Source organism: Oryza sativa, chromosome 8 (genome assembly GCF_034140825.1).
Source record: "Oryza sativa Japonica Group chromosome 8, ASM3414082v1".
NCBI lineage: Eukaryota > Viridiplantae > Streptophyta > Magnoliopsida > Poales > Poaceae > Oryza > Oryza sativa.
Genome location: NC_089042.1, coordinates 23,162,585 through 23,302,978, shown reverse-complemented (window position 1 = coordinate 23,302,978; position 140,394 = coordinate 23,162,585). Strand labels below are relative to the sequence as shown.

The window sequence follows — 140,394 nt, the reverse complement described above, 5'->3', positions numbered from 1 at the left end:
TACACATGGAAGCCAATTTGAGGGAATGACAGTTAGACAATTAGTGTTTTTTGCGAAGCCTACCTTTGAGGAGTTAATGTCTCGCATCAAGCATGAATTGGATTGGAATGATGAGTCGGTTGGTATGCAAGGGAGATACGATGTGGGCGGCGGTGTCATGTCACATAAATTTATGTTAGACTTGAATGGAGAGATCGAATGGCAAACATATATAGATATAGTATTGGGGTCACATTTCAAATCTCTTGAGGTGTTTGCATGGAAGAAAGATGGTAGGATAGGGAAGAAAGAACTTATAGAATCACCCATTAGCTGTCACGAACTGTCGGAGAGGTGTAGTAGGAAGGAAGAATTGATTGAGGAAGACGTGGAGGGGGGCGAGGGAGTAAATGATATGGCGGATGTGGAGGTCAGGGAAGAGAATGACCCGGTAAGGGAGGAAGTACATGCAGAGGAGAATGTGCCGTTAAGGGAAGAAGTACATGCAGAGGACAATGTGCCGTTAAGGGAGGAAGTTAATGTGGAGGAGAATGTGCCGGTAAGAGAGGAAGGAGATGTTGAGGATGGTCGGGAGGTAGGAGATGATGTGGAGTTGCCTGAGGAAGAAGCGAATGCTAAGAATGTAAGTATGGGCCTAAGGGAGTTGGCTAGGCTGAAATTCTATACCCGAGAGGAGTGTGAGGAGGCTATGATACGCAGTGGATTGAACCCAGGCTGGTTGGAGTATGATACAGAGGATGAATTGGATGAGTCCGCTTCCGACTCCGATGATGATCGTCCAGTGCGTAAGATGTCAGAGCATGAAAGGACTGTGTTTGCGAAACTGGTGGGTAGAAACCCGGAAATAACACAATTCGAGGATCTTACCAGATCTGGGCTAGCAATTGCTGATGGGGATCCACAATATGACGGTGCCTTCGAACCAATGTGTGATGAACCAAGGAAGGGGTTGGAGTTTCGATCGATGGATGATCTGAAAATATGGCTACAGAGTTATTCTATCCGTGTCCACCGGCCGTACCATGTGAAGGAATCTAACGCGTCAGTAAAGTACTTGGCGTGGCTCCACAGGACCTACCGTCTTGTCCTACGTCCGGCTTGGACACTAGCCGACATAGCGGATGACCCCGAGGATGTTGAGGAGCAGAACGAGTACGATACTCGTACCCGTCTAGGTACCACGGTCGAGACGGGACCTGTTCGCGACAGAGTGGTTAGTTTCTAGCATTAATGTTGTATATTATTTCATTTCAATGCCATATATGTTGTGACTTACTTCATTTCAATCCTACAGGCTCGAGAGCTCTTGCAGACCGTCAACGACGCGGGAGTGGCGCTAGGCACGGCTCCTGGCTCCGAAGGAGAGGGCGGCACCCTCCGCAACGCCCTACAGGTAATCGTTGGAAAGAGATGAAACTACGGTGTTTTCTTCCAAAAGCGATAACTTAACATGGATTATTTTTTATGCAGAGACTACGGCAGCGATGTCGGAAGTTGGCAGCAAGGCTCGGCTGCAGGTCGACTGATGTGGTCGAACATGCTCATGCCCACCAAGAGGGGGATGAAGAAGGGGAGGTGGGTGACGAGGAGGGCGAGCAAGACAAAGAGGCGGAGGAAGGAGATGAGGAGGAAGAAGGGGATGAGGACAGAGAAGAGGAGGCGGATGAGCTCGGTCCCTCGCAGCTAGAGGACGCACCAGAGTCGTCACAGCCGGATATCTCGCAGCCCGGCCCGTCTCGACCACGACGCCGGCGGGCTCCTTCGCAGGACTGGAGGTACACCCCCGACGTGCCTCGTCCTCGCACTAGAGGTAGGAGGAGGTGAGTGCATGGTTCAATGGATGGATGGATAGATGGATGGACTTGATGCATGGTTCGATGGATGTATGGACTGGATGTATGGACTCGACTGGATGTATAGACGAGGATCGATGGGATGTTTTTATTTCTTATATATATGGACTTCATATATGGATGTATTGATGGATTCTATGGATGTATGGAATGATGTTGGGATTGATGGATGGATGTATGTTTTGTATGGTTCTCTGGATATATTACTGCCTGTAAATTTCTGTGATTTGATGTTTGCCTCTGTTGTGTGCAAAGTTTTGCTAAAGTTTAGCAGGGCTGGGACGTCAGCGCCATGCTAAATGGCGCTGACATGTCCAAACTCAGCGCCAGTGCACCTGGCGCTGAGGTCCCAGCCCAGCCATCCAGAAGGCTTGCTGGGCTGGGCCACGGCCGAAACGGCCAAGTCCCACCTCAGCGCCAGGTGGGCTGGCGCTGAGTTTCCAACAGTCAGCGCCATTATGGCTGGCGCTGAGGTCCCAGCCCGCAAGCCATCCATCAGGCTTGCTGGTCTGGGCCTTGGGGGTTGCGGCCAAGTCCCACCTCAGCGCCAGGTGGGCTGGCGCTGAGTGTCCCACTGTCAGCGCCATTATGGCTGGCGCTGAGGTCCCAGCCCGCAAGCCATCCAACAGGCTTGCTGGTCTGGGCCTTGGGGGTTGCGGCCAAGTCCCACCTCAGCGCCAGGTGGACTGGCGCTGAGTATCCCACGGTTAGCGCCATTATGGCTGGCGCTGAGGTCCCAGCCCGCAAGCCATCCAGCAGGCTTGCTGGTCTGGGCCTTGGGGGTTGCGGCCAAGTCCCACCTCAGCGCCAGGTGGGCTGGCGCTGAGTGTCCCATGGTCAGCGCCATTATGGCTGGCGCTGAGGTCCCAGCCCGCAAGCCATCCAGAAGGCTTGCTGGTCTGGGCCTTGGGGGTTGCGGCCAAGTCCCACCTCAGCGCCAGTCCGGTTGGCGCTGAGGTAGCTGCCACGTCAGCTGGGGATCGGCCCGGCCGACACGGTGGCACAATGTCAGCGCCAGTCCCGTTGGCGCTGACACGGCCAACGTCAGCACCAATGTGTTTGGCGCTGAGGCGACGGCCTATTTTTGGTTGAAGTTTTTGGCAGGGGTTAGTTTCGAAATAAGTTTTCCAAAAGGGTCAATTTGTCAAAAAAAAACGGTTGCGCGCACACACACATGCGTACTCCATACCATACGACCAAAGGAATAACTCGCGTTCCTGTATCATAAAGCTGTCGATACGGCAAACACGGCGTACTACGTACTACTCGATTGCATGCATATGCGTCGGCGTCGGCGTCGTCGTCCCGTTGCACTGTGAGTTAACAGTGGTCGCGCATTCGGCATCTTCACTTCTTCAGCATGAACAGGAACAGCGTCGTGCAGAGGGGACACGACGCAGGTTTCCAGATGTCGCCACGTTAAATACCCCGTTGCACGTACGTACGTGTCAGCGACTGAAGTGCGTGCAACACATGCATCATGCATGCACGCTGTAGCCTAGCAGCTAGCGAGTAGCGACTGAACGTCTGAAGCCGCGTCGCGCTGGAAAGCTGGACAAAACGGATGTGTATGTGGATATCGCTTGAGTTTACGGGGAAACGGAGCCGGATTAGCCGCGCGCGGGGTGCGCCCCGCCCATCTCTCGATCCATATCGCGTTTCGCGAGTGATTTCTGCCGCTGTTGCCGTGTGGCCTCTCACGGGCAAATCCACCGTTTTTCTCGTCCGGCTGCCTACGCGCACCGATCGAGCTGCAGGCAGGTGCAGACAGGCTGAAGGCTGGCACATGCGTATTCAGCTCACCCAGTTATTATTCCCTTCCCCTACACTGTGCTAGTACCAGTGTGTTGCTAGCTCCACGCATGTTTCCCGAGGCTACCAGCAGCCACGCACATGTCCAAACCCAGCCGAAACTAGCGATAAAAGCCACGCACGCATGGTTTTGAACCTCTGACACCATCATCGTCGCCGCTGCTCCTGGCTACGTCGTTGACGACGACGATGGAGTGGGAGGAGGAGAGCGAGGCGGCGCGTCAGAAGGCGGCGGCGGCGTCGGCGTCGGTGGTGCCCGCGCCGTTCCTGACCAAGACGTACCAGCTCGTCGACGACCCCGCGACCGACCACGTCGTGTCGTGGGAGGACGACGACGGCGGCGAGTCCGCCTCCAGCTTCGTCGTGTGGCGGCCACCGGAGTTCGCCAGGGACATCCTCCCCAACTACTTCAAGCACAGCAACTTCTCCTCCTTCGTCCGCCAGCTCAACACATATGTACGCCATTACGTTCGTGATCATGGCGTCTCGCCATTGATGGAAGCTTGAAGGGTGTATGGAATGACGACCGTGATGGTGTGTCGCGTGCAGGGGTTTAGGAAGGTCGTGCCGGAGAGGTGGGAGTTCGCCAACGAGTTCTTCAGGAAGGGCGAGAAGCAGCTGCTGTGCGAGATCCACCGGCGTAAGTCCGCGGCGGCAACGTGGCCACCGTTCCCGCCGCCGCCGCCGCCTTTCTTTGCCCCGCGCCATTTCGCGGCCGGTGCCTTCTTCCGCCACGGGGATGGCATGCTCCATGGCCGCTTGGGCGCGTTGGTGACGACGACGGAGCGGCGCCATTGGTTTGAGAGCGCGGCGTTGCCGGTGGCGCCGTCGTCGCGGCTGCTCTCGCAGCTGGGGCCGGTGATCGCACCGGCGCGCCGCGCGGCGGCGACGCCGGAGGAGGAGGCGCTGATGCAGGAGAACCACCGGCTGCTACGCGGCAACGCGGCGCTGGTGCAGGAGCTGGCGCACATGCGCAAGCTCTACAGCGACATCATCTACTTCGTGCAGAACCACGTGCGTCCCGTGGCGCCCAGCCCGGCCGCGGCGGCCGCGCTGCACGGCCTCGGCGTTCTACGGCCGCCGCCGGCGGGCGGGAAGGCGCCCGCGTCCGAGGTGCGCGGCGCCTCCGGCCGGAGCGCCACGTCCAGTAGCTCGCTCACGGTGGCCGAAGACCAGCCCACGCTGCTGGCTCTGCGGCTGCCGCGGACGACGGAGAAGATCATCAACGAGGTGTCCGGCGGCAACGGCGGCGGCAGCACCAAGCTGTTCGGCGTGCACCTGAGCAGCGCCGACGAGCAGACGTCATCAGGCGCGAGCCGCAAGAGATCACCGCCGCAAGAGCAGCCTCCTACGTCGCCGGCGCCGAAGCGGACGCTGGTGGTGGAGCACAGCGAGCTGAGATTGAGCATCGTGTCGCCACCGTAGCCATGTGTGCAGTGTGCTTAGTTAGTACTTCACGTAGTAGTATCTAGCTTGCCTAGTTTAGCTGGTTCAATTCGTCTGTGTCAATTTGTTTTCCAGATTAATGGCCATTCTCGTTTTGCTCTGCTAATGTGATATGATGAACTGTTGAGCTTTAAGAGGAGCAGCAACGATCTACTCCAAATAGCTCATTTATCACACCAGTACTGTAGTTGATTTTGCGCGGGAGACAGAATTAAATAAAGCAGTTAGTTTCTCTGATATCAATGAAGTCTTAAACGATTGGAGGGAAAATTCAGCTTTTCTATTCCATTGCGTGAGGGCATGCAAGTGCATAGATGCCTTCATCAATTCATGATGCAGCAAGCTGACAACACGGTACACAGGCCGGAGGAACGAGACTGTGATTGAACAGTAATATTCCCTAGAAGGCGAAACAGTAACAGCGGCATACACACTAGGCTTTGGATCAGAACAGTAGAGTCAACTCGTTCAGGCCTCTTTTGTACTCCAACTCTTCCCTATCCAACACCAAAGGCCATCGACGTATTCCTCGCAAAAAAAGGAAAAAGGCCATTGACATATGCCCGAGAAATAGGCCTTAACTCTTGGGCCAAAATGCCGGCCGATGACTATGGGTAGGCATGGGCTGGAAAGTTTAAGAAATGGAAAAAGTACAAAGAAGGTCCCTCATCTTGTCAAAAATCACCCCCTAACCACAAAACCAAATATATAACATCTCTCAACTTACAAAACCGGGTCACTTTGGCTCCTTAGGCTATTTTGACCCGGTTTCGTCCAACGTGGGAGCTCACTCCACGTGGGACCCATGTGAGCTCCATATGTCAGTGAAACCTCCCTTCTTATTTCCCTTCCCTCCTCTCCCGTCTCTTCTGCCATCTCTTTCTCATGTCCGAAATGGCGCCCTGACGACAACACGGGAGGCGGCTAACCCACAAACCCCGACGGGCGGCGGGTGACGTGCTCCACTCCTCTAGCTCCCTCTTCCTCGATGTCCCCAGCCTCCTCCCCTCTCTCCCGATGATCTTGAGGAGGAGCGGCGGCAGCAACTTCCCTGCCCCCACGGACCCTGACGACGGGGCAAGCGATGGCTGACGAGATCCACATGCACCCCTCCTCCACCTCCCTCTTCCTCGGCGCCCCCGCCCCCTCTCTCTCTCGTCGATCTTGAGGAGGAGCACGTGGTGACAGCCCTAGGACTTCTCCGCATTCGTTCGCACCTACACTGCCTACCTTGACGACCGGCTCGAGTACCGGATACAGGTCAAGCACGGCGGCGTCGGCGGCCGCTCCTTGAGGAAAAGGAGAAGCAAGGAAGGAAAATTCTATCACTTTGCCGGCCTAATCGAGATGTGAATGCAGTAGCCAACAGTAGGCAACAACTGCACGACTTGAGATCCGCCGCCGCCGCCGCCGCCGCTATGGCCACCACCGCCACCTCCTCCTCCTCCCACCATTGCGCTCGCCTCCGCTCCCGTGCTGCGCTGCTCCTCATCATCGACAACCTCTCCCGCATCCACGACATCGGGGAGGTGCTGCTCATCGTCAGCCACGATGGCTACTTCCCGGAGATGGACGAGTTCGTCCGTGCCGGGACAGGCGCGCCACGGCGGTGTCAGGGCAGTCGGGCAGCCAGCCCTCCCCATGCTCCCCCTTCGCCTCCCCCATGCTCCCACCGCCACTGCCCAACCTTTATCCCGCGTGACCGTCGCCGCTGCTGAAGCACCACCTATCGCCGGCCGCTACACCTCCTTTCCTGCCTCGCCCCGCCGATCTCCTTCCCACCTACCGGCCAGCCTGCCAAGACGAGGAGAAGAGTGACAGAGAGAGAGAGAGAGAAGGAAGTGAGAATAAAGGGGAAAGAGAGAGGTGATCACGTGGACACCTTGACATGTGGGGCCTAGATGGGTCTCACGCTGACTGAGCTGCCACGTCGGACGAAACCGTGGTCAAAACGGGCTAAGGACCCAGAGTGTTCCGGTTTTGTAAGTTGAGGGATGATATATATCTGGTTTTACGGTTGGCGGACGATTTTGTAATCCGATGACAAGATGAGGGACCTCATATGTACTTTTTCTTTAAGAAATTCGGGTTGGCTAAACAAGGCCTTGATGAGGCCCATGAGTAGAGTGTTCACCAAACCTTGGCCCAACAATGCTAGAGACGATTCGTGCGGGTGGGCGGTCATAGCCGGCATGGTGGTCTACTGGTGTGCGTACGAGCTGCGACAAATTGAAGTGGCCGGCCTTCCGGGAAAAACGACTCTACACCTCCTCACCAGTCAATTCTGGCCATTTTCAGCGGCCGCGCGCCTCCAAACCGCTCCAGTCAGTCACAGACGCTGTGCTCGTCTCCTCCCATGCATGGCAAGTGGCGTCACCCTGCCTTGCTGCCCTCGAAGGCTAAGACAGCCTATTCCAAAATATAATAGTTTTTCATTATGTTTAAACTAGGCACGCCCTATTTGAGCCTATTATCTCACACGTTAATATCTATAATGGTATAATGGTAGTAACATTATGATATATATAGTATGTGAACCCAAGTAGCAGGTGTGAATATAAAAGTTAGGTAACTTTAGCCTTTTGGCTATTAATTTATCTTCTAGATTCTACCGTTATTGAGAATCTCTATAAATAAGTGTAGCTGCCAGGAAACCTGCTAATGAAACAGGACCATATTTTCTCTACAGACAGACTCGCATGTAAATTTTCGTGGGCTAGCTTGTCCTTACATTAGAGAATATGTTGCCGACTTGCCGTCTATTCTTGACCTGAAAACAGTACTGCTGTCCTCTATGCTGAAATGGAATAATGCTCACGGAATCTCCCAAAATGAGCGGTTTGGATGCTTGGTTGTTATCAGGCCGGGTACAAATAGACCAAACCCCAGATTGGGAATCGAAATGGTTGGATTTTATCACTGACTCACTGTTGCTGCGTATAATCAGAGTACGTAGCTAGGTTGCAATATGACTATATATACACCATACTTACGAATGGTTGCTGTAGGATTTGATAACACGTACGTATGTACATGCATGGTTCTGTTAAATGTATCCCTCTTTTCCTTCCAGGAAGAAGCAATTGACTGATATCCATCACCATTTTTCTATCACGACACGCTGAGTACACGTCGTACGTACGTAAACTATCCTTGGCATGCAAAAACAGTCAGCTTGCGACAATTCAACAAATGAATTCATGGTCAAACTATAACTGACTGCAATTAATTTATATTAATTTATATGAGGATACATATTTGACATTTGATATAAAATATTCTAAAAAAATCTTGCGAATTCTGAACCGTTATATCGTTTTGAGGTTGTGTTGTACCCTTCCCCCTCCCCAACCCACCCAAAACTCTAACCCCTCCACTCCTTACCCCAGGCACTACCACTTCTCCACCACCGGTCTCCGCTACTGCACCCTCGCTTGGTCTCACCAGTGCCAGCCAAACCTCCCCCTCCCCCTTTCCCCTCCCTGCCTCTCATCCTCAAGCTGACGGCGATGTGACAACCCTACCTCACCATATTCCCTCATGAGAGAGCCACCAGAGATGCCATGCCACTATGTCGTCTCTCATGGTCATCTTTTTAAACCCGAAGAAATTCCCTTTCTTCCACCACAGCTTTAAAAAGAATCACGCTAAGTCGCTGACGGTTAAAAAGAAAAGAATTAGATCTAGAGAGGTTGCCATGGTAAAGTTGGATTGAAAAAAGGCACGTGCATTCAGACCGTCGTACGTGGACCGATCGAACTAGACAGTTTTAGCAAAACCTCAAAAAAAAAAAGATGTGATGGTGGGACCCCCGGTCTATATGTCGAAAAGCCTCCACAGCTAAGCCGGAGCACCTCTACTAGTTGTGCTAAGATGAAAACATACACTACATATATGTAGTGAATGAACTACGGTTCCACTGTCCGGCTTACCAGTTGGGCTGGTGCATTGAGAGGTCAGATCACACATCGGTTTGGTTTTTCGCATTATGCTCTTTCCCTTCCGCCAACCTTCCTCCACTGTGGATTTTTATGATCGGCAATATAATTTATAGGGTGTATGAGATCAGGGAGAGATAGTGACAGATGTTTATACTAGTTTAGACCATCGATGAGAAGTAATACCTAGTCCAGTTGTTTGTGGATTGTATCTATGTTGGGTGTGAATGGATGAGTGCATAACCCCTTAGGGTTCATGCTGACGCCCCTTATATAAAATTAATGGATATGATGGCATGTATGATATGATATCCCTTATAATCCGGGTGCATACCATTTATTTACAGGATACGAGATAAGCTATATTGCTGATTATTCCTTTCCACATATTACAAATGGCCTCATGGTCCTAGGCAACTCGGCCTACCCGACGCGATGGCCCGAAGGCTTCCTGTAGGATACCGAGGTACTGTGTCCCCCACACCTACCATGACCTCACCCCCAATGGACGTAACTACACAGCTAGCGGTAGCTGGTTTGTCTAAACCAGCTACCACTCCGTCTATAAGAGACACCATCCACCTATACTTCAAATACAATTTTCTCTTAAACTACTCATCCGATCTACGATCCGATTGCACCGTTGTGTTCGTAACAATTAAATCTTTACAACAAGATCTCACATGATTATATTTTGATGAAAAATCATAAATTACTTTTATGATATGTCTAAATTACTTTTAGATTTCACTAAGTACTTCTTAGATATATAAAAGTAAATTCAGTAAAACCTAAAAGTAATTTACATATGTCAGGGTTATGGATACCACATACCTAATAGTAGTTGACTAAATCTCGGCAGGACCCACAACATACCATGTCTTATACGGAAACTGACATCGAGAGAGTTCCGGATAAGAAAAGACAACCAGAGTTCTACATGGAAACGACAAGGACTACTCGGATTGTATCCATATTGGTTTCCATAGTTCTACTTGGACAAGGGGACACCTATGGGTATAAATATAAGGCCCCCTAGGAGGAGAGGAGACACTCAACAGGGACAATCGACACCCACCACAATCTACGAAACAACAGAAGCCAACATACGCCAAGACAAGACGACGGATATCGACTTCAGGGATAAGCACGGCTAGTCCCCTACGGTGCCTCCGGATACTGTCAGGAGAGACGAAAGCGTTATCTCTGATCTCGTCTGGCACGGATTCGAGGAGGAAGACTACCCTGTTGTCGACTACGAGTCAGACCTTCAGACCGCCATGTCGACAATAGTTAGATAGCCTACCCCAAATATTGTACTGGTGTGATTATGATGAATAAGAGCAATACCGGCTTCGGCCAACAGGATGTAGGGCTATTACCTGACAATTCGATTAGGGGTCCAAACCTGTATAAAAATCCCTGTCTCCGTCTTTTTTACCTCAGTCTCGCGTATATCCTAATACCAACGATCTCCATACTATGCAAATACCGGAATCGCGACATCAAACGTTGACAACATATATTATAGAAGTAACTTAGAACAAAACGAAGGTAACTTTGGCATGTCATTTGAAGTACATCCGTTGTAGAGATAAAAACATGACTCTATCTAGAAATTAAATTAATCAGCACAAATTATATATATATATATATATATATATATATATGATAATTTGTTCAATGAAAAAAGGCATTAATTAAAGTTACTTTCTTTTTGTTATAAGTTACTTCTATAATATATGTAAATTACTTTTAGGCTTTACTGAATTTACTTATATATGTCTAAGAAGTAACTTAGTGAAATCTAAAAGTAATTTAGACATATTATAAAAGTAATTTATGATTTTTCATCAAAATATAATCATGTGAGATCTTGTTGTAAAGATTTAATTATTACGAACACAACGGTGTAATCGGATGAGTAATTTAAAAGAAAATTTTATTTGAAGCATAGATGATAGAAATATTTCTCCTACTTACTCAATGGATTAAGTACTAGCACGTGGGTATCTCTGGTTAAGACTAATTGGAGAGACCTCTCCTATTAGATTTACCGACCCCCAATACTAACTGGGTCAGGGTTGCCACCATCATCACTAGATATAAATAAGCTTGCCCGAACGGGGGAGAAAGTCAATGTGCACAAATCTCAGAGCAGATCGTACGGTCTAAAATCTGCATGATTGGGGTTTCGATTTTCTGGCAATCCCGTTAATTCATTATTAGTCTTGTTCTAACCTTTCGTGTGAGCCTTCATGACGCTGGCGAGCCGACGACGAAGACTGTTGGGTCGATCGTTTTCGCTGGAGTATACGGCGCTGGCGAGAGCAATGAGCAAATTGTCGATCTGCAATTAATGTCATCTCGATCAACGTACTGTGGTTAAGTCAGCAAGTGTAGTCTCGACAAGGAACCAAGCGCGGAGTACGTACGTACGCAATTAATTAAGGATCTGATTTGATCGATTTTCTCTGGATAATCTCAGTCATTGATCGAATTAACAGAGTTTCCAACTTAATTTGTCAAATTGTCCCCGCTTGAATTAAGAAGGGAAAAGATTAGACACCAATTACGATCGATCAGTACAAGCACGTACGCCATGTACACAACTTATCGATCGATCGATTGACACGAAGCACACATATCTTCTGCTTCGATCGATTCCGTGCCGCCAGGAGAGAGACGAAACCAAATTGAGTTTACATGTACGTACATTACGTGGCCGTACGTAGCAGGTTTGAAGCGTTCTCCCGACGTAACAGTGTACACAAGCGTATTCTAGCTAGCTAGCTAGCTCGCCGCTAGTACATCCTGAATGCATATATATTCCCATCAGCAGCGTGCACAGAACACAAGCTAATTCCCAAACATGCATTCGAGTACTCGAGCTCGCCTCCTCCTCGCTGCCGCCGTACTCCTGCTCTCGGCTGCTCCGGCGGCCAGAGCTCAGGAAACCGGTAATAACCTCACTTTGCTAGCTCCCTCCATGTATATACACATGAGCCGTGGCCGCACATATATACGAATATATATTTTTGCCTCTTAAGAGGATGTCATCCACGACTTATCATGTTGTTTTTTGGAATAAGATCAACTTATCATGTTATTATTGTAGACGATGAAAGGAAGTTTGGTTACGTCCCCGGCACGGAAAACGGGCCGGGGAACTGGAGTAGGCTCGATCCGAGATGGGCCAAGTGCAACACGGGCAACATGCAGTCGCCCATCGACCTCTCCCACGAACGCCTGATGCGCAACCTCGGCTACCTCGACTACTCCTACCTCCCAGCCGAGGCCTCCATGGTCAACCGCGGCCATGACATCGAGGTAACAATGTATTTTCAGCTTAACTAGTTGGCTGGTCCGCGCAATTACGCGGCTAACACTCAACCAAATTCATATATTATTCAGCATGTTTTTACTTAAAATTTATTAAATAGCTATCCCCGTATCATCCCCGTATTTCTAATTATGTAGTTTTTAAAAGTCACACCAGCTGCTACCCCTTATTTCTGTCATATCCTTCTTTATTTGCTTGCTCGGTCTACCACTATTTCTATTTTTTCTCCTTGAAACCTTTAAAAATAGAATCTTATAGGTTTTTAAGTTTATTATCTCGTTGGGTTTCATTTTTATAATTTATGGAAGTCCCGTCAAACGCTGCCATTATACTTCTCTATGGCCCGTCCACTGTATTTTCTCTTTATTATCATTGGGATTTTACAAATCGAACATAATTATCGTTTGAGTTTATTTTTCACTTTCTATAAGTCCCTCCAAACCGTGAGCGGCTTTGCCATTGTACTCCTTTATGGCTCGCCCGTTGTCTCCTTTCTTTCTTGCCATTGAGATTTTAAAATCAAGCATAATTATCATTGGTTTTTTTTAATTTTTAGAAGTTCCAAATCTTTAAAATTGGACCTTGTAGCTTTTAGAATTTATTGTCTTGTTGAGTTTTATTTTTTATAATTATTAGAAGTCACGTTAAACGATGCCACTATACTCCTCTACAACCCATCCGCCGCCTACTCTTTATTGTCATTGGGATTTTAAAAATCGAGCATAACTATCGTTGGAATTCATTTTTTATTTTCTAGAAGTCCTGCCAACCGTCGGCGGCTCTGCAACTATACTCCTATACACCCTCCCCGCTGCTTCTCTTTTTTATTGTCATTGAGATTTTAAAAATTGAATATGATTATCAATGGTTTTTTTTTTACTTTCTAAAAGTTCCAGCAACCACCTTACCCGTTTGCTTCACGGCCTACCTATCGTCCCTCCTTTTAATCATCATTAGGTTTCTATTTGGTGTTTTACTAACAATCAACCACCACCACTCTTCTCTTTTATAGGCTTGTTACTTAATTTATCTCGTCGTATGTTTTATATGGTCTTCTTTTTCAATAATCTTTATTTTTATCACCAATTTTAGTTATTTATAAATTGTATAGTGTTTTTTTAATATTTTTATTTTTTATTTTTGAATTTCAGTTGTTTCAAAATTGTATTACTACTTGAACTCTCTTTTAATTTTTCTAATTTTGGATATTATTTTTTTGAGTTTTAATTAATCTAGTATTGGGTTCTTATATGGATTCTTCTTTCAATATTGTTTATTTTTAATTCCGAATATCAGTTAATTTTAAATTGTATTCCTACTTGAACTCTTCTTTTCTTTTGCTAATTTCGGATTTTATTTTTATTTTTATTCTGAATATTAACTAATCTCGTATTGGGTTCTTCTATGTACTCTTCTTTCAATATTCCTTATTTTTAATTCCGAATTTCAGTTATTTTTAAATTATATTCCTACTTGGACTCTCTTTTTATTTTCTAATTTTAGATTTTATTTTATTTTTATTTTAAATTTTGATTAATCTCGTATTGGGTTCTTATATGGATACTTCTTTCAATGTTGCTTATTTTTAATTCCGAATTTCAGCTATTTTTGAATTGTATTTCTACTTGGACTCTTCTTTTCTTTTTCTCCGATTAATGTGAGAATTTCTAGCCCCCACAGCGAACGTGGTACTTTCTTTTAAAGCTGTTTTAATAATACATAATAGATAGATTTAGATTCCTTAGTTTTCTTTTTTTTTGGATTACACGACGAATACACACGCACACACACTTCTACACACACATCCATGAATATATCCCCTAACATATGCTTGAAGAGATACGGAAACCAGCGAGATATTTTTGGTCTCACTAAAATTCTGTTGAAAACTCACCTATATATGTAATATTCGTGGATACCGGAATTTAAACCTGATAGCCACCACACACTACTAGTACTAGTGCTGCCTCCCTATATTCCTTAATTAATTTTCATATACCAAGCTAGTGTATAGGATTGCTTAGGAGTAGTTGTGTGTCGAAGCGATATGATGATCCATGCTGCATGCGCAGGTGAAGTTTATGGGAAACGCCGGGAGAGTGGTGATCAACGGCAAGGCGTACAAGCTCAAGCAGCTGCACTGGCACACGCCCTCCGAGCACACCGTCAACGGCCGCAGGTATACGTTTTCCGCCTCTCCGTTCACGGCGGCGCTTGCTTGATCGCATCGCCGGCGGCGCCGCAGTTCGATGCTCATCGACAAGTACCCGTGCGTGCAGGTATGACATGGAGCTGCACCTTGTACACGACGACGGCAACAGCAACACGGCGGTGATCGGCAATCTCTACCAAATCGGCAACCCCGACCCCTTCCTGCTCATGGTTTGTTTGATTAGCACTCGCAATTGCTACGGCAACTTTGCCGGTTTAACTGCGACTCTGTCAATCTTGTTATAAATATTTGATGTTTAAACTTTTAAAATTTTATAACCATTAGTTTCACAAACAAAATTGCATACATAGATTTTTTTTTAAAATTATACTATTTTAATAGTATCATAAATATATTTCATAAATTTATTTTAATATAAAATTAATGGTCGAAATCTTACAATTTTAACTGATTGTTATAATTGGTATATATTCACAACTGAGGGAGGAAGTAGCACATAATAATTAGTAATGATTATACATATTTATTGGTCATTGACGAAAACCAATGGGTGTTATCTTGTTCTTGTAGCTGGAGCCATTCATTAGAAGGATAGCAGATACAAAAGATAAGTCAGAGCCGATCGGTGTGGTGGATCCACAGCTAGCCAAGAGCCCAGACGCCGTGTACTATCGTTACATGGGCTCCCTCACGACACCGCCTTGCACGGAGGGAGTGATCTGGACGGTTTTCAAGAGGGTAGGCTTGACATTTCATAAATTCATTTCACGTTAATAATTTTATAGGTTTTTCTTTTGGTAAGCTTTCGGTACCTTGGTAAAAAAGAAAAGGTGTCCATCTACTTCTCTCATTGTCATGTTCGATTTCAGATGTTAAACGGATCTTAAAAATCCAATCTTCCTCTTTTCATTTTTCTTTACAGGCCCAGACTGTGGCACAGTATCAGCTTGATCTTCTCAGGGAAGCCGTGGCTGACGTGAGTTTTGATTTCCCCTAAATTTTCACCCACAAAAGTGTATATCTGGTTGAAATTCTATTTTATGGTCATTGGGGGTTATAAAATAGAGGGATAAAGTAAAAAATAGATAAGAGGAAATGCATGTAATTAATTTATTTTAATAATGAAAACGAGTTACATCTTCGGTATCTATCGTTAGGCACAAAGTCATTGATCAGATAATACATGCACTTGACGGCTTAAAATTTGATGGCTTAAAATCCACTCCCGATTGAAAGAATATTTTTAGACTTGTACTTAAAATACACATAAATTTCTTGTAGTTTGCAAAATAGGAAACTTTATAGAACAAAACCGTACCCCTCATGAAGAATAAATATTTTCGTTGCAATAATTTGAGGTGATGATTCTTTACTCTTTACTCCACAGGGTTATGAGAACAACGCAAGGCCCCTTCAGAAGGTGAACAACAGAAACATCAGCATTTTCATTCCAGACCCTAAGAAGGACTAATCAATTACCAACACATCGCCAGACATGAGATCAGATTAGAATAAATTAAGCTACAACTGTTAGTTCTATAAACTAAGTTGCAACAATGCTAGTTATGAAATAAAATTATACCCGGAGTAGGGATTTACTATACAACAGTGAACTGATCTTTTTTGAAAGAACAGTTAAATTCTGACTTTTCGATCCATGCAAAGATTATTGGCCTGCCAGACCCTCTTCCGTATTGAGCATATGAACCCTGAGGACGATGCAGCAATGGCAGGGGCAACAAACTAAACTCATGTGGGGTTGAGGATTGAGGGTTGGGAACAGGGCTTGGGGGAAATGGAAGAGGGGTGGGTTCTTGGATTTAGAGGTAGCTAGGCTTGGAGAGACGGTTGATTGATGGTGTTTGGAGCGCAAGACAGAAGCGAAGCTGTGGGGGTGGAAAGTAGGTGATGGGCGGGGTACTAGGGTAAGCAGCAGGGTTTACCAAACCGGCCGTTTGGGTAGGGTTACTATCATCCCACGAAATGATGGTTACCGCAAGATCTAACGTGGTTTCAAAAACTGAAAAGTTTACCATGCATAATAATCATCATGATAACTACGTAATAACTACACGGTTTTGTAAATTAACCCTGGTAGGCAGTGGGGTAATGGAAATTAATTTGAGGGTGGTTTGGAGGTGGTGACCGGATCTAGTAGTGCTAGCCGCCGGAGACACTTGGTAATAATGCTGGGGTTTCTCGGCGAAGTTGAAGAAGAAGACAAGATCATCTTGACACAGGGACATCCTCTTCACTTTGGCTTTCATTTTCAGTCGCTATGCCATGAATATGGGAGCAAGGAGGCTGCCGATGTATCTCTCTCTGTTCGTCTGAGCTACGATACGTAAGCCACGAAAAAAAAAACAAATTAACAAAAATAATTTATCGGTGGAAAAACTTTTATACCTGTGTTATTTATATGGTTTAAGATGTAATGCTGAAACATAGGATATGAGAAACAACATCAAAATTAAGTTCTAAAATTTAAATTTGATTGTAATATGATTGATAAGCTAACAGACAATTGATGAGAAGCTATTCACATAGGAAGAGAAAAAAATGTATTTGTTTGGTTTATGTTAAAAAAAAGGGTATGATTGTTATAGAGCCAGTCAAAGACCATTGACTTAGCCGCATCAGCAGAAACGAACATATTGATATATTGATAAATCCAAAAGAAACAGTAATATATGAGCAATTACGGAAAAAAAAGGCATATTAACAAATAACAACCTCAGTGGCAGTTATACAATTGGCCCATCTAAAATAGCAAGATAGCAAGGGATGCAAGGGGAACAACACTGGTCTGAAAGTGGACTTATTTCTATCCATCCTCACGGTCCACACGTACGGCCCACGGGCCACGCGCATCTCAGCCGGCACGCGCACTAGGCTTACGAGTTACGGCTCCCGAGCGGTGAGACGCGGAATTTTTTTTATTTTTAATTTTTTTATTAAAAGTTTTACAAAAATAATTTTCTATTTCAAAAATTGATAAAATTAGTCGCCCGCCGCCCTCTGGGAGAGCGATTTTTAAAAATCACCCTCCCAGAGGGCAGCGAATGTGACGTGGCAGACGACCGTTCGCTCTCGGGCAACGGCCATCAATGAAATTTGCAAGCGACCCCCTTGCCGCCCTCCGTTAGGGCGATTTTACACTGTGCGGGGGGCCGCCTGCAAATGGGCGGCGAGAGGGGGCATGGAAATTTGTAGGTGGCCCCCTTGCCGCCCTGGGGGAGGGCGATTTTTGCCTCCCCCAATATAACCCTGTCTCCCCTCTCTGAAATTTCATTATAGTCTCTAAAAATCCAAAAAAAAACGAAAGAGTGAGAGGGGAGGGCAGCAGAAGGGGAGCGGCGAAGCCCTGCTGGTTCGCTCACTTCATCATAGGTTTGCTCCCATACCTCTTTTGCATTTGTACTAATATGTTATGTTTGAGTACTATATGTTGCGTTTTAGTTTTAGTTCCATATATTTTAGCAGATTTGTAGCACACAGCACATATGTGTAGATCCAGAGCACAGAATATAATAGTATGAATTGAGACATAGACAGTAGTGTTAATTGTAAGATGTAGTTTAGTTTGATCTGGAGAACGTAACCTACTTTTAGAATTTTGGAGAACAATATTGTAGAGAATGTAACTTAGTGCGTAGTACAGAAATGCGAGGTTAACGTAGTTATTGTTTTCATCAGGCACAATGTCAAATAAGGTCACATTTCAGATAGTTCACGGTGAAGGAAATATTAGATTTGGTCCAGATGGTGTTGATCTGTCAGATTTTGTAATGACATCTAAGGGCATCGATAGGCCTGCGGAGAGAACATTTCAGTCAATTCATAGTTGGTTGTTGAGAGGATTTAGAATAGACCAAGAAGTCTACACAATGTCAGTATCTGTTGTAATGAGTCGTGCAACAGAAGGTTACTTTTGGGAACTAATGCCGATGGACAGCACTGCTGCTTAGAGACGGTATGTGGAAATGGCTTTTGAACGGTCATGGCCCCTCGTTATATTTGTGTCGGTACAAGAGAAAGATACAAATGTTTCAATGCAAACCGAAGATGTGGAGGGTCCTAGCAATGCAGGGGATGTTGTTGGACCATCGATGCAAAATGAGGAAAATCAACCAAGGGAGGATCAGGCCATGGGCATGGCGGATGAGGGGGAGAGAGTCGGTATAATTGTTGATGAAATGGAGAGGGAAGATTTGGATAATGAGCAAGCGGAGGACGACGCATCATCCGATGAGGAAGGTGATGTAATGGCCACTGATTGGGCAAATGAGGACGTCTCTGGACTTGTTATATCAGAGGGTGATCATGTACCCTAGGAGTATAAGGAGAACGAGGTAATTGAGGGTGCTAGGTATGCTCATAAGGATGAGATGAAGGAGGCGGTGAAGCATTGGGCAGTTTCCTTGCAGAGAGAGTTTAGGGTGGTCAAGTCAACAAATTATGTGTATGAAGTGAGGTGCATGAAGGAAGATTGTATGTGGCGTGTCCATGCATATAAGGGTAAATGGAATGATTATTGGAAAGTTAGCATTGTGACCGAGCACCAGTGCTACTTACAAGGGGTGGAGAAGTATCACCGAAACATCACTTCAGCTTTTGTGGCAAGTGAGATGTACAGCAGTGTTGTTGGTAACATTGGCTTTGAACCAAAATCAATTATTAGCCACATCGAGAACAAATTCAAGTACACCATAAGCTATGCAAAGGCTTGGAGAGCCAAACAAAAGAATATTGAGATGAAGTATGGCACATTTGAAGCTTCTTATGATAATTTGCCTCGTCTGTTAGCCACCATTGCCCAGAGGAATAATAATACTTACTATGATCTACATACATTTACATCGGCTGATGATCGAACAAAGAGTGTGCTGCAAAGAGCCTTTTTCTCATTGGGTGCTTGCATCAATGCTTTTGTGCATTGTCGACCTGTTCTATGCATAGATGGAACATTTTTGACAGGTAAATACCGAGGTCAGATATTGACAGCAATTGGGTGTGATGGGAACAACTAGGTTCTACTTATGGCTTTTGCATTTGTAGAGAATGAGAACACTGAAAGCTGGTACTGGTTCCTAGAGAGAGTGCACATTGCAGTGGTGCGTATGAGGCCCAACGTCTGCCTTATACATGATCGTCATGCGGGTATGTTGCGGGCTATTGACTACTTGCAGAACGGTTGGGATGAGAAGGGACTTCCAGCTAAGTGGCCTGATGTTTGGAGTCGGTGGTGCATGCATCACATGGGTACAAATTTCTACAAGCAATTCAAGAACAAGCATCTTATGGAGCTCTTTAAGAGGCTCTGTGCACAGAACCAAGAGAAGAAATTTAATGAGTTGTGGGACAAGTTGGATGAGTTGACAACGAAGCAAATAGACGAGCAATCTCGCAGACCACAAGTTGAAGGTGACGAGCCTCCCATACCTCTTGGTGCATTACATGATGACCCACCAACAATGAGAAGGAGGTCGGGGTCGTCCATCAGAAATTTCACTCAGTGGATTGAGAATGAGCCTAAGGAGAAGTGGTCTCTATTGTTCGACACTGATGGATCTCGGTATGGCATAATGACAACCAATTTGGCAGAGGTGTACAACCGGGTAATGCGAGGAGTTCGGGTACTTCCATTGGTTGCTATTGTTGAATTCATCCTTCACGGCACGCAAGCCTACTTTAGGGATCGATACAAGAAAATTGGTCCGTCCATGGCCGATAACAACATAGTGTTTGGCAACGTAGTGACAAAGTACATGGAAGATAAAATCAAAAAGGCACGGAGACATAGAGTTGTTGCTCAAGGCACACAAGTGCATCGGTATGAAATAATGTGTGTTGATAGGAGCAGACGTGGTATCTATCGCAAGCAAGCCATGCAGGAATGTGTCTTGAAGGCGGATGGTGGATGTACCTGCAGTTGTATTAAGCCAAAGCTTCATCACCTTCCTTGCTCACACGTTCTTGCTGCTGCCGGTGATTGTGGCATATTTCCCAATGTGTACGTCTCAAATTATTTCAGGAAAGAAGCAATCTTTCATATATGGAGTGAGGAGATATATGGGTTCGGGATCTCAGGATCTTACACAACGCTGAGTGCCAAAGTTTTTTATATTCCAGATCCATCTAAGTTAAGGATGAAAAAGGGTTGATGCCAAACTAGACGCATCAGAAATGATATGGATGAGTCAGAAGCAGGTGGGAGGACTTTACGCTGCAGTAAGTGTGATCTGCGCGGCTATACTTACAAGAAATGCCCGAAGAATGCAGAAGTTCCAAGCTGCGTGGATGCTGGTCCATCTGGATAGGCAAGTGATGGAAGGCGACCACCTGGTGAAGGAACAACAAGCAGGCGCGCAAGGCCAAGGCGTCGTCATGCAGCAGGCGATTCCATGGTGTAACATTGCTATCGATTTAGGTAATAAAATGCTATTGTGATGTGATGAGTGTTCGGACTAAGTACTTCTATCGTGTAATTTCAATGAATGTTGTTGTAATGAGTACCTCCGACTATTGTTGTACTAGTAGTATTGTGAACTCTTCGGTGTTGTATCATAATGTTATCGTGATGAGTGTTCGGACTAAGTACTCATATCGTGTAACTGCAGTCATTGTTGTAATCAGAAATATTCCGTATTGTGACACTTTTGTTTGTTTTTACTCTTGTTTAATATGTGTTAGTAATTCACTTATGAACATTTCTTAGTTATGTTGAACTAATTATTTTTATGTTTCTGATCAATCTATTGGATGCAGGTATGGCGTACGACACACCGGCGCTGTTCAACCGTGGGATTGACAGAAACCACCGCTCGTTCCTGTCAGCAGTCGAGGGTGCACAGCTCGGCACCTTCCGTCCACGCACGTCGCGCGAGTGGTTGCGTGTCGACCCCCGTCACGTTCCTTGGTACGCGTATGTTCACATTTCAACTCAACTTTGCTTTGTCTTGTACTTATGTTTAAAGTTTGCTCTATGCAGGTTGCGTGCGGCAGGCCTTCTACCACTTTGTAGGCTTGTTGAGGCGGCGGCGGACGTCCGTGACCAGCGAAGCGGTGGGACGCAGACCGGTCACTCCTTGCCGCTCTGGTAGACCGCTGGAGACCTGAGACGCACACGTTCCACCTTCCCTGTGGGGAGATGGCTCCGACACTGCAGGACGTGTCGTACCTGCTCGGGCTACCACTGGCAGGAGCCCCAGTTGGTCCCGTGGACGGTGTTTTTGGCTGGAAGGAGGATATCACTGCGCGCTTCGAGCACGTGATGCGCCTTCCACACCTAGGACCGCCCAAGACCCTTCCCCCGTACTCTACCGTTAGGCCTAGCAAGGCTTGGTTGCTTCAGTTCACTGTAAGTAAATAACTTGTTATTATCATACATGCTTATTTTGCAATCAACAGATTGTTTTGTACTAACATTTCATTCTTAATTGTAGGCTGATGATTACTCGGTCCGACGCTCCCTTGAGGCATACGTGTTGTGGTTGTTCGGGTGGGTGATGTTCACTAGCACCCACGGGCATGTTGTGGACTGCCGGTAGTCCACTACGCACGGTCCATCGCAGATGCTTAGCCACAGGATGTGCCGTAGTGGAGCTGGGGTTCTGCCGTGCTAGCAACCACATACCGTGCCCTCTGTGAGGCGTGCACGAAGACCGACGCGGGAGTGATCTTTGTTGGTTGCCCTATGTTGCTTCAGCTTTGGGCAGCCGAGAGGTTTGCCATAGGTCGACCAGTGGTGGGCAGCGCACCCTACAGGGTTGGTCGTAGCGCGCAGTGGCTAGAGGACGGTCCCACGATGGGGACTTATAGGTGTCGACGTGGGGTTAGTGCAACTTTGCTACGTCATAAGTTTATCGGTCGTCTTCTTTTTTTATCATCACATAACATGTCTAATTCCGATCATGTTTATTGCAGTGTCATTACGCTCACGTCCAGGTGAGACGAGGTTACCCGGACTTTGTGTTTGAGTTTGACCGTCTCCAGCCGAGCGACGTCATCTAGGAGCCGTACACAGAAGAGGCCATCGCTGCGAGAGCACCGCTAGGACTTTCGTCCTTGTGCACACGCGACCAAGCTTACTGGCTCACCATCCTGCTGATGGTGTTCGACATTTTCGTCGAGCCTCACTGCCCGCAGCGTGTGATGAGACAGTTCGGACTGAGGCAGGTGTTTCCGTGCAACGTGGAGCCGACCGTCCTCCCTGCCGACCACTCGTGAGTTCGGATTGTTCATTTCAAAATTTTTATGCTAATTACTTCGTCGAGCCATATAATTTACCTCTCTTCACAGGTTGACTCGACGGGGACAGCTAGCAGGTGCACTTTGGGCTCCACGTGTACAGCAGTACGTTGACGACTGGGTGTTAGCTACAGAGGAGGTGATCAACGAGCTCTTCCCACACACAGAGGAGAACTACCGTGACTACCTCCGCTGGTACCTTCCTCGCACTCGTGCGCGTGTGACCTTCACTCCAGACGTCCCAGAGCCACACGTTGCCGCTGTCACGGACGCGTATCCCACGCACCGTGACCGAGACTACTTCGTGGGGGTACGTCGAATTTGTATTAGTTCTTACAATTATTTCGTTTATCTTGCATAATATAGGACAATTACTGAATTTTTTATTTCCATCTTGCATAGGCCAATGCCGCACGGGATATCAGTGCCGATATCACCGCAATCCAAGTGAGGTTGAACAGAGGTTTGCACTTGACTAACGTTGAGCAGAGGGTGACCTTCGACTGGATGCAGGAGAATATGCGTGCGGTCATGCGCATCTTCTCCTGTCGCAACGCCGTGTACGTCGTACCTCCAGCTGGTCCGGTACAACCACGGCCTCGCGCGCCTACCGTCGGAGCAGGACCTCGACCTACGGCACCGGTTTCGCACAGTACTGCTCAGCCCAGAGGTTTTTTAAGTTTTGTTTCTGTTTTTGTACGAAAACATCACCCCGTCGTAACTTGATGTTTCATCCTCGCAGGACCTCGTTTGCCTTCGAGCGCCCCTAGCGTCGGAGCAGTGCGACCTACAGCACCGGTTTCGCACGGTACTGCTCAACCCAAAGGTTAGTTCATTTTTGTTTCAGCTTTTGCACGAATACATCACCACTTCTTAACTGCACGTTTCATCATCGCAGGACCTCGTCTGCCTTCGAGCGCGTTCGCAGGCACGGCCGGCGCTTCCGCGAGCTCCGCAGGGGCATTCGCCAGCACTTTCGGCGCGTTCGCCACCTCTTCGGGCACGTTCGCCAGCTTTTCCTCTCATGGAACGTCGATCCCTCGCTCAAACGGTACTTTAATTTTTATTAATACTATTAAATACCTGTATGAAACTGATGGTCCTTGTCCAGCAGGATTTCCAGCCGAGATCTTCGGTACTGGTGCCTCTTCGTCTCACGCCGATAGGTCTGGTCCTACTAGCTAGTTCTACGACGATGACTTGCACGGTGCGCACGACCACGACATACTAGGCTCCTCTCAGCTTGGAGGAGCTCCAGAGGCGCACACTCAGGAGCAGCCAGAGGTCACACCTGTACAGGCAGGACGGGTTGGTCGTGCCATACCACCGGATCGACTCACGTACTCCAAGGGGCACGTTAGGGCGCAGGGTAGGAGGGACAGGGGTAAGAGGCCTCGTCAGTAGTGTTCTACCTCTTCAGTGCTTATGTGACCATTTCTTTTGGCTTACAAACTTGTAAAGCAGTACTACTTTTGCTTTTACTACTGCAGTACTACTTGTGTTTCTCTCGCCTATATAGTTCTTTTCATTCATATGGTGCTAGAACAACTTATGCTCACGACAACACACTTTCGGCGCTTCACGGTAGTGTCAGATCCACTAGCGCGCACAGTCCACCACAGCACACATGAAAAGCGCCAACTCGAGTAGTCACTATCAACTTTCGGCGCTGCCTGCTGACATAAAGTGAATCACGCCCGCGCGTGCTCGTCTTGTCACATCTAATGAATAATGTATCTCATTGAGTGCACATATATTGCACTAAAAACGACGCTATATAATTGACAAGCTGAAGGCAACCTCTTCATATCTTCTTTCCAACTAGCACACAACTAACGAGAATGGAAGCGCCATTCCTTGAGCGTCTCAACTGGCAAAGCGATCCTTTCACTGGCTGGTTTCCACCATGGTGTGACCGTCCTTTGTGCGATTGTGGGGATGGATGCATACTCAAGTCTTCCCCCATGATACAAACTCGGGGCAGGAGATTCTTCCAATGCGTGAACTTTGATCAGGTATGATTCATCTATTCGAAGTTCAAATGGATAAAAAACTAACTTCTTCGTACACAATTGTAACATCTTACGCAGACATATCGTCCAATGTGCAACTTCATCGAGTGGGTAGACATGGAGAACCCACAAAACGATAGAACACGTGCATACCCACATAGTGAAACAAGATCGGACTACCTAAGGCGGAAGGATGAGCATGAACGTCGAATTGTTGCTGAGGCTTTAGAATGGCAGGTAAATCCCCTAGGACTCCCCACGTGGCGTGAGCGTCCTGACTGTCGTTGTGGTGACCGTTGTCAGGTCATAAGGTCCGTAAGGCACCGAACTCGAGGACAAAGGTGTTTCGTGTGTCCAAACATTATCGATGATGATTTCGTGGTAATTACAACTATTCTTTTCATCACTCCTCAGTACTATCATTAACTTAACTATCCCCACAATGGATGTACATAGGAGGATGTAAGGAAATGTCAATTCGTACAATGGATTGACACAGTCAGAGTTACTTCCAGTGGCGGGCCGATAACGCAACCTGAACCGACCATACAGTTCATTCATGCTTGGATGGAGTATGAACGTCGGGTGGAAATTGCAAGCTTAGACTGGAGGAACAATCCATTAGGGTTACCTAAATGGTCCGAGCGTCCAAAGTGTGGGTGCAAAGATCGCTGCCAGGTGGCTACCTCCTTTGTAGAACAAACATTTGGAAGGAGATATTTTATCTGCCCCAATGTAGACAACGATTTCATTGTATGTCTAACCGTTTCCAAAATCCGCTATGATTTGCACAAAATTTCTACCCAAACTGAATAACATTACTATTTTTTCAGGGCAATCCAACGATGTGTGGATTTACTCGATGGATTGACAATGTCACTCCATCATATCATGGCCAAAAGATAACAGAGTCAGAAATACAAGTAGAGTATCAACGATTGAAGGACCACGAGAATGCAATGCATATTGACCGACCTAGAAGGGGCCGATAGGTTACCGCAGGCTAGATTCGTTGGGATCGACAAATTTGTACCGTATATCGATGGCACTTCTTATCTATCTTATCATTACAATGTTTAATTATGGTGGTGAATTTTTATATGCGTGAGACTAAAAAAATAATAACATTGTATTTTACCAATCTTGGAGATTTTAATCTTGTATAGTTTTCAATATAAAAGATTTGATAACAATTTTCTATTTCTAAAAATATCTATTTCTCAAATAAAGCACAATGTAAAATCGCCCTCCCCTAGGGCGGCAAGGGGGCCGCCTGCAAAATTCCAGGCGCCCCACCGCCCATTTGCAGGCGGCCCCCCGCACAGTGTAAAATCGCCCTCCCCCAGGGCGGCAAGGGGGCCGCCTGCAAATTTCCATGCCCCCCTCGCCGCCCATTTGCAGGCGGCCCCCCGCACAGTGTAAAATCGCCCTAGCGGAGGGCGGCAAGGGGGCCGCCTGTAAATTTCATTGAACGGTCGTCTGCCACGTCACATTCGCCGCCCTCTGGGAGGGCGATTTTTAAAAATAGAGGGCGGCGAGCGACTACTTCTATCAATTTTTGAAATAGAAAATTATTTTTGTAAAACTTTTAATAAAAAAATTAAAAATAAAAAAAATTCTGAGACGCGCAGGCCGCAAGAAAGCAGCTGCCTCCAGACGGCCGGGCTGCTGCGCTACCGTGCAGCAAGTCTGCAGCCAGGAAGTGGCATTGACAAAAAGTTTGAAATGCCACAGCGCGCTCCAACCACGCCGCCGCCGGCGCTCCAGCCGGCGGCGCCCAGCTCCTCCGTCGCCCGCAGCAGCTCTCGGCTGCGTCCTGGCCACCAGTCGACCCGTCTCCCAGCAGCTACAGGCGGCGAGTCTCCATGGGTAAGTTCTGGGAGCTGTCGCCGCCGCCTCCACCGCCTAGATCTAGATCGCCAAGACCGTCCGGCAGCGTCTCCCACATCTCCGAGACTCCGGAGCCCCTGGCTTGCCCCCGCTCTTTCGCTGAGGTAGTCCGAGCTAGACCCGGCGCCACCTCCCCTCAGCCGCTCGCTCAACCACTGGCGCGCCCGACATTGAAGTCGACCATTACTGTGCCTTCGCCGCGACGCGATGCCTACCGCCGCGCCTACGAGCTGGAGAGGACGGGAAGCCCTGACCCTATGCGTACGACGCCAAGCAAAGCATTCAAGCCGGCTGAGCCTGGCTGGACAACGGTACGCCCCCGACACTGGTGGAGAACGAACGAGCATTCACGCCACCGGCTGGATTCAAGGCGACAAGATGGAACTGACCGCACAGCTGGACGGCGAGTCTCCCTCTCTCTGGAAGAATTCAAGGCAAGAACTAGAGGTCGCTGCTTCGTCTGTCTCGTTCGAGACCACCGTGCGTCGGTATGCCGCGACCCGCCGCGCTGTTTTGCGTGTAATCACACTGGGCACAGAGCAAGACACTACAAATCCCCACGTTCCTCAACTCGTCATCCCCCCAGAACCCGACGGGCCCTTCCAAGAAGAGCCAGATCCCCCTCACCACCTAGTCGCCCCCCTGTCGCCGACAGAAGACGCCGATGTTCCCCGCTTGCCGGCCGTCGCTGTGACGCCCCCCCTATCCCCAAACTCCGCACGCCACCACCCCGCAAAGAAACAGAGTCCCTGCCACCACCGCCACTGCCGCCGCCCTTCGCAGTCATGGCGCAGCTGGGAGATCCTGAGACGCACCTGCTTGAAGACGTCCTCTTCATCCCAACCTCCCATGCCATCGATGCTGAGCTGCGCGAATGGGAGAGCACCGCCGCCGTCACCTGGGCGATGCGCGCCCCTCCAACGGTCACAGCCAAGGACGTTGAGCGCATCATCTCCGACGAGTTCGGCCTCCGTGCCGGCGAGCTGGCCGTCACGCTTCACCACCCGGAGGCCTTCATTCTGAAGTTCAAGCACAGAAGCCACTGTGAGGAGGCAGTGAAGCAAGGCTTTGCTAAAGCCCGTGGAATCGAGGTCCATTTCATCCAGTGGCGTAGCCTGAAGAACGCCGCCGGCTCGGCACTCATGTACAGAGTGAAGCTCTGCCTTGATGGCGTGTCGATGCACCTATGGGCGCCGGACATTGCTGAGCGTATCATCAGTAGGACATGCACCCTGGAGACGGTGGAGACCGACCTCGTTCACCCCGTTGATGCTGGCGATACACGGGTGATTTCGCTGTGGGCATGGACGCCCAATCCAAGCCGCATCCACAAGCATGTTTGGGTGATGATCACACGGCAAATTCGAGACCCGCAGCTTGAATCGGTCACAATTTCGGAGCGGCCGCCGGAGCACTGGCAGCAAGGTGTCAAGCACCCGGTTCTCTTCCACATCGAGGAGATCCACGACTACACGGTGGCGGCAGTGGACCTCCGCAATCCGAAGTCCTGCCGGCCGGCGTCGCGCACTTGATGGCGAGTGTCCTCCTCCCCGCCGCTTCGAGAACTTACCCCATCATCCGCCACCTCCGCAGACCTACACCTTCCGGCGCGGTCGGGCGGAGGACGTTGACGACAACACTGGCGCCCTGGCCAGGGATCCCCATGACCAGGGCAGTAAGACGACGAGGGAAGATGGCCGGCGCCGCGGCGACCTCGGCGGACGACGCGACATTAGGGATGATAGGCGCGACGATGCCCGCCACGACCTTGACGGGCGACACGGCGACAGGGATGACAGGCGCGATGATGCCAGACGTCGCGACCGCAAAGGAAAGTACAACAACGATCATCCCGACGCTGACCGCGGTCGGGGCTGGCGGCGAGACGAGCACGACGACGAAGACCGCGACAATGCGGGCCGCGACATCGCGCGCGGACGACCTGGTCACCGTGCGGCGGATGCCAACTTCAGGCGCGAGCGTACGCACTCACCACGAGCCCGCAATCGTGACTATGGCGTCAACGGCCGCAGCGATAGCCGCCGATACCAAGGAGGTACGTGCGGTGACAAGGAGAACGACAACAACGACCGCGACAGTGGTCCACCTCCCCTGTCTTTCAGTCTTGCCGTCTCCCAGACAGCGATGGCCCCTGCACAGCCACAGGCAACGCCCCTGGCTTTCTTGGGGAGGGCGCTCCCTATTCTCCCTCCGCTGCGTCCTCACCGCACACCTGGGATTGAAGCCCGGTCCGCGGACATGGGGGAGGCGGCTGTCCCTGCTGCTCGAGTCTTCGCTTGTATCAACGCAGCAATCATGGCGGCCACGGCGGAAAGGGTTATTCGGAACCTCCTAGTGGCAGCTGGCGTAGCAGTGGCGATCAACGAGCTTGCCACAGTGTCGGAACTCAGGTCGATCTAAACGGCGCCAACGCTCGTCCCGACCGCGGCGCCGGCGCCCGCTCTAAACGCCACGCAGAGTGTCGCGCAGCTGGCCGCCCAGCTGGAAAAGCTGGATATCTCCCTGCAGCATGAGGCCACGACTTTTACTGTCGTCAACGACATCCCGGTGGGGCTGATGTCCGACAACGGCGGAATGATGACGGTGCCCAACCTCGGCACCCTTGATCCGATGGCGGACGCAGATGCGAACGACGGCTCCCAGGTATCGCCAGTGGCACCACGTCTTCTCTTCGCAAACATTCAGCCTCCGCTTCTCCCCACGCCACCATCGCCGAATCCCTCTCCTGTCGTGCAGATGCAGACACCAGCGCCACCATCTCCAGCAGGCGAAGGAAGACGGAGGAGTCCAAGGCTGGCTGCGAAGCCGCTAGCCGGCCTACCGATGTCGCTGAGGGCGCAACTGAACCTCTGTCGCAGGATGGGACTGACACCACCGGAAGGAATCCTCACCGAGAAAGTGGTGTCTGACTTCAAGGCCATGTTCAACGCACCTCTCCCCCAAGATGCAATCGACGCGCTTGAACATCTCTTCGGACTCAACAAGGAGGAGCAGCGGCAGCGGATGCGGTGCTGGTGAAGTACATGGGCCCGACGGATGGCAGCGCCCTGGAGGAACTGGCAGCTTCGGCATGAGTCAGGAGCTGCGCTCCGATGGTTGGAGACTCTCTTCTCCATGTATCCCCTTTTCTTTGCTTTCCTGTGGCGTGAGACTGGGACACGCGTGCCGGCGGCGAGCGGCATCACTTCGTATCGAGACTCGACCCTGATTTTGCAGCAATTCCGTGAACCTACTACCCCGGTGCCGCAACTCCGCACCCAACCGTTAGTAACCTACAGGCGATCTCGCGGGAACCCCGATAGTTTCACCGAAACTGACAAAGGCCTGACGAATCCGAGAACGACGCCGGCCAAGACGACGCCGGCAAACGACATAGGTATGACGAAGCCGAAAGTGATCCTGGGTACCTTGACACTAGCAAAGATCTCGGCCGATGATCCTTTTTCCCATCGCCTTCTGTTTACTGCTTGCCCAAACAAAGAAGGATCGAGGGCGCCCCCTCCCCGTCGACTGCATACAGCGACGGCGTGCCGGCAGACGGCTTTTCATACAAGCAAATGGGTTGGCCCACTGTGCTTCACCAACATGTGTCCTCCCCTGCAGGCCCACCACGGAAACAGGCTCTCCTCTACTCTTCTTTGCAACCAGCCCAAACCACCTCTAGGTGGCCCACTCGCCCAGACCCACAACGCATGCTGGACCGGCCCATTTGTCACGGCAAGCATGAAAACCGAGTCATTTTGTTCTCAATGACATACCCAATAGTTGACATCATTTCATGGAACGTTCGTGGGCTGAATAGACCGACTAGAAGAACAACAATGAGAGAAACGCTACAAATGGCAAGACCACACATCGCCTGCTTGCAAGAGACTAAGATGCGCGACATTGACGCAAGGCTTGCTGCCTCCTTAGGTGGAGGACTTCTACGTTCCTTTCATTACAAGCCAGCGACGGGGCCACTAGGAACAAGAGGAGGAATCCTCATTCTTTGGAACGATGATGTGGTGGATCTTACGAATTTTATGCTTGGCACCTACACTCTGACAGCCGAGGTTTTCATTAAAGCCTGCGAAACCTCCTTCTTGCTCACAATGGTCTACGGACCAACAAGAGACAGTGCAAAGAGAGCCTTCTTGCAGGAACTGCGGGATACAATGCCAACTAATAACTCAAGCTAGCTGGTGGCGGGGGACTTCAACATAATTTACAAGGCCTCAGACAAGAATAATGCCAATCTCAACCCTAGGCAGATGCGAATGTTTAAAGAAACCCTCAACGCCTGCGAACTTAAAGAAATCGCTCTTCAAAATAGGCGGTACACTTGGAGCAATGAACAGGAGAAGCCAACCCTTGTCAAACTGGATCGCTTCTTTTGCAACGCTAATTGGGATACAACCTTTGAGAAACACCTTCTGCACGCCCTCTCAACCTCCTTGTCGGATCACTGTCCACTGCTGCTCACTAGACAAGGAGAAGCCCCGCGTGTCAAAACCTTCCGGTTTGAGAACTTCTGGATTCACCTGCCTGGCTTCCAAGATGTAGTGTCTACTGCCTGGAATATGGAGCAGCCACACCATAAAGCCCACCACCGACTTTTCCATAAACTTGGGGTAACGGCCGATAGCTTGAGATCCTGGAGCAGAAATCTCATCTCCCAGAGTAAACTGCAACTTCATATGGCCCTTGAGGTTATTCTCCACCTAGATATCGCGCAAGAATCAAGAAACCTCAGTTAGCCTGAACTGCAACTTAGAAGAAACCTTAAAGACAGAGTCCTCGGCTTGGCAATCGTCGAGAGAGCGCGTAAAAAGAAAGCATCCAGAATAACCAACCTCAGAGAAGGCGATGCCAACACAAAATACTTCCATCTCAAAATGAATGCTCGAAGGAGGAAAAACTTCATCCAAAGACTTCGCATTGGAAATATGTGGAGAGTCAAGCACGAGGAGAAAGCGGCCATCATAAAAGACCACTTTGAAGCCTTCTTGGCACGCCCAGCTCAACGCACCATTGACTTAGACTGGGATATCCTAAACTTACCAATCTTGGATTGTTCGATGATTAACGGTCCCATTTCCGAGGAGGAAGTTCATGTAGCTCTAAAACAATTACCAGGAGACAAGGCGCCAGGCCTAGACGGATTTACTGGGGCCTTCTACAAGGCTTGCTGGGAAATAATCAAAGCAGATGTCATGGCGGTTATACATTCTTTTGACCAACAGCGAAGCAATAATCTCTCTATCCTTAACTCCGCCAATGTGGTGCTCATACCAAAAAAGGAAGGGGCGGAGTCCATAGGCGACTACAGACCAATTAGCCTCATTCATGGTGTCGCCAAACTGCTCTCCAAAACACTCGCCCTCCGCTTACAGCCTCACATGGGATCCGTCATTAGCCACGCACAGAGTGCTTTCATCAAAAAAAGAAGCATACACGACAATTTCATGTACGCAAGGAATTTGGCGAGAACTTTCCACCAAACGAGAACACCAGCTCTCCTACTCAAGCTTGATATTTCCAAGGCTTTTGACTCAGTGAGGCTGGATTACCTCATTGATCTCCTCCAGCGAAAAGGGTTTCCCCCTCGATGGACCAATTGGATCTCAAACATCCTTGTCTCCTCAACGACTAGAGTCCTGCTGAACGGTTGCCCAGGTGCACCAATAAAGCACGTCCGAGGCTTGCGACAGGGAGACCCCTTGCCCCTCTGCTGTTCATCCTTGCTATTGACCCTCTTCACCACCTCCTTGAGAAAGCAACAGATCTGGGACTTCTCACCCCTCTTAGAGGACGAGCACCAAGATTTAGAACCTCCCTATATGCTGACGATGCAGCCATCTTCATCAATCCAAGTGTCTAGGATATGACAAGCCTGACTGAAATCCTAAAAAGTTTTGGGAAAGTGACTGGTCTCCAAACCAATATGAACAAAAACCAAATAGCCCCAATCCGATGCAGCACCATCGACCTCAGCACCATCACGAGCATCTTCCCGGCAGGGCTAACAAATTTCCCCATGAAATATCTCGGACTACCACTAGTGGTAGGAAGGCTGAAGAAAGTCCATCTCCAACCACTGCTAGACAAGTGTCGATCGCGCCTGGCCCCTTAGCAAGGGAAAATGATGTCATCGGCCGCAAGGATCTATTTAACCAAAACAGTTCTCACAACGCAGCCCATTTACCACTTAACCTCCCTGAAGCTTCCGGATGAAACCTTAGAGGACATTGATAAAATAAGAAGGAAATTTCTTTGGGCAGGAGGGGAAAACATTTCTGGGGGGAAATGCAAGGTCAACTGGAAAAGAGTCTGCAGGCCCAAAGACCTGGGAGGACTAGGAGTAATGGACCTTCAGCGCTTCGCCTCCGCCTTGCGGCTTTAGTGGCTATGGTTTGAATGGACGGCCCCAGAGAAGCCTTGGGTGGGAACGGCGGTTCCGTGCAGTCAGGAAGTTAGGGAGCTTTTTTCCGCCGCAACAACCATAACAATCGGCAACGGTAGAACTGCTCGCTTTTAGGACTCCAAGTGGCTAGAGAACCAAACTCCTCAGAAAATCACCCCAGACATCTATGTGGCCTCAAAACAAAAGAACGGATCTATCCATGATGCCCTGCAGGAAAGCAACTGGGTCAGAGACATCTACATCCTCCGCATCACTGAGGCGGATCACGTTCAACAGTTCGTCCGCCTATGGACTATGATCAGAAGAATGAACCCCCTGACTGAAGACCAAGATAGCATCCGCTGGGATTTGACAGCCAATGGTCAATACTCAGCAAAGTCTGCCTACAGGCTCCAATTCCTGGGGGCCACGAGGTCTGCTTTCAATCAAACTATCTGGAAAGCGTGGGCCCCTCCAAAATGCAAATTCTTCTCCTGGCTCGCTACCCAAAATAGGCTCTAGACAGCTGACAGACTTGAGAAAAGAGGATGGCAAAACCAGAAGATTTGCCCGTTGTGCTGCATAATTGACGAGTTAGCAGTCCACCTGCTGGCACACTGTAGAGTTATAAAGTGGGTCTGGACAGAAATACAAAGGTGGACTCAAACCGACCTCCAAATGATCAAATGAAGCGATTGCGACTCGGTAGAACAATGGTGGAACCTTGTGGTAGATTCTCCCAACAACCCCCGCATTCCCCTGCGTACTCTGGTGATCTTGGTCTCCTGGGAAATATGGTGTGAGCGAAATGCAAGAATTTTTCGAAACACTACATCGCCACCGGCATCCATCCTCGCCAAGATAAAAGAGGAAGGTCGGGCATGGGTCAAAGCAGAAGCCTCTAAGCTTCAAGAGTTCGGAATCTTGGGAGATATCACTTAACCATCACCTTTTGCGGGCTTAGTTCTTTTTTAGACTAGCCCTGTACATAATTCTATCGCCCTGTATTTTCTCCATCTCTATCAATATACGAGGCAAAGCTTTTGCCCTCCTTTCAAAAAAAAAAAGTCTGCAGCCAGCAGCATCCCACATACAGAACCCTCTTGTGTCCTGGACTCCTGGCCGTCCCGTTTGTCTACAGGAAATCCCACTGGATTCTGCATGCGCGTGTAGCTCTCGTGGAACGGTGGAAAAGTACTTGCTGCCCATTCAGATCAAAGCACGAGTCTATGGCTATACAGCAATCTCGGCTAATGCACTTTTGCAATGAGTATTTAGCAACCGATATAAGCATCAGTAATCTTGAAGACGTCGCATTGAAGGTTCTATATTGGTGCGATTTTCTTGCAGTGCTGTCTCCATTGGATTGGGGTTCGTAAGCAAAGGCGTAGATACGATCTAAATTAACGAATGACTTGTTTATAGCTCAGCCACTTCTCAACTTATCTTCGGTTTTGGTTCGACGTCAACTGTTGGTGATGGAAGCGAAATTCGCTTGGCACATGGATTGGCCGCTGATTTCGAAGACTCTGCTTTTCTTGTTCCATCGACACATAATGGTTGAGAGTTTTGTGAGTAGGAGTTTGTTAGTACGTGCAGTACTGCTTATTCTGTATTTTGCTAGTCTGATTGTGATCTTGATGTACACTGTTCTCAGTATACTGAAGTATAACAATTCTAATGAAATCTGAAAGTGCAAGCATGGTTCGATGTATGGTTTATCATAGGGGCAGATATTAAGTTGGACCCCAACCCTGCGTGAAGGGTCCAACCGTCCAAGTTGATTTGCCCCTATCAGTGCATATATAGTGTAATTTTTAGTCCTTTAATTGGAGGTCTGCCGTCTGCTTACTCACGAGTGCATCATGCTAACAAAACAATTAGGTATCCCCTTAATCTATGATCACAGGGTGATTCATGTGTGTCCAATTATCCATCCAGTTGGCATTAACTCATTGATGCATACCCCGCAAAAAAAAAAAAAAACTCATTGATGCATACTATATAGCATAGCGTCCATCCGCGAGTCTGAATAATATGTAGCATATATATATATATATATATATATATATATATATATATATATATATATATATATATATATATATATATATATATATATATATATATATATATATATATATATATATATATATATATATATATATATATATATATAAAAGAGATATGGTAGGACCGAGTTATCCAAGATCAGATTCAATTGTTTATTTGTGCACATACTTTTAAGAAATTTTATACAACGATGATTGCTCAGATATAAGGCGTTTTGACCTGACTAATTAAGCAAATTAGCAGCTGCCTCATCTTGATTGGTTGGAACAACTAAAGTAAAGCTGATTGTTTTTTTTTCGTTTTGAGCATTCATGGAATGTATGATTACTTACATTATTGCGATATCATTTTCAGAGAAACTATTGAGTTCAGGCTAAGACACCATATGACGTGTCAATGTTCTATAACGGTAATAATAAAAGGGATTAGTGTACGATGTATAAAAGTGGAGGAATACAAAGACAAAGATTTAGACAGTTTTAAATCCTCTCGATGAAAAGTAACATCCTACTCATATTTGAGGATTGTAGCCATCAGATATTGTATTGATCTGACGATCTTATTAGGTCTTCTGCTCTTAGAGAGCTCCCTGCTCTCCTTATATAGGTTGGGGGCAAGGATACATGTAGAAAACCCAGCTGAACTTGACCTAAGTTTCCTTTAGTCCTATAAGAGGAAAACCCCAGTCATAACCTTGGGTACTGCCTTAACCGATAAGAAAACCCAACGACTAAGTCGTGTACAATTACAATATTATCCTCTCTATTGCCTATTTCCTATTAGCAGTCGAATATACATGTCATGTGGGTATCTAGCACTTATAATCTTCACATGATGATTAATCATTTTTTAATCGTTTTAGTCAGTTTAGTTAGTTCATCTCTGTTGGGAACATTACTCCAATTCATATCGAAACTAATGTAAAAATGGCAAACGTGCTGGTAGGTTTAATTGGAATAAGCCAGTTATATTGCCGCTACACCATGAATTCTAAGACTAAACCATTTGAAGTACCAGGTGATTCCATGCGCTTTGCTGCGAAAATTACTAAGTAACTTTTAACTTTTTTAATAATCGAGCTAAAAATAAAAATTATGTTTGTTATTAACAACAAATAAAACTAATTTGTCAAACTATATTAAGAGAGAAATAAATTTAGTAGACTCTGTATGAAATATAATATCCCGCACTTTAATTATATGGATGAATATGTGTTAAGTATTATAAAAATAATGGATATATATATATGTTTAAAATATTGTGAAAAATAATGTGAAGGAAGATGATTGGACGTTGATTTGTAGAATTCAATGAATTATACATGATGTTGCATGCTTGCATATTATATTATCTTAAGTTTTGTATGTAATTATTGCTAGTGGATGATGAGGTTGCATGTTCAAATGTTGAGCTTTGAATTAGTGGGTTATAACTTTAAGAAAGGATTCACTCTCCGAGTAAGCAAACAAGCTATGCATGTAACTACCTTGGGATAGATCCAACCGGACGTGGGAGGTTCGGCACACGACGGCGCAGCTGTGGCAGAGCCGCGACGGTGATGCAATGACCCGACGGGTGGTGATTACGGCAGTTCTGTGCCTACTCTTCCCTCGTGCTTGGCCGCCATGTGACGCAAGGGCCAACATGCCAGGGAACTTGACTCGGATCAGAGTGGTGGTGGATAACGACCAAGTTGTGACAGAGGCTGGTTGGTTTGACGATGCCAGGGGCCAATACGACATTGGCGCGCTAGAAGCGATGGAGCATGGCCAGGGCGACTATGATGGTGATGGTGATGGTGACGACAAATGCAACAGATGATGGTGGTGGCAGCGGAGGCTGGTTGGTTCGGTGGTGCTAGGTACTAAGGTGGCTTAGGCGACGATGGTGTGACAACAACGTGCTAGAAGCGACGGCACGGGAATAGGGCAGTATTAGAGGTGGTGATGGCAGAGGCAGCAGATGATGATGGACTGGTGGTGAGTGCGGTGGCTAGTCGGTTCGATGTCATGCTAGGAGCGACGGAGGGTGTCAAGGTAGTGGCAGCGGTGGTGGTGACGATGGCAAATGCAAGGGATGTCAGTGGTGGTAGTCGTGGTTGGTCAGTTCGCTGGCATGCTATGGACTAGGGCCGTGTTTAGTTCACCCCCAACTACCCCGAACTTTTAACTTTCCATCACACCACATCACATCTAAAATTTTCCTACACACATAAACTTTTAACTTTTTTCAGAAACTAAACATAGCCTAGAACGTGGAGGAAGCAGAAGTTGCCCTACTAGCACTCCAGTAGCCTAGTAGGTCCTTCAAGACCTATCCATTATTAGACTGCTTAAGTACTTCACATAAAAGTGGTGTTCAGTCACAACTATGTGCTCTATTTTATTCTAATGTATCAAATTATCAAGTGCTGAAGCCGTACACCAACCTACCCAAGTGCCTTATTTTCAATTAAGAAGTGAAATTGAACGTGTCTTGTTTGATGTTGGGAAATCACGTTCGCGTTATGGTACCCTGAAAACTAATACAAATGGAAGAAGTTTTGTGAATTTGAGCAAGAATAAGTGCAAAGTTATCAAATTCCCCACACCCACCCACCCGGCAAAAAAATGGATTAGTGCATAATTAGGTACCTATTAGTAAAAACTTGAAAAATAATAGCCTAAATAACACTCCAAGAGAACTCTCATGTTAAATAAAAAAGATTTAGCCATCGGATCATATTGACGTGACCGTAGATCTTATTTAGAATTTATGATAAATAAATTATGTAATTACTAATTAGAAATGGACTCTAATTTCTAGTATGGACTATCAAATTCGTAATAAATTAATACTAGTATGATATTGTACACATCCTAGAAGTCTCCCAATTTAGTATTTAATAAATTTTATTCTAGAATTTAAAATTAATAGTTAGCAAGTTGTAATTGATGTGGACTATTCTTTTCATCCAAGCAGCTACAATTTCAAAAGTAACCAACATATCTACATAATATTATAATTTTCAATATTTGTAGTAATAATAGCCGTGTAACACATACTGATTGTTTTTTTTAAAAAAAATAGTCATTAGACTGTTTCAAAAGTTTGGGAAAGTCCTCATTCGCATGCACCGCGGAGTATTTTCTTTTAAGAGTAAAACATGTGGGAGCGATATAGTACAACTAAATTGAACGTCCGAGTGCAACAATTTCATAAGTTGTGTATTTCAGTAAAAAAAACTTGATAATTTAGTATTTTGGTATAATAACTTAGCTAAGTATGTGTTGTTTTGGTTAACAAGAGCTATGTGAGTTTTTTTTCACGATGTCAATATACCATTATTTAGCAATCCTACTAATATTATCTTATAATTCTGAATTTAATCTTTAAAAATTATATTGGACATCAAATTTGTACCATTGGTTTGGATTATTTTTATTCACCTTCTCAAATCTTAACCAAAATATAATTCTTTTGTATAGTAAAGTTTAATTGATTTTTAAATATTAGAATGGAAATTCAAATATGCTTATACAAATATGCACTAGTATTCTTTAAAAATTGAATCTGTATAAAAAATACTCAGAATAATTAAGTTGTCCCAACATTTGTTAACTTATTGTACTAAATCGCTCCCATCTTATAAGTTATTGCACTTATATATTTACTTATAAAGTTTGTACGCTAGCTAAATTGCACCCACCTACCAAGTTATTGCATTATGATGTTCATTTCTTAAGTTTTTTTATTAAATTGTACCTACTTATCAAGTTGATGTACCGTGAATATAATTTACTCTTGTTTTAACCAATGTACAACGAAATACTCCGGAAATTTTTAATTAGTAACCCTCCCCCTCACAAAACTAAAGAGGACAGATTGCTTCGAGATCATTACGTACTCTAATGGACTGTGTAAAATCGGCAATCTGAACTTTACCGAAACAACAAAAGCAAGCAGCACGTCATCCGAACCGATTTTGTCAATTACCCGGACAAAAAGAAATCGTCCGTCCTGACATTAGTTGCGCCATGAAGTACGCGCATCGATCAGAGTTGGAATTCATCACACCCATAGAAGGAGATCGCACACGAAAAGCTTCCCATCCCCGGTCAAAAGATTAAGAAAAATGGCTTTTTAACCCGGCCAGTAACCGATCGATGCCGGGCTCTTAGCTTCCTGTCAAATATTGATCAAGCAATATATTTCACCTACCCATCCTTATCGAAAAAAACTTGGGACTTGTTCACTTTGCTACTATTTTCTTACCAAATTTTAGTATTGCTAACTTTTATGAAGGTTGCTAAAATTTTGGTAAGGTTATTAAATTTTGGCAAGATTTCATATGTACTTATAAAAATTTAGTAACAAACTAAATACAACCTTTTTTTTAACTTTGTCAAAAAAAAAGATAAGGTTAAAAATGGTAGCAAAGTGAACAAGCCCTTACTTTTAAGAAAGCATTAGTAATGATGTAATGATGGATTCATAAGTGCGTGGTTTTACCTATCAGATTTAAATCATGATGCTTATAAATATTACGCATATGTTGCTGGACTTGATGCTTATAAATATTACACATATGTTGTTGGACTTTTAATTGAGTTTTAATAAGATAAAAAAATACCGCTGATTTCTATCTCTTAAAACGTGCGTTTGAAATCGCATTTCCGAATGTGCAAATATGTAGTGCGTGTGCGTGTACTGTGTAATAAAGAAAATAAAACGTGTTTTAAAGCGCCCCGCTATAGTGGGAACTGGGAAGACGCCTAACAAATCCACCCTAGTACCCAACGTTCTCACCAAATCAACCTTTTCATTGCAAACACACACTTATCTACCGTTGACAAAAAAATTTTAGATAATGGATCAGCGTTTACATACACGTACGTACAGGTACAGCGCGTGTACGTCTACACATACGTACATGTAAGAAGTTAAGTACCAGTACAACGGCCGGGCTCGCAGCAAAACACGTGTGGTCAACCGAAAAATGTGTCACCGTTTGCCTCTCGCTCGCCGCACATGCTACAAAACTGTGCCATCTTTGCCGGAGTAAACGCTGCCATCGCAACTCGCAAGCTCGCGCGTCCATATCTATCTAGAAATTTAACCGTTTCTCGGTTAACATCGCTCTTCTGCAAAGCAGCAAGGAGATAGTAAATCTCAGACGCTTATTTTTTTAATTTAACTGAAATTTTTGGATCTTTATTACATATTAATAGTTTTCACCGTATATTTTCCTGTGATAAAGAAGCTGATGGACTGATGGGGAGCTGACTAGCTCCTCTGCAGCTTCTCATGATCTGCTATCTCGTCAGTTTCTCCGTTTTTCTCTCGGTTGATCTGATCATCCAATGGGCTTATCTCCCGTCTCGAGTCATCAGCTGAGCAGGAACAGCGTTCCAAGTTGACAACTTGACCCCTCCCCTCGTGGCTCATGCTCCAATACGAGGAAAAGAACGGACGAGTTCGTCGCCGTTGATTACTAGCCGTCTAGCACGTCACCGATGGAACGCACCGATTGACAGCCAAGAAGGGGTCTGTACCTGCTCTGCATTGCACACGCACCCCTGTTACTCTGCTCCAGTTGCAAACTTAGATTACTCGGGAGGCATAGAAAAATACCTATGCGTTGCAGCGGGTGAATGCTATTTTAATTTTATTATTGTTATACGGTTTAGCTAAGATAAAATTCAGTGTGAGAATTCACTTAAATATATTTTTTAGAAAAATTATAAGCTGTAATTAGGAGTCTGACTTTTACCTCAAGTTAGCATGCAAAGTTTTTTAAAAGAGATTTCTTATACGACTCATTTTGTATTTTCAAAAACAAACAAGCTTAATATCCAACTCAAACACGCATCTGTATTTCCAAAAGCGAACGAACTTAAAAACCGACTCAAATACGGATGACGTACCGAAACTTCAGTAAAAACATCTTTATTTTTTATAATGGTAGATATAGAGATACATATATCGTCTACAAAATTAATAAAAAATTTAAACAAATATGATATATCTAACATGCAAGCTCACGCATTCAACTTGACAAATAAATAATAATAATAAATTTGACTATGATTAGCATGTACTATTTACACTTAAAAATATCATTTTTATTTCTATCAGTGCAAGTTCAATTTGAGTGTGTACGTATGTGAAATGATATGTCACGTATTAATTTATCACGTCAACTTTTTTTTAGATCATTTAATAATTTTAATAAACAGATTGATACGCCATTCTCTTGAGGAAGGAATAAACTTTCCTTCGTACTGACACCATGTGTCAGTGTTACGGATTATATATGCATTCTATACTTGGATTCATAGCAATTGAAATACCGTATACCTAGTGTTATAAAAAATGTATATTCAAATATGGAAATATAGCAGATAAGAACAGAATCCTTCCACTGGAACAGGAGATGTCAGAATCCAATATGGTGAAAGCAAGGTCTTATCTACCCATATAATATAAGGGCTCTCCGAGTTCTATTTGAAGAGAAAGTTGCATACCCATATAAATACAATGCCCCTAAAAGAGCGGAAATCATGTTTGGCGATCGATCGCCCTGGGGATGGATCAGCGATCGATCCCTTCCCCCCTCCCTCCCTCCACCCCTCCACCTGGTTTCTTCTTTTGGCACTGCATTACTTTTCTATTTTAGTAAATTTATACACCTAAAGTTTATACACCTAAAGTTTACACATCTAAAGTTTAGAGACCAAAAGTTTATAAGTCAAAAGTTTATATATCCGATTCAAATTTGAATTTGAATTCAAATATTTTTTTATATATAGTATTTCTATACATCTAAAGTTTATAGACCTAAAGTTTATAGATCTAAAGTTTATAAGTCAAAAGTTTATATACCCGTTTCAAATTTGAATTTAAATTCAAATATTTTCTATATATAGTATTTCTATACATCTAAAGTTTATACACCTAAAGTTTATAGATCCAAAGTTTATAAGTTAAAAGTTTACATACCCGATTCAAATTTGAATTTGAATTATATGCGATTCAAATTTGAATTTGAATTATATCCGATTCAAATTTGAATTTGAATTCAAATATTTTATATATATATATATAGTATTTCTATACATCTAAAGTTTATACACCTAAAGTTTATAGACCCAAAGTTTATAAGTCAAAAGTTTACATACCCGATTCAAATTTGAATTTAAATTCAAATTTTTTTTATATATAGTATTTCTACACATAAATTTTTCTAACTTTTGATTTTTAAAAAAATTTGTGTGGTGTACTGTTGTAGAAAGAGAAGAAGGGGAGGAGGAAGGGGGTGAAGAGGGATGAGTATAGGGAGAGGCGGGACAAACCGATCGCGGGGCGATCGCCCATTAGCCTCCCCCCTAAAAGAGGAACATATCGAATTATAAGAGCCACAAGCCACATTGAGAGTTATATAGATAGGAGGCCGGAAGTCAATCACTAACCACCGACCCAGTCGTCGGATTAGTAATTGGCAGATTATAGTGTGTGTGTGTGTGTGTTGGGGGTTTAAATTAGTTAATTTGTTCCCATATTGTAATCAATGTGATACATCTCGGAGCTAAACATATAAACTCGATGAGGGTTATTACCCACCTTGGATGAATTTAGTCAGCACGAACTGGTTATTACTCATCCTTATGGTCCGAACTAGTATAAAATCCTTGTCCCCTTTTTTTTACTGCAATCTCGCATACACTTTAGTACCAAAGATCCCCATACTCCACAAATACCATTATCGAGTATAGCTCTTCGACAACTCCCCCATTATAATCAGTGTGATAAATCTCAGAGTTATAATATAAACTGGATTAGGGCTATTACCATCTTAGGGGGGGCTGAACGCCTGAACCATCCTTTTAGGGTCTGAACTAATATAAAATCCCTGTCCCCTGTTTTTTTACTGCAATCTCGCGTACACGTTAGTACCAAAGATCCCCATACTCCACAAATACCATTTTCAGGTATAGCCATTCGACAACTCCCCCATTATAATCAGTGTGATAAATCTTAGAGCTATAATATAAACTAGATTAGAGCCCATTATAATCAGTGTGATAAATCTTAGAGCTATAATATAAACTGGATTAGGGCTATTACCCATCTTTGGGGGCTGAACGCCTGAACCAGTATAAATATTCATGTTGTCTCTTTTTGACTGGGACGGCAAATCCTTGAGATTGACGAAGTCACCACATGCGCCTCGCTGTCGACGGGTACGTCGCCTGGAAAATTCGCTCCCATGTGGAGTCGAATCTAGGACCTCAGGTGCTATTAAGACTCTTGTAACCACTAGGCTACATACTCATCTACTTTACCACAATCTTGTGTATACCTTAGTATCAGTCTCCCCACCATACCATACAAATATCATTGTTGGGTATAACAAGTCGACACCATGGTGCAGATTGTTATAACAAGCCTCATCTTTCGAATGTACACATAGAGATAGTATACGTGTATGTTTATAGGAGTAAATTAATATACGCGCGTTGTGAGCTTCTTCATTTTTACGCTTCTTAAAGAAAAGATAGCACCAGTATAAAATAGCCTCCATTTCAGATCCGTACTGAAAAGCACAAGACGCGATAAAAAAAAGTTTTACTACAACTAGTTGCGTCTACATGTACGGACCAGTCGCCTAGTAGTTAGCAGTAGCAGGTTAGATTTGAAGCGTTCCAAGGTGATTACGCCACCTTCTCGCCTTCCTCGTGTATATATAGCACGAGTGCGCAGGAGGCACAGTTCATCATCCTCTAACCCCATCCAGCTCGAGAAGAACAAGACGAACACGCTCTCTTCCAAAGCTGAAAGCATGGGTTCGACTCGCCTCCTCGTACTGCTCGCCGCCGCTTCCCTCCTCCTCGCCACCGCCGTCCCGGCAGCCAGAGCACAGGAAGAAACTGGTAAATCAACTAGTTGCTCGACCATTCTGAGTGATATATTGGTTTGTGACTTGTGAGTCTCTGATGGAGTTCTTTTGATTTGGTTGGCTTGGTTTGTGGTAGATCACGAGGAGGAGTTCACGTACATCAGCGGGGACGAGAAGGGGCCGGAGCACTGGGGCAAGCTGAAGCCGGAGTGGGCGCAGTGCGGCGCCGGCGAGATGCAGTCGCCGATCGACCTCTCCCACGAGCGGGTCAAGCTGGTGCGCGACCTCGGCTACCTCGACGACTCCTACCGCGCCGCCGAGGCCTCCATCGTCAACCGCGGCCACGACATCATGGTCAGGTTCGACGGCGACGCCGGCAGCGTCGTCATCAACGGCACCGCCTACTACCTCCGCCAGCTCCACTGGCACTCCCCCACCGAGCACAGCGTCGACGGCCGCAGGTGCGTCGCCTCGCCGACGAACGCGTGTGATTACACCCTTCTTAATTAGCGTTGACATCGCCGAGTCTTAAATGCTCGATCGATCGATCCGTACCACGCCGCTGACATCGTTCTCCGGGGTGCGTGCAGGTACGACATGGAGCTGCACATGGTCCACGAGAGCGCCGAGAAGAAGGCCGCCGTGATCGGCCTCCTCTACGAGGTCGGCCGCCCCGACCGCTTCCTCCAAAAGGTCCATATAATTACTCCTCTTAGATCTCCATGGCAACCCGCAGCACGAAAACACGATTACGCTCGACTCGTGCTGCGAGTTGCCACAAGCTATCATTGGAAATCAAATAATAACTATTAGAGACATTGAATTATTTGCCACTTTTAAGATGTGTCAATTAAAAATTTATCACTCGTTATCTATGACATGTGGACTAAGAGTGGCAAATATTTAATTATTCCTAATTATTAACGAATCTGATATGATCTTTGCAGATGGAGCCATATCTCAAGATGATTGCGGACAAGGAGGACAGGGAGGAGAAGGTGGGCATGATTGATCCGAGGGGTGCAAGGGGTAGGGCCAGCGTGTACTACCGCTACATGGGGTCGCTCACCACGCCGCCTTGCACGCAGGGGGTGGTCTGGACGATTGTCAAGAGGGTAGGTTTGACTAAACATGAAATTTATTGGACATCAGGAATCCTTTTTCCCCCTTCTTCTCTGTGAAGTTTAAATGATTTTGATCATGACCGAATTGATAAACAAAAGCAAGAGATAAAGACATTCTTGCCTTCTTGGTGGGGTGGCTTTGCTGTCGGTTGGGTTTGGTGGACTGCATGTCGTGTCATGTTCCTGATCTAATTCCAGTTTCTTTCTTTCTTGATGTAGTAGTATACTTTTCCTTGTTTTGAACTAAAGTAATTAAGGTGGTGATTCCTTGCTGAAAACCAACAGTTTTTCTAAATTTTGATGTGTTCTTTTGCTTCCTTTTTGCAGGTTCGCACCGTGTCGAGGTATCAGCTCGACCTTCTCAGGGAAGCTGTGCATGATGTAAGCTTTAACTTGTTATGGTCGAATTTAATTTCTGGAGTTTAATTTCCATCTGAAAAGCATGCGAATTTTATGATTTTGACGTGAAGAACCCCAAACCATTGTCAATAATCTTGATCCGTTTAGTATGTACTCATGGATGTATTGAAACCATATATGAAAACGACTGCATTAGAGTCTTTAGGCTGGTGCTGTTGTCTGACTAAGAGAGCAAGAGTACGAGTAGACTTGCAAACAGCAGACCTATGGAAAATAAATACAAGAAGACTGTTGAAATTTCAACATGTGTAAATGCTGAAGAAATATACATAAGATCAACTTTTTGGTTGATTTTTGAAAACTTTTGAGCTGAAGATTCAAGTATTTGCCTACTTTGCAGGAAATGGAGAACAACGCGAGGCCCCTTCAGGCGGTGAACAACAGAGACATCTCCATTTTCCGGCCTTACCCTCATAAACGCTATTAATTAGCGGCGGATTTGTCGTCTGATGTGGATTGGTAGCCTAAAATAAATATACACATGCAGATAGGATCACACGTAGGGCTCATTTTGCCGTTCGTTCGATCCTTCTATCACCCCTCCTTTTCTTTTGAGAGGACTGATCTCTCACATTTCGATATATAGCTGAGATTTTTGTAATTCTTTCCATTACTGTTCCTGGTTGATTGGATTGGAATAAAACACTGTTCATTAATTTCATGCCATGTGTGTAGCATGTGTGTTGATGTGGAGAGATTTGATTATTGTGGCGTACTAACCGGGGACACAAACTAAGACCCTTCCAGCTGTGCTGTTTGTCTTCTTTGTATAAACGAAGAAAAGGTTGATGATATGCTTATACTGTTTACATGTAACAACAAGGAAGTCGTTAGCTCAGTTTGATATATTAATCCATCATTCTGTTGATAAGACTATTCAATTGTGGCATTAGTTGCCTTCTTCCAAGAAACGGGAAGTAACCATTGATTTCTGCTGGGGAATGCTATTGTGCGGGATATCGATCGTCACCAAACGTATCATACAATGTGAGTATCAGATCATGATATTCACACAAACCTTATTTAATTTCTCATTGGTAATAGGCTGATATGTAATCGGTATCAAGTTGATACCTATGGGTACCATCAAATCGATATAGAACACTAGTCTAATAATTTTCACCAGGCATGACGAACAGACACCGGCCGAATTTATTAAGATTTTAGGAAGAAACAGATTACAACATTGGCAACGAAGTTACCAACAACACTATATATGGCCAAGCACAACACCCATCTAGCACATGTGCTCACGCGCTCCTAGCTACTCAGTTGATTAACATTAGCTGTGTGCTATCATCATAAAAAATGCCGACCTCTAGCCAAACTTTCCATTCTGGAGCAATGTCCCCTGTCACTTGTGCAAAAGTTGCCGTCTTGCCTTGGGAAAATTCTGGTGTTCCACTCCTTACACAACATCCAAACTAGCGAGATGATATTGGCATCGAAAGAACGGCAATCGGCCTTGCACATATTAGAGTAAGTTTAATAGTGTCGTCGACTGCTTACTCCAAAAATACTCCACATAAGCAAAACGGCATAATAAAACTGATAAGTGCAATAGCTGGCTGCTAGTGCTATCTCTGCACAAGTAACGAGCTACACCATCGTTCAGCTCGTCGTCGTCCCATTGGTCAACACAACTCAGGGTCCCCACGAGCCAGTCTTGGACACCTTAACTTGCGTTGGGGTTTGCGCTGCAGCCGGCGATAAATCAAGCGCCCGCTTTTCTCTTTCCTTGCATTCTCTCTCTTCCAACTCAACACAAATATATTTCTTAACTCTTATAGCCTGCTAAGGTAAGACTATTGTACCTGCTCTTATTGCGGGATGAGCTCCAACAAAGCTAGAAGTCCGAGACGCCGCTTAGAGCAGATACAATAGCAGGCTATAAGCCAGCTGCAAACATATTTTAAGGAGATAAATAAGGAGAGAGAGAAGAGCAGCGGGCTACAGATTTATAGCCAGCTGTAGTACGGACTCCAAGACGTAGTGTGTGTATGACAGGTGGGACCATGTATTAATAGTGTAGTATGTAACTATTGTATGGATGAGCTATTAGATTGGCTATAAATGAATTGGAGCTAGTAGCTGGCTATACTATTAAACTTACTCTTAGATCGAATATTACGCCAGTTTCGAGGCAAACTATGTTCCATACCGCATAGGAGAAGTCACAACCCGATACCAAATGGTTGCGGGTCTCCAGCTCCTACCCATAAACCACACAGGCGGGCTGATGAGGCCAATTCCTCTTCAACTCTCTGGCCTAATAATTATGGGGTACTAGGCCTGCTACATATAAATCCATCCTTTAGCATTGTTTTCTGTTCTCTGGCCTCGACTGATCGACTCTATTCCTTCTCGATCCAAGGCCTCGTTATTGTTGCGATCTCTCGTTTCGCTTGACTTTACCGACAATCCGCACACGCTTCTCGCTGTTGTTCATATGGGGTATACTTCCATCTTAAGGGACAAAAATCCCCAATGACATCGCGCTCGCCGAGCTATCCATCATCGACGCAGCCTCGCACCACGCACGTTCGAACCAACAGGTTCGTAACTCATTTCTCCCGCGCGAAAAATGAGGTAACTCATTAGCGCATAATTAATTAATTAAACATTAGCTAAAAACTTGAAAAATGAGAACTTTTCTATAAGATGTTTTTTGTAAAATATAAAACCTTTAACATTTGACAAGCATGAACAACGAGGGACCGAGGGAGTACTCCACTCCATTAATTAATTTCACGCAATAACACCATCTTTGATTCTTTGTCAGGTTGATTGTCCCTTGTTGCAACTGCGCCCCATGTCCGCGTCAATTTGGAAGCTAATGCATTTTTTTCACGAATGGCCACATCAATTTAGTAGGATACAGGTTAACTCGGTCACACGCACTGTTGCAGTCTTAGGCACTCCACAGAACCAAGCACAATAATGTACATATAGGACAATCTCCAGTAGCTGTCCCCGAAAATGAATCATCAGACCTTTGAATCAGCATATGCCATAGACCTTTAAGTTTCAGTTTCGTGGGAAAAAATACAAGGTGGAATCCAATGTGATCCAGGTCACTATTCATATCAACAGTTACCTTTCCTGTCTTTAAAAATTAAGTGATCAGCAAAGTGACACACCGTCCTCAACTTTTTCGTTAACCTTGGGGTAGCAGATAATGGATGGTGTGCTTCCGAGAACAGCATGTGTGAACTGTTTTTTTCTGAATAAACGGTTGCGAATTACGTTTCCTGATGAAGCCGTGACGCGTGAGTAGTTCTCCTGCAAATTTCTTGCGGTTGGTGAGGAGATGAAAAAAAACACCTAGCTTTTTAACGACCTGCCTAAACATACTCGGTTACTTGCACGGCGTTCAAATTACTCGCCTGTACTTTTTACGCAATCCGAAGTCGTCACGGTTTGAAAGGTTAAAAAGGAGTTCGTTGAAACCGGTTGGGTGATTGCATCACCAAGAGGAAAATGGAAGACACTGGTAAAACGGTCAGACTCGTCGTTGTAGACCACCATGACGACTTGCCTTTGTTCTTGTTTGTTTGCAGAACATTGGACTGGTGCTAATGTCCTGTAGTTGGCTGCAGAGCGGAGCAGAGCCAACACATCGGGACTGAGATCAGGTCAAGGGTCTCTGGGAGACGCCGAGATGGACATATGGTCGAGGAGACCAAACAAAAAAAAAAGAAAATGGAAAATATCTGACCATATCCGGGAAACATCTGATCTGACCATCGCCGGCTCATATTGGTTTTTTAGGCTATGTTAAAGGCAGTCGCGGAGCATGAATTTAAGGCTGGTTTGTATTTAAGTGAGGTCATTTCTGTAAATTATTTTAGATTTATATATAAAAAATGAGATTTATAGGATGTTTTTTCAAAAAGCAGAAAATGCCTAAATCCGCCATTGGTTAAAGGGTGTTTAGTGTAAAACTTTTCGTGCGATAGCTTACATGTAAGGTTTATTAAAAAATAACTTATGAGTAATTTTTATATATATGTGACAAATGCTGTAAAAATAAACCACAATAAATAAATCATAAAATCATCTCTAAAATTAAAATTTTAAATTGAGTAAATTACACCCACAGTACAACAACTTGGCGGGTGGGTGCGATATAGTGCAAGAACTCGAGAATTAAACGTTCAAGTACAACAACTTGATAAGTGCGTGCGTTTTAGTACAAGAATAGCTAAGCATATGCTAGGTGAGTTTTTCTCACGATGTCAATATGCCATTACATAGCAATCCTATGGATATTATCTTATAATATTTAATTTAATCTTTAAAAATTATACTGCACATCCAATTTCCTTCAAGAATTTTTGTTTTCTTTATATACAAATCCACGCTAGTATATTTTCAAAATAAGTACTTCAAAATTAAATACGTATAAAAAAGTACTCCAAATAATTAAGACTTCTTAATTTATTGTATCAAAATCGTACATATCTTACAAGTTGTTACATTTATGCGATCACTTATAAAATTCTTGTACTAAATTGTACGTACATGCCAAGTTGTTATACTAGAACGCTCATTTCTCAAGTTATTACACCAAATTGCATCCACCTGCCAAGTTGATACACCATAGGTGCAATTTACTCTTTTAAATTTTAGCTTATAGCATAAGCGAAAAGATGAGGCTCTTTATACAAATTTTTTAGATAATGGAAATGGATTACATCTCCGGCTTCTGTCATAAGACACACAGCCATAAGTTACTTTAAAAATATTCTTTAAAAAAGTCAATAAATATTTTTAAAAATTTATGACAACTAATGCTTAATTAGTTATACACAAATGACATGTCTCATTTCGTGCGCCAGAACGAGCTCACCAACCCCAGCCGTTTTGAACAATGCCTTAGGTACTTTAAGACTTCCATTGTTTTCTTGCTGACTTATCAGCCGTAGGTAAAACTCAAATATTAAAAACTTGACTTTTTAACCTGGGCTTTTAAATCACGAATAATACAAGTACCAAAGTTTTGTCTATATATTATTATTTTTGCTTGTTCAATTCTTTTTCTGACCGATGAAAGTTGTGATCCGCGTGGCCTGAAAGACTGAAACACCTGGACCGGCCGCGCGCCTGGGTTGTTGACGGCATATGCATGACATTCACCGGCGGTATTGATCGTCTCATCTGCTGCTCATAGGTTGTCGGCGACTTATCTGTGTCCAAACTTAAGTCATAAGAGATCTCGAGAGTCGTAGGCTGGAGCAGATGGGATCATGGGAACAGCCCATGACTCTAGATGAATCAGGTCCAACTTGAGAAAGTAGATAATTCCTTCAGAGATCTAGAGGAAAACAGCCCCTGGACCGGCCGGTTTCCAAATTTTCATCCAAGTAAATTGCCACCAATGTTGTTATATCAACGAAAAAGAACACCACGCGGCCATTGCGCTCAAACAGATCAGCTCCCGGATTTTTCCAAAGACTAACATGGAAGCACCATCACTTCAGCTCCATGAACGCCAATGACGGAGCCACCGCCCGGCTAACCTGGGTAGCCACCCGGCCTCACCAGCGAAAACTACATTAAGATTTTAATATTGATGAGTAAATTAATGATGAAATTTTTATAGTAAATACTAGTTATATTAAAGTTTGTTTGGCTCGAAAGTTTTTATGGCTCAGTCACTGATGAACGCAAAAGAATTCTTAGAAACAAGCTACTCAAAATAAAGAAGAAAAAATGGGTAGGATGGAGAGAGTTGTGGAAATATGTGATCTTTCATTTTGGCTCACTTTGATGCCATCCATTCCAGGGAGATCCTACCATCACCTCTTCAAAAATTGCTCTTCTCGACAATGTCGACATCAGCTTATCTGAACAAATCGGACGCCATTCCTTTAGCGCAAGGAACAATCTTCGTTGTATCGCCTAGAAATCATTATGTTGTCTTCCATACAAGGGGAAACCCAGTTAACCATGGTACTGTACATCACCAGATCTGATGGACCGTGCTTATTTACACCTGGTGTGAATGCACCCGTTTACTTGCACTATTCAAACAAAAATAAAATCAATTTTAGCTTGCCTGTTTGTTATTTTTACACAAAAAAAATGGTAATATGGAATATGATGCAATGTCTATACACAAACTTGCAAATCTAAAATTGATTTACATTGGGATAAACAAAAATGATAAAATTTGACAATAAATAGTTCCTACAAACAACAAAAGTAAAATTAGTTATGTTTTTGAAGAAAACTTAGCTCAACTGGTTAGATTCTTTGTGGTAGATCGTACCCACCTAGGGAATCTGCTCTTTTTCTAAAAAGAAATATTATTTTTGTTTCTTTGAATCTTATATTCTTTTGTAAAAAATCATAATTAATTAGACCACATGCATAAGTATAGATGCATAATGCAGAAGAGAAAGTCCACTTTAACTCCATTAACCAGTGGTCGAACCTTATTCATATCCTCGACAATAAAAAGGGTATAATGACTCCTCTAACCACTAAAATCGTGCAAAACGACTCCCTTAATTGTTTTGGAGGTGGTATTAGTTGACATGGCGTCCATGTAGCAGCCCCATCATTAAAAAAATTAAGAAATAAAATGGGCCCCACATATCATCATCTTTCTCTTCTTCCCTCCACCCCTACTATCTCTCCCTTTGCCTTCTTCTTGACGCGGCAGGGTGGCAGCCAGTAGGGCGATAGTGGCAGTTAAAGGAGCTTGGGAATTGTGTGTGCGCGACGGTGGCATCCCTAACGTGCTCCTTGCTTAGATCTTCTCTGGCTGGACTCTTCCCTAAGCCTCATCCACGCGGTGGCTGTGTGCAAAAAGTAGTGGCGCCACATGCAGTTCGTCAATGCCGTCTCCTATGCCAAGTCGCCAAGAAGAAGAGCTGGTGGAAGTGTCGCTGCTTCTCCGACCTTACAGTGTGCCAAAGAGGAGTCGATCAAACGAAACTGGTGCTGGAGGTACGAGGGGAGAAAGATGGAATGTAGAAAGAGAGAGAAGAGAGAGGTGAGGGAGAAGATGAGAAGACAACTTACATATGGCCCCATATGAGCAAAAAATGGAACATAGTGTCAAATCCCTGTATTTCCCCTACAAGTATATTTGGAAATTCAGTGTCCCACTAAAGATCAAAGTTTTTATTTGGCTTTTCATTAAGAATACAATCCTTACTAAAGATAATCTTTACAAAAGGGGTTGAAAGAAAAAAGATAAAACATGTCAGTTCTGTTGTAGAGAGGAGTCAATTCAACACTTATTTTTTGATTGCCCTCTTGCAAAATTCATGTGGAATATTATTGGGTGTGCTTTAAACTTGAAGCCAGTTATCAACAAAAGTCATTTGTTTGGCAGTTGGCTTTCTAGATTTAACAAAAACATGAAAGGACTGTTGATGGTTGGTGTGGCTGCTGTCATTTGGGCTATTTGGAAAACAAGAAATAAAGCTTGCTTTGAGCAAACTTTGCCTGATGACCCAATTGAAACGGTATTTCTGGCTTGCAATTGGATGAATCCTGTCACGCCCCGAACTAGTCCCGACCGGAACTAGCCCGTGACGTTCCAAATTAACCTGTTAATCGATACCAGTCCCAGGAAACAGTGCTGGTATCACAGGAAGACAGAATATCACAGCAACAGAGGTCTCTTTATTATAGAGTAGAGGTACAGTCATGTTGGGCTGCGGACAGATCCCGAGCTCACAACTGCATTGCAAAAGGGAAACGAAAGCCAGGACTTGGACCAAACAACACAGGCGCGACTTGGGAACTAGGCCGAAACCCTAAAACTCATCGTAGCCGGCTTGCTCCTGGAAGAACTCCTCGTCAGCGGGATCCGCTTCATCTTCTTCAGCAACTGGGGGGGGATTATTTATGTAGAGCAAGGGTGAGTACAGGAGTACTCAGCAAGCCATGGGAAATAAGTGTTTAATGCAGGCTTCAAGGAAAGGCTGTTGTTTTTGCAATTGATTTTATTTGAACTCTTTTCTGAAAGCAACTAAGTGAGTGCTTCTCAAACGACATGGATGAGACAGTGCGTCTCGTCCGGTCGGAGTATGTGCAAATGTATCAGTCTTTAGAATTGATCAAGATTGGCACCCGGCCAACAACTTTCAAACGGCCACCCGGGCCAACAACTTTCAAATGGCCACCCGGGCCTAGCTGATCCCGTCAGCTGCAGATTTTCCAAACAATGAACCCCTTTCCACAACAGCAATTTCACAAGCAGTAGTCAAACAAAACTACGCTAGGAATCACCTCACATCCGCCCATGACCGTGGGCACGGCTGTTCGAACAGTTTGTTAACCTCTGCAGAGGGGGTACACTTTACCCACACGACATTACTAACCCGGATCACCCAGCCCGTGGGGATCAGCCACGTCGGGAGACCTCCAAGCTTTCATGACAAGACATTTCGTAAGCCGACATAGGTTTACCATATGCCGACGAGAGGGGTCCCAGACCAACAACAGGTTAGGTCCCAGACCATACTGTGCCAGGAAGCCCAGGGGTCCTCCCCGACACCACCCCGGCGAATCCACATGTCTCTCGGCATCAAGGCTCCCCTGATAAGCTAGTTACTCAGCCAGGGGTGTCCCATTCCACCCATGTGGTCGTACTTGTCTTATGTTCGGATGAAATTCCAAGGAAACGGTCCTTAAGTGCAAGAGCGGGAATCCGTACACCTGGTACGTTCCCCGGTCCGCGGTTTTGGAAATTCATTTAGTTCGCAAGCACCGACCCAGGTATCGGGTTTTCCAAGTCTTTTGTAAAACCCAAGTTTTACCCAAGAAGTTACTCAGATTTTAAGTTTGAAGGCGACCGTCGGTACTCGCACAGAGTGCATGATTTCCGAGACGCAACTGGGTGGTTACAAGGGAACATGGTATAACAATTAACAAAGGAAGGATCAAATGCAACAAACTAGGTAGGTCCGCCAATCTGCCTTGCAGACGGGACAAACAGATTAAGTGCGATCCTATCAATGCGTAATATTTTTCAAGCAACATAATTAAATTCAAATATAGGCTCAAGATGTTCAAAGGTGGCTTGCCTTGCTCGAGATCTGGAGCTTGATCCTCGAAATCCTCACACTGCGGGTCTTCGGGCTCCGAAACTATACGCAAAACGGGACAACTCAACAAACGGCGAAAATAAAGCCCTACTAATGACCTCTAAGCGTGCCATTAGATAGATCTCGAGATTTGAGGAATTTTGGAAGTTGAACGGAGTCAAACGGATTTACGGTTGGGAAGATATTGAATTTCTAAGATTATTGGATTTTTGGGTCTAAGGGAAAAGGATTTAATTAAATCCTTTTTGGCTGCAGGCGCGGCAGGGCAGCGGGGCCGGGCGGCGCAGACGGCGCAGGCGCGACGCGGGCGACGACCACGCAGACGCGTGCGCGAACAATGACGCGCGGGGCCGATTCCGCGGGCGGGGAGCTCGCCAGGGATGGAGGCGGGGAGAAGGAGAGCGAGGGGAAGGGAGGGCGCTCGGCGCGGGCGGCTCACGCGCACGCACGCGGGCAGAGCGGAGGGGGGAGCGCTCGGCGCGGCTCTCGCGCACGCGCGCGCGGCGCGCGGGCGGAGCGGAGGGGGAGAGAGAGAAAGAGAGAGAGAGGGCGCCGGGGAGGGAGGGGGAGATGGGCCGAGAGAGATTCGGCCCATCGACCCCTGGGAGGCAAAATAGACTTTTGCGGAGGAATTGATTTGGGAAGGATTTGGATTCGGGATTGAACTCGACGATAGATCGGGGATTTGAGATCTGAGATGGCACGGACACTAGACAACAAGCAAAGAAACAAATTTCGCAATTAGGGTTTTTAAGAGATAATTTTCCCGCTAGGCGCCACGAAGGAACGGGCGCTACAGACCAACCCCCCTAACAGGAATCTCGACCCCGAGATTCAGCACCTAAGGGAGCAGCTCCGGGAACTCGGCGCGGAGAAGATCTTCTCGCTCCCAGGTTGCCTCATCTTCAGAATGATTGCTCCATTGCACCTTGTAGAACTTGACGGTCTTCCTTCTAGTCTGACGTTCTGCCTCTTCAAGAACCTTGATCGGTCTTTCCTTGTAGGTCAGATTCTTTTCCAGCACGATATTACCCAGGGGAACTTGTTCTTCTGGAACACGGAGACATTTCTTTAACTGGGATACGTGGAACACGTTGTGCACATCTGCGAGACCTTCAGGTAACTCAAGCTGATAAGCCACTTCGCCACGTCTGGCAGTTATGAGGTAGGGGCCGATGCAGCGGGGTGCTAACTTGCCGGACATCCCAAACCTCCTCATACCACGGAGAGGCGATACCCGCAGGTACACATGATCTCCTTTTTCGAACTCAAGGTCACGTCTCCGATTGTCAGCGTAATCCTTCTGACGGTTCTGCGCTGTCTTTAAACGTTCTCGGATCAGCTTAACTTGTTCTTTTGCTGCCTTAAGTATGTCGGGACCGAATACCAGCGCTTCGCCCACCTCATTCCAGCACAAGGGAGTGCGGCACTTTCTTCCGAACATTGCCTCATTCGGCAACATCTGAATGCTGGCCTGATAACTGTTGTTGTATGAGAACTCAGCATACGACAAACAACGATCCCAAGTGCCTTCGAAATCCAGGGCACACGCACGTAGCATGTCCTCTAGGATTTGGTTTACCCTTTCTGTCTGACCATCGGTCTGCGGATGGTAGGCTGTACTAAAATTTAGATCGGTTCCGAGGACTTCATGCAACTGCTTCTAGAACCTTGAGGTGAACTGAGTGCTTCGGTCTGACACAATCTTCTTGGGACAGCCAAATCTACACACGACATGGGTCATGTAGAGTTCTGCTAGTTTCTTTCCATCAAAGGTGGTTTTCACTGGCACGAAATGAGCTGATTTCGTGAGTCGGTCCACGATTACCCAGGTGGAGTCGTACCCGCTAGGGGTTCTTGGCAAACCGGTGATGAAATCCATTCCGATCTCTTCCCATTTCCACTCGGGAATCGGTACGGGTTGCAGCAGACCAGCTGGTCAATGATGCTCTGCCTTGACTCTTTGGCAAATGTCACACAAGCCTACGTATTCTGTGACATCTCGCTTCATTCCAGCCCACCAGAAGTATGCCTTGATATCTTGGTACATCTTCGTACTTCCTGGATGAATGGAGTAGGCGGACTCATGAGCTTCTTTTAGGATGAGATCTCTTAACTCCTTTTTGGCCGGTACACAGATGCGTGGACCGCACCAAACTGTGCCTTGGTCGTCTATGGAGAAATCGGTGTCTTTCTTCTCTTGTATTCTTTTTATTAATTCTTTTATCCCTTCGTCATCTTTCTGAGCCTCCCGGATTTGCGATTCTAGGGTTGGCTGCACTGTCAAGCTGGCAGGGACACCTGACTGTACCACGGTCAGCCTTAACTTCTCCAATTCTCTGCACAGGCGATCTTGGTCAGGCCGTATTTGAGCTATATTGCAATAGGCCTTGCGACTTAGCGCATCAGCGACCACGTTAGCTTTACCGGGGTGGTAATGAATTCCAAGATCGTAATCCTTGATTAGTTCCAGCCATCTTCTCTGCCTCATATTTAACTCGGTCTGAGTGAAGATGTACTTAAGACTTTTGTGATCGGTGTATACTTCACATCTGTTCCCGATTAAATAGTGCCTCCAGATCTTAAGAGCATGAACCACGGCTGCCAACTCGAGATCATGGGTGGGATAATTGACTTCATGAGGCCTGAACTGCCTGGATGCATAGGCCACAACCTTTCGTTCTTGCATTAGGACACATCCTAAGCCTTGTCTTGATGCATCACAGAAGATCTCGAAATCCTTTCGGATATCTGGCAAGGTGAGAACTGGGGCAGTGGTCAACCTTTTCTTCATTTCTTGAAAGCTGTCTTCACAGGCTGCAGACCATTGAAATTTCTTTTCCTTCTTTAACAGCTCGGTCATAGGTCTGGCTAGCTTAGAGAATCCTTCAATGAATCTTCGATAATATCCAGCTAAGCCAAGGAAGCTGCGAATCTCTGACACATTCTTGGGCGGGTTCCAAGCAAGTACAGCCTCAACCTTGCTGGGATCTACTTCGACACTGTTGGAGGAGATCACGTGTCCAAGAAATGCTACTCGATCCAACCAGAATTCGCATTTCGAGAATTTAGCGAATAGTTGATGATCCCTGAGCTTTTCCATTATCAGCCTCAGGTGTTCAGCATGTTCTTCCTCATTCTTGGAGTATATCAGGATGTCATCGATGAACACCACGACAAACTGGTCCAGGTATTCCATGAAGATTTTGTTCATTAAGTTCATGAAGAATGCTGGAGCATTGGTGAGTCCGAAGGACATCACTGTGAACTCATATAGACCATAACGCGTTGAGAAAGCGGTCTTCGGGATATCTTCAGATCTGATTTTCAATTGGTGGTAACCTGACCTCAAGTCAATTTTTGAGAAAACTCTTGCTCCTTTAAGTTGATCGAATAAATCGTCAATCCGTGGCAACGGGTACTTGTTCTTTATAGTTACTTCATTCAGGGCTCTATAGTCGATTACCATTCTCTCAGAGCCATCCTTTTTCTTAACCAGAAGCACTGGGGCTCCCCAAGGGGATGAGCTAGGTCGCACATAACCTTTACTCTCCAATTCTTCAATTTGTCTTTTAACTTCTGCTAACTCATTAGCTGCCAATCGGTAGGGTCTTTTTGCAATTGGTGCGGTGCCTGGCGCCAGTTCTATGGCGAACTCAATCTCTCGGTCTGGTGGCATACTCGTTAATTCTTCCGGAAACACGTCGGGATATTCACAGACTATGGGCATCGACTCCAAGGAGGTGACTTGTAAACAGGTTAGGATAGACCGACTTGCGGTAGGGGTGTTAGAGGTAAAGCGGACTTGCTTTCCTCCAGGTCCTTGCAAGGTGATGGACTTTTCGGCACAATCTATCTGTCCTTTGTGCTTAGCCAACCAATCCATCCCTAGGATGATGTCCAAGCTTTGCGAGTCTAGGACTATCGGTTTGGCTACGAAGTCAACTTCCTCAATTCTAAGGTTAACTTCCGGGCATATTTGAGTTGCCCTTATATTCTTCCCAGGGGAATGTACTATCATTGGTACACGTAAATTTTGGGTTTTCCAACCATTTCTTTTCACAAAAGCTTGTGATATGAAAGAATGGGAAGCTCCTGAATCAAACAGAACTATTGCAGGTACGGAGTTGACAGAGAACATACCCATCACAACGTCTGGAGCATCCTGAGCGGTCTCAGCTTGAATGTGGTTCACCCAGCCTCGACCAAAGTTGTTGGAAGCACGAGAGCCTTGTCCACTTGCCTAAGAGCTAGGACGAGACTGAGCTGCCGCTGGAGTAGGAGTTCTAGCAGTGCTGCCATTAGCATGCCCTGAGTTGGTGTTGGTAGGATTCTGAGGGCACTGTCTGGCATAGTGACCCATCTGGTTGCACCAGAAACACTGAACTGATGACGGTCCTGGCGGTGACTTGAAAGAGGTAACACTGTTTGGCGCAGTATTGCCACTAGGGGCACGCTGCTGTGGCTGAGGTGCCGGACGGTTCATCTGAGGACGAGGGGCGTAGCCTGGCTGGCGGTTAGCCTGAGTGACCGACTGGTGGTATTGCATGGGTTGACCGTAGCGAGGGCGAGGTGCGCCTGGGGAAGAATTTCCCTGATGGTTAGACTTGCGTTTCTTGTATTCTTCAGTAGCCTCTTTTCTGGCATCCTCAAGTAGAAGTGCCTTGTTGATCATATGTTGAAAAGTGGGGAAGTCATGAGCAAGCAACTGAAGTCTCATTCCAACTGCGATCCCTTTCAAGAATTTCCTGATCTTCTTCTTGTCTGTGTCCACTTCCTCAGGAGTGTACCGAGCCAACTTGTTAAACATACTTAGGTACTCATTGACACTGCTGTTGCCTTGCTTAAGTTTGTTGAATTCCTCTTTCTTCATGTCAATAGTGCTTTCAGGCACATGAGCTGCACGGAAAGCCGTAGCAAACTCATCCCAAGCAATGTTAGTGGGTTCAGGGTGTGCATTGCAGTAATTCTCCCACCAATCTGCAGTAGGTCCTCTTAGCTGGTGAGAGGCTTAGAGCGTCTTCTCAACAGGAGTACACTGCACTAAGTTGAGTTTTCTATCAACATCTTTCAGCCAATCGTCAGCCTCGACGGGCTCGACGGTCTGAGAGAACTCTGGCGGACGAGACCTCAGAAAATCTGTCAGCTTGAATCTATTGTTGCTCATGTGAGGGTGGCCATTTCCATGCGCATTATGCTGAAAACCGGCTACGGCTGCGGCTAATCCTTGCAAGATTTGTGTCTGAACTGCCATTAAGTGCTGCATGTTGTTTTCCACATGAGGTGGGGAAGGGAGGCGTTCTTCTCCAGAATTGTGACTGGCAGTGCGGTGAGAGTGGTGGGACTGTTCCACTTCTGCATTACGGGAAGCTGTGTGATGCAAGCGGTTGCTGCGGTGGGGTTGCTCAACTTCTGCGTTGCGGGAAGCGGTACAGTGCGAACGGTTGCTGTGGTGAGACTGCTCATTAGCTGACTCATGATTTGCTTCGGGCTCAACTCTACCTCCCTCAAAACCGAAGCGGGCTGGTGCACGAGCTGCACGGCGGGGGCGGCTAGCCATCTAAACTCCCAGAAGAGGGCGGGGTAAGAGTCAGATAAGCACTTAGGAGGGCAAGGAGCAAAGTAAATAGCAGCTCAGATAGCACACACTAGGCATAAACTGGATTTTTCAAATCATAAAAACACCTAATACAACGGGTGTGGACAAGTCACAGAGCTACGCCGAGCTTGACTGTGCGCACACCACCTAGGAGAACCAGACTACCAAACAACACCCACTACAAACACACGCACGCACTACCTCGCCACGACTCCGAAAGAGTTGGCGGCGGAACAAAAGGGCCTAACACACGGACGGCTGCTGAAGACTGCCTCCTCTACTCCTCGTCTGCCTGGCTGCCTCCTGTAGTCAGCTCCTCAGTCGAGGAAACGTCGATCGGCTGACGCGAAGGGACCGGCGGAACCTGTCGAGGGCCGACAGCAGCACGGGCCACTGGCGGTGGGGGAGCTGGGTAGTCGAAACGGAACACGGTGGAAGAACCAACAACACGCTTCCGCGCAGTGCGGATAAAGCGTGGGCCACGGCGGGAGGAAGCAACTGGGGTGTGTCCGGGGGTGTAGGAGGGGCTAACTGGGTGTGGGTAGGGGGAGTACACTGGTGAGTACGGCGCACGCGAGCTGGGGGAGTGCGGGCCACTGGGAGTGCGAGCAGAGCCGCGGAAGCTGTGGGAGGACAGGTAGCTGGCGTGGCAGAGGCGGCCTGAGTCCCAGGAGACAGTGTCAACTGAGGTGACACCCTCCTCGGCCAGACGGGCCTCCAAAGCGGCGTAGCGGTGGGCAAGGGAGCGGTAAGCCTCAAGGAGTAGGTCGTGCTGAGTGGCCTGAGCCTCCGAAAGCTCAACCATGCGAGTCAGCACTGGCTGAGACTCGCTGTACGGACAAGGGTACCTGGCGTCTGCGTGGCCAGAAGGAAGGCGTGGAAGCTGCCAGAAGGCAGAGCCCCCGAGACGGTGGCTGTAGTCGTGGGCCAAGCGACGAAGCGCAGTCCAGGAGAGGTCCTGGTACGCGATCTGGAGAGTGGGCCTGGCCACAGTGAAGTGGTGTGGGCGAAGGCCAACTCCGTGTATACCTCCACGAGGGTAAAGGTACACAGAGAGCTCACAGCGAGGGGGAACACGGTCCACGGAGTACCCCGTGTACTCGAGACACGAGAAGCCAAGGAAGCGGGCGAGGTCACGAAGCTGAGCGACGTGGTGACCCTCACCAAAACCGTGGGAACTGAAGCTGGCGTTCACTGCCATCTACGATTTTGAAAGAGGGAGAAAAGATCAGTAACCATTTTAGAAACAAACTATTGAAAATAAGGAAACTAAAAGAAGCCTTAGCTTTTCGCAAGTAGTTTTGAACTTAGTATCCTTAGGGTCGTCCTAAACGTCGGGTTTCGCCCTAGGGCCAAGCCTGTGCTCTGATACCATCTCTTGTCACGCCCCGAACTAGTCCCGACCGGAACTAGCCCGTGACGCTCCAAATTAACCTGTTAATCGATACCAGTCCCAGGAAACAGTGCTGGTATCACAGGAAGACAGAATATCACAGCAACAGAGGTCTCTTTATTATAGAGTAGAGGTACAGTCATGTTGGGCTGCGGACAGATCCCGAGCTCACAACTGCATTGCAAAAGGGAAACGGAAGCCAGGACTTGGACCAAACAACACAGGCGCGACTTGGGAACTAGGCCGAAACCCTAAAACTCATCGTAGCCGGCTTGCTCCTGGAAGAACTCCTCGTCAGCGGGATCCGCTTCATCTTCTTCAGCAACTGGGGAGGGGGATTATTTATGTAGAGCAAGGGTGAGTACAGGAGTACTCAGCAAGCCATGGGAAATAAGTGTTTAATGCAGGCTTCAAGGAAAGGCTGTTGTTTTTGCAATTGATTTTATTTGAACTCTTTTCTGAAAGCAACTAAGTGAGTGCTTCTCAAACGATATGGATGAGACAGTGCGTCTCGTCCGGTCGGAGTATGTGCAAATGTATCAGTCTTTAGAATTGATCAAGATTGGCATCCGGCCAACAACTTTCAAACGGCCACCCGGGCCAACAACTTTCAAATGGCCACCCGGGCCTAGATGATCCCGTCAGCTGCAGATTTTCCAAACAACGAACCCCTTTCCACAACAGCAATTTCACAAGCAGTAGTCAAACAAAACTACGCTAGGAATCACCTCACATCCGCCCATGACCGTGGGCACGGCTGTTCGAACGGTTTGTTAACCTCTGCAGAGGGGGTACACTTTACCCACACGACATTACTAACCCGGATCACCCAGCCCGTGGGGATCAGCCACGTCGGGAGACCTCCAAGCTTTCATGACAAGGCATTTCGTAAGCCGACACAGGTTTACCATATGCCGACGAGAGGGGTCCCAGACCAACAACAGGTTAGGTCCCAGACCGTACTGTGCCAGGAAGCCCAGGGGTCCTCCCCGACACCACCCCGGCGAATCCACATGTCTCTCGGCATCAAGGCTCCCCTGATAAGCTAGTTACTCAGCCAGGGGTGTCCCATTCCACCCATGTGGTCGTACTTGTCTTATGTTCGGATGAAATTCCAAGGAAACGGTCCTTAAGTGCAAGAGCGGGAATCCGTACACCCGGTACGTTCCCCGGTCCGCGGTTTTGGAAATTCATTTAGTTCGCAAGCACCGACCCAGGTGTCAGGTTTTCCAAGTCTTTTGTAAAACCCAAGTTTTACCCAAGAAGTTACTCAGATTTTAAGTTTGAAGGCGACCGTCGGTACTCGCACAGAGTGCACGATTTCCGAGGCGCAACTGGGTGGTTACAAGGGAACATGGTATAACAATTAACAAAGGAAGGATCAAATGCAACAAACTAGGTAGGTCCGCCAATCTGCCTTGCAGACGGGACAAACAGATTAAGTGCGATCCTATCAATGCGTAATATTTTTCAAGCAACATAATTAAATTCAAATATAGGCTCAAGATGTTCAAAGGTGGCTTGCCTTGCTCGAGATCTGGAGCTTGATCCTCGAAATCCTCACACTGCGGGTCTTCGGGCTCCGAAACTATACGCAAAACGGGACAACTCAACAAACGGCGAAAATAAAGCCCTACTAATGACCTATAAGCGTGCCATTAGATAGATCTCGAGATTTGAGGAATTTTGGAAGTTGAACGGAGTCAAACGGATTTACGGTTGGGAAGATATTGAATTTCTAAGATTATTGGATTTTTGGGTCTAAGGGAAAAGGATTTAATTAAATCCTTTTTGAAAAAGAAAAGAAAAGAAAAGAAAAGAGGGAGGGAAATTAGACTTCCCTCGGGCGGCTAGGGCGCAGCCCGAGAGAAAAGGGGCGGCTCGGCCGAGCTAAATGGGCCGGCCGGCCCAAGGCGCGCGCGTGCGGGAGGGGAGGAGAAAGAGAGCCGGTGGACCGGGCTCACCACGCGTGGTCCCGGGTGGGACCCGCTTGTCGGTGACACGGTTCACCGTGCGGAGCGAGCACGCGGCGCACACGCGCGGGCGGGGGAGGGACGCGGTGCACGCGCGCGGTTCGCGGTGGAACGGATGCGGCGGGCCCACGCGCAGCCTCACGGCTCGCGGTGGAACGTGCGCACGGGAGGGGCTGACCGGGGTCGGCCCGACCCGATCTCGGCCGAGCTGGCACCGACGTGGCGCCTACGTGGCGCCACGCGGGCTGGCAGGAGGTAGACGACGACGCCGGCCGGAACGGACGGTGGACGACAGCGACGAGCGACGGAGCGAACCACGGCGATACAGGCGAAAGCGAGCACACCGGGTGGTTGCTCAGGACGAGGGGAGACGAGCCAACAGCTCGGATTCGCCGGAGGGAGCTTGACGGCGGCGAATTGCGGCGGCGGCAACTGGCGGGGAGGGAAGAGGGAAAAGGCGACGAGGTCACGAGGGGCCAATTCCCGGCGGTGAGAGCATCTACGCGGCTACGGGAATCCGTAGCTAGCGTTGGATTGGGTGGAGCTACGCCGAGCGAGGCCGGCGACGAGCGGGTGCTACGGAGCACGGGCGGCGACGGCGGCGAGCACACGGCGAGCGGCGGCAACGGTCGGGGTGGCGCCGGCTAGCTACGGGGAGGCTACTCGTGCTACTACCCGAGTCTAAGGGGAGGAGATGGAACGAGGAGGAAGAACGGAGGGAGGCACTACCGAGATGAGGTGGGGCGCTGTGACGAGAGGCCGACGGCGCGGGAGTAATCTCTCCGGCCTCGGGCCGGGGAAGAGGAAGGAGAGGGCGCGCCCGAAGTCCCCTTCCGCGTCCTCGCTCGTGCCGGCTCCTCCGACACGCGCAACGACGAACGGCGACGGCGAAACAGAGGGGCGGCAACAATGGAGTGGAGGCGATGGGACAACGAGAGGAGGAGAGAGGGAGGGCGCCTGGGCTTTAAAGGGCGGCAATGTCGGTTTGGAAACCGACTTTGGGCGGTCAAGGCGCGAGCTGGCGCTCCGGCTAGCGGCCAAATCGGCGACAGGGCGGAGGGAGGATGACGCCGGCGGGAGGAAAAAGGGGAAAAGGAGGGAGAGAAAGGGGGCTTGCCCCCTTGCCTCTTTGGGAAAAGGAGGAGGGGAACGGGGGCGACGCGGCAGAGGGAGGAGGGGCTCTGCCTCCGTCCCTTGGAGGCTAGCACGGGAGTGGCGGGGCCGAGGCGATGACGACGGCGATGACTGCGGGGCGGTGTGGAGCGGAGCGGCGACACGGGCGACAGGCGCGGGCAGGTGCTGACGACGGCGGCGACCAGGCGGTCGGCCACCACGGCACGCGCGCGCGGTTGCAACGGGAGGCGCGGCGGTTTGAGCGGCACAGCTCGGGCACGCGCGCTGGCTTGCGGGGCCGAGCGGCTGCGCGGCTGCAGGCGCGGCAGGGCAGCGGGGCCGGGCGGCGCAGACGGCGCAGGCGCGACGCGGGCGACGACCACGCGAACGCGCGCGCGAAGAGCGGAGGGGGGGAGCGCTCGGCGCGGCTCTCGCGCACGCGCGCGTGGCGCACGGGCGGAGCGGAGGGGGAGGGAGAGAAAGAGAGAGAGAGGGCGCCGGGGAGGGAGGGGGAGATGGGCCGAGAGAGATTCGGCCCATCGACCCCGGGGAGGCAAAATAGACTTTTGCGGAGGAATTGATTTGGGAAGGATTTGGATTCGGGATTGAACTCGACGATAGATCGGGGATTTGAGATCTGAGATGGCACGGACACTAGGCAACAAGCAAAGAAACAAATTTCGCAATTAGGGTTTTTAAGAGATAATTTTCCCGCTAGGCGCCACGATGGAACGGGCGCTACAAATCCTGTGTTGCTGTTATTTCAGCTGTGGCCCCGATATGATCCAGTCTTGGCAGTTGCAACGGCTGGAGGAATAAAATCCGTTTGAAGTTTGTTATGCATGCATGAAGTTGGCGGCGAAGCTGCGGAAGGTGGCGACGATTGCGTCAAGCGAGCGGAATGGCATTTTGCATCTGCATGGAGTCCGGGAGGAACCGAGTCGTGGGATGGCACGATTTTAGGCCTAGGATTCCTCTTTCTGTTTCTAGAGTATAAGTAGCAATCAGTTCTTTTTTCTCTTCTAAGTTTTTACAATTCAGTTGAATGAAAAACCCCAGAAAATTGCCCCACATTTGCTCGTGATTTCGCTAAGTTCTGAAATTCCTCGATACTCTGTTCTTGCTCTGTTTTTCTTCAGTTTCGTCAGTTAGCTGTGCTTGGAGTTTCTGCGCCGGACGGTTACAGTTCGCCCGGAAGGTGTTCGATTGGAGTTTTGCGTTTTTCGCTATCATCCTGGGCTATTTTGCAGAAGGTGGATGCAAATCGACGAAGACTGTTGCTGGGGGCCAGACTCATAAAACAGGTAGCAAGTGAAAGCTTTACTTCAAGTCATGGCTGGAGGAACTGGAATAGAAGGCTAGAGCTCTGAAGAGGCGACGTCTGTCTTGAAGTTTCAGTCTCAGTTTTTTGCTTTGCTATGACGATTTGCTCCTTTGCTACCTGTTTCTTCTGAAATCCTGAGTCTTCTGTTTAGCAGGATGTAATACTCAATGTGATGAGTCACTTCTAGCTCTTTTTTTTTCTTTTCCTGAGAACATTTGTAGTAATGTGTCATTTCTGATAATGGAAATGAGGGCTCCCCAGCCCTAGTTTAAAAAAAATATGGGCCCCATATGCTAACTTAGTTGGTTGGTTTAGGTCAACAAGCCGTGCTAGTGAAAATTATTATTAATACTGTAGAGCAAGTAAAATTAGTTTTAATAGTTGGGGTCAAAACTTTTGTTATTGTAGTTGACGGATACGCATCGGATCGACCGATCAAGGGAATGGGCTTATCCTAAGAGCAACAACAATGTATATAGCAAAAATAGTCCATATAGATGGGACCCACATATATGGACTATAACTATTGTTATCTTCACAATGTATATAGATAGCAACTAGTATTAGGAGGAGAGAGGAAATAGAGACAAATAACATATTTTATTCTATATGGGCAACCCATATGCTTATGGGTAACTTTTGCTATTTTCTTGCTATGGATTAGTTCTACAATGTGGTGAGGTAGCTGAATGAAATATTTTATTGCTTATGGACTAGTTTTAGACTACATTGTGGATGCCCTAAAGCCGGTCACAGTGCAACACAGTGGACCGTTGCACCAGGCCGACACGTTGGATTCGTGCTTGTGTGGCGCTAGGGTCCGGGCCCTAGCAGAGGCGCTCGCACCCAAGGAGGGAAGCGCGGTTCCTATCTGCCGCGAGCCCACGCGAGGCGAGGAAACGGCGGCTTCTCTGCGCTGTGGAGCGCGTCGCCCCGCCCGCTCGTGCCCTCACGCTACCCGTGAAAGGGTTTTTCCCCAAAATCGCCCTCGAAAATTCCTCGGATTCGCACGAACAATATCTTCCTCCCGCGCTCGCACATGAACGCCCAAACTCCCAAATAATCAGGAAAATCAAAATAAATTAACTACAACAAATTAACTACAATAGGTATGGCGGAAATCATACGATTTCTACCAAAAAAATTCAATGAAGCCCGACAAAAATTAAATTCATTTACCCAAGTTCATATAAACCCACGCAGGAAATTCCATGAATCACAGCAAAAGACGAAAAAACGAAAAAACTTTGGACCACGATCAGCAGCGACGCCACCATGGCCACCATGAACCACTCTCGAGTCTGCCGCGGCCACCACATCCGCCTCCGCCGCCGGAGGTGAGCGACAGAGAGGGAGGGGAAGGAGGTGCCGCGAGGGAGGAGAGCCGGCGCCGGCCGCCGGTGGAGGCAGGAGGGGAGCCGGAGGCGGAGGGAGGAGAGCTGGCACCGGCCGCCAGTGGAGGCAGGAGGGGAGCCGGAGCCGGAGGGAGGAGAGCCGGCGCCGGCCGCCGGTGGAGGGAGGAGGGGATCCGGAGCCAGAGTGGCCTCTTGAGTGGCGATGCAAGCGAGATGCGGGAGGCGAAGCGGTGCGGTGGGAGAGGAAAAGGAGACGACGCGAACATAGGGGTAGTTGGGGAATTAAGTTGTGGATTTGTTGGGCTAGGTCACCTGCACTGTGGGCTTGGTATCTTTCATCAGTGCCTCTATCCAATTAAGCCACACAACTATCGGTGCTTGCACTACAGGATGAATGTCTTTGGACCAACATTTTAGGTTAGGGGCATGGGCCCCATGGCTTGCACTGTGAGTGCCCTAAGGGCCTTTACAATGCAACATCGTGGCGTTCAGCCTGGGGCACACACGTCGATAGGAGCTGAGAAAGGAATAAGTTCACTTTATGACCCTCAAATGTGATCGAAATCTAATCCACGACCTTAAATTACAAAACCGGATATCTCGAGCCCCAAACTCCTAAAATCGGTGCAATTTAACTCCTTGGGCGGTTTTGAGAGGCGTTTTTGCTAACGTGGTGCCACGTGGCACCTACGTGGCAATATTGACCGAGTCTTCGTTCCACGTGGCGTTTGACGTGGCACCTACGTGGCGGTAGAAATAAAAAATATGCGTGGGACCCATTAGTCATTCAAAAAAAGAAATGTGGGCCCACTTACATGTGGGGCCCACGTGTCAGTCCTTCCTCCTTCCTTTCTCCCTTCTCTCTTTCTCTCCCCTTATTCCCCTTCGGCTGGTGGCGCGCGGGGACAGCGAGAGCGAGCGGCGGCGGCGGCGTTCGGCAGCGTGGGACGGGGGGCCAGCAGCGGCGGGAGGGCAGACGAGCGAGGGCAGGAGCAGGGGCCAGATCTTCGGCGACGGCGGCGGACGGGGGCCGGAGCGTCGGTGGCCGGCGCCTCCTCCAACCCCATCCACAGCCTTCTCCACCCCTCCCCGCGGCATCGTTGCCGGCGGTAGCGACCCCATCTCTCTCCCACTCCTGCCTTCTCCACGTGGTGCGGCGACGAGGAGCGGTCACGGAGCACGATTCCGGCGCGGAGACGGCGATGGCGCGATGGAGAACGGCCCACTTCTGCCGCCACCCTACTGTCGCACTACCGCTCCGCCGCTCTACTCCCTCGAGCTCCGCTGCCGCCGCCGCCGCGCTGCTGTCGCGGCTGCCACCGCCGCAGCTCTACTGTCGCGGCTGCCACCGTCGCCGCTGCCGAACGCCGCCGCCACCAGATGCCGACGACCTAGGAGCTGCAAAAAGACTGCATTATGTCACCAGAAATGCATCCAGATGGAGAAATAAGAGTGAGGAGGTAATAAAAAGTACATTGTCTTCCACATATGAAATGATTGAGGAACTTGGCTGTATAGCACGAAATTTAGCGTTTATAGACGTCTCAGTCTCTTCAGACTTCAGGCGAACTTTTTTCTGGAATCTTCTCTGGAGTACAAACTAAAAACAAAAGAAAGGAAGTTACACCAAAAGGGCAGCAAATTGATTATCAAAATTTCCCTTATAAGGCCAAGACTAAAATAAATAAAACGAATTGGATGCGGGTGAGTTGATTCAGAAGTTCCTGAACAGATTTTATCTTGTTAAGAGAAAAAAACAGGCCTAAGAATTTTGTGGTGCTATCTGCTGAAAGAAGGAAGAATCACCTTACCTCTTGCTTTCGGCACCATGATCATCCAAGTTGGCATCTGTAGCAGCCTCTTTTTGGCGACTGACTCTGGTAGGTGTATCGAACTTCTTCCCTTTGGATGATGCTTCTGCATTCTTACTGAACACTGATCGGGTCATGGTGGCGGGGAGGTCGGTGTTGTTGACGCGGTTGGTGCGGTTGCAGCAGATGTGCGGCCAGGCGGCGTTGGGGTCCCATCTCAGCTGAGGAGCTCGCCAACCGGACGGCAGCGCCGCGCGCGGGGAGGAGGAGGTTGCCGGGCGTCCGCATGCTGGGGAGGTAGTCGTCAGCCGTCCGCGCGGGGGGAGGAGCGGCATACGCGGACGCGCGGAGGTCGCCGCCGCTCGTTCTCACCGCCCGCCGCAGGCCGAATGGGAAGAAGGGGAGAGAAAGAGAGAAGGGAGAGAGGGAGGAGGAAGAAGGAAGAGGGCCCCACATGTCAGTGGGCACACATTCCTTTTTGTGTGAATAACTAATGGGTCCCACGCATATTTTTTATTTCTACCGCCACGGATGTGCCACGTCAACGCCACGTAGACGCCACGTCAGCAAAACCACTCTCCAAAACCGCCGAGATAGTCAAATTACACCGGTTTTAAGAGTTTGAGGGTCGAGATATCCGGTTTTGTAGTTTAGGGTTATGGATTAGATTTCGATCACATTATAGGGTCATGAAGTGAACTTATTCCGCTGAGAAATCATTGCCACGTTTGCAACCAGGCCCACCAGAAGAAAGTCCTAGAGGTCAACTCAAGCAATGTGTTCTTGGGCGAAAACGAAGCCGCGCGTGGCTGGGAGGAAGCGAGGCGGGTGCGCTGTGGGGCGAGTGTCTTCGTGCTCGTTCCTAGGAGCGCGCCCCGGCCTCCGCATCCCGGTTTCACCCTCGCCCGCGCCCTCGCTTCAGTCTTCGCCTTGCCACCGCCGAGCGACGTCGAGGCGTCGACTGCCCAAGAAACCAAAAACAACAAACACCTCCATTGATGACGCAAGAAATCAATAGGAGCTAGCACACGAAATGCAAACGACACGCCCACAAGCCAAGAACCTCGTGGAGAAGGAGATGTGTTTGTTCTTGCTTGCCTTGTCGACCTTCTCGTAGTTGGCGGCCTTGAGGGGCATGTGCAGAGCTACCACGATTCCCGGGAATACCTAACTTTTTTTTATCACAAAACAAGTATACTTCTAGTATATACACATGTACACATATTAGTGCAACTAAATTCTCAATTCTTCGATCCAAACACAACCCAACCGGCCTCTTGCGACGCCTCCTATCAACCCAACCCACTCCGTCATGACCCATCAGACATCAATTGACCCACTTAGCCACCACTCTTCCAGACGACCCCCTCTCGCTCTCCCTCCGTGACCCATCGCTCCCTGGCTCGGCTCCCTCGCGCCGCTTCCCATTTCCAAACCCTAGGCGGTGGAACTACGAGGCGGCAACCGGCGACGGGAGCTGGACCGTGCTACCGCGGATGGGAGGCTATTGCCGCGGCAGGCGGTGACCAATGCCCGCCACTCCGCCAAGCTCAGGCGGTCAGGCCGGTTTGGTGGACGGTGGCCGCGAGGGGCAGGGTTGGCCAGCGACTCAACGCTTAGATGGGAATACCCAACTTTAAAATCCTGGCTCCGCCACTGTTGAGGGGGACCCAGCCGTGGACAGCCTCGGTGGTGGCGGCGCTGAGCGCCGCCCGACGGCGACCTGCTCCGTCTCGACGTACCGGTGGATGTTCCTGAGCCGCACACCGCCGGCGACGACGACGGACAAGCACTCTCCACCGCCACGCGCCGCCGCCACCGCCTTCTTCTTACCATCGTCGCCGCCATCATCCTCGTACGCGTCGAGCCGCACCACCGCCGCACCCATCGACGCGCTCCTCAACACGCTGTACGCCGACGCCGCCAACACCAACGACAACGACGTGGTCGTGGTCACCTCGTACGCCAGCGACGGCACCGCGGCGCCCTTGGACACCGCGCACCCCATCGCCGCGGCGAGAACACAGGGGAGGAGCAAGAAACAGGGGATTGCCTCCTCTGTTTCCTCCTCCACCACCACCACCTCCTCCTCCTCCTCCTCGTCATCTTCTTCTTCTTCTACCTCTGGCCAAAGCAATGGAAATGCAAAGCTCAAGCTCCGCCGGCCAGGGCGGAGAGGGAGAGGGCCCCGCTGGCAGCGCGACCAGCGGGAGAGGAGGAGGAGGAGGAGGAGGAGGGGGAGGGGAGGCGCGCGGGCGGGTGGCGGCGGCTGAGGAGGAGGCGCCAGCTCGGAGCGGGAGGCTACGGCGGTGGCTCGGAGTGGGAGGCTGCGGCGCTGTCGAGAACGGGAGCGAGAGACGCGTTCGGTCGCGAGCGAGACCGCGTCCAAGGGTAGAGAAGATGCCGATTTTGAGGTCACGCACGTAATTTCGCGTTCGCTGGAGAGCTCAGCTCTGTGGGCTTTGGTCACGTCCGCTGTGGGCTGGATAGCCAAATGTGTGTAGCCAAATAGGAATGGACCCGGTTTAAGGCCACATTGTATTGTATAGCTTGTGGCTTTTGAAGTTATTTAGTCTATTTGGTACCCAGGCTGAACAGATATAGTGGCGCATTGCTCTTGCCCTAATAGAGATGCGAGCCCGAGCAAGAGGCCTGTCGTCTCTCGTCTGTAAAGCCCACACGTGCAAAAGTTGATTGCTGCTCACGCATGGATTGCTGCATGCAGTTCTTTCTTTTCCTGGCGCTCCTGATTAATTGAGCCTAAAGTTTAAACTGGCAGCTCCAAATAATTGGGCCGAAAGTTTAATGCTAATTCGAAGAGTAAACTGCACTGTGCCCACTGAATTCTTCACTTGTCTGTCTAGCACCCTTAATTTGTATTTTTCCGTTTCGAATTAAACCCCTCTTAATTACTAACTTGGTTCTTTTGGAACACAACATCATTGTGTTGTTAAACGGCGGACTTAATAACATTTTTCTTAGAACATCATTTTATGGGTATGAACTAGGTGAGGTAACATAAGCATATATTAAGTCATGCATGACAGAAGCTATCAAATACATAGTAGAAATGTTAATTCGTTTTTGTCAGCAAGATGCTAACCATCTGATATATTTAGTACTGTGTGCTGATAGTAATGGACTATAAATATACAGTATGATGTAGCTGGATTCGGATCGGTTGCAGTCACAATAGTGACTAGTGACTGCAACTTAACACTGCAGGGAACTTTGGGCGTCCATTTTTGTGATCAACGGTTTAGATTCATAGCTACAGTAACGTGAACAGTATTTCGTGCTACAGTACCGTGAACAGTACCCCGCATGATCTAGGCCGTTCAGCTTGTATCCAGGGATGCTACTGCTACTGCTTAAGTTGCAGTCACTATTGTGACATAGTGACTGCACCTGAGCCAAATCCGATGTAGCTACTATTATTTATTTTTCATAAGAAGCTTCCTGTCCTTGTTTTCCCTCCAAATATCATTACGTCGCAGAATTGTACTACAGTACTAACTTTTTTTACAAAGACAGAATTGTACTTTTGCACCAGATAAAGTACTGGTAGTACTCAACAACATTTTAGGGTTTCCAGGATGCGCCCATGACATCTTAAATCAGCAGTTATCGGAAATTCTATCGTCAACATCTGAAACTGGCCTAATTTAAAGAGCGTGCTAGACATAAGATGCACTCTCTCGCACATGGTCAGAAAGCCGAAGAGATTTTGCGACTGTGGGAACATGTTGCACCTAAAACCATGAGGTGACACTTGAGAACAAAAGGCGAGGTTCAAGGCTTCTTTCTGGAGGCAAGGGAGAGTGTGTTTCTGCAAAGTTTGTTGGGTTTGCACTTTTGCAGTGATTGCAACAAGAGCTAACTACAAACAATGCCAGGTACAGTATCGGACTACCAGTAATCAGCTAACACAGAACTGTTCAGCCTGCAGGAAAAGATTTCAGAAAAAGATGGTAGCATCTGATTTACTATTTCCCAACAATCCGTCGACACGCAGATGTTTCACTTGACCCGTTCATTATTAGATTCATTAATTGCTAGTTATAACAATTATTCTGTCTGTTTACAAATATATTACTAGCATTATTAGCCAAGTGGTATAGTAAACTTTGTAATCAAAGGTACTTATCCTAGCTACTATTCCACATTTAGAGATATTCTTAGCTCTACTGGACAATGGATTAACGGTCAAAATCACATTTTTCCGAGTCAAAACCAACGAGTATTTAGAGGGAGGGAGTTGTGGTTATCCACTTATCCTATCATTATGATTTAAGGCGGCTCTGCATTTAAAAGGAGTGTTCAACATGTGCAGCAGCAATCTTGTTCAACAGCATAGACAGAGAGAAGGAAAATTAAGGGAGAGAGACAGGGACTATCAAGCCGATAAAAGGAGCATATGTCCACAATTAGCACAGTACCCTTAATAGTCGACAGCGTCTCGTTCAAGAGAACAAAACGAAATGGAGAGTTCAGAGAAGCGACGCATCAACGAAAAGCCACACATGGATTTGCTCCCGGTGATGACTTGGATTATCGCCTTTGCTTTGCTCCCAGTGCTTATCTCCTTTGACACGTCGCACTCCACAGGTTTTGCCATTTTTCTCCTTTGACATGTCACCTTGATGGGACGTCAAATTTGGGTTTATTTCGCAGATTAGAACATCATGTTAGGATGATACTATCTAGGACGTCAAAGTACGACACTTTCTGAATAAAATTAGTAGTATAGCAAAGTCGCCCCCATCAGGCACTAAATGATAAATTGGCTTATGTGGGAGCAATCATTGTAGTATGTAGTAGGAGTACCATCTATTGTTCCTAGGGTTTGTTGCAATTGGGGAGAAAGGTGATTAAATTGGGCCACCTGGAGTAGTTCTTCAGCAACCTCTCAGTGCGGCCATCTTTGGGCAAGAGGCAGACCTTCAGAAGAGAAGCTTGACATGTTACCAAGCTTACAATGGCAGAAGTGTTCATTCCCCTGCTGAAATAAAAGGAGAGGAATCTGTTTGGAATCTGGGAATCTTTTCAGATTCTTGCACCAAATGAATCATATTTTTTAAACTGGGCCTTGGTATTTAAATTTGTGAGAACACAAGAATATACTAGTAGTATATGGCATGATCAATGCTGGCATTGGCATCAGATCAAATCATAATATTATTATCAATTGAAATATACAAGATATTGCTGGAATTCGATTCATCCAGACGGTTTGTCTGCAGTCTGCCTGACCCACAAGCAACAGCTTCACAGATCAGCATAAACAAGACGTTAACTTATCAAAACCAACTGCAACACATTTTTTTTCTTAGATAATGGAATTTTTAGAGAACTGCATTAAAACAACCAATCATCAGGAATACTACCTTGATCAGGGATAATACCCTACCTAGATCAACTCCAGGCAACAGTTAAAACTGCTGAATTTCCAGGTGAGATCTTGAATCCTGACGCTGGGCATTTTCACAGGTGAAAGCAAAAGCATTCCCCGTGTTTTGTTACCCGATCTTGTATGTCATGTTTGCATAACACAAAAGGAACCTCGACAAGAACAAGCACCCAAACGAATGAATGAATGAGTAAGGTGGTGTTTAGATCCAGGGACTTAACTTTAGTCGCTGTCTTTAGACACTAATTTAGAGTATTAAATATAGACTACTTACAAAACTAATTACATAAATAAAAGCTAATTCACGAGACAAATTTTTTAAGCCTAATTAATCTATAATTAGAGAATGTTTACTGTAGCATCACATAGGCTAATCATGGATTAATTAGGCTCATTAGATTCGTCTCGCAAATTAGTCCAAGATTATGGATGGGTTTTATTAATAGTCTACGTTTAATATTTATAATTAATTTTCAAACATCCGATGTGATAGGAACTTAAAAATTTTAGTCCCATCTATACAGGGCCTATATGAAATTATGGGGACTTATGACCTATCACTATCATGATACGGCCGAAAAGGACGGCTTATCACGTAACGGAGGATGATTGGTTCGGCACTGTCGTACTACTATTGGTCACCTCTGAACTTGTGTCCCTGAGACACACAAAAAAAACAATTTATAGCGGTGTCCTGGACCCACCGTACAGCACAGCATTTTTAGCTTTTGCAGAGTCCATATTTATTCATGTCCTTCTAGTGCAAGAACTTGGAACACCAGTAGGACTTACGACACCAGTAGGACTTACGGAGTAGTTTCTAAAGTTAGAAGTTTAGAAAAAAATTTAAAAGTCTATGTGTGTAGAAAAGTTTTTTTTATGTGATATAATGTGATAAAAAGTTAGAAATAGGAGGGAAACTAAACACGGCCATAGATAGACTGTACTGAGATGCTGAAAATGACGAAAAGGGTCGCACAAAATGGCCTTCAGCAGATAAGAGGCAGTGAGATATGGCAGCAACGGGTCCAACAGCACAGCGATTTCAAGTTGCTACGAGCTGCAGGGCCTGAAGAATTTACAGTCACCCATGTGCATCCTTCCAAGTACTAGGAGTTTGAGCAGGAAGAATCACAGCACATGGCGCGCGAAACCGGGCAAGATTTCGATTTGAAGCACGGATACGAGGAAGATGGCGCACACATACATACATGTACAATGCACATTACTCACCTCCATTGAAAGATCAGCTCAAAGCTTCCATTGATACACATCGAGCTGAAAGATCAACCCCCCAACATGGATATAAACGGAGCTATCTACAGCTTTACAGCGTGAGTGCGTGACCATCATTCAGTGGAAACAAGCGGCAGCTCAGCCCTTTGGTGGCTGCCGTTCATACTCAAATGAATTACTGACCTCTCCGACACGGTGCAAGCGGCTTGTGCCGCCCCGGTCGCGAACCTCGGCGATCGATCAGCCATTGCATCTCTCTTTCGCTACGCTATTGTACATCTCACACTTCTGTGTGGCAGAATTTGCCGTCGATTCTGTTCTGAACTGCCTTGATTGCCGCAACCCGGGCAGCCGTGGCCGCTCTATTGGCGGCCATGACCGCCCGGTTCACCTGCTCTTCCACCCTCGGGAGGTGGAAGGCGTTATCCGCCGCCCTTTGCGCCGCCTGAAAAAACACAATGTACTTAGAGTTAGGATTCATGAAGCAAAATTGATGATGCGTTTGTCAACGTGTGCAAGTTAGTAAGATCGGGGGTGCTGTACCAGCACGGCACGCTGCACGGCCTGATCGGAGAGCGGCAATGGGTTCTTGAGAGCACCGGCGTCCCATTCGCCGGACCGCCTGTCGCCGTTGCGAAACGTGTACATCCCTAACCCCTGCTTCTTGCCTTCGTGCCAGGAGCCCTCGTAGCAATGGCCATTGGCGAAGCTGTACACGCCAAAGCCGTGGATCCTGTCCGCGAAGTACTCCCCCGAGTATCGATCACCATTCCTGCAATGGAATTTGGTTGAATTAGGATTTAGGAATCAAACAGTTTGGGTGTTGCAAGAATGATGCAATGGCAAGTGTTGAGATGGGGATTTTCACCTGAAATGGTAGCAGCCGAGGCCGTGCTTGACGCCGCCCTTGAACTCGCCGGCGTAGGAGCTGCCGTCGGAGCAGGTCTGGGCGCCGATGCCATGGCTCTGGCCGGCGGCCCACTCGCCGGCGTAGCAGTCGCCGCTGTAGAAGCGGTAGACGCCGTGGCCGTGGCGGAGGCCTTGCCTGTACTGGCCACGGTAGCGGCTGCCGCGCGCCCAGCTCTCGACGCCATGGCCGTCGTACTTGCCGTCGACCCAGTCGCCCTCGTACTTGCCCTTGCCGAAGAAGTTGTAGACGCCGCTGCCGCTGCACCGCGCCCTGTGGAACTCCCCCTCGTAGCAGTCGCCGTTGCTGTAGAACTCCACGCCCTCACGCACCGCGAGGCCGTCGACCTTCCCCTTCCCCTTCCTATGCTGGTGCTGCTCGTCGTCGTCGTCGTCGTCGCCGCCGCCGCCCTCGCCGATGAACCACCGGACGGAGACCGGGAGCCCCGTGGCGGCGCGGCGGACGCGGAGGCGGCCGCGCAGGCGCGCGACGGCCGCCGCCGCGGCGAGCGCGGCGGCGGCGGCGGCGGCGAGGAGGACGAGGTGGTGGGCGCCGTCGTGGCGGAGGACGACGACGGCGAGGGCGAGGAGGGGGAGCGCGACGACGAGGAGCAGCACGGACTGGGCCGGGCCGGGCCGGAGGCCGTGGGCCGCCGGGCGGAGCAGGGCCAGCTTCTTCCTCCTCCCCTGCGCCTTCTTGTCGTCGGGCTCCGGGTCGTCCCCCGCCACCGCCTGGAACGACGCCGCCCGCACGGTCGGCGACCGGAGCAGCGACGACGGCGTCCGCGTCAACTTGCCGCCGCCGCCGCCGCCGTGCCCGTCCATTCCCTCCGCCTCGTCAGTTTCCCCACCTCTCTCTTCACCTCACAATCTTGATTCTTGGCAAAGTCTACCTTTCCTCCTCAATCCTCAGATCGAAGCAGGCGGCGGGAGGAGGAGGAAGAAGAAGAAGAGGAGAGAAGGGGATAGGGAGGCGACTCTTATAACCACCGGGGGGCGGCGGTGACCAGCTTCCCTTCTCCGGCGAGCGAACTGGCGCCGCGAGGTGTCGGATCCTTGGCGGGTGCGCCCCGGACCCGGTAAGGAAGGCGACGGGCCGGTTAGACTGGCTGGTGGGGCCCAGTCCGGGTCGTGGAGGTGGGTAGGGGTTGGGTGGGGGGAGGTGGGACCCAGGTGTGGGGGATCCGGATCTGGGAAGGCGCGTGGCCTAGGGCGGGGGTGTAGTCCATCCAAGGCGGCGTCGGGCACGTGCCGTGGGTGGATCGGTCGGGACCTGCCGCGGGACGAGTCGCGTCGCTGGACGGTGTTGGGGTTGCGTCGGGGTTTGGACGTGCACGGCGGCTTTTTTTTTTCTTTTTGGTGATGGGATGTTGGGATGTGCATGACCCAAAAATGCCGTTTTATCAAGCGAGTAATCAGCAGGGATCACAATTCCGGATCAATAATCGCTTGTGAGCAGTATTTACGGATTTTATAGAAAGACAGTTGATACACTGATAAATTTCCGACAAAATTTTCAAACTCAGTTTGGTTTTTTAAAAACTTCGCCACAAAACTAAGCGGCTTATGTTTTTGACCTGGTCAAGTCTGGATTTTGTAATTTCCATATCAAATCCATAAAGATTCTAATCCATACTAGTATAAAAAGTGTAGGACGGTAGGCGGATAAACAAGGTGCACGAACAGAGATGATAGCCCATCTAATGGTGTATTGTGAGATCGTGAGAGCCAAGGACAATGACAAAAAGCTTTTAGGTAGTGTACTCGAGAAGATATGGTTGTTAATTTTGGTTTCATTGATCCTGCAACCCATGTAAAAGCAACTACCCGCTGTATCCGTACGAGTTCCAGTCAACGGTGTACTCTCTTGAAATCGGAGGGCATGCATTAGACACGATAATATGACAATTTATTTTTTTATACTCATCAAGTGGTTGAAAAGCAATATCCTGTTTACATCGAGTGATTGAAAAACATCAAATACCTATATTTGTGATTTATACATCCTCCTCAGGGATGATGTATTCCTTAAGATGTAAAGAAATGGTGGCAACACCACTGGACTATGATTCGAGGTAAGGAATGAGGTGGTAAGGGGTTGGGGGAGGGGGATGAAGGGGGCTAGGCTTAAAGGGATAGCTTGACGATGGTTACACGTGGTGAGGTGACGGTGGTATAGCCTTAGCTGCATAAGAAGAGGAGGGCGGTGGCCTGATGTTGGTAACGAGGGAAGTGGTGGTAGAAGTTCTAGGATGTGTTTGGCTGCTACCCTGATGAAGATTTGCCTGACCTATAGCAAGAGCCTAAGCAACACACTTATGTATTTGGTTGTCTCCTTAAGATTTACCAAACCTAGGATACCGAAAATGAACGCTTAACTCTGGCATGGTGCATGCCTGCTTCTACTTCATTGATTATTTATTGATGTGACTACTATCACCCTAATTAACGCAAGTGTACTTTTTATATTTAATATATTTACCCAGGCTTGGATCATCAACCAAACAACAAAATTTCAACATGCCTAGTCAAGAACTCAACACAAACATTCCCTCCACACATACACGTTTTTTCCAGACACACAACTCAGTTCACCAGCCAAACAAGCCCCTAACTCGCGGGAGCTACCGAAGTCATGGCAGGGATATCTTACTGAGTTAAAAAAAAATCAGTAATACAATGGCAGATCAAAGGAGAGGAAGAGGTATGGGTAAGAGCAATACAGCTACCGAATATGAGAGGCCCAAATTGCCAGCTAGGCCTAGGTAAGTCGTAGGAACATCCTTCAAGGTGCATGTCGCCTTAGAAACTGGGGGCGATCGCACGCGAAGCAGCACCGTGCCGAGACTACTCGCTCCACAACGCGGGCACATCTATCTTATCCTCACACCGTGCACCCTCGAACCCATTGAAGAACCTGTGGGTAGCTTTGGCTCCGTAGATTACGTTTGGTCACGAGACGAGCGATTATGGAGTCGAAAATCCTACGGTAGAAGGGTGAGGGAGAATGCCATGTCGACGCATTGTTGAAGGCATAAGAGGGCAGCCGAGAAGAGGAGTTTGACAAGTCTCGCCAGCGTAAGATGGTGAGGTGGAGAACCGCAATACAATCATAAGGAGCCGAGCTCTCAAAAAAAATCACAAGGAGCCGCGGTAAAAATAAAAAGTGGATTAAGCCGCGGCGTGCATCAGCGGACGGGCAAATGAACTGACACCGTGTTTAGTTGCAAACTTTTTTTTCAAACTTCCAACTTTTCCATCACATCAAAACTTTCCTACACACATATTTCCAATTTTTCCGTCACATCGTTCCAATTTCAACCAAACTTCTAATTTTAATGTGAACTAAACACACACTGAGCAAGTGACTGACATTTAACGGATTTTCAAATGGTTGGCTGATTTTCTTGTGTGTGTGTCACTGTGCTGTAATCTGTTTCGGATGAATCACGAGCTCATGTACTCTGGTCGTTGTATGAAATTCGAATCATGTTGAAACAAGAACAATGGAAATTGGCAGAACCGCACAAGCAGCCTTCCAACCCCATCTTGTTCGCTGGAGGTGAAATTGGACACATGTGAATACAATGACACCCCCATCATTTTCATCGCAGATCTATCGAATTACTTTCCCACATAAAAGACGGATGCAAAGATTGACCGATCAAGTACGGGCACTCTATGAACGGCCCACAGCGTAGGCTCGAATCTCTTGCGATCCACTCGTTTAGGCTAAGCCACATCCAGTAACGACAAATAAGTTAGGGAAAAATGGGTGAGTGAAGTGAAAGTATATGCATATCGTTGCAAGTCAAGAGAGAATCCTTTACCATGTGCCATGTTCAGATGTTCTCTTCTCCTCCTCTGGCAGACATGACTGACAAACCCAAGGGAATCTGCAAGCAGATCGGTTTTCAGACCCACTCCTGCGATGATGGGTGATTGCCGGATCGATCTGGAATTTTTTTTAAAAGTAATATGATTTTAATAGAAAATCGCAAAACTATAGGTCAGTTAGACGAAATCACAAGTTTAGCACCCTATCGAACAACCGTGGTTCGATAAGGTACCTATCGAACAACCACAGTTCGATAGGGTACCTGTCGAACTGCCGACAGGTGATTAAAAAAATTAAAAAAAGAGAAAAATCACTGTTGCACACTGTTCACAATACCCTATTGCACACTATTCACTGTAGCGCGCTGTTCACGCAACCCTATCGAACTTTGGCTGTTCGATATGTCCCTGTCTAGCATTGTAGTGATACTGTTCATGTAATTTTTTATTTGTTTTTGGACCACCTACCCTGTCGAACTGACGCAGTTCGACATGTAGCTGTCGAACTGTGGTTGTTCGATAGGTATCCCTGTCGAACCGCGGTTGTTCGACAGGGTGCTAAACTTGCGATTTCGCCTAACTGACATATAGTTTTGCGATTTTCCATTAAAATCATATTGCTTTTAAAAAAAATTCGATCGATCTGTCCCAACAAACACCACCGGGATGCGCACCGAAGCAGGTCACGACGACAATCATCGCTCCCTGGAAAAATATGTACTGTGTACTCCATCCGTTTTAAACAGCCTCGTTTATGTTTATACTTATTAGCTAAAATTTAATGTTTTAATTTTAAATTCAAGGTTGATTTTCACGGTTTTTTTTATTGAAGTTTATTTTTAGCCTTTGCTTTTAGATATCTAAGAACATGTATATAAAAGTTTTATTCATAAATTATTTTTCGTTTACAAATATGCCATTTGATTTTCCCCAATAAGCCAAACGATCGGACTGAAAATAAAAAATCAATCTATATTTATGGTACTAGATAATATATCATGCTATTAGTTGGTTTATTTTACGACGAATGAAGTGTTTTTGTTTCGCTTATACTTATACTTATAAGTCAAAAATTAAAATTTTAAATTAATTTGAATTTGAATTTTTGGTTTCCTCATCGTAATTTATTTCATAGCATTTGCTTTTGTGTCGCTAAGGAGATGTATATAAAAGTTTTACTCAAATAATTTTTATATTACTAATATACGATTTGGATAATAAGCATATTAATAAGCAAAACAATAGAGCTGAGAGTATGGTATAGGAGAAATATTAGTAGTACTACAATATTGCGGTAACAATAATCATATTCAATTTGGTTCTATAGTACATTGAGGACCATTTTAAGAAAATTATAATCAAAATTGATGTCACCTGAAAAGCCTGCAAACCTACTGCAACAGTAAAGCGAATGAAACAGTACGCGGTATCCTGCTGGCGGAATAAGTTCACTTTTACTCCCTTAATTAGTGGTCGAATATCAATCATACCCCTGAACTACAATACCGGATATTGACCCCCCAACTCTTAAAACCAGTGCAATTTGACTCTCTCGGCGGTTTTGGAGGGTGGTTTCACTGACGTGGCGTATACGTGGCAGCATTGACTCAATCTTCGTTCCACATGAAGCTAACGTGGCGCTTACGTGTAAAAAATAAAAAAAATATGAGCGGGACCCATTTGTCATACACAACAAAAAGGGACCCACTGAGATGTGGGTCCATATGTCATCATCTTCCCTTCATTCCTCTCCTCTCTCTCTCTCTCTCTCCCTTATCTCTCTGGATTGGATCGGCGGGCGAGGCGGCGTCGGGCGGGCGCTGCGACGACGACGTGCGGGCGAGGGCTGAAGCGGCGGCGGCCTCGGCCCGCACGCCCGGGCCTACAATGCCTCCAAGCATACCATCGTGATGCCGCCTGCGAGCTCGGCGCCCATAGCATCCGCGGCCGTCTCCTCCGCCGGTGAGCCATCGATGGTGAAGGAGCGGCTCCGCGTGCTGGGCCACCTCGTTCCCGGATGCCGGAAGCTCCCCGCGCCGATGCTGCTTGGGCCAACTATGTGGCCGCGCTGGAGATGCAGTCAAGGCCATGTTCTCATAGACCTCTTGGCCGCCACCGCCGGTGACGCGTGCGACAGGGGACGCCGCGTCAACGGGCAGCGAGCGGCACATGACGTCGGAGATCGAGCAGTACCGCCGCAGCGACGGCGGTGGGGCGGCGCGACCATGCGCTTGCGGTGGCGATCGATCCCCTCGTCGATTAGGATAATGAGAAGCTAATACACAAAGCCATTTTGATTTCTTTCAGCTTGGTTACTGGCAGCAATCGATTTGGTTGGTTGCCTTGTTGATCAATCGGAGAAGGAGGTGAAGGTCGCCGGCGTATCGCTATCTTTCCTATTTTTCTGTGTCGATTGCATCACGGCCCTACACGGGCTCGACGGCGACGCCGTCCGCCACGGGCGAGCTCACCAACGGTGGCCATGAACTGTGTCGCGTCGAGGTTGTCCGCCACCACGTGGCTGAATTGGAACCTAACGACGAAGCCGCCGGACACGAATGCGGTGACCTAGACGAGCAGCACGAGCTCACTCTCCTCCCCCTCCGGCGTCGGCCTCTCCTCGAGTCTCCTCTCCACCCTGGCAGTGTTATTGTCGTCGTACTGCCACTGCCGCCGCCGATCCGGTCCATACTCGCTCCGTACGATCGTACCTCTACCTCCCACTGCCGTGAGCCGCCGCCATTGTTCCCTTAGTCCTCCCATTACCGCGAGCCTCCGCGGCCGAGCCGCCGCCCCCGGTTCTGCTACGCCTCCATGCTGCCGACCGCCGCTGCCAACAAAGGAAGATAGAGTATAGGAGGGGAGTCGGTAACAGGGGGCCCCACTTTATTTTTTTAATTTATTTGATGACTGGGGTGTCACGTAAGCGCCACGTCAGCGAACCGCCCTCCAAAACCGCCGAAGGAGTCAAATTGCACCGGTTTTAAGAGTTAGGGGGAGATATCCGGTCTTGTGGTTTAGGGTCACGGATTAGGTTTCGATCACTTTTGAGGGTCACAAAGTGTACTTATTCCCCTGCAGGCTTGTCACTGTATATGGGCCAAATTCTCAATGGCCCTGGTTCGAGCAGGCCTAGCCCAGCACAGATCAACCCCTTTTTAGGCCCAAGTGTCTGCGTAGGCCCATCAAAAACCGATCCGGCCACTCTTCTCCGCGGGAAAAATCCTCCCAAATTCGTCCTCGACGCGGCGCGGCGAAAACAAAAGGAAAAAGCGAAAGCCGCGCGCGCGCGCGCGCGCGCTCACGCATCCCGCGCTTCTCCCCGAGCGCAACTCGAAATAAGAAGGGGGGAACCACTTCACGGATCAAGTGACACACGCACGCGCCCCACCTGTTTCCCCCATTCCGCGTTCCGACGCCGAGTCCGGCGCATGGAGCGCGGCGGCGGCGGCGGTGGCGGCGGCATGGACGCGCTCCCCGACGGCGTGGTGCAGCACATCCTGTCGCAGCTCAGCAGCGCCCGCGACGTCGCGGCGTGCGCCGGCGTCTCGCGCGGCATGCGCGGCTGCGTGCCGTTCCTCCCGGCGCTCTACTTCCCGCGGGGCGCCTTCGACGCGGCGGGCGGCGCGGCCGCGGCCGACGACGCCATCGGGCGGATGGTGGAGGCCGCGGCGCGGCTGGAGGAGCTCGTCATCTACTGCCCCTTCTCCGCCGCGCGCCTGCCGCGCTGGCTCGCCGCGCGGAGCGCCTCGCTGCGGGTGCTCGAGCTGAGGATGGACTCCGCCGTGTCCTCCGGCGCGGGATCCGGACACCTGGACTGCATCGGGGCCGTCGCGAACCTCGAGGAGCTGAGGCTGTGGGGGCTCACGATGACGCGCGCCCCGGCGTGGGGCCAGCTGGAGCGGCTCCGCGTGCTGGAGATCGTCGGCGCCGCAGTGCGGGACGTCGCGGTGAACGGCGCCGTCGGCGCGTGCCCCAACCTCACCGACCTCGCCCTCATCGGGTGCGAGTGCTCCGGCGCGGTGGCCATGACGCTCCCCCTGGTCGAGCGCTGCCGCCTCGACTTCGTCGGCTCCGGCAACTGCTCGCTCGCTCTCGCCGCGCCACTCGTCGAGTCCCTTGAAATCCAGGGCTTCTGCTGGATCTCGCTGCAGGGAGGCATCAGACTCAAGCACCTTACAATTGCCAAGAACACTGGTACTGGTACTAGCACAAGAACTGATCCTTTCTATCACCCCTGAATTAACATTAGATTTTTAGTTCATTTTACATGGTCTAATGCGATAAATTCCGGGGAAATTCTAGGGAGCGTGTACAATATAGAGATTGGGAAGCTCCCAGAGTTGGAGAAGCTCTCGCTGCGCGGTGTTCAGTGGAGCTGGGGAGCAATCAGCTCGGTGCTGCAGTGCGCAAGAGAGGTGAAGTATCTTGTGATGAAGATTGAGTTCTGCGGTGATCATGATACTCTCGAGCCATTCCCGGAGGTGGATCTTGTTGATTTCTTCAACAGCCACCCGAAGCTCATCAAGTTTGAGATCCATGGCGCCATGTTTGCTGCCATGTGCCAGAAGAACAGCCTGAAAAATGTGCGTCACATCACATCATACCACTTTCTTTCAATTTCAGATTGGTATATGGTCGCTGGTTTTGCTACCAATGCAGTTAGATTTGTCTAATTTTACATTGTCAATGCAGTTGGATTCAAGGTTCTCGATCCCTTGCTTGGAGGAGGTTCTGATCACTGTGCGTTCACCTCTGAACGCTGAGCTGAAGCTGAACACTCTTGAGTCCCTAGTCAAGTACAGTCCCAGGATGCGGAGGATGGTCGTCAGGATTTCTCAGATGAAGAACTGCCATGGGTCCGCAGATGGCTTCTTCGAAGAGATTTGCAAGTTCATGTATATGAATAACGGGAGAGTGCGGATCGAATGAAAGAAGGAACAGCAGCAATCCTGAACTGAAGTCGAATTTGGGGCTTGGTTTGACTACCGTGAGTTGCAGCTGGACCAACAATAATTTTATTGAGTTATGTTCTTCATTTAAATTTTTTCAAGTTGTGCTATGTTGTTTATTGTTGTTCATCTGGTCTGGAGTGGAGTGAGTGAATGTTAGTTCATCATGCTTATATTGTACTTTGAAGTTTGAATCAGTCTAAAATTTTCTGCTTGAAAATTGCACTGTTCTCGGTTTTCTTCATTTGTATTACTGTGATGTTTGTAAACTTGATTTGTGGAGTATAATCTTTGACAGTTATGGCAGTAGTAGAATGGATGTTTTAAGAGTGATGTGACTGAGTACTATGATAATTTGCAATAACTGGAACGGTCATAGACTCAGTTTCAAAAATGGCAGCTTATATCTCGAATAATAATTTCTGTACAATTCATAGGAAGTTTGTAAACCTCAATCTAGCAAACGAATGGAATCTTAACCAGCAAAGTAGATCCTCATTGGAGAGTACATTGTACACATAAAAAGAGTATAAAGCAGAGCCTAATCTATTTGGTAAAAAAATCATACAAATGGTAGGAACCTGAGAGCAAAATTAACACATGGCTCATCCTTTGGTGCTCTTTTTCAGAACGTATAGTTAAGGATTGGGCCAAAATGCTGTCTATTCTGAACATATACAGTTCTTGGTACAGACTAGCAGAATTTTCATCTCATCTAGATGAGTTTCTTCTTCCGAAAGAACCGTTTGAGGTGCCACAATTGCGCAATTGAGGCGATAACGCAGACCGAAAGGGACATTAAGCTCAACCATGTGATCTTAAAATTTGTCCAATCACTTACATCTCTCATGTCTGATTCTCTGCATTCATAACCAAGTGATTAGATAGATCATCAGTTCATCACCAATAATTTATAGAATGAAACAAGTGTACTTACTTGGATCTGAGGTACATCAAGTTTCCATGGACTGCTTGAACAGCTGTTTCTAGCTTGGTTAATTCCAGTGCAACTCCCTGTTCATGAAAAAAAAATTAGCAAGATATATCAAACCAAAGAATTCGAAATTGGGCAAGAAAGATGTTTAAATTTCCAAGTTTAGGTGCTTGCCTCGAGTTTATCTATCTTGGCAAGAGCATCCCAATCTTTTGTTGCAATCCCAGTTTTCCAATCAAGATTGAGGTTTACTACCAGCTCCTTATCCAAGGTATCCACCGAGAAGCATGCCAGATAAACTCCAGGTTCTGCTGTGTTAAATGAAAACTGGCCCTGCATAACCTTCTCCCTGTGGTGTAAGACTTTTCCATAAGGCGATGTCACCTGCAGGAGCAATCCAAGAATAACCTTAAAAAAAAAAGAAGAGCAATAATCCAAGAAGATTCAGTATTCAGATTACCAAAATGAAGGAGCATTGAATTGAACAATACACAATAGCAAACATGATCATTTTTTCGCGAATGCGCAAAAGGATTGCGCGTCAATATATTAGAATAGCAAACATGATCATGATAATGAGATGTTCAAACATGATCATGAGATCATCCATCTCAATACGAGCATAACCTGGATGGAGAGTATGGGGCGCGTTGGGTACCCATCGAAGAGGATGTCGTAGTCACCGATAACGACGACGTTTGATTGGATTCTCTCCGAGAAGCACTTGGTCGCTGTTGTAGATAGCTCCATCCACACCGCCTCGCCGTCGGCCACCAGGCACCATAGCGCCAACGCTAACACCACGCTCCGTTGTGCCATAATCGCCACCGCCTACACGAGCTGAGGTTGCTGGGAAAGGCACCAAATGATCACTCTATCTTTAGAAGGGCCATTTTTCTGCTTGATATGAAGTTGCCAAGAAAGGCTGGAGGCCGGAATTAGGAAAATGGAAAATGGTAAATGTTCTATGCATGCAACCTTCCAGTTTTATCGCCATAAGAAAAACATGGCACTATAACAGAGCCATAGGCTTATGGTGCTCCTAGTTTAAGCCCAATTTCACATGCATTTTATTAATCACTAAATCCAATTTGCATAAACACCATAGACGATTATCTAATATGCATAAACACCATAGAAGATTATCTAATATCCTTAGGAATATATAAAAAGTTTACATGTTCCAAATGGGTTATCAATTAGAGCAGTCAGAAGAATATTTTTTTCTTGATGAAGACTTTGCAACCGTGTAATTAAAGGCATCATCAATACATTATTTTAACATTTTTTTCTTTTGTCCTCAGCTATTGTCCCGAGCGGCGCAGCCCAAGCAGCGCCTCCCCCCCTCCTCCTCCTCGGGTCGCCATGCCTCTCCTCCCTCCTCGTTGCCAAACGAGCTCGGACGGCGTGAATCAATCTCCGGCGTCGCGAATCGTTCTCCGGCGGCGCGAACTGATCTCTGACGACGCAGATCGAACGCCGGTGGCGGATTGAGCTCGGGTGGCGCGAATCGGTCTCCGGCGGTGAGAATCGAGCGCTGGCGGTGGATTGAGACCGAGCGGCACTGAGAGGTGGACGGCGGCGAGCTCCTCGACGCGGTGGTGCAGTTAGGTGATGCGGGCTTCCTCACCGGCCACCGAGACGAGCTGCTCGTCCTCCCTCTATTTTCCCATGCGGCGCGGGGCACGAACTGTGGGCCCGACTGACGAACTGACATGAGGAACGGGTGACCAAACTTGGCTCCACGTTCTTGGCAAGGTAAGGCCTTTCACAGTGCTCCAGCCTGGAGCGTTGCTTCATGCGTCCACATAAGCTGCGTGATAGCATGGAGGAAAAAAGGTGTGGGCCCTCGTCCCTTCACTAAGGTCTTCTTTTCTCAGCAAGGATCCGAGGAATTCACTCCAAAAAGCTGAAACAAACGCATGCAGGTGCAGAGCAGTTCAAAAAAAGGAAGCAACAACACAGGTCTCGGTGAAAGTAATGTTGGGTTGGGGTTCCTGTCAAAGCATTTTGCACTGTGAGAGAAATGGATTCGATGTGCATTTGTCCTATGTGGCATATGAGGTAACTCAAATGAGTTGCTTGCACTGCTACAGCCCTAACGAAGGACGCAAACGTGGCATGGAATCTTTGACATGGCTCCCTGAGGCAGAATGACACGTGCCCGCACTGTGAAAGCCCTAACACTGTTCTCTCTATGCCACTGTTCTCTCCAACCGCTCTCACCAGGATACCACCCGACACGAAACGAGAAAATAAAAACAGAAATGATAGAAGTGAAGCGAGCTCAAACCCGCATTGTTTTAGTTCAATCATTTGGCTGAGCAGTTGGGGTGCGCGCGGGCGCGCCCGCCGGCCATGGATAACCTGGCGCTGCTGCGGGGAATCCTCGGCCCGGGGGTCGCCGGCGCCGTCTTTGGCGTGGGTTGGTGGTTCTGGGTCGACGCCGTCGTCTGCAGCGCCGTCCAGGTCTCCTTCCTCCACTACCTCCCCGGTGAGAATCCCCTCTCAGTTTTTTTTTGGTGCTGAACCCGTTCGAACTAATGTTGGAGGCTGTGTCGCGGAATCCAAGGATCTTCGCCTCGCTGGCGGCACTCATGTTCAACTGCGTGAACTAGAATGAGATTGGATACAATTACTACTTGTCTTACGGCGACGACTCCGAGTGGAGGTTAGGTTCTTTCTTGGATCGGAGTGCTTAACTAGGGCTTACGAATTTAGTTGCTACCCCCAACCTGTGGATATCTGTCCAAACGATAAAGGTTGCAGACTCTGTAATGCCATCGATCTGTTCTTTGTTGCTAGCTGACATAATTATCTTTATCAAGAGTGTAAGGTGCTAGAAAGTAACTTTTCCACATTTTTATTTGACTCTGGTACATGGTAAAGCCAATACTCCCTCCAGTGATGACTACTTGTTTTGGACATCGATACTGTATCCAAAATACAACTTTCATTGATTTCTATTGTAATGTGTCTGTAGCACCTACTAAAATTACAATATTTTAAAAAATTACTTATCAAGACAATCAACATTTGTACACATGGTTTCCATTAACCCAAGCAAAATCAAAAGATATCAATACTCACCTTTGAAGGTTTGACTAGAGGTATGTTTTTTAATGACCGAGGGGAGTTCGCGTAACTCTTTTTTTGCTGCTGTTTGTCACAAAATCATAGCCCATATGTCAATATTACATACGGGGCTTGTTTGGTGTGCTACCATACCAAAATATTGGCAATGCCAAAACCTAGGCAAGATTTGGTAGTGCCATTTTTTTTGCCACTAATGTGTATTGTTGGCATATTTTAGTAGCAAACCAAATACTAGCAAAGTACTATTCAAAGTGCCAATAATTTGGTAGTGCCAATAATTTGGTAGTGCCAAAATGGCCTACGCTTTTGAATTCAGCCTTTTTTAGGGCTTCTTTGGTAGTACGTTGGCCTTTTTAGTTTCTTGTCTTGTAGCTACGCTTATTATTATGTTTAGGAAGTAAAACTTTGGTTCAAGAAGTAAAATGCAGACCTAAACTAGTAAACTACTAAACTGGTGTCCTGACTCTAGTATAGATTGGTGTAAAATGAGTTTTTCTGGTCGTTTATGCTGCTGTGGAATTTGGACTATCAACTGGATAGCTTTCTAGTGTTACAGTTATGGCCTCACCAAGCCATGTATGCTGATGAAGATAGTAATAGCTTAAATGGGGGAAACTGCTGAAATATTTTAAATGACAGTTATCAGACCTATGCGAACCTGAGAAAGAAAAATTGTGATGCCATTCTAATTGGCATAAAGAAGCATACTGTGATTGACGTTTGATAAGGTTATTACATAGTTATTTTGGTCTAAGCTAATTGTTCTTCATCGGCACATCTTTCAACTTTGCTTCATGGTAAAAAACACTGGAGATTTATTTATTTTTCTGTCGGCAAAATTGGTTATATAGCATCAAAAGTTCACGTTTTTAGTTTTACAGCACCGAAAGTTACCGGTTCACTTTAATAGCACCCAAAGTTCACCATGTTCCCATTTTTAGCACTTCCGTCAATTTTTTCGTCCGTCTTGATCGTTATTGATCCAGCCACACACACGATATGACATTTCTACCCCTTATTGACATGCATTATACTTGTACTTGTGAGGGGTAGAAATGTCATATCGTGTGTGTGGCTGGATCAATAACGATCGAGACGGACGGAAAACGATCGAGAATTGACGGAAGTGTTAAAAATAGAAACATGGTGAACTTTGGGTGCTATTAAAGTGAACCGGTAACTTTCGATGCTATAAAACCAAAAACGTGAACTTTCGATGCTATATAACCAATTTTGCCTTCTCTGTCATCTTTGACTATCTCAAGAGGGTAATAACTAATAAATAGAGGAAAGATTAGTACCGGAACACTCTTTTGCCGAATTAGCTTGTAATGGAATAACTCTTTTGATACTGCATGGATTTTTTTCTTACTTGTACCATATTTCTTTATTTTGCAGAGTGAAGCTTTGGCTCTTTGTGGCATAGCTGGTGCAGTTGGTTTGTTGGTGCAAGATGCTTTGACTGACAAGGGCCCGTCTGTGTGGACTGGTGTAGCTGGTGTTCTGCAATGTGTCCTTGTATTGATAAGGTATTTCTTCAAGCTTACTCAACTTGTTTACATCTATGCATTGTGGATTTCTGTCGACTATTCTGATTTATGAATTTTGGTCATTCTTACAGTGGGGTTAATTTATTGGACTTGCCACAGTAAAGATTGATTACAAAAGCATCATCAAACTTCAAGGTGAACTGGTTGTCTGGTACTATCGAATCAACTGTATTCCTTCCATATTATGGTGGTAGCCAAAACTGTATATTCTAATTCCACTTTCACCTAATGAAAATATGATGAACCTCTAGGTGCCATATATCCAGATAAAAATTATAGTCAACTTTGAGGGCACTGAAGTAGAAACTGAGAAGACAAAAACGCTTTAGCATCATTGAGCTAGTGATGATCCCCTTGTCATTCCAATACCAATTAGATTATTCTCCTATGCTGTGCATACTTTTGGGTAGTGACTAGGGTAGTGGAAGTTGCACACCCCCACCAAAATTCTAGTGTACGGGTGGTTGGGTGTGGCTGTGTGGGGGGATATTTAAAAATCTAGACATGCATCTGTAGCAAGAGAAATCCCTGGTAACAGGAGGCACTTCTGTGTGACGAAGTTGTCTGTAATTCTGTATTCACAACTTCAACATCATACAAAAAATTCTTCGTTTTCTAAAACAACAATACTCTGCAAAAGTCAAAATATTAAAATTAATGATATTGACACTCTTTATCATAAAGAACAATTCTTGGAAGTGGTAGAGTAAGGTTAACATTACAACTAGTTTTTAGCTCTAATTTTACAACACATTACCTACACTATACATGTCCCAATACACTGCAACAATTACTCGTTTTGTTTGTTTGAGTACATTTTGTTCGTTTGTTCTTAATCTACTTATTTTGTTTCTTTCCATACTTGAGCTCACGTACAGATTGTCTCTTGCATAAGGGACAACCTCTCTCCATATTTTTTTTAAAAAAAGACAAATGACAATCGCCATTTTTCTCTTTCAGGTAGCATATTATTTTTGAGTTACCAAAATTATTCTCTATGAAAAGGTTACATAATTTATTGCCATAATATTTTGTTAAATAACCCGCAAATAACAAAAACATTCACAATGTGCAGTCAATTTCTATAAATTTTTGTTGTCGATTGATGTCTTTCAGAATATTTGGAATATATGAAAATGATACTACCTCTTTTTTTTTAATATATGACACTATTGACTTTTGAAATAACGTTAGCCATTTGTTTTATTCAAAAGATTAGTGTAAATATGCTAAAGTATAAATCATACTTAATTTTTTTAATGATAAAACATGTCACAACAAAATAAATGATGTTTATATGAATTTTCTGAATAGGACGAATTATCAAATGGCATATCAAAAGTCAAAGGCATCATCTATAAAAAAAATAGAGGGAGTATATGTATAATTGTCTTAGAAATGTCATATTATTATAGCTTTATCACATTTCAAAATATATTTGAAAAGTAATTACCAACCAGTATTCTGTTTTGGATAGCACATTGCCTAAGTGCCCAATCGAGTATGTAAGTGTCAATTTAAAATTTATTTCTGGTGCATTTTCTCTGACCACATTGCTTGACTGCCTGATAGAGCATGCAAGTGTCGACTTCAAATTCATTTGTAGTGTATTTTTCTCTGAGCATATGCTTTGAGTGCCTGATTGAGCATGCAAGCGTCGATTTCAAATACATCTGTGGTGCATTTCCTCTTATTCTCTTTTGTCGTTTCGAAACGTCAATACTTGATCGATGAATCCTTTTTATTATTGGATATCTTAATCCGGAAGGCTAATAACATTTTCAGGGAAAAATAAAAGGGAAAATTGTAAGAACAACTGTGTTAGTAGTAAGAGTGTTTCAGATTTGATCACACTGCGTGGGCGCAAAGGAGAACTTGTGGTGTTGCACATCGAAGAGTACGTGCATGTTCTGCTGCTGGACGTTGCCGATGATGGACACGCCGGAGCCGTCCGTCGTCTTGCCCACGGCCAGGCACATCAGCCCGGCTCTCGGCTCCTGGAAGTAGTTGTCCCGCGGCAGCACCATCGCCGCGCCGCCGTCGAAGTGCAGCACCAGCGGCGGAACCTGCACCGCCTCCATCGCCGCCGCAGCCGTGCGGCGCGGCAGCACGAAGCAGAGCTCGTAGTCCTCGACGGTCCGGTTCGCCACCGGCAGCCTCACCACGTCCATCACGGCCTCCTTGACGGCCTCGAACGCCGCCTCCACGAGGTACGCCACCGTGCTGCCAGAGTCGACGATCGTGCCGCCGCCGCCGTCGGGCCTCATTGCGAGGCTCGCCGCCGGCACGGCGAGCCGCTTGTGCCCGAGCGAGATGCCAACCAGCGGCACGTAGTAGTAGACGGTCTCCACCGGATTGCTCACTATCGCGGTGGTTTGGATCGGCCTCGTCGTCTTGTGCCTGGACAGGTCGGCCATTGCGCCGAACAGCAACGGGCTCGTCTTCTTGTCGGCGAAAGGGGTGAGGCAGTAGGAGAATCTCTGTATTTTCAGCTGCGTGATGAGGGACAAGCTCTCCGGGCTAAGCCCCAGGATGCCGGTGGCGCCGATGAGGCTTCCGGCGGAGAGCGCGCCGCAGCCGAAGCCGAGGCGGAGGGAGACGGCGCGGCGCGCGCCGAAGGTGAAGGTCTCCGACGCGAGGACGCCGACGGCCGCCGCGCTGCCGTACACGTCCTCGTAGACGCACCTGTTCTTGCTGGTGCAGTTCTTGAAGCTGAACTGCCCCTCCTGGCACAGCCTGTCGCTGCAGGGGAGGAAGGCGAAAGTGGAGGACTCGCCGGGGTCGTAGACCGGCGGCGAGCCGTGCCTCGCCGCCGCGGCGGTGGAGGAGGACAGCTTGCACTGCGTCCAGATGAGGTCGCTGCCGGTGTCCACGATGAGCTTGCGCGGCTGCACGATGCCGACGGTCAGCGAGTGTCCCTGGTCGCTGAGCAAAATATTATTGAAGCAACTTTTTATCATTCAAAACTATTATCCCATCGGTGGGAACCGTTTCTTATCTACAGCGAGCACCAGTGGCTCCGGACCTGCCGTCCGTCCGGCGAGACGGCGTGCGCACGACGAGTGCGGCTGATACGTTGCGTGAGTGGCTAATGATATGCTCAAAGACTAGATTCGATTTTAGTTCAGTGCAAAGCATCATGTTGCCCCCACGAGTGAGTTGCTTAATGGTCCTTGTCACCCCCTTGTGATCTAGTATGATTATAAGATGGTGTTGATTTCAGTGTAAAGAGACATTGCAACCTCTGATTAACAAACTCACAAATATAATAAGTACTTATAACACGCATGTTTGGAATATCGTTTGGTTGACGTTACCGGCTTTAATCCAGCGACGGGTTAAAGCCAGCCTAATACCCAGCCCATACCATGATGAGATGCGTGCCAATTTCTCGCGAAGTTTCATGTGGACCTGAGTATTTTGAGCCATACATGTGAATATCGCCCAGTAGCACCTGGGCGAAATTTTGTGGGGGTAAACTGAATGGTAATCAACTTATCAGGTAAATGTAATGTAATTAAATGTAAAAATTTTGAGAAGAAAATGTTCTAGTGTAACAATTTGACAAACATGTACAAGAAAACTTGATAGTAAGCGTATGGGTGCAACATACAAGATGGGTTATAGATGGCCAAATGGTTCGGCTCTGGCCCGGGGCTTTGGCCTGACCCAGGCACGGCACGGCCTGACCGATGTCGGGCTCATGCTGGCCTAGCCCGACCGTTGGGCCATGACTGGGTCTTTGCCTGGGCACAATGGGCCAGCCCGGCACAACTTAGTCCAACGATCAGGAGGCAAAATGCATGAGGGGGTAAAATAGACTTATTTCAGCCATATCAAGCACAACCCAATGACATGAGGGAGGCAAAACAGACTTATTTCAAGGAGAAGCATAGTAGGCTTTCATACCTTCGGGTCGACCTGACATGGCTCGAGCCTTATTGGGTCGTGCCTGGGCTGTTGGTGTAGCCCAGGCGAGCATTGCCCGGTCTGGTGTATAGGTCGGGTCATGCCGACCCAACTGATCTTGGTCCTAGGTCTGGTCGTGCCCGGGCCAGGCCGGGTGGCCCATTTGGCCATCTATAATGTGGGTTGGATTGTTTTAAAACACAATACAAATATAGACGCTTAGAACACGTGTAGACTCACTCATATAAACATGCACACGCATATCCTACCATACGAGCACCTCGAAAAGGTTGGGCTGCATATCCTTGGATTGACAAAGTCACCGCGTACACCTCACCATCAAGGGGTACGTCATCAACCACTAAAAGAATAATTAGTCGTAAATACGAACAAATTTAGGACTTGAAATCAGGTGAGAAGATTCCCATTAACCAGTTGAGCTACGATTTTAGTACAAATACTTAAAGAAGTGATGCAATGACTTACTTATTTCAAGTACTTTTTTCTATACGCATTTAGACTGTATTCGGCAACCCTTGTTTTCAACTTCACTCCCTTGTTTTTGCACGTATGTTTTTCGAACTGCTAAACGGTGTGTTTTTTTTTAAAAAAGAGAACTTTCTATAGGAAAGTTGCTAGAAACACATTAATCAATTTTTTAAGTTTTTGAAACTGATACTTAGTTAATCAATTAATATGTTACCTCATTTTCTGGGCATGAGAACTGAGTGCAGAACCTACTGGTTCGAACGCATTTAAGTACTTATTTAATCTATACATTCGTGCAGATTTGTATATATATACTTAATTTTTTTTCATTTTAGTAACTAGAAGTTAATTAAATTTTACTATATAGGAAGTTTTGTATTTCGGTTGAATTTTTAGAAGGTGAAGAAAAAAACATCCAAATCGATGATGCAAATTAGATGATAACCTTAATTCTTATAAATTAAATCTAAAATTATAAGGTAGTATATGCATGATTGCTACCGACATTATGCATATACCAATGGTATATGATGTCATACCGACATCATGAAAGTACTCATCTACCATTGTTTAATCAAAACAACACATATATAATCAAATTGTTACACCAGAATACAAAATTATCAAATTATACTAGAACACATTCACGTAGTATTAAGTCGATCGGTGGACTTAGACGTTCAATTCTCCGTGTATACGCGTACACGACGTACGTGGATTTGGGGTAATAAAATACTGCACAAATCATACATGGAGACATGGTACTGCGATAGTGCAGTAGGCCAGTCGCGTGACTACTCTATCTATCGACCTGCGGCTGCAACACCGACCAGCTCTGAACTTATTGAGTCCCAAAATGAAACGGAAAAAAAAAATTCAATCGATCCTACACGATGTTGCACGGCGCCGGCACGAACGACAAGAGGCTATTCGCGATGTCGTACAAAATGTGCATGTTCTGCTGCTGGTAGTTGCCGATGATGGTGGCGTCGCCGGAGCGGATCATCGCCAGGCACAGGAACCCGGTGGCGCCGTCGATCAGCATGTAGTTCTCCGGCGGCACGGTCATGTTGGCGCCGCCGTCGAAGTGGAGCTCCATGTCCGGGACCGTCACGGCCACGCTCGGCGGCGGCGGCCACGGGAAGCACGTCTCCAGGCCGATCTCGGTGTCGTTCGTCGGCGGCAGCGGCCGGAGGACGGACACCAGCTCGCGGCGCACGGCGTCGTACGCGTCCTGCTGGAGCCAGGTGAGCGACGTGCCGGAGTCGATGAAGACGCCGCCCGTGCCGTCGTCGTTGATGGCGAACACCAGCGGGTCGATGGGCAGCCGCTTCTGGCCGAGGCTGATGCCCTTGAGGGACATGAAGTAGAGGGACGGCAGCGCCGCGTTGACGACCAGCGGCGTGGACTGCACCGGCGAGCCGGAGGAGCTTGCGTTGGTGCCGTTGAGCGTCGCGAACACGCCGAAGTTGAGCCGGCTCGGCTCCGGCGAGAGGAACGACGTGAGGCAGTAGGAGAACCTCGACGGGCCGAGCTGGCTCACCAGCGACAGCGGCCCGCGGCCGAGGCCGACCATGCCGGAGCTGTTGGCGAGCTGGCCCGAGTTGATGTTGCCGCAGCCGAACGCGACGTCGGACACCATGACCTTGCTCGAGTTGGCCGCGCCGAACGTGAAGGTCTCGCTGGCGAGGACGCCGGCGGTGGACGCCTCGTCGCCGTAGTAGTACTGGTACACGCACACTGATCTCTGGAAGCATGCAGGGTACGGCAGCGCGGCGCACAGCGGCGACCGGCACGGCACGAGCCGGTACGTGGCGGACCTCGCCGGCCGGAAGTAGGGCGTGGGCTGGTCGGCGCAGAGCACGCACGGCGCGCACTGCGTCCAGATGAGGTCGCTGCCGGTGTCCACCATGGCCGTGTAGCGCAGCGGCGGCGTGCCGATGGCGAGGTCCATCAGGTACTCCCCCTGGCTCGCCGCCACCAGTATCCTCGCCGCGGTGATCGGGTCCACCACGGGCGCCACCGTCGCCGCCGCGGCGGCGACGGCCTGCAGCGCCGCCACGCGGGCTCTGCTCCGGCGGATGGCGCGGGTGACAAGCTCCAGCTTGGTGTAGCTGCCGTGTGCGTCGACGTGTCGGAGTTTGAGCTGGAAACCGACGCCGCTGACGCTGCAATGTGAGGCCGGCAATAGCGTCGCCGCAACGAGAGCCAGCACCAACACTGGACTTGCCATTTTGGAGTAGTTCGTTGCAAGCGCGCTGGTCAACTAGCTGAGCCAAGGGGGAGGTTGTATGTTGGCAATTTGCAAGATTCTGTGAGCATCTTATATACAAATTTAAGCAGGCTACTGCTTGACATCAAAGATTTTTTTTATTTTGAGAATTACACATTACAACATAGACAATCACAACGCACGCACGTAAACCCTACCCCTATGAGTATCTTCGAAGACTGGACCGGTAAATCCATCCTAAAAATTGACGAAGTCATCATAGGTGCCTCGCTGTTAATGGGTACATCGCCTACCACTGAAAGCACAAAGCCGTCAAATCCTAAAAATGTCGCCTACCACTGAAAGCACAAAGCCGTCAAATCTTAAAAAATTTACTTCCATAAAGAGTCGAACCTAGGACGTAAAGTGCTACTGAGACTCCTGTAACCATCTTTCGCTTGACATCAAAGATTTGACCACTGTCTATTCCCACGTGCAACGGCCATATATGCATAGCACTTTACTTGCTTTCATTCCTATAGTAACAAATGGCGACCTCTAGAGAAGGTGGATTTTTATCCTCAAGAGATCATCCCCTCATTTGTACGTGTTAAGGAAATAGTAGTAGTTAGTAGTAAGAAATTTAACATGATATATCAATATATAATATATCACTTTATTAACATGTAAAATTAAATTCAGCCTATATTTGTTTCTATTCATATATTTAAATTTTAGTCTATAGGTTTATGAAGTGATATACCATATATTGATCTATCAATGTTATTTTTTTTTAGAAAAATGTTAATTATTTTTAGGTGATATATAAGAATGAACGGACATCCCCTGGGACAAGTGGTAGACTTTTCTCTCGAGCGATATAGATTAAGATAACAGATAATCAGATTTTTTTTATGTGTGATTAACGAAGGACATCGTGAATTTAAATAAATACTCAGTTCAACAAGATACATATTCTTTTTTTTTGAGGCAAAAACAAGATACATATTCTTGGAATCATAAAAGAAAATTTTTCATTCGAAAGATCTGCCGAGGACTTTTCAGAAAAGTGTTGGTCTTAACTTTTCCTGGCTCATTTGGCAGTTATTTTTTGCACCAAATGCTGTGCCTCTAGACTGTAGTGCTATGAGGATTGTCGAAAGAGTATCACATCCAGTTTAACCATTTTGGACAAATAAATATTGAAAAACCAAATGACACATGTCCTATAGAGTTTGACTGCGGCAGAGCAGAATTTTGGGAGTCCAGCGGCACAGAATTTGGGCACGTAAAATCGAGGTGGAAACTTGTAAACGATGCACAGCTTTTAAATTGAAACTAGAATAGTTTTCAGTTCCGGGTGATCAACGCAAACTCACGAGGTTTAGAGATCTGTGATCATACCTCGGGGCCCCAACTAAAATGTGATTCTTATATGCACTCCTGCAATCCTGCATCAGGCTGTCACACAGATCAATTTGATCAAATCACAACATAAGTGTCCCACTGTTTTCATGACAAGATTGTTAAGTTTATGAAGACTGATAAGGGCTCTTTTAAATCGCAGGATTAAAAAAACCGAGAAATAGAAAAAAAACACAAGGATCTGATAGGATTTTTTTTTAACTAGGGCTGGGAAGCCCCCATTTCCATTATCAGAAATGAAACAATATTACAAGATTTCGATAGAAATGCAAGTGCAAAATAGGGAATTTCAAAATACATGAATGACCGTTTAATTGGACCGCAGGAAAAACGCAGGAATTAGATGAGAGATATAGATTGAAAGGAAATTTTTCAAGAGGTTAGAGTGGATGTTAAATTTTCTATGTTTTTCCTTTAGAATCATAAGAATAGGAATGTTTTCTACGTTTTTTTCTTTTCTCATTTCTACAAATCAAATGCATGAATAGTGTAGGATTTTAATTCCTTTATTTTTTTTCTCCATTTTTTTTGTCCAATTCAAGGGGCCTAAAATTGCCGTTGTTACTGTACCACCATATATACATATACAGTTCCAAAAAAGTCATGTATATAGTAGTCCTTCGAAGATACACATATTCAAGAATTGGAATTTTGGAATATAATCACCTCAACAAACTCAGCTGTTGAGCTGTTGCAGAGACATTCAGTAGTCGCCTGGCAACAAGTAGTAAGCATGTTTAGGAGTTCCCAAGAATGTTGCTTAAAACGAGCTAGATAATATGAAGCGATGAGTAAAATACAAGGTAGCTCCACTTGCGTACCGAGGCACAGAACGGAAAAAAAAAATCTGTCCAGGGTGCAGGCCAGTTTGTATGGATCCGAAGCGTAAGAACAAAGCTTAACGCTCCTTGGTAGTAGGAGTATTGTGTAATATCGGGCGGGAATAATGGTTTCTTATGTTGTAACATCAACTCGGGCGAGCTCGCCAACAGCTCCGGCATGCATGGTCGGCCTCGGCCGCGGGCTGCTGTCGCTGGTGAGCCAGCTCGGCCCGTCGAGGTTCTCCTACTGCCTCACGTCGTTCCTCTCGCCGGAGCCGAGCCGGCTCAACTTCGGCGTGTTCGCGACGCTCAATGGCACCAACGCCAGCTCCTCCGGCTTGCCGGTGCAGTCCACGCCGCTGGTCGTCAACGCGGCGCTGCCGTCCCTCTACTTCATGTCCCTCAAGGGCATCAGCCTCGGCCAGAAGCGGCTGCCCATCGACCCGCTGGTGTTCGCCATCAACGACGACGGCACGGGCGGCGTCTTCATCGACTCCGGCACGTCGCTCACCTGGCTCCAGCAGGACGTGTACGACGCCGTGCGCCGCGAGCTGGTGTCCGTCCTCCGGCCGCTGCCGCCGGCGAACGACACTGAGATCGGCCTGGAGACGTGCTTCCCGTGGCCGCCGCCGCCGACCGTGACCATGACGGTCCCGGACATGGAGCTCCACTTCGACGGCGGCGCCAACATGTTACATCCAATTCTAAGTTTATTATTTTGTAGAGGAAGTACTACAGTATCGCAGTACCATGTCTCCACGTATGATTTGTGCAGTATTTTGTTACCCCAAATCCTATAGGATGTGTTTGTATAATGGGAAATGAGAGGTGAGATTGGGATTGAGAAATAAATGAAGGGTTAGAATTAAATGGAGGAAGGAGAATGAATGGTTAGGATTGAAAGATGTCTGTTGGTGGGTTGGAAATTATTTTCCTATCCCATTAGAATTGAGAATGAATGCTCAAGCAAGCACTCAAACATGTGCTCAGAGAAAAATACACTACAAATGGAATTGAAATCGACACTTACTTGCTCTATCAGGCACTCAAGCAATGTGGTCAGAGAAAATGCACCACAAATGAATTTTAAATTGACACTTACATGCTCGATTGGACACTCAGCCAATTTGCTCTCCAAAACAGAACACTGGTTGGTAGTTACTATTCCAATATATTTTGAAATGTGATAAAGCTATATAATATGACATTTGGAAATACAAAAGACGTCTTATAACAAATCTCTTTTAAAATAAACTCGCATGTTAACTTGGGACGCTTTTAAAAATTTTAAAAAGACTCGCATGCTAACTTGAGATAAAAGTCGGATTCCTAATTACAACTCATGATTTTCTTAAAAAATATATATATCCAAGCGAATTCCCACAATTATTTTCACCCTAGCTAAACTATATAACAATAATAATAAGACTAAAATAGCCTTCACCGTGAACACGTAAAGATGTAGTCTGGAGGGGGGGTGAATAGGCTTTCCTGAAATTCACAAACAAATCATAGCGGTAAATTCAGCAGACCCGAAACCTCCTGGTGTGGAACACCGGAACTTCCGGTCTGCTCAGACTGTCCGGAACTTCCGGTGTTCTAACCACCGAAACTTCCGGGCAACAGAAAAACCTGAAGATTTAGCAATGACTTGAACTAAATTGCACGAATTAAACTACAGGAAGACAGAGCAAATGCACAATCACAACAACATGCACAGAATCATCACAGGGAGGACAAGGGCGATTTTTTCCTGAAGTTCGGCTCTTGCAATCCTATTCTCCGTTGAGGTGCTCCAAAGAGCCGGGTCTCGATTAACCGCTTGTCTCACTTGTGCAAAGAACCCAGAAGAAGTCCAAGGTCTTCAACTCAACACTCCTAGGTCATTTTCTAGAATTTGAGTGACCACCAAGATCCAACTCGCAAATCCTTCTAGAAAAGACCACAAGTGCAAGTTGCTCTATCTAGGAGAACCTCTAAAAACTCAGCACAAGAATCTTTACTCACTTACCTCGTTTCCTTGCGGAGGTAAGGAAAACCTTCACAAATTTTCCCGGGACATTCACAAGATCTTTGGAAGCTCGCGGGAGACACCTAACCATCTAGGAGAAGATCTCCAAGAGTAATAAGCCCAAGTGACAGCCCACAAGATATCCAAAGTGCTCAAACAAACCTAATCTTTAAACCTTCTCCAAATCACTCCTACACTCTCATCTATTCTCTCAATCTCACAAGAATGGCTCAAGATTTGAGTGGAGGAAGCAAAGGGATATTGGGAGAGGCTAGAAGAACCTAAGGCATGAAAGAACTGAAGTGAAATGGCCAAAAGGTGAGCTGGGTACGATCTGGATATATATAACGGCTAGGTGACGTCATCTAGCCGTTACTCACATTTTTGAATTGGAAGAGGTCTGGAACTTCCGGACAACACTTAGGAAAAATTCTCATCTCGCAAGGTCCGGAAGTTCCGGGTCCAGGGACCATTCCGGCCAGCCTTCTATGTCCGGTCTGGAGCTATTTGCAAAAATGGCTCCCAAAAATATTCTAACATAAGGAACCCACTGAGAGCACTTTTTATATCCCAGAACCACACTTGGAATCCCTCTTAATAGTACGGTTTTTCCTAAAACTCGATTTCAAATATTAAACTATCCTATTGACTTTCGAGCTTCAAGTCCGCTTCGAATGAATGTTGTAGGGGGTCTCTAAGCATCTCTTGTTCACCTAAGTTCACCTTGGGACTAATCACCTGAATATCTCAATAAACACATTAGTCCCTTAACCTTATTCATCATTAATCACCAAAACCCACTAGGGGGATAAATACAACTTCAATCTCCCCCTTTTTGGTGATTGATGACAATAAGGTTAAAGCTCACAAAAGATTTGAAATAATATTAATGTTTTGAATGGATAGAAGTGAATAAAACTCCCCCTAAATATATGCATATGGAAAATATGAGTGAAGCTCATATGCATACTGAGAAGGGACCAAACATGGAGAGTTTCCTTCAACCCTATTCATTCGTGGGATGCAATAAGAGCGAGAAATAAATATGACACTAAAAATAAATTACATGAAAGGCACTCAAGGATAAAATTAACATTACATCACAAAACAAGAAATAAGGCAATCATAGCATGAAGTGATGCAGGGATTAAATTTAGCACCTAACAGTCATTACATCCACACATAGATAGAATTTTTACATGTCCAAATATATAGAGGAGTGAAAGGGGGACAAGGAAATTGGACCCCCTTTGATTGCAATTTTCTCCCCCTTTGGCATCAAGGCACCAAAAAGGGACAAAACCACAAGGAAAGAAGCGGATCAATCCTCGTCTTCGTCGGAAGGCACAATCTCAATGGCAGCATCAGAAGGGACTTGCTTAGACTCATCACCAGAAGCAGCCTTCTCAGTAGCAGCATCACTGTCCTCAGCATCACTCTCCTCTGCAGCAGAATCCACAGCATCCTCTGGATCAGTACGTGGTGACTCTATATCCGGCAGCTCATCACCATCATCATCATCATCATCATCATCATCACTGGATGTGGAGGAGTCCTCACGGAAGGAGTGAGAGGGACCCTCACCGGCAGCCACATCCCTAGCAGCCTCATAAGCAGCAAATGGATCCTCATAGGCTTCATCCTCTAAAACATCTGACGCATCCTTGCCTGCAGCCCTCCAATCTGCCTTCTGACGCCTCTCAATCTTCTTGACTTTCTTGGATGTCTCGGCACACATACAAAAAATTGCTTGAAGCGCCTCCTTGATGGGAGAAGAAGAGCTCGTGCGCTGAGGGCAACTGAAGAGGCGGCTGAAGCTGAACCTATAGTAGACCGAGATGGAGGAGGCGGAGCTGCTAAAGAAGTGGAAGGAGCCATGAGGATGGAATACCTTGTGATCACACTCCTTGAAGAAGGAAAGTCATGTCCTTTCCTCAATCATCATCATAACGTATGGGGCATAAATGCAACCTCTCTTAGGATCACATATGGTCTCAAGAATCTCAAACCAAATGAGCTTCATAACACTGAAAGCGGGGCACTGATAGCGCATAGAGAAAAGGAGATGAGCATGCTTGGTAGGAATAGCTGTGGCATCCCCAACCTTTGGAAGAAAGGACCACCTGAAAATGGAGTAGAGAACCTTATAGTTGGGATGCAAGCCTTTAGTGGTACCCATGCAGTTAGAAGGAGTTCCTTTCTCATACATGAAGCTTGTCCTGTGCATCGGTAAGGCTTCCAAGTCAAAGAGATGAGGCCTTGTCAAATCCTCTGGATCAAGCTCTAAGGCAGCAGCAAACTGACCCATGGTAACTCTGTAAGATTTCCCCAACGTCATCCACTTGATGAAATGGTTGCCCTTCTTGGTGGTGCCAAAGTAAGCTGTAGCATAGAACTGCCCAATTATCTACTCATTCCAATCATACTCAAGAGCAAGGATCTCTCCAAGATTCTTTGCCTTACACACCTTGATTACTTCATTGAATACTGCATTGTTCTTGTGCCTCATGAAAATCCAGTCCACATACTTCATCTCTACCACTGAATGGGGTCTTTCCATGAAAACAGAGTTGTACCAATCAACTTGCACAAGAGTGCGAAAGCGAGGATCCTGAGAGTCGGCATACACTACAAATGAATTTGAAATGGACACTTACATGCTCTATGCTCTATCAGGCACTCAAGCAATGTGGTAAGAGAAAATGCACCACAAATGAATTTGAAATTGACACTTACATGCTCTATTGGGCACATAGGCAATTTGCTCTCCAAAACAGAACACTTGTTGGTAATTACTATTCAAATATATTTTGAAATGTGATAAAGCTATAATAATATGACATTTTTAAGAAACCTATACATATACTCCTCTGTTTTTTCCCAATACTTTGGTAAGCCATTCGTGTTTGAGTCGATTTTTAAGTTCGTTTGATTTTGGATATCCAGATCTGTGTTTGAGTACGTTTTTAAGTTCGCTCGCCTTTGGAAATACAAAAGACATCTTATAACAAATCTCTTTTCAAAAAAACTCGCATGCTAACTTAAGATAAAAGTTGGACTCCTGATTACAACTCATGATTTTCTTAAAAAAAAATATATATCCAAGCGAATTCCCACAATTATTTTCACCCTAGCTAAACTATAGAACAAAAATAATAAGACTAAAATAGCCTTCACCCGTTGCAACGCATCGGCATTTTTCTAGTCCAATAATAAAAAGGATTAATCGATCAAGTATTGACGTTTCAAAATGAGAAAAGAGAATAAGAGTAAATGCACCACAGATGAATTTGAAATCGACGCTTGCATGCTAAATCAGGCACTCAAACATGTGCTTAGAGAAAAATACACTACAAATGAATTTGAAATCGACACTTGCATGCTCTATCAGGCACTCAAGCAATGTGGTCAGAGAAAATGCACCACAAATGAATTTTAAATTGACACTTACATGCTCAATTGAGCACTCAGGCAATTTGCTCTCTAAAACAGAACACTGGTTGGTAATTAGTATTCAAATATATTTTGAAATGTGATAAAGCTATAATAATATGATATTTCTAAGAATTATACATATACTCCTCTATTTTTTTGCCGATACTTTTGTAAGCCATTCATGTTTGAGTCGATTTTTAAATTCGTTTGATTTTGGAAATACAGATATGTGTTTGAGTACGTTTTTAAGTTCGTTCGCTTTTGGAAATACAAAAGACGTCTTATAACAAATCTCTTTTAAAATAAACTCGCATGCTAACTTGGGACGCTTTTGGAAATTTTAAAAAGACTCGCATGCTAACTTGAGATAAAAGTCGGACTCCTAATTACAACTCATGATTTTCTTAAAAAAACATATATCCTAGCGAATTCCCACAATTATTTTCACCCTAGCTAAACTATATAATAATAATAATAAGACTAAAATAGCCTTCACCCGTTGCAACGCATGGGAATTTTTCTAGTCCAATAATAAAATGGATTCATCGATCAAGTATTGACATTTCGAAACGAGAAAAGAGAATAAGAGGAAATGCACTACAGATGAATTTGAAATCGACACTTGCATGCTCAATCAGGCACTCAAATATGTGCTCAGAGAAAAATACACTACAAATGAATTTTAATTCGACACTTACATGCTCTATGCTCTATCAGGCACTCAAGCACTATGGTAAGAGAAAATGCACCATAAATGAATTTTAAATTGACACTTACATGCTCGATTGGGCACTCAGGCAATTTGCTCTCCAAAACAGAACACTTGTTGGTAATTACTATTCAAATATATTTTGAAATGTGCTAAAGCTATAATAATATGTCATTTCTAGGACAACTATACATATACTCCTCTGTTTTTTTTGCCGACACTTTGGTAAGCCATTCGTGTTTGAGTTGATTTTTAAGTTCGTTTGATTTTGGAAATACAAAAGACATCTTATAACAAATCTCTTTTGAAAAAACTCGCATGCTAACTTGGGACACTTTTGGAAAAATTTTTTAAAAAAACTCGCATGCTAACTTGAGATAAAAGTCGGACTCCTAATTACAACTCATGATTTTCTTAAAAAAATATATATCCAAGTGAATTCCCACAATTATTTTCACCCTAGCTAAACTATATAACAATTATAATAAGACTAAAATAGCCTTCACCCGTTGCAATGCATGGGCATTTTTCTAGTCCAATAATAAAAAGGATTCATCAATCAAGTATTGACTTTTCGAAACGAGAAAAGAGAATAATAGGAAATGCACCACAAATGAATTTGAAATCGACGCTTGCATGCTAAATCAGGCATTCAAACATGTGCTCGGAGAAAAATACACTACAAATGAATTTGAAATCGACACTTACATGGTCTATCAGGCACTCAAGCAATGTGGTCAGAGAAAATACACCACAAATGAATTTTAAATTGACACTTACATGCTCGATTGGGCACTCATGCAATTTGCTCTCCTAAACAGAACACCAGTTGGTAGTTACTATTCAAATATATTTTGAAATGTGATAAAGCTACAATAATATGACATTTCTAAGACAACTGTACATATATTCCTCTATTTTTTTTGCCGATAGTTTGGTAAGCCATTCGTGTTTGAATCGATTTTTAAGTTCGTTTGATTTTGGAAATACAAATATTTGTTTGAGTACGTTTTTAAGTTCGTTCGCTTTTGGAAATACAAAAGATGTCTTATAACAAATCTCTTCTAAAAAAAACTCCCATGCTAACTTGGGACGCTTTTGAAAATTTTAAAAACACTCGCATGCTAACTTGGGATAAAAGTCGGACTCGTAATTACAACTCATCTAAACTTCGTGATCTATGATCCTAATGACGACTTAAGGGTCTTGGTCATAATATATATTCACGGTGACAAACAAGCTTAACATGAACGCTGGGTTGATTGCCATGGTTTATAGAAGAACGTTTATTTAATTAAGACGGAGTAGCTACATTGTATCACTCTCGAGTACTTTCTTTGTTTTAAAATATAAGTATTTAAAATATAAGTATTAAGGTTAAATAGAGAACACCCCTTATTAATGAGGTGTGGTTATGGATAGGATAGAGAGAAGACAATGGAACGATGTGTCGATGTTGTGTACGAAAGTTGTGGAGCCATGCTGGCTCTTTTTTTTGCCACGTCACACGCAGTTCATCTGAGCAATGTCTCTATATAAACCCGTCCCCTGCCTGCCTTGCTTGCCACCTATCCCAGCGCCTCTTCCAGGCCACTACTTCTCTGGGCTCTGGCTACTCTTCGACGGCGGCCGGCGTAGCGAGCTGTAGCTGAGCTGAACGCAGAACCGAACACCAAGCATGGCCGCTTCCGTGCAGCCGCGGCAGTTCGGCCACCTCGAGCCGGGCTCCGCGCCGGTGTGCGGCGCCGCATCCTCGAACGGCGCCAAGGCGTACCCTCCCGCGAACGGCATCCCGCGCCGCGCCGACTCACCGGTGCGCGGGTGCGGCTTCCCTCCCCTCGTCTCGCCACCTTCGCGGAAGCCGCCCAGCGATGGGTCGGACGACGAGGAGGAGGAGCAGGAGGACTGGCGGGAGCTGTACGGCTCGCACCTGCAGCTGGAGGTGGAACCGTCGGTGCGCGACGCGCGCGACGAGGGCACCGCCGACGCGTGGATCGAGCGCAACCCGTTGCTGATCCGGCTCACCGGGAAACACCCGCTGAACTGCGAGGCGCCGCTGGCGAGGCTCATGCACCACGGCTTCATCACCCCGGCTGCGCTGCACTTCGTGCGCAACCACGGCGCAGTGCCGCGGGGTGACTGGTCGACGTGGACCGTCGAGGTGACGGGGCTCGTCAAGCGTCCCATGCGGCTCACCGTGGACGAGCTGGTCAACGGCTTCCCCGCCGTGGAGGTCCCCGTCACGCTGGCCTGCTCGGGGAACCGCCGCAAGGAGCAGAACATGGTGCAGCAGACTGTGGGGTTCAACTTTGGCGCCGCCGCCGTGTCCACGTCGGTGTGGCACGGCGCCCGCCTCCGCGACGTGCTCCGGCGGTGCGGCATCATGCCCAGCAAGGGCGGTGCGCTCAACGTGTGCTTCGAGGGCGCCGAGGACCTCCCCGGCGGCGGCGGCTCCAAGTACGGCACCAGCATCACACGCCAGTGGGCGCTGGACCCGTCGCGGGACATCATGCTCGCCTACATGCAGAATGGCGAGCCGCTGCTCCCCGACCACGGCTTCCCCGTCCGCGCCATCATCCCCGGCTGCACCGGCGGCCGCATGGTCAAGTGGGTCAAGCGCATCATCGTCACCACCGCCGAGTCCGACAACTACTACCATTACAAGGACAACCGCGTCTTCCCGTCCCATGTCGACGCCGAGCTCGCCAACGCCGATGGTAACGTATATTTACCATGCGTGCATGCGTAAAACACATTTTACCGTTCTTGCGAATATGTATGTATACTGACTCGATCGAACAAATGCTCATCAGCGTGGTGGTACAAGCCGGAGTACATCATCAACGAGCTGAACGTGAACTCGGTGATCACGGCGCCCGGGCACGACGAGATCCTGCCCATCAACGGCATCACCACGCAGCGCGGCTACACCATGAAGGGATACGCCTACTCCGGTGAGCACGCACTCCTCCATAACTTCTCTCTGAATCGCTCGCCTTAATTTACACTCGGTTGCAGTGGCTTGTCATTTTGCACCATCCTTTTGTTTTTGACCTTGATTAATTTAACTTGTCCTAGTAAACAATGTTACTTAGGTGGCCAGAAAAATCTCTAGTGCCTTTTGGAAACTTACTCTCAACGTAGTAGTATACCACTTTGCAAAGTGAATAGTGGTAATCAAATCCAACAAATATCTTCTGAATTTTCTGACAGAATAATACCCCATCAGCATATGGAGTACATAGCTAAAGTACTGGTAATTAAATAACACCTTGGCCACCAGTTAGTCATTTGTCAAAGTTGAGCATGCCTTGCAAATACGGCTAGTAGTATCGTAAAGGGTCATTTAATTTGCAAAAAAAAAGATTTATTTTAGATAATGGATAGAAGTTTGTCCTCTATATCATCCTTAAAAAGATATCGAGATATAACGTGTTTAATACTTTTTAATACTTTCAAGTACTACATATTTCGAGCTATCAAAATTTTTGTTGTAAGATTTAAGTACCCAAGGTATTTTTTCTAAGTACTGTAAAATTTTCATTGTTTAACAAAAAGAAAATGAAGGGTCTTCAAAAAAGAAATTGAAGGCGCAGGGAATGATGGAGCGATGGGCCTGATGGTGATCTTTGTCTCTGTGGTTTGGTAGGCGGCGGCAAGAGGATCACGCGGGTGGAGGTGACGCTGGACGGCGGCGAGACATGGCTGGTGTGCGTGCTGGACCTCCCGGAGAAGCCCACCAAGTACGGCAAGCACTGGTGCTGGTGCTTCTGGTCCGTCGAGGTCGAGGTGCTCGACCTCCTCGGCGCCAAGGAGATCGCCGTGCGCGCCTGGGACCAGTCGCACAACACCCAGCCCGAGAAGCTCATCTGGAATCTCATGGTAGGTGCTTCATTCCGTCTCCGGCCAAGGCGACGGCGATGTAGACGACGATGGCAAATTCATTCGATCGGTTGGGTTTTTGCAGGGGATGATGAACAACTGCTGGTTCAAGGTGAAGGTGAACGTGTGCCGGCCGCACAAGGGTGAGATCGGGCTGGTGTTCGAGCACCCGACGCAGCCCGGGAACCAGACCGGCGGGTGGATGGCGAGGCAGAAGCACCTGGAGACGGCGGAGGCGGCCGCACCGGGGCTGAAGCGGAGCACGTCGACGCCGTTCATGAACACCACCGACGGCAAGCAGTTTACCATGTCCGAGGTGCGCAAGCACTCGTCGCAGGACTCGGCGTGGATCGTCGTCCACGGTCACGTCTACGACTGCACGGCCTTCCTCAAGGACCACCCCGGCGGCGCCGACAGCATCCTCATCAACGCCGGCACCGACTGCACCGAGGAGTTCGACGCCATCCACTCCGACAAGGCCAAGGCGCTCCTCGACACCTACCGCATCGGCGAGCTCATCACCACCGGCGCCGGGTACAGCTCCGACAACTCCGTCCACGGCGCGTCCAACCTCTCCCAGCTCGCCCCCATCCGCGAGGCCATCAAGGCGCCGGCGCCCGTCGCGCTCTCCAGCCCGCGCGACAAGGTCCCCTGCCAACTCGTCGACAAGAAGGAGCTCTCCCGCGACGTCCGCCTCTTCCGCTTCGCGCTGCCGTCCTCCGACCAGGTGCTCGGCCTCCCCGTCGGCAAGCACATCTTCGTGTGCGCCAGCATCGAAGGGAAGCTGTGCATGCGGGCGTACACGCCGACGAGCATGGTCGACGAGGTCGGCCACTTCGACCTCCTCATCAAGGTGTACTTCAAGAACGAGCACCCCAAGTTCCCCGATGGCGGGCTCATGACGCAGTACCTGGACTCGCTCCCCGTGGGCGCCTACATCGACGTCAAGGGGCCACTCGGCCACGTCGAGTACACCGGCCGCGGCGAGTTCGTCATCAACGGCAAGCCGCGGAACGCGCGGCGGCTGGCGATGATCGCCGGCGGGAGCGGGATCACGCCCATGTACCAGGTCATCCAGTCGGTGCTGCGCGACCAGCCGGAGGACACGACGGAGATGCACCTGGTGTACGCGAACCGGACGGAGGACGACATCCTCCTCCGCGACGAGCTCGACCGGTGGGCGGCGGAGTACCCGGACAGGCTCAAGGTGTGGTACGTCATCGACCAGGTGAAGCGGCCGGAGGAAGGGTGGAAGTACGGCGTCGGGTTCGTCACGGAGGAGGTGCTGCGGGAGCACGTGCCGGAGGGCGGCGACGACACGCTCGCGCTCGCCTGCGGGCCGCCGCCGATGATCAAGTTCGCCGTCTCGCCGAACCTGGAGAAGATGAAGTACGACATGGCCAATTCTTTCATCGTGTTCTAAACTCCTACTACTAAATTATACGCACCGCATTAATTATTTTGGTATACGTACGACGATGTATATACGTGTCGTGCCAATTAGAAACGAAATGCTGCATGCATGCGTATGCAAGATGAGAGAAAAAAAAACAATATCTAAGTTGTAGTAGTGTACTCTTGATAATATCCTAGAGTACATACTGCATACATAGGCCATGATTTCCCTTTCTAAGAGGCTAGCGGTTGATTCCTTCCTGTATACTATGTTACGAACCAAGGGGGGATTGGGAATTTTGGATTGAACGAGCAGAGGAAGAATAGAAACAGAGGAAGAACTCGGAAGAACAGAGTAGTTTGGGAGAGAAGCAGTAGGATTATTCAGAGATAGTGTTTTGATTACAAACTAGTATGGTGGCCCGTGGAGATTGCGCGGCTAGCATCATTATATTTTCTCTCATATAATTACATATATGATTTCTCATTATATTACTCCCTCCATCTACTTTTGATAGTAATATTTTCAAATCTGAAAAAATTATTTTTGATATGCATATTTCAATCCAACAACCTATCATCTTAATTACTTTCTTGGATTTAATGCATGACTCTCTATTCTTCCACACATGATTGGCTACATGGGCATTGAAAAATGTAAATATTAATGAATCGCTTGTTTATGAGGAATGACTAGTACCATGTTTAAATGAATGATAAGTATAATTATTTATACTTGGTCTGTGTGCCAAGATGAAATATGACTATCAAAAATAGATGGAGGAAGTATTCAAATATATTAAAATGACAACATAATTTTAAATTTTGCAATAACTTTACAAAACCACCGATATGTAATATTCATATTGTATTTTTAATTCCAAATTTCTATTATTTCCTAATTATATTTCTATATGGACTCTATACTCTATTTCTAATATTCCTTATTTTTAAATCCGAATTTTCTAATATTCCTTATTTTTAATTCCTAATTTCGGTTATTTTCTAATTGTATTTCTATATGGACTCTATACTCTACTTCTAATATTCCTTATTTTTAATTCCGAATTTCAGTTATTTTCTAATTGTATTTGTATATGGACTCTAGTCTCCTCTTCTAATATTCCTTATTTTTTAATTCCGAATTTCAAGTATTTCTAAAGGGGGCTGCTATATAACGGAATCCCGTTTTCGAACGGGATGATCCTGAGTAGGTATCAGGTGTGATACCTATCAGGTATCAGACGATTCTACACAACAGGATAATCCTGAGTAGGTATCAGGTGTGATACCTATCAGGTATCAGAGGATTCTACACACGTTTCAGGTGATACTTGCAAGTATCATGTGATACTTATCAGGTATCATGCGATTTTTACCACGTATTACGTGATACTCGCGAGGTATCACGTGAAACCTGTCAGCTATCAAACAATTTCAATCACGTATCGCGTGATACTCACGAGGTATCATGCGATACCTGTCATGTATCAAACGATTTCTATCACGTATCGCGTGATACTCGCGAGATATCGGATGATACCTACCAAGTATCAAGTGATTCCTACTAGATATAGCTGGGCATCCCGTTGGGGGAGGAGCACCTCGATACGCGCGGTCGGCCCCCTACAACCGTCCCTTGTAGACGAGGACGGCGACAGCCGCGGCAGGGGACGGGCGCGGCGACGGCGGCGGTAACGGGGAACGGGCGCGGCGGCGGCGGCGAGGGACAGCAACGGTGGCGGTGGGGGATGGGCACGGTGGTGGCAGCGGTGTCGATGGGGGACGGGCGCGGTGGCGGCGGGGGACAGCTACGGCGGTGGTGGGGGACGGGCGCGGCGGCGGCGGTGGACGGGCGCGGTGGCGGCGGGGGACAGCGACGGCGGCAGTGGGGGACGGGCGCGGCGGCGACGGCGACGGCGGAGGCGACAGGGGATGGGCGCGGCAGCGGCGGGGGACGGCGACGGCAGCGAGTGAGCAGAAATCACGTTGTGGAGGAGAAGCTATCCCGTTGGGGAGACGGTATCTAGCATTCCCGATTTCTAAATTGTATTTCTATATGGACTCTAGTCTCCTCTTCTAATATTCCTTATTTTTTTAATTCCGAATTTCAGCTATTTCTAAATTGTATTTCTATATGGACTCTGCCTTTTCTTTTTCTCCGATTAATGTGAGAAATTTTAGGCCATGAGAGCGAACGTGGAGGCTTCTTTTTCTATTCCTTTAATAATATAATAGATTTCATAACCCTTTCTCCTCTCCCTTGGATGCTTATATATTCGCATCCTGCACAGCTGCCACAGCAACCCATTCCGGCCCAGCTAAGCGCACATTCTTCTTCTTCTCAAGTGAGGAACGCGACTTCAGCCTGACCGGGTTCTCTGTTGTCGGTTGATGAACAGTAGTCGTAACAACCCCCCTCCCCCCGTTCTTCAGAACCAGCTTGCCCCCAAGCCGGCGCATCAGGGTAGCGAAGACGAAGCGTCTGTGCATCTTCCCAAGTAGCTTTAGCAGAAGTTAAGCCAGTCTATCTCAAGCGAAGTTGCTCAATTGTACCGGCTCCTTTCTTGATCACTCGACGCGCCAATACTTGCACAGGCACCGACGGCGCTTGCTCGACAAAAACCGGAAGCCTGACGGGTTCAGCAAGAGTAGGAGGCAGAGCTTTACGAAATTGCGACACATGCAATACAGGATGGATAGAGCAGGTATCCGGCAAGGCCAAACGATAAGCTACTGCTCCCACCTTGCTTAACACTTGAAATGGGCCAAAATAGTGAAAAGCTAGCTTATGATTCGCCCGAGCTGCTAAAGAAGATTGAGCATACGGTTGAGCTTTCAAGAAAACCCAATCTCCTTTAGCGAAAACTCGATCTGAACGGTGCTTGTCAGCTTGCTCTTTCATTCTCTGTTGAGCACGCAGTAAGTGTTGACGAAGAAGCCCAGTAATCATACGCCGTTCTTGCCTCCATTCCTCCAGATCTGAGACTGCACAAGTAACTCCATCAAGGACCCCAAAATAACGAGGAGCATGTCCATAGAGAACCTTAAATGGAGAAGAACCCAGCACAGAATGATAGGCAGTGTTGTACCAAAATTCAGCCAATGCCAACCAACGCGACCACTTAGCTGGGCAAGCGTGAACAAAGCAACGCAAATACGTCTCGAGACACTGATTGACACACTCCATTTGCCCGTCCATCTGCGGATGATATGCAGAACTCATCTTCAACTGGGTATCAGCAAGTCAAAAGAGCTCGGCCCAGAGTGCACTGGTAAAGATGCGATCACAATCTGAAATAATAGCTTGGGGCAGACCGTGGAGCTTATATATATTATTGAGATAAGCAAGGGAAACATCAAATGCGAGAGGTGGCCCTGGCTGTGGCAGCCGACAAAGAGGAGCTGGGCGTCGGTGGCCATGTTCGCGCGCGCGGTACTCCTAGGTCGGGGCAGGGGGTGATGCGAGCACGGCGATGGTGCATCGACGAGGACAGTTGAGGGATCCGGTCTATCTAGTTTTTCGGTTGAAGGACGAAAATCGGATTCGTTGACAAGTTAAGGGACCTCAAGTGAACTTATTCCTTGTCACATTGGCCTCGCGTTGCAGTTGGCCGGGGGCCGGGGCGTGAGCCCAAATGCCCAATGATGCAGGCTTTCATCGGGCGAGGGCGCGAGGCCGTTCCGTGTGCGTGTGCCGTGCGGCCGTGCCGCCGTAGCAGGCTCAGAAACACGCGGGGCTCACGGTCACGGCTTTGCTTCCCTGACACTTGGCACGGCACACGGGCGCGGTAGCCCCGGTACGCGCTGCCGGTTGGCGAGAGGGAGGGCAAGACCCCGCGCCGGATGGATCATACTCAAACTGATGGATGGATGTAAAAGCAAATGTCACGAGCCGCGAGGAGCTCGCCTGCAACGCGAACCGCCTCGAATACGACGCGCGGCCGCGCAGGCGCAGGTGTCGGCGTGGGCGTCGCCGTGTAGCTGCACTGCACGTACGTACGCCCATGCAGCTACACGAGAGGCGAGGCGGCGAATCCCCCAGCCAGCGCCTCGTTTCCTTGACGCCCGCAGGCCGCAGGCAGCAGGGACCACGACACGACGACTCTGCTACTACGCCCTGCGGATCTGGACGCTGCGTGCAGCTTGCCGCTGTGCGCGCGTTTCCTGATCGATCGTCAATGAATCCGCTTTAGGGCCAATTTGTCGATGCATGCCATATCGCTACTGCTAGCTTTGACTCCTGCCGTGACGCGTTATGCGTGCAGCAATCCTGAACGAATCACTGGAGCATGATGTCATGATGATCGACCACCATGTCGTTTTTTTTTCTATTTGTTGGTCGAAACTTTAATCTGAAGAATGATATATATGCCAAACAAAATTACAATCATACTTTCGTCTTATGCTTTTCAATAGATCCAAGGCGCAATAACCTTACCACATCATTCCAGTCTTCCAGATGGCCTATATTACCTAGTCGTACATTTATTTTAGAGGATTTTGTGGGCAATTTTACCTCGGGCAACCACGCCCTTGTAGATGTCACCCATATCCGACAATACTCATGACAATATTTGTTGGTCTGGCTGTATAAAATTTTTAGATTCACCATTATATGTTTAATATAATTTTGTTGTATGGTAACAAAGACGCGCGCATTCATATACCCGTGAAATAAATCTGAATTCACTAAATTCTTGTTACAAGCACACTTGAGCGTGTAGTATTTAAAGGTTGTGCTATTCTTTAAAAATGATATGTTTTTGTTAATGAAGAAGCAATTCAAATGAACTAAATCACATACATTCTTGTTACAAGCACACTTGAGCGTGTAGTATTTTAAGTTTGTGCTATTCTTTAAAAATGATATGTTTTTGTTAATGAAGAAGTAAATCAGATGATTTTTATGTCCTATAACTAAATCACATCCTCCCTCTGGTCCCATAATTCGAGTCGTTTTGGACAGCGCCCCCCCCCCAAAAAAATATATATATATATTGAACTATGATTTTCTAATATAATATATAATATATAAGACTAATCTATATATCGTGCTCTAGTAGCTTCAAACTAAATATATTATAAGTTATTGATAGTTAAAGTAATCTTATCAAAGTAATTGTTTCACCTGAAACTTGTTCAAAACATCATGACCTATGGAACCGGACGAATAGTAAATAATATAAAAAAAATCCTGAACATAAAAGGGATAACTCTCTTGCAGATTCGAAGACTTTGTGAGCCTCAACGCCTCACAGGCGAAGGCATGGAAACAGAACGTTGAGAACTTCACAGCAGCTGCATGAGTGCAGTAATTAAATGTATGCTTGGACAGGTTTCTTCCCAGCTTCTGCTGGTCACTCATGTCACAGATGGCCAGAAGCCAGATGCAAATTCAGGTCGTTTGGAACAGTTTTACTACATAGCATCACAAAATGATTGGAGCAATTTATAATCAAGTACTAGTATTGAGCTTGAATAGCACAAGTCCTGCAGCTGGGCTGCTGGGGTGTGAAATGCAACAGTGGAGTGACATACTGACATGAACATACCGGCCCTCTACTGTTTTCAGTACTTCCATGATTTGCATCATGATAGAAAATTGCTTTAAGGTACAATGCCGTATGCAATACGGTCAGGACGCCCGATCTAGCGTGTGTTTAGTTCACACTAAAATTAGAAATTTGGTTGAAATTGAAATGATGTGACGGAAAATTTGAAAGTTTATGTGTGTAGAAAAGTTTCGATGTGATGGAAAAGTTAAAAATTTGAAGAATTATTTTGAAACTAAACACGGCGTTAAATTGTTTTTGCATTATTGCTTATTCGTTATCCAGTCTGCAAGATTTGCATTCGACGAAGTTTTTACATCGGTAGCAGATTGTTGCTCTTCCTCATGTTCTTGTTTTCAATCGAAATGCAACGATGTACTGAAATTCTGAGGAAAATAAATGGAAACTGAGCCGAACTGTAGGGCCTAGCTACTGCAGCAAAAAAAAAAAAGGACTGCATATGTAACATGAAACAATCAAGCCTTTAACTGAAAATAGCTGAGACAAATCCTTTCGAACACAGGTTCTCTCACCAATTTCTTCTCTATCAATATCGAATGCTAAGTTCCTTCTTAGTATTCTAATTTTTTTTCCTTTTAAAAAAAATGAAAATAGCTAATCTGGAGCCAGAGCGCTTTCTCGGAAAGTAAAATTACATCCGCAAAGCTACGCCATGCAAAGCTGCAAAGAAAGAAGAAAATTCGCTCCAACAGATCAACATTATCAGTTAACAAAGGCAGGCTACCGCCTACCGCAAAGAATGTACTAACCTTCCGATGGATTTCCTGGACCGCGCAATGAAACATACCTACATGCTTGCTCGCCATGGACAACTAAACAGCAGTTGTCAACTTGCAGAGACAAGCATGCCTGATGGTATTAACGCAAATGCTGGTTAAAGGGAATGAAGCCTGGTCCGAGGTCACCACCAGCCATGCATCATGCACACACACATCCATCAGAAATTCAGAACAAAGAAAAAAAAATGTGATGTAGGACAGCAGGAGGCCTTGAACCAGACAACAAACCCCTTAACCGAGAACATCAGCCAACCACCAAAGCAGAGAAAGAAAGAAAGAAGCAAGGATAGTTTTTAGAAGACGAGAACATCAGCCAACCATGGCAAGCTCAGCAGCCGACCTCCCTGGGGTTTTATGAGGCGGAGGCGGCGGCGGCGGCGTCGTCGTCATGACAGAAATAGCTGCAAGGCAAGACGTACACCACGCCGTGTGGCTCGGCAAGTCGGCAGCGTACTGGGAGGGTCAGTAAATTCCCCATTTATTGAGAGCTCATCGCACCGTTTTACTGTTTTGTGCGTTGCGCTGCTGCCGTGCGTTTCTTCGTACGTTTCCCAGGTGCAATCATGAAAAATCCTTTTAAGATACAAGTATGCAACAACTGCAGTAGAAAATATATATACTCCAGGGCTGCTAGTGTTACCTGGTTTTCTCGACAATAATACTACAGCTTCTACAACAAATTAAGATTGTTTCTCGACAATGCAATTAACAGAGGCTGTGGGCCTGTAGTTGTACATACAGAAGGGGCTATTGCATCATCCAACGATTCTACCCCCGTTTCAAATTACTTGTTTGTTTTAGTTTTTTCTTAAGTCAAACATTTATAATTTTAACGATCAATTTCTAGAAAATCATATAGTTTAATAAGATGTGAATTATATGTTATGAAAGATTTCTCATAGCGGATCTAAAAACATAAATCTTATAATGTTAAAATATATGAATTTGTTTGTCAAAATTAGGAATATTTGACCTAGGACAAGGCTAAAACAACAACTAATTTGAAACCGAGGGAGTAGGTATGTATTTTGGAAACCAGAATACCACACCAGATTGATTTCAACAGCAAACAGTACCTCACGCATGCAGGCCCAACAAAAACATTTCTATTTTAATCAACATGCACAAGAGTTGGAAAGCAAATAATATCCTATTTCCATTGCAATCTAAGGAATACTCACCTAGTTTATATTAACAGGATGGCACATGCGTACAAGAGCTCCAAGAGGTATAAATATCTCAGGCGTAGGAAGGAAGAGATCACTTGGGAGCTAACACTTCCGTGAAGAGCTTTCTTCACATAATCACATTACAAACTGAGCAGAAGTTTGGCGGGTAGATGCTGCCTTGGATGCCAAAGAAGAGATGTCGTCGACGGTTTCATAAAGGTCTTTCCTCATCCCAGATATTGATGTTTCCATGAACTCTTTGTACTCTGTAACCGAATCAATAAGTTTCAGCAGTTCTCTGGCGCACATCTGAATTTCTTCATCAGTTTCCCTTTTTGCATCTTCAAGCTTCTTTTCGGAGATCTGTTAAACCAAATTACTTATCTGACTGTTGGTGCATCTTTGCTAAGGCTGACAAGGGAACACGCTTAAGCAATAGAAAACATATAATGAGTAATATTCCGTACCTTTAAAAATTCTTCTGACTCCTTCTCAACAGTACTCAGGTGGTGATCCTTTTTCTCCAGCTCATCTTTCATTAGTCTAGCATCAGCCTTACATCTTGAAACATGATTCCCAATTTCAACATCCAGTGAATCCAATCGAGCAACCATCTGGGGAAAAATGAAATGTAATCAGCAAAATGTAGAACAGCACCACTCGTAGGCAACTATTTCTAGAAGGGCATAAGATAGAAAGTTATTATGATTATCCTACAGGCTACAGGAAAGTCCAACATTGATGAGTTGGGTGGTAAATACAGAATCCTGTGCTCATCTAGATTATGTATGTTCTGAATCACTGTGATAAGAACCTGGCATAAGTTCAACCGTATCAGATCACAGAACAATCCATTAGATGAATGAAAAGTGAAGCTTTCAACAAATCATTAAAGGATACAAACGCATCGCATATTTCTTATAGCCTCTATGCCATCATAAAGGTGATTGAAACCTGAGATAACAAATTTTCTATCAATTAAGTATGTGACATGACCAGAAGGAAAGCATTATCAAGTTAAGCCAACTCTGGATACAGTGAGGCAGGAAAACAAACATACGGTCAAGTGCTTTTAGCTCAGATGTACGTTGGACTGCTATAAAGTATCCACTATCCAATGTTTCCTTAAAGAGCCAATAAGAACAGTTGCATGAAAAAGCAAGTAACAAAATAAAATTAAATGTGTAAGGTTCTCATAAACCAGACATCACCCCATCCATGCATTGAGTAGGCATAGCAGAATAGTAACATTTTACACATGAAAACCATTCATGTGGGTCTGTTTCAGTAAATGAGCAATAGAACAACCCAAATACCAGCATTACAGCAAATTACAAGAGAAAATGCAATTCCTAAACAGATAAATCATAAATGAGTCTAGAAGGGTTAATAAAAGAAAGCAGACTTCATTTTTGGTTGTGATATGCAAATATAAGCTGGACTGACCTCATCAGTTTTGGTCTGACAAACTGAAATATGGTTCTTTTTCTCAGACAGAATTTTAGCATTTCGTTGTGACTGTTTTTCTAGCTCAACTGACTCATCATGCTTTAAGATGGATATCCTTCTAGCCTCGTCAGCAAGAGAATTGAGTGCAGGTTTCATAATAGTTTTGTAACTGGTTCCTAGCAGTTCAACCGGGGAGGACGCTTTTGTGTTTAGCATGTACTGGAAATCAATACCAGGTTTCAATCTGCAAAATGGCACAGGAAAATTTGACGATGAGGCAACAAGCACATAATATGGTTGGATGCTTTGAGCTAACAGAATAATTTCTAGATAAAACTACAAACAGAATCAAAATAAAAAGGATAATTGATCTTAATTTTGCATTAGTGCTTTCACCTACTAGCTGGGCGTTCACATGTAATGTCAGGGACATATAAAATAACCTAACACTTTATACAACTATGCACCAATAGTGTTTTTTTTTCTTCACTTTTTCCCTCTAAAAATACAATGCAATAGCTGGGTAGTGGAGCATTACAAGTGATCATGTAATTCTAACCACCCGATATATCAGTTTCCCAGTCAAATATCACAGAATTAGCACATAGATTCTACCTGATTCCATATTATTTCAATATCGCAAAATGATGCCAGCCATGCATATTAAGTCATCGCATGCAATTGCACATCTTGATATGTCAGCAACCTAGGAGGTGGGCTCAAAAATGCTTATGTCGCTACAAGCAGGAAGGTGCCATTGGTGCTTTTTAGGGTGAAGCGAGTATATGTGTTAATTAAGTCATACTTTGACAGCAAACTTAATGTGTTTTATTTTGTATTTTACCACTAGAATACATAGATATGTCATCAAGTATACTTCTACATATAAAACAAATGGTACGGTTAGCATTGATAGTTTCACATTGCTTAACTACAGCAGGTTAATTGGTTCCAACAAACATGAACAGATATGATGAACCAGGAAATTCAAAGTTGTTGCAGGGCATCCTTACTTTCTGAGGGCCTGGTTGCACTGCTCCACAAGTCCCTCAATCTCCTCAAGCTTCCCAACCACCGCAGCTTCGAGCTCCCAACCCTTCTCCTCCAATGTCGCATTCCCATTCTCCAACTTGACATTGTCACGCTCCACTGACTGGATCTCCCTCTGCATCCGATCGACATCTCTCACATTCACAACCTGTGCGTCCACCTTCTTCATCAGCTCCTCGTTTTCAGCTGCTATCCGCTGTTGATCCATCAGCTTGGCCTCCAATTCCTTCTCCAAATGTACAGATGACTCTTCCTTCTCCTGTATCTTCACTGTCCAACTCTTCACAACCGCTTCAAATTTCTCCACGTCGGCAGTGAGGGCCTCCTTCTCTGCCTGCAGTGCCTCCAGCCGCGAGGGTCCTGAGGTGAGCTTAGTCCTCTTGGACTCCAGATCCAGTGCCTCCTTCTCCAGCGCCTGTGAGGCCTCGACGGCTGCCTGCGCATGTGCACGGGCTTTGGAGGAGTACTCCTCGTCGAGAGACGCGACCGAATCATCGTCCCCAGAGATGAACAGCGAGTAGCTGTTGGTAATGTAGAGCATGAGGTCATTTGAGGCGGCAGGAGAGTCGTCGCCGCCGGCGCCGCTCTCACTGGAGTTGACGAGGAGGGTGAGCCAGTAGAGGACGGAGAGGAGCGGCGGCCAGGAGTGCGGGGTGCCGGGGGCCTTGAGGGCGGAGCGGGTGAGCTTGAAGGGGCAGCGGAGGACGCGGAGGACGAAGAGGAGGTCGTCCTCGAACGCGCCGTGGAGGGGGAAGTCGAGGCACTCGAAGAGGTGGCGGAAGGCGGCGACGATGTCCTTGGCGGAGGGGAGAGGCGGGCGGAGGCTGACGGCGGGGGCGAGGTAGGCGTTGACGACGCGGAGGGCGGCCGCCTGGGAGGCCCTGTCGGAGAAGTTGGTGACGGGGGCGGCGAACGAAGGGCCCGTGCCGATGGAGGACGGCCGGCTGCTGCAGAGGCTGGCGGCGTCGGAGTCGCGGCGGGAGAAGGCGAGGTCGAGGTTGCGCGGGTGGAGGACGTGGGGATCCAGCAGCGGGGTGCGATCCGACGCCGCCGAGGGCGCCAGGGAGGACTTCGGGAGGCGCCTGCCCCCTCCGCCGCCGCCGCGCCGCATTTCCGGTGCCGGAGTTGGGGGATTTGGGGTTGGGGTTGGGGTTGGGGTTTGGAGAATTGAGATTTTGAAATTGGAGAGCGGAAGGGGAGAATGATGGGGACAAATTTTTGGGAGGCGTGGGTTTGAGGGCTTTGACCGAGCGGAAAGTGCGCATGGCCCATTGGGCCGGTAATGTATGGGCTGCACGAGCGGCTTGTAAGTTTAGAAAAAGTTCACGTTTTAGATTCCTCAATTTGTCGCCCAATTGGATTTTCATCCTTGAACCCAAAAACCAAATACAACCGGACCCTAACTTATAAAACCAGTGCAAACGAGATCCCTCGATAGTATTGTCCCCAATTTTGGCAAACGTGGCACCTACGTTGCTCATTTGACTAGGTCTTCGTTCCACGTGTCATTGACGTGGCGCTTACGTGACAATTCAATCCACAAAAAACTAAAAGCAAAAAAAATGAAAATAAAAAAAGTAAAACAAAATATGCAGGACCCACATGTCAATCAAAAATAAAAAATAATGGGACTCACATGTTAGTGAGTCCCACTTCTTCAACCTGACCCTTCTCTACCTCACTCTCCTTCTCCAACCACACCGGCAAGAGTGGAGCGGCGTGCAGCAGGCGGCGGGAGAGGAGCGGCATGCGGCGGCTGGCGGGTGACAGGAGAGGAGCGACACGCGGCGCATCTCCATCCTCGCGCCAACCTCCGTGACCGGTGTGCTCCTTATCTCCATCATCGCCTCCTCCGCGAACGCACGTGGTGGCGGACCCGACGCCGCGAAGGTGTCCCTCCTTCCCCAAACCGGTACAACCCCGCTGTCGCTGCCACCGCCATCGTCACCAAAGGCTAGAGCAGCTAAGGTTCAGTGGTAGCGGCGGAAGAGAGAGAAGAGGGGGCAAAGACCCGGAGGAGGAGAAAACCCTGGCGAGTGCCCCCTACCCCCCACGCCGAGGCGGAGGAGGCAACGAACCCTTCCGCGGAGTCATCCATCGCCATCCTGGAAGAATCTGGCGGCGAAGAAGCTGAGCCGGCCGCAGGGGAGGCAGCTGCCGACATCTCCCCGCTCGTGGCCACCGTCATCGAGAGCAACTCGAGGCCGCCGCTGACATATCCCCATCCCGCGGCCACCGTCAGTGAAAGCACCTCCTCACTGAGGCCGACGCTGACATCTTCTCGCCCGCGGCCACCGTCAGCGAGATCAGCTTCGCTGCTGACATCTCCCTGTCCCATGGCCACCGTCAACGAGAGCAGCTCCGCACCGAGGCCGCCGCTGACATCTCCACCATCAGCGAGAGCAGCTCCCCGCCAAGGTCACCACGGACATCTCCCTACCCGCAGCCGACAAGGAGGAGGAGGAGGAGAGTGGCTCCTGGGCTCCCGACCCTTGGTGCCCTTTTGCCGCTGACCGCTCCGGCCGCCGCCCATCCCACTCCGCTAACGGTGAGAGAGAGGGGATAGATGATAATGGCATGGTCTATTGACAAATTAATGAAATTATTAAAAACATGAGTAGTAAGGATGATATGTGGGGCCACATGGGCCCCAATATTTTTTTATTATTTTGTGTGTGAAACTGACACGTGGGTCCCACGGATTCTCTTATTTTTCTGGATCGAATCGCCACGTCAATGATACGTGAGACAAAAATCTAGTCAAAGGAGCCACGTCAGCCAAAACCAGGAATAATACTGATGAGGAACCTCGTTTGCATGGTTTTGTTAGTTGGGGGATGTGTTGTATCCGGTTTTGTGGTTCAGGGCGAATTTCAGACTAGGTGACAAATTAAGGGACCTAAAGTGAACTTATTCCTTTAAGTTTTAAGCATCTTATATACTAGTTTTTTTTTTTTAAAAAAAAAGCACTAACTGTGCATATTTTATACTGAACATAGTGATAGAAAATTACATTCCCAAGTGCACAAAAGAGAAAAAAGAGAGAACAAGTTCGTCCTACCGGGTATTCACGTCATCGCATCTTCATTTGTCTTTGCAAAGAGATCAGGTACCGAGGTCGTCTCACTATGCTCGAAGGTCATTTGGTTACTCTCTTTCCAAATTTTCCACGAGAGTAAGAAACAAGCATGAGAGCATTTCCCATCACTCCTATCTTTAGAATTTAGATAGCTTTGGGGAGGAAAACTATTGGAAAAATGCTAAAACGACCATTGCTGTTACCATTTTTCTTCTCAAAAACTAAATTGGAACGATAGAGTAAGAAACAAACAACGGTATCAGGAGTCGGAACAGCAACTTTCTATCGTCAATTTAAAGTATTCATTTCATTTCTCTTTCTTCAAACAATGAACAATATACATAGCCAGATCTTTACCTCCCATGGCTAACAACAATACAGTTATTGGTAATTACAAGCTACTAGTATACAGGAAGGAATCAACCGCTAGCCTCTTAGAAAGGGAAATCATGGCCTATGTATGCAGTATGTACTCTAGGATATTATCAAGAGTACACTACTACAACTTAGATATTGTTTTTTTTTCTCTCATCTTGCATACGCATGCATGCAGCATTTCGTTTCTAATTGGCACGACACGTATATACATCGTCGTACGTATACCAAAATAATTAATGCGGTGCGTATAATTTAGTAGTAGGAGTTTAGAACACGATGAAAGAATTGGCCATGTCGTACTTCATCTTCTCCAGGTTCGGCGAGACGGCGAACTTGATCATCGGCGGCGGCCCGCAGGCGAGCGCGAGCGTGTCGTCGCCGCCCTCCGGCACGTGCTCCCGCAGCACCTCCTCCGTGACGAACCCGACGCCGTACTTCCACCCTTCCTCCGGCCGCTTCACCTGGTCGATGACGTACCACACCTTGAGCCTGTCCGGGTACTCCGCCGCCCACCGGTCGAGCTCGTCGCGGAGGAGGATGTCGTCCTCCGTCCGGTTCGCGTACACCAGGTGCATCTCCGTCGTGTCCTCCGGCTGGTCGCGCAGCACCGACTGGATGACCTGGTACATGGGCGTGATCCCGCTCCCGCCGGCGATCATCGCCAGCCGCCGCGCGTTCCGCGGCTTGCCGTTGATGACGAACTCGCCGCGGCCGGTGTACTCGACGTGGCCGAGTGGCCCCTTGACGTCGATGTAGGCGCCCACGGGGAGCGAGTCCAGGTACTGCGTCATGAGCCCGCCATCGGGGAACTTGGGGTGCTCGTTCTTGAAGTACACCTTGATGAGGAGGTCGAAGTGGCCGACCTCGTCGACCATGCTCGTCGGCGTGTACGCCCGCATGCACAGCTTCCCTTCGATGCTGGCGCACACGAAGATGTGCTTGCCGACGGGGAGGCCGAGCACCTGGTCGGAGGACGGCAGCGCGAAGCGGAAGAGGCGGACGTCGCGGGAGAGCTCCTTCTTGTCGACGAGTTGGCAGGGGACCTTGTCGCGCGGGCTGGAGAGCGCGACGGGCGCCGGCGCCTTGATGGCCTCGCGGATGGGGGCGAGCTGGGAGAGGTTGGACGCGCCGTGGACGGAGTTGTCGGAGCTGTACCCGGCGCCGGTGGTGATGAGCTCGCCGATGCGGTAGGTGTCGAGGAGCGCCTTGGCCTTGTCGGAGTGGATGGCGTCGAACTCCTCGGTGCAGTCGGTGCCGGCGTTGATGAGGATGCTGTCGGCGCCGCCGGGGTGGTCCTTGAGGAAGGCCGTGCAGTCGTAGACGTGACCGTGGACGACGATCCACGCCGAGTCCTGCGACGAGTGCTTGCGCACCTCGGACATGGTAAACTGCTTGCCGTCGGTGGTGTTCATGAACGGCGTCGACGTGCTCCGCTTCAGCCCCGGTGCGGCCGCCTCCGCCGTCTCCAGGTGCTTCTGCCTCGCCATCCACCCGCCGGTCTGGTTCCCGGGCTGCGTCGGGTGCTCGAACACCAGCCCGATCTCACCCTTGTGCGGCCGGCACACGTTCACCTTCACCTTGAACCAGCAGTTGTTCATCATCCCCTGCAAAAACCCAACCGATCGAATGAATTTGCCATCGTCGTCTACATCGCCGTCGCCTTGGCCGGAGACGGAATGAAGCACCTACCATGAGATTCCAGATGAGCTTCTCGGGCTGGGTGTTGTGCGACTGGTCCCAGGCGCGCACGGCGATCTCCTTGGCGCCGAGGAGGTCGAGCACCTCGACCTCGACGGACCAGAAGCACCAGCACCAGTGCTTGCCGTACTTGGTGGGCTTCTCCGGGAGGTCCAGCACGCACACCAGCCATGTCTCGCCGCCGTCCAGCGTCACCTCCACCCGCGTGATCCTCTTGCCGCCGCCTACCAAACCACAGAGACAAAGATCACCATCAGGCCCATCGCTCCATCATTCCCTGCGCCTTCAATTTCTTTTTTGAAGACCCTTCATTTTCTTTTTGTTAAACAATGAAAATTTTACAGTACTTAGAAAAAATACCTTGGGTACTTAAATCTTACAACAAAAATTTTGATAGCTCGAAATATGTAGTACTTGAAAGTATCAAATTTTATATTAGAAAAATACGGTATATCTCGATATATTTCTTAAGAATGATATAGAGGCCAAATTTCTATCCATTATCTAAAATAAATCTTCTTAAGCATTACCCTACACAAAAACTCATAACTCACTCCACCCCACCAAACTTTGGTGATTCCCTATTCACTGCCCCTTAATTACCATTTACTGTTAGCAAGATTCGACACGTTTCGCCACCAGAATGGATATTCAGTGTCCATGTTGCTGCCGGGTTCCAGCTGGGACAATCCCAACAGCTTCCGACACGAAGCAAGCCAACTTGTTCTTAAGTTGTTAATATAATTTGGCCGAGTAATATAATTGGCCGAGTAATATAATTTGGCTTCCAACATCGCCGGAGGACTACAAGGTTGGATGCCAGATGATGGCTCTCTTACTGTGTTTAGTCGCACTTATCCTTAATAACTTTTAGGTTAGTCCAATGAGAGTACTGATGATAGTAGCATCATTGGTGACCATAAGGTCAATCATCATGCATGATAGGTCCCTTTTGCACACAAAATGTCTATTTACACGCGTCTAATTACTACCCAAGTACTAATGCATGCCTTCTGTTAATATACGGAAATTTAAGCTAGTACCAAGTATATACTAGTACTGCTCCATATTGATATAGGAAAAATCTTTCTTGCAGCTGAGATTGGCCACACGAATTGCAGCTGTTTTTGACCACGAAATGGATCGGGTTTTGTCCTATGTTTCGCCTAACCGGCACCAGGTCCAACCTTGGCTTGCCACAGGTTCAGACAAAAAACGTGGGTGCATTTGGCTCTTGAGACACTATACAGTACACAGTACTGTACTGGCTCACTACCCTTTGGAGGCCACGAAGTGCCAACTTCGCCAGCTTTATTCGCTTTCTTTGGCAGAAAAGTGCAGAAACTATCCAACTTCAAATGGTATCACGCACCCGGTTTCCGAGCTGCTGCTACCACCACTACGCTTATCTTTATATTATGTATGGTCAGTGCTAGTGAAATGTAATGATAATCATAGAATGGTTCCTACTTGGCTATTTGAATTGGTTTAATTTGTCTGTCTGATTGGATATCTGAAATCACTCTACTTTCTTAGCTTTAATAATCGGCAGTCGATTGTGAAGTGTTCAGACAAAGAGAGTTACCTAGATACAGGCTCCATGTATATGCTAGATGTATTTTTTAGTGCAAGCTAGCTTCAGTGAGAGGTTTTTATTCAATGAACTGTTATATGTTTCTGAAGAATTGTCTGCACAAGGAGATGTATTGAAATACAGGTCCCTGAATTAATATCTGTTCTTTTGAATGGGGTCCTCTTTGCAAATTAAATGACCCTTTACGATACCACTAGCCGTATTTGCAAGGCATGTTCAACTTTGACAAATGACTAACTGGTGGCCAAGGTGTTATTTTATTACCAGTACTTTAGCTAAGATATGTAGTCCATATGCTGATGGGGTATTATTCTGTCAGAAAATTCAGAAGATATTTGTTGGATTTGATTACCACTATTCACTTTGCAAAGTGGCATACTACTACGTTGAGAGTAAGTTTCCGAAAAGCACTAGAGATTTTTCAGGCCACCTAAGTAACATTGTTTACTACAAGTTAAATTAATCAAGGTCAAACACAAAAGGATGGTGCAAAATGACAAGCCACTGCGACCGAGAGTAAATTAAGGCGAGCGATTCAGAGAGAAGTTATGGAGGAGTGCGTGCTCACCGGAGTAGGCGTATCCCTTCATGGTGTAGCCGCGCTGCGTGGTGATGCCGTTGATGGGCAGGATCTCGTCGTGCCCGGGCGTCGTGATCACCGAGTTCACGTTCAGCTCGTTGATGATGTACTCTGGCTTGTACCACCACGCTGATGAGCATTTGTTCGATCGAGTCAGAACTCAACTCAGTACATACATATTCGCATGAACGGTAAAATGTGTTTTACACATGCATGAATGAATGGTAAATACGTTACCATCGGCGTTGGCGAGCTCGGCGTCGACATGGGACGGGAGGACGCGGTTGTCCTTGTAATGGTAGTAGTTGTCGGACTCGGCGGTGGTGACGATGATGCGCTTGACCCACTTGACCATGCGGCCGCCGATGCAGCCGGGGATGATGGCGCGGACGGGGAAGCCGTGGTCGGGGAGCAGCGGCTCGCCATTCTGCATGTAGGCGAGCATGATGTCCCGCGACGGGTCCAGCGCCCACTGGCGTGTGATGCTGGTGCCGTACTTGGAGCCGCCGCCGCCGGGGAGGTCCTCGGCGCCCTCGAAGCACACGTTGAGCGCGCCGCCCTTGCTGGGCATGATGCCGCACCGCCGGAGCACGTCGCGGAGGCGGGCGCCGCGCCACACCGACGTAGACACGCCAGCGGCGCCCCAGTTGAACCCCACCGTCTGCTGCACCATGTTCTGCTCCTTGCGGCGGTTGCCCGCGCAGACCAGCGTGACGGGGATCTCGACGGCGGGGAAGCCGTTGACCAGCTCGTCCATGGTGAGCCGCATGGGCCGCTTGACGAGCCCCGTCACATCGACGGTCCACGTCGACCAGTCACCCCGCGGCACGGCGCCGTGGTTGCGCACGTAGTGCAGCGCCGCCGGGGTGATGAAGCCGTGGTGCATGAGCCTCGCCAGCGGCGGCTCGCAGTTCAGCGGGTGCTTCCCGGTGAGCCGGATCAGCGACGGGTTGCGCTCGATCCACGCGTCGGCGGTGCCCTCGTCGCGCGCGTCGCGCACCGGCGGCTCCACCTCCAGCTGCAGGTGCGAGCCGTACAGCTCCCGCCAGTCCTCCTGCTCCTCCTCCTCGTCGTCCGACCCGTCGCTGGGCGGCTTCCGCGGCGGTGGCGAGACGAGCGGAGGGAAGCCGCACCCGCGCACCGGCGAGTCGGCGCGGCGTGGGATGCCGTTCGCGGGAGGGTACGCCTTGGCGCCGTTCGAGGAGGCGGCGCCGCGCACCGGCGCGGAGCCCGGCTCGAGGTGGCCGAACTGCCGCGGCTGCACGGAAGCAGCCATGTTTAGTGCTCGGTTCTAGCGTTCAGCTCAGCTCGCTCGCTACGCCGGCCGCCGTTGATGAGCAGCCAGAGGCCCAGAGCCCAGAGAAGTAGTGGCCTGGAAGAGGCGCTGGGATAGGTGGCAAGCAAGGCAGGCAGGGGACGGGTTTATATAGAGACGTTTGCTCAGATGAACAGCATGTGACGTGGCAAAAAAAAAGAGCCAGCATGGCTCCACAACTTTGTTACACGTGGCAAGGTGGCTCTGGTGCTTTGCTTGGAATTTTGAGTTTTGCTCTTCAAGAATTCAAGGCCACAGATTTTGCCGATTTTTTTTTCTTCAATGCTCATAATAGTCTTGCTGATTTGGTATAATAGTAGTGTGAATCTTAGTGCATTTACTTTCCATGGTATAATACTGCATTGGGTCTCATTTAAAAGTTTTGAAAGACTTTGAAGATGGAAAATCAAATCTCAATTCATTTATTTTTAGCTTTGGAAAATGAATAGAGGGATGATCACAAAGGAAATTCGGAGCCACCTTCCAAACTTTGTTGGAGATGGATTTTAACCCTCGAGGGAATATTTACGTGCGATGTTTTACTTCTCATATGTAAATCAACTAGGTGTGAAGTGTTATGACCATCAATATATTCTTTTCTCCATTTCAATTGTTCAAATTGTGTACCCAGTCAATCTTTATTGTATTACTCAATTATTATATATGAAATATTCCTTATGTTAAAAATAATCACTTCTAACATTAAAATTTATACCAAATATATAAGCAACGACTCTAGAATACTAGTTCCCATCAACCACCACTCGTTCCATTGTCTTCTCTCTATCATATCCATAAACCACACCTCATTAATAAGGGGCGCTTTCTATTTAACTTTATTATTTGCTAAAATCCCTATAAATACTTATATTTAAAACAAAGAGAGTACTCGAGAGTGGTACTGTGTTACTACTCCGTCTTAATTAAATAAACGTTGTTCTAGAAACCATGGCAACCAACCTAGCGTTTGTAATGAGCTCGTTTGTCACCGTGAATATATATTATGACCAAGACCCTTGAGTTGTCGTTAGGATCATTGATCGTGAAGTTCACGATGATTTTTTGACAAATTTATCATAGATCAATTACGGATTACCTGTTCATTGCAGGGAATCCGTTAAGAAGCCCAAATCTGTTGTAGTGCATAACTATTGTTCAGAATGCACTATGTTTTAGGCATATAAAATAATAAAGTCAAAATATGGTGTGACTGAAGCTTTAATAATATTATCATGTTTATGCAAATATGGAGTAAAAGAATTAGGTTATCAAAGTTATGTCTTATTAAATTTAAGTCTAAACAACAATGTGGTTTCTTTTTTTCCTGACTATGACCTTCTAGAGTTGTAGTCTTTTTTTTGTGTGTATCTTCGCACTTTCTTGTGTGTGTCCTTAAAAAAAAAGTCTAAAGCAACATACTTACTTGTAACAGGAGAAATCGTAGATTTTTGAGATTTGCCATAGTAATGGATGAATGAAACAAAAATGTTGAAATAGATTCAATTTATTCCAACACTTTTTAGGGTGGACAACATTTTTGAAATAAACCAGCCTTTTGTACGTCATTTCTAAAGCCATAGCATATAGGGCCTGTTTGGAAGAGTTTTTAGCTGCTGCAGCTTCTCCCATAATCAGAAACTATCCCAAACAATTTAGCTTTTGGTTCAGATTCTAAGAAGTTATAGTTGTAGAATCCAGAAAATGAACTAGAAGCCAGAAACTGGAAAACCCAGCTTATCCAGATTCTCAGAAACTGGGTTACCAACCAACTGCTTATCAGAATTTTAAGCTCTATAGTCTGATCCAATGAAGAAGTGAATCTTAGCCCCTTATTTCTGATCCAACGGGGTGTACTACCCAGTCCATGTCCAAATATACCTATACAATAGCATGTCGGCCGTAGTGTTAAGGCGGACTTTGCTATACACGGTCACACAGTATACGTGTCGATCCTGGGACCTGTCACATGTGCCCCTGTGGTACCGTGCACCTGAAATTAAGAACGAAACAGCCGAATAGCCGATACCATGAATCCATGATACCACCAAAACTAGCTACTACTGGTACAGCAGAAGACTGTTTGTTTCGTAGCCTCATTCCGTTGGATGGTGTTTAAACTTTCGAGATAATCAGCCTGTTCACATTGCCACAGGCACGTACAAAAAGGCCTGGTTTCTTTCCTCCTGGACACGATCACACAAGGTGACGGTGCTGCTTAGCACGATGACCGAGAAAAGGATTTGGTATTTGGAAAATCGTTTGCACACTGCTGCAGCTGCCGTGGTATGCGCATGCGCCCGCACTACTCTTTGTTTTTTTTCTCCTTCTTTGTCTTGTTGGAGGGACCGGGCTAACGAGTCTACTTTCGTTGGCTGCTTTATCTTATCACAGATACAGTAGCTCACTGCTACAAAAGTAACTGATTTTTCTGTGTACGAGGCCTCATCATTTTTCCAAGATTATAACTAGTGTCGTCTACAAAAATCGAGTATCAATTTCTTATACGGCTGTTTAAGTGGCCTGTATGAAAAAAATCGATTTTACTATACGGGACTCTTAAGAGGGCCGCATGCAAAATGACTTCATTTTTTCACGCGACTCACTTAAGCGCCCGCATGAAAAAAAATCGAATTTTCCATATGGGCCACTTAAGAAGCTGTATGCGAAAATAAAATTTGAAAAATTTGAAACTAGTGAATCTCACTCATATGAACTCCAAATTGGATGATTTTTTTCCTAAATGTTTCTAAAATCATATTCTATAATGTTATTGTGTTCTTACTAGTATTATTTTGGCTATTTTTTCTTGTGACTTTGTTTTATCAAATAAAAATTTGAATTTCAAAACTTCAAATAATATTTTGAAGCAGTAAATGATTTCATCTGAAAAAGTCATTAATAACAAAGTTATGTAACTTCCCTCCCTCTTCCGTAGCCCGCATGTAAAAATGGTCCCTCTTCCGCAGTTCAAAAAATTTCACACCTAACCCAATCTTATCCTCTCCTCTCAGTCTTTTCTCTATCTGACTCTATCTCTTCTCTCTCTCTGGCCGAGAGCGGCGCGGGATGCGGCGGGCGCGGCGGCGGCGGCGCCGGCTGAGAGCGGCGCGGGGCGTGGCGGGTGCGGTGGCGGCGGCGGGCGGGAGCGGCCGTGGGCTCCGATGCCAAGGACAGCGGGGCGTCGATCCGGCTGCGGCGGCGTGACCTCGCGTCGATCCGGCGTCGGCGGCCCGTCTCAGCGTGGATCCGGTGGCGGCGCGATGACGGCGTGGATCTGGCGGCGGCGGCGCGACCTCGGCGTCTGGCGGCCCGTCCCCGTGCGGATCCGCCGCCTCTACCTCCCTCTGGCGTCACCGTCGACTTCCTCGCCCTCCCCCGCGGCGCGACGACGGCGTGGATCCAGCGGTGGCGGCGTGACCTCGGCGTGGATCCGACGGCGGCGGCGGGACCTCGCGTGGATCCGGCAGCGGCGGCGCATCCCGGCGTGGATCTGGCAGCGGCGCGACGACAACATCGATTTGACGGCGGCGGCTCGTCCCCACGCGGATCCGGCGCCGACGATGACGGACGACGGTTAGAGCGACGGATTGGCCAACGACGGTGACGAATCCGGCGGCGCGGAGGCCGGCTGGATTGGGCGGCGGTGGGCTAGGGTTTGGCTTTTTTTTTATTCCGCTGAATTCATTTTCGCATGCGGCTGGTATAGGGGACCGCATGCAAAAATTGGATTTTTGCATGCGGTTGCTCTAGTCGTATGCAAAGATGACGATCTTTGCAGATGATTTTGCGCCGCATGCGAAAATCGTTGCCGTCCGTCTGCAAAGACATATTCTGTAGTAGTGGCTTGTCAACAAATTGATATATCACCAGTTTTGTCAAGCAATTGCTATTACCTTCATAAAAAATCTAACTTGGGGGTGAAGATTTAACATCAACTAAAACAATGAATTTGGATAATCTCCTATTTTCATTGTCCTAGATGATATCAAATCTCTATCGAGAATGGCTTTTTAGGGACGGTGGTAGTAGACGGTTCTACTTAGAAAAAGGAAATGTTATTGATGAGGTCCTTATTAGACCTTATCAGCTAAAATGTATTCACCGTGAGTCTGAATTCAGTGTTCACTTTGAAAAAGAAAACTTACATTTATTGAAAGAGGGTGGGTCTGAATTCAGTGTTCACCTTGAAAAAAAATACCATTTATTGATAGAGCCAAATATTAGCAATGTCAATATTTTGTGAGGTAAAAAAATAAAGGTATTGTTTGCTTTTATACCTTGCTAAATTTTGGTGTAGCTTTTGTGAGTGAAAGTTTATGAAATTATCAAATTTGATAGAGTTTGGCAAAAAAAAATTAATGGTACAATTTAATTTAGTTTGCAATCATACTAAATTTGGTAATGTTAAAATTTGGTAAGGTTTATTTTTGGTAGTGAAATAAAGAAGCCTTTAAATAGCACGTGAACTAGTCCAAACTCTACAAGCTTTTCTGCAGGAAATCAAACTTACTAATTATAATCAAATGTATTAGGTTCGCATTCACATCCTATCTATAGGAGGATAACTCAAGAAGAGAAAATAGGAGTGCACTTTTTCAAATACTTTTAAGGGGGACAAACGACCACGCATAAATACACACGCATACAAGCAATTCTTCCTTGCTGAAAGAAGCCGGTCACACACTCACACTATACGATGTCTGGGGGAGCTTCTAACTGCTGTAGCTTTTTTTTAAATCAGAAATTCCCCTAAACAATACAACATTTGTCCAGATTCTGATAAGTTGTAGTTATAGAATCCACAAAATAAACTAGAAGTCAGAATCTCATAAGCTGGCTACCAACCAGCTACTCCCTCCGTCCCTAACTATAAGGGACTGAGATATGTCACATCCAACCAAAATCCCTTATATTTAGAAATGAAGAAAGTTCTTCTCGAAATTAATTTTAAGCTCTTCAAACAAGCTCTATAGCACGGATTGGTAGTATCCACGGTTTGACCTACTTTAGACGGTACATAGATTTGCTTGCGGTCGCAGATTTGACTACCCGATTTGCAAATGCCAGCAGCACGGCGTCCGGTGCAGGGGCTTTTTCTCTACGGCCAAGTGGCTTAAGACACGGGCCCACGCCACAGGGAAAAGTCGGAATATTTCGAACCAAAATATGAACAGGGGAATCTAGCATCAACGTGCAGTACAGGTGCGGGGATTCCCTGCATCTCCGGGTCATGATCCTTGGCACTGAATGTTGAAGCAGGGACCGCATACATCCGCATGTGACACCGCAATTTTCTACTCCTAGCTTGCTGGCGCCTTCGACCTGTAGCTGCGTTTCACTCGGGTCTCCTATGACTTACAAGAGAGGTACAGTAGCATACTACGCTCTCCGTTTCAAAATGTTTGACACCGTTGATTTTTTAGTACGTGTTTGATCATTCGTCTTATTCAAAAAAATTTAAATAATTATTTATTCTTTTCATATCATTTGATTTATTGTTAAATATACTTTCATGTACACATATAATTTTGCATATTTCACAAATTTTTTTAAATAAGACGAACGGTCAAACATTTGCTAAAAAGTCAACGGTATTAAACATTTTGAAATGGAGAGAGTATTAGCCAACTATAAACATATTTTAATGAGATAAAAGATGAGACATAAGAGCAGCGGGCTACAGATCTGTAGCTAGCTGCAGCACGGACTCCAAGACGCAGTGTGTGTATGACAGGTGAGACCATATATTAATAGTAAAGTAAGCACTATTATATGAACTAGCATGGTGGCCCACGCAGATTGTGCGGCTAGCATCATTATATTTTCTCTCATATATATGTTTTCTCATTATATTATTCAAATATATTAAAATGACAACATAATTTTAAATTTTGTAATAACTTTACAAAACTACTAATGTGTAATATTCATTTTGTATTTTATATACGTGTTAGTTATCAATTATTTTTAATATCAAATTTTAGTTATTTGTAAAATTATATATATTCCTATATGGACTCTAGACTCGTCTTTTAATATTTCTTTTATTTTAATTCCGAATTTTCTGTAAATTTTATTTCTATATAGACTCTATGCTCTTTTTTAATATTATTTATTTTTATTTTTGAATTTTATTATTTCTAATTGTATTTCTATGTGGCTCTAAACTCATCTTTCAATATTCTTTAATTTTTAATTTCGAATTTCAGCTACTTCTAAATTATATTCCTACATTGACTTAAAACTCTTCTTTTCATGTTTTTCTTAATTTTGAATTTTAGTTATTTGTAAATTATATTTTTATACGGACTCTAAACTCTACTTTTAACTTTATTATATTTATTCTAAATTTTAGTTAGTTTTAAATTCCTATATGGACTTTATACTCTACTTCTAATATTCCTTTTTTTTAATTCCGAATTTATATTTTTTTTTCTTAATTGCATTTCTATATGGACTCTCTACTCTACTTCTAATATTCCTTATTTTTAATTCTAAATTCTATTATTTCCTAATTGTATTTCTATATGGACTCTATACTCTACTTCTAATATTTCTTATTTTTAATTCCGAATTTCAGTTATTTCCTAATTATATTTCTATATGGACTCTATACTCTACTTATAATATTCCTTATTTTTAATTCCGAATTTCAGTTATTTCCTAATTGTATTTCTATATGGACTCTAGTCTCCTCTTCTAATATTCCTTATTTTTTAATTCCGAATTTCAACTATTTCTATATTGTATTTCTATATGGATTCTGTTTTTTCTTTTTTTCCGATTAATGTGAGAATTTCTAGGCCCTAAGAGCGAACGTGGAGGCTTCTTTTTCTATTCCTTTAATAATATAATAGATTGGCTATTAGATAAATTGAAGTTAGTAGTGGGCTATACTATTAAACTTGCTCTAAACAGTTGCTAAAATTTAATTTTTAAAATTGATTTTTAATATTTTTAATGTTTTTCAACCGTGCTGGTTTTTAAGTCGATAAGAACACGTATATAAAGTTTCCCAAATAAATTATATTTTTATGAATGACTTGTAATTTGTCATGGGCAATAAATGTCATCTCCTAGATCAGCTCCAGTTGATAAAAGAAAAGTATTGGTACCACTATCCTGCCGTCGCGGATGAGCTCTGCATATGAATCGAAGCCTCCAGATTCGTACCAATCGATCTCCCGATGTTGATTCACAGGCCGGTGCGTGTTGATTCACAGGCCGCGCGCACTCCCGGATCACGGATCGAGCGACAAGTCTTGACCGGCACATGCAGTCATGCACCGGCATCGGCAGCCAGCCAGGGGACGAGCGGAATCACGATGCACACTCACACCGTCACACGGCATGCGTGGCATAGGCCATAGCGTCACCTCGCCCCGCACCGCACGGCGTCGGACGGCCGTCCACACGGCGAAGGAAAAAGCGCCCAAAAGCGTCCAAAGTCACGGCGAAAACACCACCCCCAACCCAAAGTCAGAAAATCCGGCCGGCGCGCCAGCGCCACTGCTCGCCCACCCACTGAACCCCCGACCAATTCTTTAACCCACCAAACCATCGTCGCTGCTGCTATTATAAGAGCATGCTATATAAGCTAGCTATAAAAATATTTTAAAGAATTAAAGAAAGAGAGAGTATTAGTAGGTACAATAGCATGCTATAAGCCAGCTATAAATATATTTTAAAGAGTTAAAGAAAGAGAGAGTCTTAGTAGGTACAATAGCATGCTATAAGCCAGCTATAAACATATTTTAAAGAGTTAAAAAAAAGAGAGAAGAGCAGCGGATTATAGATCTGTAGCCAGCTACAGCACGGACTCCAAGACATAATATGTGTATGACAGGTGTGACCAGGTATTAATAGTACAGTAAACAACTATTGTATTAATTAGCTATTACATTAGCTATAGATGATTTGGAGTTAGTAGTGGGCTATACTATTAAACTTGCTCTAAGAGCACCCGCAATGGTAAAGTAAGGTGCTATCTATAAAACATGTACATCTCAGCAATAGACTCGATTAATAGTAAACCACCTTAATAGTATGTCTACATTGGTATCTATAGCTCTCTCATGCATTGCCTCGTTTTTCTCTATAGACTATCTCTACGTTAGTAGATAACTTTGCTCTCTCTCTTCATTTAATACCTTCCAAGTAGGAAAATATGCTGACATGGATCTCTTGTAGAGAGCCTATAGATAACTATTGTGGGTGCCCTAATCCACTTGTACTACTGCTACTACTGAACCCGGTCAGGATTAGTACGCGGATCCAGCGGCTGGTGCCTGGTTGGGGAGGGAGGCACGCGACGCAGCGGCACACTGGCACCCTCGCCCATTGCCCGCCACCATGTGTGCATGCGTGCGCGCGCGCGCGCGGTCGCGGGGGGTTGGCCTTGGCGCGCGCTCAAGGGGCCACGCGCTGTCCTAGTCCGCGGTCCGTGCCGTGCGATGCGAAGACATTGCGATTCCGGTGGAGTCCGCGCCGTGCGAAGACGTTGCGACCGGGCGGTCGGTTGATTGGAGGAACGTGGATGGCTGGAAACGACGGGTAAACCGACTGGCGTTTTCACCTGCGCCGCACGTGCGCCGGGACCACTCGTCGCCTCCCGTCGTCGCGCGTGAAAGGGAGACGGGAGGTGGGCCAGACCGCGTATTCGTCGATCAATCAGCAGCACCTCAAGTAGGAATGTAGTGTGTCGGGACGAGCGAGAATATACGGCGACGATATATACTCCTTTCATCCCATAAAAAATCAACTAGGATAAGCGGTAGCGCTATTCCGAGCGCTAGAGCATGGAATATTATTCCGAGCACCGCACATCGCGCCCAGAGTCCGCGAAAACTATTGTTCGGTTACCCACATTCGATCTATGTAGATTAGTTCTATTTGAATTCGGGGTAAATCAATTACAGATCCGTAAAATCGGTGGACAGTTGAAAATAATCGTTGTGATTGGTTTATCTCTATTTCCAATCAAGGTAGTTACGATATGGTGTGCAACAACTGAGACCAAATCTTGTAGTAATCGAATTACTGTCGATGTAAATGAAAATTGATGGTGCATGTTCCTGTAGTAATTGAATTAACGGCAACCATGCTTGGTGAAATCTTGTAGTAATCGAGGTACTGTCGATATAAATGAAAATTGATGGTGCATGTGCTTGTAGTAGTTGGATTATGAACAACATTGGTTAATCAAATCTTGTAGTATTCGTATTACTGTCGATGGAAATGAAAATTGATGGTGCATTAACATGTAGTAATTGTATTATTGCCAGCCTTGGTTGATGATTTCTTACAGTGAGTGCATCAAGCAAAAAAGGAAAAATAAATAAGGAGGGAGTTACTGGGGCCTAATTAATTTACCCCAAATAATACGTGAATAAATTTTTTACTTATACATTGAATCACTCCATCCTAAATGACGGAACAAAACATAAAGATTTTACATGCACATCATAGTAAAAGCACAAGAAAAAAATTTTACACACAAACACAACAATACACGCCATCATCAGTTCCTCGTGACGGCTGAATGGAGTTTCTGTCCTGCTAGAGAGTGCAAGAAGACAAAGCGGCGGAGATGCAGGTTGGAGCCGAGGCAGCATCAAATCTGGCCGCTGCGACCTCGGTAGGAGCCGGATCCGGCGACGGAACCAAAAATGGAGGTCGCCGTTGTTGTTGTCACCGCCTCACTATTATAAACTGGGCAACGACAGAGGTGATGAAACAAATCACAGTTTCTTGCTGATATTACCAAATCGATTGACCATCACAAACAGGATCTCCGCCATGTAAGGGAAAATAGAGAAGCACGCCAAGATGAGTGCTCAATCCAATCGAAGCCAGACTGCATAGAATCAAGAAGGATAAAGAATTTAATTAATCATAGATTGTATAAAATTCTTGCAAGAAATCAAGAATCTCATTAGGAATTGCTGAGAGAACTCATCGTCCCCACAACGTCCACCTCGTTCGCCATGGGCCAGACGTTTCTTCAGCATCAATCTGAAGCAGATGCTACGGCAGCGAGGCCTGAAGCAGTGCCTTTGCCTCAAGCGCCGCCGGCCACCGCCATCAACCGCCACGGTGTCGTCGTACTCCTCCATGGTGCGTCGCCGATATGTGGGCTGGCATGGTGGATCGATTCAAATCCGGAAAAAATGGAAAAAATGAAGTGGGGGCGAGAGTGGCAGGTTGGGTACGGGAAAATAGAATATATACCAGAAATAGAGAAGTTGTTTTTATCGGAGTAAAT

At 46.8% G+C, this 140,394-nt stretch overlaps 13 protein-coding genes, 1 long non-coding RNA gene and 2 pseudogenes across 16 annotated transcripts; 9 read left to right on the top strand and 7 right to left on the bottom strand.

The window, feature by feature from the left end:
- The first annotated feature begins 1,056 nt into the window (after positions 1 to 1,056).
- Positions 1,057 to 2,040, top strand: LOC112939882 (uncharacterized). Its single transcript, XR_003243801.2, has 3 exons — positions 1,057 to 1,213; positions 1,295 to 1,393; positions 1,471 to 2,040. It is a non-coding gene; the product is annotated as an uncharacterized lncRNA (long non-coding RNA).
- Positions 2,041 to 3,611: 1,571 nt separating this feature from the next.
- On the top strand, positions 3,612 to 5,217 carry LOC107275533 (putative heat stress transcription factor B-4a). The gene is made up of 2 exons (XM_015793828.3): positions 3,612 to 4,121; positions 4,215 to 5,217. Exons 1-2 carry the CDS (start codon positions 3,855 to 3,857, stop codon positions 5,088 to 5,090), a joined length of 1,143 nt encoding a protein of 380 aa, XP_015649314.1. The 5' UTR covers positions 3,612 to 3,854; the 3' UTR covers positions 5,091 to 5,217.
- A 6,670-nt stretch (positions 5,218 to 11,887) lies between these two features.
- Positions 11,888 to 16,247, top strand: LOC9270004 (alpha carbonic anhydrase 5). Its single transcript, XM_015793474.3, has 7 exons — positions 11,888 to 12,009; positions 12,168 to 12,379; positions 14,465 to 14,571; positions 14,672 to 14,774; positions 15,136 to 15,303; positions 15,488 to 15,541; positions 15,953 to 16,247. The coding sequence occupies exons 1-7, from the start codon at positions 11,922 to 11,924 to the stop codon at positions 16,034 to 16,036; spliced, it is 816 nt and encodes a 271-aa protein (XP_015648960.1). The 5' UTR covers positions 11,888 to 11,921; the 3' UTR covers positions 16,037 to 16,247.
- Positions 16,248 to 26,496: 10,249 nt separating this feature from the next.
- Positions 26,497 to 29,957, top strand: LOC107278640 (uncharacterized). Its single transcript, XM_015794197.3, has 2 exons — positions 26,497 to 29,381; positions 29,475 to 29,957. Exon 1 carries the CDS (start codon positions 26,693 to 26,695, stop codon positions 28,247 to 28,249), a length of 1,557 nt encoding a protein of 518 aa, XP_015649683.2. The 5' UTR covers positions 26,497 to 26,692; the 3' UTR covers positions 28,250 to 29,381; positions 29,475 to 29,957.
- Positions 29,958 to 43,950: 13,993 nt separating this feature from the next.
- Positions 43,951 to 46,279, top strand: LOC9268297 (alpha carbonic anhydrase 7). Its single transcript, XM_015792979.3, has 6 exons — positions 43,951 to 44,108; positions 44,211 to 44,535; positions 44,665 to 44,767; positions 45,022 to 45,189; positions 45,526 to 45,579; positions 45,959 to 46,279. Exons 1-6 carry the CDS (start codon positions 44,018 to 44,020, stop codon positions 46,043 to 46,045), a joined length of 828 nt encoding a protein of 275 aa, XP_015648465.1. The 5' UTR covers positions 43,951 to 44,017; the 3' UTR covers positions 46,046 to 46,279.
- Positions 46,280 to 68,702: 22,423 nt separating this feature from the next.
- On the bottom strand, positions 68,703 to 69,719 carry LOC9272620 (uncharacterized). Of its 2 annotated transcripts, XR_010742905.1 has the most exons (3): positions 69,255 to 69,719; positions 68,918 to 69,043; positions 68,703 to 68,841 (listed from the first exon to the last, which is right to left on the bottom strand). XR_010742905.1 is itself a non-coding variant. In XM_066312927.1 (2 exons), the coding sequence occupies exons 1-2, from the start codon at positions 69,587 to 69,589 to the stop codon at positions 69,004 to 69,006; spliced, it is 375 nt and encodes a 124-aa protein (XP_066169024.1). In that variant the 5' UTR covers positions 69,590 to 69,719; the 3' UTR covers positions 68,866 to 69,003. The 2 variants fall into 2 exon arrangements, 1 of the variants encoding a protein (XP_066169024.1); XM_066312927.1 differs by lacking the exon at positions 68,703 to 68,841 and having other exon boundaries at positions 68,866 to 69,043.
- A 6,153-nt stretch (positions 69,720 to 75,872) lies between these two features.
- Positions 75,873 to 77,920, bottom strand: LOC4345803 (uncharacterized). The gene is made up of 3 exons (XM_015793051.3): positions 76,769 to 77,920; positions 76,444 to 76,672; positions 75,873 to 76,345 (listed from the first exon to the last, which is right to left on the bottom strand). The coding sequence occupies exons 1-3, from the start codon at positions 77,629 to 77,631 to the stop codon at positions 76,181 to 76,183; spliced, it is 1,257 nt and encodes a 418-aa protein (XP_015648537.1). The 5' UTR covers positions 77,632 to 77,920; the 3' UTR covers positions 75,873 to 76,180.
- A 6,090-nt stretch (positions 77,921 to 84,010) lies between these two features.
- On the top strand, positions 84,011 to 85,904 carry LOC4345801 (F-box protein At1g10780). Of its 2 annotated transcripts, none has more exons than XM_015793385.3 (3): positions 84,011 to 84,840; positions 84,949 to 85,229; positions 85,339 to 85,904. In XM_015793385.3, the coding sequence occupies exons 1-3, from the start codon at positions 84,075 to 84,077 to the stop codon at positions 85,573 to 85,575; spliced, it is 1,284 nt and encodes a 427-aa protein (XP_015648871.2). In that variant the 5' UTR covers positions 84,011 to 84,074; the 3' UTR covers positions 85,576 to 85,904. The 2 variants fall into 2 exon arrangements, with proteins under 2 accessions (XP_015648871.2, XP_015648870.2); XM_015793384.3 differs by having other exon boundaries at positions 84,011 to 84,846.
- Positions 85,905 to 85,980: 76 nt separating this feature from the next.
- Positions 85,981 to 87,440, bottom strand: LOC107277290 (transmembrane emp24 domain-containing protein p24delta4). The gene is made up of 4 exons (XM_015794100.3): positions 87,157 to 87,440; positions 86,704 to 86,913; positions 86,533 to 86,609; positions 85,981 to 86,455 (listed from the first exon to the last, which is right to left on the bottom strand). Exons 1-4 carry the CDS (start codon positions 87,346 to 87,348, stop codon positions 86,311 to 86,313), a joined length of 624 nt encoding a protein of 207 aa, XP_015649586.1. The 5' UTR covers positions 87,349 to 87,440; the 3' UTR covers positions 85,981 to 86,310.
- Positions 87,441 to 88,887: 1,447 nt separating this feature from the next.
- LOC107278322 (uncharacterized) lies at positions 88,888 to 91,284 on the top strand (annotated as a pseudogene).
- A 1,614-nt stretch (positions 91,285 to 92,898) lies between these two features.
- Positions 92,899 to 94,398, bottom strand: LOC4345800 (aspartic proteinase nepenthesin-1). Its single transcript, XM_015793880.3, has one exon. It carries the CDS (start codon positions 94,133 to 94,135, stop codon positions 93,014 to 93,016), a length of 1,122 nt encoding a protein of 373 aa, XP_015649366.1. The 5' UTR covers positions 94,136 to 94,398; the 3' UTR covers positions 92,899 to 93,013.
- A 1,824-nt stretch (positions 94,399 to 96,222) lies between these two features.
- Positions 96,223 to 97,864, bottom strand: LOC4345799 (aspartic proteinase nepenthesin-1). Its single transcript, XM_015793959.3, has one exon. It carries the CDS (start codon positions 97,804 to 97,806, stop codon positions 96,460 to 96,462), a length of 1,347 nt encoding a protein of 448 aa, XP_015649445.1. The 5' UTR covers positions 97,807 to 97,864; the 3' UTR covers positions 96,223 to 96,459.
- A 2,133-nt stretch (positions 97,865 to 99,997) lies between these two features.
- On the top strand, positions 99,998 to 101,686 carry LOC107281963 (aspartic proteinase nepenthesin-1-like; annotated as a pseudogene).
- Positions 101,687 to 107,749: 6,063 nt separating this feature from the next.
- Positions 107,750 to 111,953, top strand: LOC4345798 (nitrate reductase [NADH] 1-like). The gene is made up of 4 exons (XM_015795157.3): positions 107,750 to 108,903; positions 109,000 to 109,140; positions 109,836 to 110,068; positions 110,154 to 111,953. Exons 1-4 carry the CDS (start codon positions 107,865 to 107,867, stop codon positions 111,489 to 111,491), a joined length of 2,751 nt encoding a protein of 916 aa, XP_015650643.1. The 5' UTR covers positions 107,750 to 107,864; the 3' UTR covers positions 111,492 to 111,953.
- A 6,949-nt stretch (positions 111,954 to 118,902) lies between these two features.
- On the bottom strand, positions 118,903 to 122,634 carry LOC4345797 (kinetochore protein NDC80 homolog). Its single transcript, XM_015793284.2, has 4 exons — positions 121,450 to 122,634; positions 120,434 to 120,680; positions 119,455 to 119,601; positions 118,903 to 119,350 (listed from the first exon to the last, which is right to left on the bottom strand). Exons 1-4 carry the CDS (start codon positions 122,595 to 122,597, stop codon positions 119,123 to 119,125), a joined length of 1,770 nt encoding a protein of 589 aa, XP_015648770.1. The 5' UTR covers positions 122,598 to 122,634; the 3' UTR covers positions 118,903 to 119,122.
- Positions 122,635 to 124,844: 2,210 nt separating this feature from the next.
- On the bottom strand, positions 124,845 to 130,210 carry LOC4345795 (nitrate reductase [NADH] 1-like). Its single transcript, NM_001422594.1, has 4 exons — positions 129,053 to 130,210; positions 128,804 to 128,944; positions 126,633 to 126,865; positions 124,845 to 126,547 (listed from the first exon to the last, which is right to left on the bottom strand). The coding sequence occupies exons 1-4, from the start codon at positions 130,089 to 130,091 to the stop codon at positions 125,210 to 125,212; spliced, it is 2,751 nt and encodes a 916-aa protein (NP_001409523.1). The 5' UTR covers positions 130,092 to 130,210; the 3' UTR covers positions 124,845 to 125,209.
- Between the last annotated feature and the right edge of the window lie 10,184 nt (positions 130,211 to 140,394).

Bases quoted from the DNA above. Each gene is read 5' to 3' on its own strand.
- LOC4345803 (XM_015793051.3), bottom strand. From the start codon at position 77,631: ATGGACGGGCACGGCGGCGGCGGCGGCGGCAAGTTGACGCGGACGCCG. The intron at 76,673-76,768 runs GTGAAAATCCCC...ATTCCATTGCAG, and splicing joins CTCGGCTGCTACCATTTCAG to GAATGGTGATCGATACTCGG. The intron at 76,346-76,443 runs GTACAGCACCCC...GTGTTTTTTCAG, and splicing joins CCGTGCAGCGTGCCGTGCTG to GCGGCGCAAAGGGCGGCGGA.
- LOC9268297 (XM_015792979.3), top strand. From the start codon at position 44,018: ATGGGTTCGACTCGCCTCCTCGTACTGCTCGCCGCCGCTTCCCTCCTC. The intron at 44,536-44,664 runs GTGCGTCGCCTC...GGGTGCGTGCAG, and splicing joins CACAGCGTCGACGGCCGCAG to GTACGACATGGAGCTGCACA. The intron at 45,580-45,958 runs GTAAGCTTTAAC...CCTACTTTGCAG, and splicing joins TCAGGGAAGCTGTGCATGAT to GAAATGGAGAACAACGCGAG.
- LOC9270004 (XM_015793474.3), top strand. From the start codon at position 11,922: ATGCATTCGAGTACTCGAGCTCGCCTCCTCCTCGCTGCCGCCGTACTC. The intron at 12,010-12,167 runs GTAATAACCTCA...TTATTATTGTAG, and splicing joins GGCCAGAGCTCAGGAAACCG to ACGATGAAAGGAAGTTTGGT. The intron at 12,380-14,464 runs GTAACAATGTAT...CTGCATGCGCAG, and splicing joins ACCGCGGCCATGACATCGAG to GTGAAGTTTATGGGAAACGC.
- LOC4345795 (NM_001422594.1), bottom strand. From the start codon at position 130,091: ATGGCTGCTTCCGTGCAGCCGCGGCAGTTCGGCCACCTCGAGCCGGGC. The intron at 128,945-129,052 runs GTAACGTATTTA...AATGCTCATCAG, and splicing joins CGAGCTCGCCAACGCCGATG to CGTGGTGGTACAAGCCAGAG. The intron at 126,548-126,632 runs GTAGGTGCTTCA...GGGTTTTTGCAG, and splicing joins AGCTCATCTGGAATCTCATG to GGGATGATGAACAACTGCTG.
- LOC107277290 (XM_015794100.3), bottom strand. From the start codon at position 87,348: ATGGCACAACGGAGCGTGGTGTTAGCGTTGGCGCTATGGTGCCTGGTG. The intron at 86,914-87,156 runs GTTATGCTCGTA...TTGCTCCTGCAG, and splicing joins GCCCCATACTCTCCATCCAG to GTGACATCGCCTTATGGAAA. The intron at 86,610-86,703 runs GCAAGCACCTAA...TTTCATGAACAG, and splicing joins CCAAGATAGATAAACTCGAG to GGAGTTGCACTGGAATTAAC.
- LOC107275533 (XM_015793828.3), top strand. From the start codon at position 3,855: ATGGAGTGGGAGGAGGAGAGCGAGGCGGCGCGTCAGAAGGCGGCGGCG. The intron at 4,122-4,214 runs GTACGCCATTAC...TGTCGCGTGCAG, and splicing joins TCCGCCAGCTCAACACATAT to GGGTTTAGGAAGGTCGTGCC.
- LOC4345800 (XM_015793880.3), bottom strand. From the start codon at position 94,135: ATGATAAAAAGTTGCTTCAATAATATTTTGCTCAGCGACCAGGGACAC.
- LOC4345797 (XM_015793284.2), bottom strand. From the start codon at position 122,597: ATGCGGCGCGGCGGCGGCGGAGGGGGCAGGCGCCTCCCGAAGTCCTCC. The intron at 120,681-121,449 runs GTAAGGATGCCC...GCCATTTTGCAG, and splicing joins TGCAACCAGGCCCTCAGAAA to ATTGAAACCTGGTATTGATT. The intron at 119,351-119,454 runs GTACGGAATATT...TTGGTTTAACAG, and splicing joins AGTCAGAAGAATTTTTAAAG to ATCTCCGAAAAGAAGCTTGA.
- LOC9272620 (XM_066312927.1), bottom strand. From the start codon at position 69,589: ATGCCGCTCCTCCCCCCGCGCGGACGGCTGACGACTACCTCCCCAGCA. The intron at 69,044-69,254 runs GTAAGGTGATTC...TTTTGTTTTTAG, and splicing joins CATGGTGCCGAAAGCAAGAG to TTTGTACTCCAGAGAAGATT.
- LOC4345798 (XM_015795157.3), top strand. From the start codon at position 107,865: ATGGCCGCTTCCGTGCAGCCGCGGCAGTTCGGCCACCTCGAGCCGGGC. The intron at 109,141-109,835 runs GTGAGCACGCAC...GTGGTTTGGTAG, and splicing joins GAAGGGATACGCCTACTCCG to GCGGCGGCAAGAGGATCACG. The intron at 110,069-110,153 runs GTAGGTGCTTCA...GGGTTTTTGCAG, and splicing joins AGCTCATCTGGAATCTCATG to GGGATGATGAACAACTGCTG.
- LOC4345801 (XM_015793384.3), top strand. From the start codon at position 84,075: ATGGAGCGCGGCGGCGGCGGCGGTGGCGGCGGCATGGACGCGCTCCCC. The intron at 84,847-84,948 runs GTACTAGCACAA...GGGAAATTCTAG, and splicing joins TGCCAAGAACACTGGTACTG to GGAGCGTGTACAATATAGAG. The intron at 85,230-85,338 runs GTGCGTCACATC...TTGTCAATGCAG, and splicing joins AGAAGAACAGCCTGAAAAAT to TTGGATTCAAGGTTCTCGAT.
- LOC107278640 (XM_015794197.3), top strand. From the start codon at position 26,693: ATGGGTAAGTTCTGGGAGCTGTCGCCGCCGCCTCCACCGCCTAGATCT.
- LOC4345799 (XM_015793959.3), bottom strand. From the start codon at position 97,806: ATGGCAAGTCCAGTGTTGGTGCTGGCTCTCGTTGCGGCGACGCTATTG.